Below are 144179 nucleotides of genomic sequence, written 5' to 3'. Positions count from 1 at the left end.
ATGTATGTGTTAGCAGAGGCACTTTTGCTTCAAACAGAAAATATACTAATAATAATAATAGAGTAAGGGCACATGTATATGATAATGATGTACGAAAAAGGGAAACGATTTGTGTACAGATGACAGACAACACTGTTCCGCTGATAGGAATCTGTGAAAACGACTAAAAAAGCTGTATCATGCATGCCAGGCCAGTGGTTGGCGACATCACATGATGACTGACCATGTAATATGCATTCATAAATCTACCCAGTCTCACAAAATTATGTACCTATAGTTACATAATTTTTTTATTCTTTTTCGTGATATTGTCACAAATTTCCGCGTTTTTCGTGATCGTATCACGAATTTCTGTTTATGTGTCATTGTCACGTACTGGTTACTTAACTGCTTTTTCCTATTTTCAAACCATTTATGCTTCGGTGTAGGGTTAGATTTGGTTTTTGCGTTAGGATGTCACTTTAAGTATTGTTTTTTCCTTTTTTTTTTGTTATATTTTCTAAATTTAAAAAAATTGTCGCCTGGCGTTAGGGTTAAAGTTGGGTTTGGATAAGGATGTAATTTTATGAAAATCGAACCCTAAACCGAAGCGACAATGGTAAGAAAATAGGACAAAACTATTGAGTAACCAATACGTGACAATGACACATAAACAGAAATTTGTGAGACGATCACAAAAAAAAAAAGTGGAAATTCGAATAAAAAAATTACGTGACTATAGATACATAATTTCGTGTGACATTTGACCGGATTGACGCCTACCCTCCACCTCCTGATCTAATATACTGAGCACAATGTTTTTCCACTAGACATGACTTCTAGTGCAAACCTGCTGTGTTCAGGGCAATTTTTAGGCTTTTATTGTTAAAACTGAAGCGGCTGCTCTACGTCCCTTTCATTTTTGTTTCATTTTGCAAGCGTGTAAAAGTTGTGCAGGCTTATTTCATCGATTGCTCTAAAATATCAGAGAAAGCTCTTATAGTTCTCATACATGCACAAAACGTTGTGTAACATGTTTACTAACAACACAAGCAGCGAACTTTGACCGAATATTTGTGCGCTTTAATTTAAACCCGTCTTTTCTCCTGCTTTTGTTTAAACGAATGCAAAGGGACTTGCCCACAGACCACTCCCTTAAACAGACTGATCTCACGGAAACCCATGCTATGGTCACGAAAAAATTTATTAATTTATTTGTGTCCATGGCACAAAAATTCAGCTTTTTTACTTGCCTTGAGCACAAATGTCTTTTTCGTGTCACTTGCACAAATTTCTATAGATAGTTTTTCGTGTCCGTGGCACGACTGTCTTTTTCAACCTGATCTCACGAATTTCCATGTCATAGTCACAGAATTTTGTGCTCATTTTTCCGTGGCATTCTCACGTATTTCCGCATTTTTCCGTGGCCCTGCTACGGACTGTCTTTTTCCGTGGCATTGTCACATACATGAAATGACATCCCTACCCAAACCCAACTCTAACCCCAACGCCAGGCAACAATTGTTTAAAGTTTAGAAAATATAAAATAATAAATCAGAAAAAATAGTATAAACCAATATTTAAAGTGACATACTAACGCAAACACCAAATCTAACCCTAAACCGAAGCGAAAATGGTTCGAAAATAGGAAAAAGCAGTTGAGTAACCAATCCGTGAGAATGCCACGGAAAAAGACAGTCCAAAGCAGGGCCACGAAAAAATGCGGAGATCCGTGAGAATGCCACGGAAAAATGAGCACAAAATTCCGTGACTATCCCACGGAACTTTGTGAGATCATGTTGTCTTTTTCGTGTCATTTTATTGTTTTCTCACTGGTGTTTACTGTAATGTGTCAAAAATGAAAGCCGAAATCTTGTGTGACACCTCTGTTTTGGATACGTCCATGATAAACACTCTTAGTCTCAGAATAAGGTAAAGTGTGAACTCTCTTATTTTTGCTTTTTTTGTTCAAACATTGTCCATTTCAACAGTTAAAATGTTTTGCAGTGGCGGCCGGTGACTTCTTTTTTTGAAGGCGCTCAATGCGAAGTTCGTTACAACATGTATGTAGCCCGTGATGTGCCTGATTCGTAATTTCAAAATATGTGTTCTGCGCGTCGAGTGATCCTATGTGATCACGTGTTTGTCAATATAAGTGCCTGCTGAAGATGCGTCTAGTGTTTATGATAAAAGAGATGCTCGCGTTGGCCAGATACTCACATAATCTTATTCGTAATCAGAGTTTAGTGTTAAGGGAGTGTCTTGCGTGTATTTTGTGAACGTGAGCATCTCTTTTATCATAAACTGGTTTGACGCGTGTGCAGCAGGCACTTATTTTGACAAAACACGTGATGTACATGGTTCACATGACACAACATGACACAACAAACACATATTTTGAAAACACAAGCAACACACATACACTCCGAACACTTATTTTGAATTTGTGCCCCTCGGATGAGCACAAACCTAATGAACCTGATGATCCAATACTATATAATAATTTATAAGTTCTCACAGTATTGGCAAAAGAAAAGCATTCTTGGTAAAAAAACAGATTTTCACAGAGCATCTTTGTTTTGTCTGTAAAACATTTGGATAAAACTGTAATGATTTGTCTCTCTTTTGGCTCTCTCCAGGTGAACGTCTATGAAACGTCTGCTATGTTGATGGTGGAATGAATAGAGGATATTGGCAGACGCTATAACTCCTTCCCAAAAGCTGTACAAATAAATGAAGATCTCCAGCTAAAGTCAGCAGATACGAGAGGAAGTTATCCTGGCAGGATATTTTGACACTTGTGAGGCATAAACGGAGAAAGAGAAAGTTTGCATGCTAACCACAAACCTATGGTATGTTATTGTTGCTGTGGGACATAAGTGTATTAAAAAAGGTACGCGGAGATGTTTTACTCTCCCGACCAAAATAAACAAGCATGGTTAGTCGGGATATTCACAGCTCATGAACGTTAAGGTATTGTTATACTGTATACTACAAGTGGGTAAATAATTAGTAAAAGTCTGGAAGTTTGTGTGAAGACATTTAAAAAAGTAAAAGTTGCCAAGACTTTGGGATTTTGATGGATACTCTGCAAGCTACATTTACACAAATGGGATATGAATATGTAGAATCATTTAATTCAGTATGGCAAGTGTTTCAACTGTATCATCTCAAATCTCTGGCAAGATCTTTTTCTGGCCAATCACGTCTGATTTTCACATACTGAAAGGCTCTGGATTCATTTTCCAAGGCTTTGGATTCATTCATTTTCGGTTTAAAAACAACCGGCTCTCTTACTGGAAAAGACCATTATTTAGGGCCCACTGACAAGTCACAATATCATCTGAGAAGGAGCGGGCATGGGCTTCCTTTAAACGCTCACCGCCTGCCCTTGATCTTGACAGATTTAATACAGGCAGGCAGAATGAAAGCGGATCTTATATCAGACATATCTTGATATTTTATTTGTCTCCATCGGAGCTATTTTCAGCTTGCCCATCACAGTCGCTTGGGTCACAAATATCTAAGTACAGAACAAGGTTAAAGCCAGTCGAATGGTTTGAAACCACACTGTTTTTGACCTGAATACGCAAGGCAGGTTCGAACTGATTAGCCATGGAGATTATTCCCAGTTGGTTTCCAGTTTCCCACCTTGTTTATAAAACATTACATTTCCCGGGAGTCCCAAAGCAGCAGCTGAGGTTTCGGTAAGATTATACACTACGCTCACTGTACACAGAGGGATTGAGGATTTGTTACAGTGGAAGAGGTTTTAGAGTAGTCAAACATTCAATTAGTTTTACTGAACCATGTGGGCAGATCTTTCTGTAATGTTTTAATTGCACAAGCTATTGGCAAGGAAAGGTCTGCTGTCTTTGTTTTTGCTGGCTGACAATGGGCATTCAAATCATATTATAAACGTCTTTATGAATATACTCATCTATTTCTATTGCTGTGAACTTTTATTATTTTCCATTGTGATTATGATGTATAAATTTCTAGTGATGTAAGCACAGCTGGAAAGGTTAGTTTTGGCCACTGGTGAGGTCACTGTGAACTCGGCCTCTGGTTCAGAAGATTTCTGACTCAAATACTAATGAGCAAAATCAAATTTAACCAGTTACATTTTATCATGGTGACACATTTCAGTTTTCTTATATGAATAGTTTCGTTGCAAAACGAGATAAATCCATTTTTAACATTTTTGTCAAAACATTATTATTATGTTATCATTTAATATTTTGTTTTATGGTGCTACTTAGCTGTATTTTTTAAGTTATGAAGGTTTAAATCAAAACAAACCAACTGCAGTTGCATTGAAATTAATTGGAATGCACAACCAAAAAACGAGATTTCTGAACAATTAAAAAAATTGTGGTTATCTCGTTTTGCAACGAAACTCTTCATTAAATGTAGCTTAAATAAATTGATTGCAACCACTTACCTTAAAAAAAATTATTAAATTCAATGAATCATTTTTTTTCAGTGTATATTAATATATTATTTTGTTATTTATTAATAAAGTTATTAATCAAACAAAAGTTTTAAGTGACTGGCGTCATCGTTTACTTTGGGGTTTGTGCCTTTTACATATCGTTAACATGTACTTATACACACTTACACACCAAAGGAAATGTAAAATACTGAATCAGATAATTGATGCTCTTTAATAAAAATGATTACTTAAAATGAATTAAATAAAATGTTTACAAATTAATAAAATGCCAAATAACTAAATCACTTTGAATTAAACATTACATTATTGTGGCAAAAAAAAATTATATAAAAAATGTAAAAATATTTATTATTCTATAAAAACATAATACATCTAATATATACACTGTCAAATTTTTTTTTATTATTTTGTAATTATTTGCTGTAAAATTTAGCTGGTTGCCAGTAACTTACTGTAGAAGATAAAGACTGAAAATGTTTTATGTTAATTTAACTTTGAACAAACTGTCGCCAGTTAATAACATAAATGTAAAATCTACAGTAAGTTACTGGCAGCTAGTTGCCAGTAAAACCCAGTAATACTGTACTTTCTACCACCACCACCAGACTTGTTGTTTTAGAAGTTTTAATGTCCATCCATATTTATTTTTCAATCTTTTTATTAATATACAAACAGAAAATACAGGAAATATGTTAAAATAATAATAATAATAATTTCCAGGACTAAATGTCTTCTTTAGTCATGGTCTGTGTTTAGTGTGACATTTCTTGGCACTGAACACATCTTAAACATTTTTGAGCAGAATAAAAGACTAATTTCTTTAAAATTAGAAATTAGGATTACATTTTTTTATGTTTAAGAGATTCTGCAGTTTCCTGCTATTGCTGCAGTGCAAGGGAGTTTACCCTAAAAACTGTTTATTTTTAAACAGTTTTTAATATACACTATTCCTGTATTTATTGAAGAGACTGAGAAACAATTATGATCCCTAAAACATTGCAAAAACAAGATATCTAATTCTGGCATGGTGCACAGTACTGTATTTTTTATTTAAATAAATTTGAGTTGTTGTTAAATTTGCATCTTGACCCTAGCTGTTGAAATGATCCAGTACATGAACTTGTCAGCATAAAAAGCTATGAAAGAAATACGAGGCGGCTATCTAACAGTATTGAGTTACAGACCATTGGCACAGGATCTTAGACACATCAACAGTTTTATATGATGCATCTACAAATCTACTAACTTAACCCATTTGAGGTTTGGGTTACACTATTAAAAATAAATGTCCAGAAAATTTCTTCACAGCGATGCCATAGAAGAACCATTTTCGGTTCCTTTACACTACGGAGAACCTTTATTGAAACAGAAAGGTTCTTCAGATGTTAAAGGAATAGTCTACTCATTTTCAATATTAAAATATGTTATTACCTTAACTAAGAATTGTTGATACATCCCTCTATCATCTGTGTGCGTGCACGTAAGCGCTGGAGCGCACTGCGACGCTTCGATAGCATTTAGCTTAGCCCCATTCATTCAATGGTACCATTTAGAGATAAAGTTAGAAGTGACCAAACACATCAACGTTTTTCCTATTTAAGACGAGTAATTATACAAGCGAGTTTGGTGGTACAAAATAAAACGTAGCGCTTTTCTAAGCGGATTTAAAAGAGGAACTATATTGTATGGCATAATAGCACTTTTGTGAGTACTTCGACTCGGCGCAGTAACACCCTCCCTCTCCCATTATGAGAGGGAGAAGGGGAGCAGACTTTTCAGGCGAGTCGAAGTTCTCCCAAAAGTGCTATTACGCCATAAAATATAGTTCCTCTTTTAAATCCGCTTAGAAAAGCGCTACGTTTTATTTTGTACCACCAAACTTGCTCGTATAACTACTCGTCTTAAATAGGAAAAACGTTGATGTGTTTGGTCACTTCTAACTTTATCTCTAAATGGTACCATTGAATGAATGGGGCTAAGCTAAATGCTATCGTCACCCCATAATATGCACAAATCCTGAGACATTCCTCTCTCTGTGAGCACATTTCCACTTACTTGGATGATCTCAACTGATGTGGTGATACACTGAAAATGGATTTGTAGCAGACATGGACTTGAAAAGATCATTTCTGACTTCACCACATCAAACCCAAACCCTGCGGAAATCAGCTCCTGGACCCCAACACTTGTGGAAGTCTGACAGATCTGACTTATCAAATCAGATCAGGTTACTGCTTTCCAGCACATTTTCTCGGGCTTCAAACACATGCGGCCCTTAGTGGAATTGTCAAGATCGGGGACGGGAGCCCCCATTACCAAGCATGGAAAGTAGACTGCAACTGATATTTTTCAGCCTGTCACTTTGCTTTGCATCACCACCACATTTGGCACAGGTTAAGTGATTTCCAACTGGGGGTACGTGTGTAGACAAGGGGGTACTAGTAAGGCACTTGGGGTGACTTAGAACTCAAAACCTGTATAACATGAAAAATATGACTTGAAATATTAGTATTGTCGATAGTTTAAAATAACAAATGAATAATTGCAGTTGTTCAAAACAACAGACAGATTTTGTGTTTTATAAAATAGCAAATACACACATTAAAGGATTAGTCCATTTTCTTAAAAAAAATCAAGATAATTTACTCACCACCATGTCATCCAAAGTGTTGATGTAGTTCTTTGTTCAGTCGGGAAGAAATTATGTTTTTTGGAGGAAAACATTCCAGGATTTTTCTCATTTTAATGGACTTTAATGGACACCAACACTTAACCCTTAACTCAACACGTAACAGTTTTTTAAATGAGAAAAATCCTGGAATGTTTTCCTCAAAAAAAACAACAACAACATAGTTTCTTCTCGACTGAAAAAAGAAAGACATCAACATTTTGGATGACATGGTGGTGAGTAAATTTTCTGGATTTTTCTTTTAAGAAAATTGACTATTCCTTTAAATAGCTTTACGGTGGCATTTGAGGTACATAATACAAAAAAAGAATATCATCAAAATCTGTCTGTAAGAGCTCAATGCTCTTTAGCCCTTAAAACTGCTTACATTTTTTCCTGCCAGCAACCAAGATGCTGAGGGATCAATTATTTTCCAATTTTGTACAATTGTGGCAACATTAAACACTCCAAAGGATGCTGTTTATATGAGGAAAAGGTGACTGGTAATATAGTTTTATGATATTTAGTGTTAAACTCTCTCTTAATTAATTTCTGTGCAGCTGTTAACAGATGTTGAAACTCTAAAATGTGCTTCATTCGAATTATTACAGGCGGCAAGGGAGAGACCAATAAAAGCAGCACCTCAGAACAAACCGACAGCCAAACGGACACAGCCGTGAAAACATTCGCAAAGAGGGAAGAAAACTGAGAAAAGGTCACCAGTGATTTGTGGGTCTTGGGAAGGATTTGTCCACTTTTCTCTTTAAACCAAGATAAACATTATTTAAACAGACATGGATCTGTGAACAAGCTTTTAAAAGCATCAATGAAAAGAAACACCATATGTGTCCAGCTGATCATTTTCAAATTAAGGTGAGGAAAGTTGAAGGCTATATGAAGTGCTCAGATGCAAAAGCTGCTATACGCTACCTCCATCAAAAATAAGATAAGGAAAAAACTGAATGCTCTCGGCACATTTACGCTCATCAAATACTTTCACTTTAAATCTGCTTAATCCTGGCCTCAGGCCATTCAGAAATTGTTGCCAGAATTTAAGTGCAATGAAGAAATATTGGATGAATTACTGTGCGCGTACAGTACGTCAAGGTACAATAGTGTTTACCCGGTTAAAGGATGTTTAAAATATATGAAATATTTATCTACATTTTTTACAATATTTTTTCAGAAAGGACAATAACTGAAGACTTTTTTTTAGATTTTTGAATGTACTTGGAGGGTTTCGCAGCGAAAGACAACTGTCACAATTGTTAACTCTTACTCTTTATTCTCTTTTTATCACCTCTCAAATATGAGTAGGTTTCTTCAAAAATACCAAATTTTGAAAAAAGCAAAAAGCTGAGATAATTCCATTTTTGTGAACGACTTTTGATAGAGATCAGATGCAGACCGGTCCTCAAAACATACACAGACATACAGCTGTTTGACCTAGGGCGATACTTCCGTGTTTTATAAGGACCACCTGGTGGATAATTGCGGTATTGCGGATTGCTGGAAATACTCGTCATTGGCAGGAAAGCATCTTCTCTTAATTGACGAGTTAACTCGTCAATGGCGGGAAAAGAGTTAAATACTAAATAAATGACTGAAGTGGTATTTATAGGTTTCTTCAAAAATATCAAATCTTAAGCAAAAAAGCTGAGATAATTGCAATTTGTAAAGGACTTTTGCAAGAAATCAGATTAAAAACAATGATCAAAAAAGTTTTTACTGTTTTTGGATTAGTGGATGCTTTAGTGTTTTGTAAGAGCGCCACCTAGTAGATAATAGTGGATGTATAGTTCGCCATAAAACTCGTCATTGGCAGGGAAGCAACTTCTTTTAATTGACGAGATAACTCATCAATGGCCAAGAAAAAGTTAAAGTGAAATGAATGAACTTAAACATAAGAACCTGATAAAAATGCTTAATTTACAAAAAACATGTCAGACGCACTTATGCTGCATTCACACCAGTCGCGGTAGAGGCAACAAGCTCAAGTGATTTCAATGATAAGTCAATGTGAAGACGCGTTGACGCACGTCTGGAGGTCTCCTGGCGCGAATGAGGTGTTTACTGTAGATGTCACACCCAGGGGCTGGCTGTGCTTTAACTAAAGCCACGCCCCTTCTCAACTTCCACCTCGAGGAGGTCCCCAAAGCCAACCCAATGACCAAACAACAACGAGAGCAGGTAAAAGTTAAAACAATCTTTATTTATTAAATATTTAAAAAGAATGGGGAATTGGGGAAAGGGCAATTTAAAACTAAAATGTTCTTCGGGCTCTTCCCTCCAGGGGGTCTGTTTTACTGGGTCAGGCAGGGGCAAGGGGCAGCGGGGATGTAAAACCCCCTTAAGTCGGGGGAAGGGAAACGTCAGGCTCCAACCTGGTCCCTGCTAGCCGTGGCGCCCTCCTTCTTCCTGGAGGCAAAAATAAATATTCGTAAGACTGGTAAATGGACTCTTCACTGCCTGCGTACCTTTCTCCGTTTGTTTCCTCTAGTGTTCACTTCCTCTCTTTCTCTCTCCACAGGCAGCAGCTGGGGCACAAAACACAGTTAATTCAGCTTGGCTCTCTCACCTCTTCGCTGCACACAGCCTACGGTAAGTATGAGGTTCGTTCGGTTCGTTTTCTCTGGTGTTCACTTTCTCTCTTCCTCTCTCCACAGACAGCAGCTGGGACACAAGACACAGTTAATTCAGCTTGGCTCTCACCTCTTCGCTGCACACAGCCTACGGTAAGTATGAGGTTCGTTCGGTTCGTTTTCTCTGGTGTTCACTTTCTCTCTTCCTCTCTCCACAGACAGCCGCTGGGACACAAGACACAGTTAATTCAGCTTGGCTCTCACCTCTTCGCTGCACACAGCCTACGGTAAGTATGAGGTTCGTTCGGTTCGTTTTCTCTGGTGTTCACTTTCTCTCTTCCTCTCTCCACAGACAGCAGCTGGATGCGGTGCCTTCCTGTTCAAATTCGAATCACAGGCCTGGGGTTATTTAGTTGCAAAAAGTGAGCACGGCGGACTTACGATACTCGCAATTGGATCAAGTGGGACATGCAGTATCCATATAACGTCGGGGGCGGACCCTCTCGACGAGCGTGTTGTCACAGAGGGGTGTACTCGTCGCACCGTCGCACCAAGGCCAAGCGCTGCCCTCTCACGTCACCGTTAGGCGATCTTCCACCGGACAGGGGCGCCCTTTTGTAGGGACCTCGGGATGGGCGGAATTTCCTACACCACGTTCTCTGCAACAGTAAGTATTTCGTAGCATCAAAATATCCACAATAGCATGCCTTTGTTGTACTCACGTATCCACTGGTTTTCCCAGCTCTTCGCCGCCGCTCTCTCAAACCCCCAATTGTCTCGACAGGACTCGTTTCCGGCCACCACTCCGTTACTCGTAACTAGAAGCACACTCACACGTACAGTATAATAGGGTTCCACCTCTGCCGACAGCCTCTTCGTTCTCCCAGACAAAGTGTATGAAGGCGGGGGTTTGTCTAGCAAGAGACACACAGCAATACACAGCACACTACACAGCACCACGCTAGAGTGAAAATTCCACAGCACAAAGACTCACCCACCACAATCGTGTACACATAAAGGACGCCCGTCTTCGCCCACTTTGCCCGAGTTCGATTTGCAATGGATCTCGCGGCCTTAGTGGTGGTCTCGTCACTGTGGCTGGCTTCGATCAAAAGAACCTCCTCGGCTCACCCACCACGCTTCCCTAGGGGTAGGGCCGCTCTCCCTTGTTTTCCCGGAGGTATTTGCTAGAAGACAGGTTAGTAAATACACAGTGGTTGCACAGCAATACGGTTACTCACTCAACAACTCAAAATGTTTCTCTCCCTCCTTTTCCTCCGTTCCCTTCGATCAGCAATCATCAATACTGCAACAGTACATCTCTTCAAAACACTTCTACAATTTCTCCACGGTGAGTACTCACACAACTCCGTTGTTTCTCCTCTTAATGTGTCTTCAACTTCGCTGTTTACATTCGTCTTTCAACCTATAAGGTTTACACTTACTTCAAAGCGTCTGTTTTAACTAGAGAGAGAGAGAGAGTCCGACCGCCACCAGTAGCGCGTTGAGTGAACCTGCACAATGCAAACAGTCACACGTCCAACAGTCACAAAAAGCACCCCAGCTGTGATTAAAGTTGGTCTTAAATACCGTTTGGTTCGGCGTATCCTCCAATCGCCGACCGCTGTTCTTAACTAGCCACAGCTGTACTCAATTTGCCGATTTTCTTCCTCGCAGCGCTACCGGAAGTTCCGGTGTTTTCTCTTTCCAGTCCGGGTGGAACACTTCCGGGCGGAACCAAAATTCCCAACTTTTGGTTCCGCCCCTAAAGATCGTCACCTTGTGACATAGACACAATTCTGCCTCATTCGCACGTCTCAAGTTGCGAATGGCATGAATTGAGCGTTGCTGCGGGAAACGTGCAAGTTGAAAAATGTGAACTTTGGCGGAAAAACGTGCCACGTTAACCAATCAGTGGCTTGTCTAGTAGTAACGTGATATCAGGAAGCGAGTGGAGTCGCAGGAACCCCTCCCATGACGTGAATTTCCACGTGAATGTCTCAATGACTAATATTTAATGCGTGAATGAAGCGAGTAAACTCAAAATGTTAAAGCGGCAAACTAGATGCGGTAGACGCGAATTTGACACCTCAATCACGGCTGGTGTGAACTCTTCACATCTGCTTAGTTAAAGCAACACTTAAGAGGTTTTTTTACCTTAAAATAACGTTTTCAAAAAAGTTTCAGTCGTTCATCCACTCGAAACAGGGTGAACGTCACTTTCACATTCGCTTTGCAGCCCTCTATCAGCCAAAACCGCACTGTAGTTCGAGTGAAAACAACAAAAACTTGCTTTACGGCAGACCTACAATCCAATCAGAGCCAGCTTTGCTGCAGTAGGCTAAATTATTTACGACAGTGGTAATGGACAATTCTGCTTCCAACCTGTAGGGGGAGCAAAGAGCAAAAACTCTTTAGTGTTGCTTTAAATTTCTCCTGAACTAATGTGTTATGCTTTTACATTTATAAAGCTTTTCATTTATTAAATTTTAATGCATCTAGTATCAAATAATAAATATCAGAAGTAGAACATTCATCAAATGTATTGTCATAAATTAAAAGATTATATCACAGTCACTAAGCAATATGAATACATTCACAGGTGTCCCTTTATCACTGTTTAAACGCACAACAGTTACAAATGCAATTCATCCAATCTGATTTTACAGTTTAATAAAACACATGAAGCCAGGTGTGAAAGCCAGATGTCCTGAACTCTGTGTCTATAATCTTCACAGCTGCAAAGATCTCAGTTGCAGCCACCACAGAGGTCTGACCAGTTACATATGAATACAGAAAACAGACACATAACACAGATTAGACTATGAGTTTGCCTGTGCGCACACATAAAGGAACGATAAAGAAGATCATATGAGGATTTCTGTAGAGATCCTGCAACCCCCTCCCGAAAAGACCCCTCACACATTAGCATTGTGAGATCTGCTGGGCTTTCAGATCCAGACACAAACTCACTGTGATGTTTAAAAACTCATCATTAATCAGTGCTTTGAGTGTCATGTTGATCTGTTGCAGATTCAACCTCCTGGTACAAACTGGAGATGTAAAAATGTGGTAGAAGGAGAAAACTGCAAGAAGATATTTGTATGTAGGTCCAACTCAATTTTTGGATCTGTCGACCCAGTCCTATTCTGTGTATCAAGACAGCATTCTTCATCGAAACGAAGCGTATACTCTGTCATCTGCAAATCCCTGCATAGTTAACTTTTACAATACAGACTGTTTACATGTTTCACACAGCTGCCACAAAATGTTTCAATGTGTTTCATGTAGTCACTATTTAAGAATGTTCCAACATTTCAGTAGACGCACCTCACGGCTCCATAGCCTAGAGGAGCTCGGAGAGGAGCCCGTTTTCACCTTTCCCAGTGGAGGTGTCCATTTCACATCATTGGGAATGAATTGGAACCACCTGATGAATGCAGAGGATTATTACGGAGTGAAGGTTGGGAATACCGCAGCGGAGAGGAATTTCAGTAGTCCGAGAAACTCATGCCATTTACCGCAGGCCTCTAACAGACCTGACTCACCCGCTTGGCACCGTAAGACCACCGGCAACACACGGAAACAATTACGGGCATATTTTCGAATGTTTTAACAGCTGACTGGTGAGTGCATCTGTATGTGAGTTGATGTGTGTTGGGGGGGAGTTGTGTATGTAACGATGACAAGCACAATACCCATCATGCCGTGCGTCGCTGCATAGTTCTCTAGCTGTCAATTCAGGGTCAATGTTCAAAAAGTACTGGGTTTCATATTCTCACACTTTAGTCCTAAAAGTGCCTTCAGCTTAACTATGTGTCCAACATTTAGTCCTGGGAAAATAAAATGTTTTTTGATCCCTTGTACACATTACAGCTGTGTAGTGTTTCACCTTCAAATTGACTCATTACATGTGTTTGGTATCCATTTAGTAGCGTTAATGCCAACAAATTGAAAAAAAAAACGTAAGCATTAGATGCACATACAAGGTTTATTTTGTAACTATTGTGAAATTATTGGGCTGTTCAGGGCTAATTAAAAAACACAAAACCAGACAGACTAGTGATGCAAGAAACCTGTAAAATCATCACAGCATATTGAAAGCAATAAGAGTTTTTACAAATGTCATACAAACACTATTATAGCGCTTTGCATGTCTTTGCAATAACAAATAATAATAATCATAATAATAATAATAATAATAATAATAATAATCATATTTCTAATAATAATAATGTTAACAACAACAAAAAAACAATAATAATAGTACTAATAATAATAGCAATAATAAATGTTATGGATTATAATAATATTTCTAATAATGATAATGTTATGAATCATAATAATAATGTTAATAATATTAATAAATAATGTAATATTTTTATATAACTACAATACAAAATAAAATATAGTAATAATAGCAATAATAATTAATCTTATAATTGTGTATAATGTATAAATAATAATAATAATAATAATTATTATTATTATTATTTATTATACTGATATAATAATAGCATTATTATTATTATCTTAGGGGTAGAGTATTTATCTCTGGTTATTGTACTTTATTTATTGAACATTCTACTAATACTTTATGGGGTGGTTTCCCGGACAGGGATTAGTTTAAACCAGGACTAGGCCTTGGTTTAATAAGGAAATATAACTAGTTTTAACAAACATGCCTTACTAAAAACATTACTTGTGTGCATGTTGAGGGGAAAAAAGGGTACTGATGTATTTTAAGATATGTCTGTGCAAGTTGGTGTCAGTTTGGACAGCTCTTACATTTATTTTAATCTAGGACTAGTCTAATCCTTGTCCGGGAAACCGCCCCTATAAATTTAGTCTTAAAATCCAAGTTTTTTATGTGAATGACAATTATTTACAGTCAATTTAAGGTTTCCTATATCCTTGGGACACAAATAATCCACACCAAGTTGGATACACCGAGAAGAACAGCGTCATGTTTGAACTAACACAGTAAATGCTTTGCTTAGATTGGTGAAGGTGATCAGAAAACAGACAGACATCTGGTCCTCGTGTATAGGTTGTTTCCTTCTTTGCAACAGTCGACAATAGAGCTCTTTTATTAGCTAATTTAAAACACAAATCTAGTCATTCTCATACACTTGAGTTTGGGGTGCAAACAGTGAAGTCAGTCAATGAGAACAATGGGCCCCTGTGTTGAGGGACGTTGAAGTTGTGACTTAACGTTAAACAGTGTTACTCTGTCACCTCAGAGAAGATGTCATGGATAGGGTACCAGTTTCTGAACAATGAACAACACGTGAACTGACATTTAAATATAATGTAGGAATGATTCATCAATGACCTCCTACACCCAGCAAATTAATAACCTAACGTAATTGATCTTCTGAATCATGGAAAGACAGGTAATTCAGACAGGTCATTAGCGAATCTAAAATAAAAACTACATGTAAACCGGAGTGAAGAGGTTAGTTTCAGTCATGTAAACATCTTACTGCGATTAAGTCCTTACTTTGGGATTATTGGATATATAATTGCATTATTGGTGTACATGTATTACAAACATAGTCAATGTAATATTCGTTTATGGTTGAATTTGACTTTTTTTAATGGACATAGGTTGAAGGAAATGAAGAGTTTGGTTACAAAACGCAATAAATCCGTTTTGACTAATTTGAGTAAAAATGTGTTTTCTATAAGAAAGTGACAAGATTAAAAACACTATTATCTGTTACAAACGTTCACATAGCATCTTTAGGTTATAATAACATTAAAAATTCAAATCCATAATTTGATTTTCAAAGATTTATTATAAAAACGTATTATTTTTTCCGCAAAATGCATTGTTTTTTTTTCAAAATGCTAATTCTATTGAATCAAAAAATGTGCATTCATCTTTGCCATGTTATATTCATTTAGTTGACTAGTGGTATAAACTGATTAAAAAATAAACATTAATGGCATTCATCAAAACACTTACTTTGTCATATTAAAAACACTGTCATTGCTGTTTTTCATAAGATCCGCTGGGGTCAGTGTGTTAGCATGACAGAAGCTTGATGCTATCGTGTGAGAACAAGCAACAGCCGGCATTTTTCCATCGCCCGAGTGGCTTACGTTTCTTTAACCGCCACAGAAAACCACCACATGTTTATCAATGCCATTAAAGTATTATTTTGTTTTTGTTTGTTTGTTGATCATGAAGTACAAATTAGATGAGGAAAACTAGGATTCTGTGTATATTCAACGCACCGCCATTGTTGTTTACAATGCGTGGAATGGTGCGCTGTGATTTGTTGAGCGGATTTATTGCATTCTGCAGAGAAGGAGGACTGCCGTTTATTGCAATTTGGGAAAAAATGGAAAAAATGACAGAATAACACGACGGATATCCGATTTTGAATTTACTTTATAATACGGACCTGATACAATACTGATTTTTGTGGTAACTATTTTTTTAATGGCATTTATCGCGTTTTGGAACCAAACTTTTCAGATATATTACAGTACAGCTCTGTTTAAGCTAATTTAAATCATACAACGTCAGTTCGACCAGGTAGTTTGAAATGCGTCATGGTATACCTGGCGAAACTACCTGGATTTCAATGTGGTCAGTAATATCCAGTTGTGGTCCAATCAATGTTGTTATTATTATGAAAATTAGGCATGAAGGAGCCTGTATGCTTTTATAAAGAACCTTTAACATCCACATCACTTTTCTGTTGCATAAAAGTTTTTTTACAAAGTGGTTCTTTAAGGAAAAACAAAAATGGGGAACAAAAAATGGTTCTCCTATGTATACCCTTTATATTTAAGAGCACAAGGAGCAAGCAGAAGTAACATCTCTGACAAGCATGTATTAAAGGCTAATTGCTTGTTAAAACAGGATAAAGTTCTGAAACCCTTAGGACGTCTCTGATAGCACTCATCATTAACTGTTCAGTGACTGCTTTGTCTCTGTTAGTAGTCTAATCCCACCAATTACAACTGCTTACAATACCACTCGTAGTCAAAGGATCCTCCTGCATTCTTTTTAATGGCAAGAACACAGTAGAGAATTTGAATACATACAGTAACCACCTTCGAGAAATATAAGGGAATCGCTGTCAAACCTTTTTGAATGTGAATACGGGAATAAGATTTCAAAGAACTCAAAGCTTTATGGTATAGAAAAATGATCAGTGAATAACAACGCAGTGTCATGGCAATTCGTATGTATTTTACAAAGTGGCTAATTCATATTAATTTGTACGACCACATTTGTACGATTTTCTTTCGCACATTGCGTTATTTGGGGTGGGGTTTCACTATAGTTTTTAATATAATAATTTTATTTTTTGAACAATATGCGAATCACCCAACTTTTAAAATATGTATTTTTTTAATTCCTGCACTGTTAAAAATACTTTGCTGCCTTAAAATTTTTTGTTAAATCAGCTCAGATTTACAAGTCATGTCAACAGAAATGAGTTGACACAACTTATAAAATATAGTTGAAAAAAGTCAACTTAATTTTATAAGTTATAACAACTCACCTGTAGTTATAACAACTAATCTCTAGTCAAGATAAATAATAGTTAGTTGAAATGACTTGTAAATCCGAGTTGATTCAACAAAAATGTTTAAGGCAGCAAAGTATTTTTTACAGTGTGTAAGATCAAGCTTGTGATAATAACTCAAATTTCAATTATGTATGATTTCAACAGACTTGGAAAATAGCACTGAACTATTTTTTTTGTCCTTTTTTGAGGTTGAACTATTATATAAATATTTGTCCAAAATTATTATGATTAATAAGTAAATAAAATAATCACATTTTGAAAGGTTTTTTTGTGTGTTGTTTTTTCATTTTTGCGTGACATGTTTGTTTAAGTACAAGTTGGACATGATGAAATTATGCTGACATTCATTTTAGTTTAGTAGTGTTAAATTTGGGGAAAAGAAATCTGTAAGTATTCCTCATGGAAATCTGTATGAATTGACTTTTTGTTTAGCGTTACCCTTACTGCTCCCTCCAATCAGGTTGTTTTATGCAGTTCACCTTTCATGTCTCCCTATTTATGCCTTTGGAAACAGGCAAACTGTGACAATCATCACTGTCGGCTGTACATGTCTAGGTTACGGGCTGACCAGGACAGAGAGCCTTTTAAAAGTCCCAATCCACTCCTTTGGGAATAAGACCAATAATACTGATTTCTTTTTTGAATAGAGTCCTTGTTTTAAACCCACGAGTTGCTATTGCAACAAACATCTTGTCTTTATTTGCATTTGCCCTTAAAGGTCATCTAAATATGTTTGCTGATTCGCATATTATACATTATTTATATATCTGCACATATACAGACACTGTGACTGCATTGTATAGCATATTTAAGAGTATTAATTTATTAACTGACTACCTAGAACAGCCAAATAATGAACACAAAATCAACAGCAGATGACAATCTAATGAAATACAAACATTTTTGCCATGTTTCTGTTTGTGAGGAAGCCAGAATTCAGAGAGCAGAATAAATGTCATCAGGCTGTATAAGAGGGGTATGACACAGTAAAATACTGTATTTATGTGGAAATAATGACATGCTTTTGCATAAGGAGGATAAATCATTCGTAAGCAGCATTGGCAAGGAGACGTTTTCATCAAAACCAAAAGCAGATTATGTGTGGATCAAGGGTGCCACCTATAGGCCTGACCTGGGTTACAAACTCATATGGCACAACCTCCAGCAAGACTTCAGATTAACCAGAAACACACAAAATGAAAAAGAAATTTCAATTATAGTTTTTGGAATAATTTTCATAGAAAATTCAAGAAAAAAAAGAAAAGGGTTTGGGTGAAGTTATGAAGACAGCGGGAACATGGTCTGTAGCATCAACTTCACTTTGTGCTGCGCAATGACTGCTTCCATCTTCCATCATTTCACTTTCTGATTGAATATTGTTTTGATTCACGTGTTAAAGGTGCAGTGTGTAATTTTTAGAAGGATCTCTTGACAGAAATGCAAAATAATATACAAAACTATATTATTAGGGGTGTATGAATTCCTTTTTATAATGAACCGTTATGTTTTCATTACTTTAGAATGAGACATTTTTATCTACATACACAGAGGGTCCCCTTACATGGTAGTCACCATTTTGTGACGTCACGTTTCTACAGAAGCCCTTAACGGACAAACTTTTTAACTAAGTTGTCTGCGACGATAACATGTTTTTCCGGTGGCGGCTACCATAGCTCCTCTATGAGTTTCAAATGCAAGGGGATAACAGTGGACTGAGCCGTTGGTTGCAATTCGCAACCTCACCACTGGATGCTGCTAAAATTTACACACTGCACCTTTAATCACAAGAGCGTGCGTGCGTTTGTCCTCGGGGTTCCCCCACACATCAGAATTCCGACGTTCTTCCAATCAGGTTCAGACACTCTTAACACACCTCACATCAAGGGAAAGTCAGATAAGATAATCTGTTTGACCATCAAGATAATCGGGACATAGCTAGGATTGTCGGCAGGGGGGAAATCGGCCCAAAATCAGCCCGATTATCTTTTGGTGAATAGTTTAGCCTTAGCACAATTAAATTGAGTTGATCTGATAAAAATTAGTTAAAATTCACAAATTCTACTATGTTCTAAATATATTAGTTCTACTTACATTTAGAAATCTAAGCGCAGTTTTCCGGACAGAGATTAGACTAGTCCTAGACTAAAATAAAATTAAGAGCTGTCCAAACTGAAAACAACTTGCACTAATATATCTTAAAATACATCAGTGCCCTTTGTTTTGCCTCAAAATCCACACAAGGCATGTTTGTTAAAACTAGTTATATTTCCTAATTAAAGTATGGCCTAGTCCTGGCTTAAGCTAACCTTTGTCCATGAAACCACCCCATAAAGTTATTATACTATAGCAACAACACATATTAGGTTAATCATAACTAACACTCAATTGAATCAGAAGATGATTATAGCAAATTTCACATTTCTAATGTAAATGCTTTCTAATCAAGGCATTACACTTACAGTGCAATGCTATCTGATCAAAACAACAAAAAATAAATGTCAATAAATGTCAGTGAGACTGTGCAGAAAAGTAGAGCATTTGCTTAGGATGAGAACACTGCGGTAACCAATGCTTAAAATAACCCCTTATTTTGATATTAGGCTTAATTGAGATGAGCAAATTCTGTGCAGAATCGATCACTGCTGATCGGCGCAAGATGCATGCCAGTCAGAAAAGTTTCCGAGTTACGTCCGACTTGCTCTGATGTCACACTGACGTGTGCCAAAAAACTCTCGCAATGGCAAGGCGGGCTCGTTGGATTCTGCAGTCGGGCGCAGTTACTCTCCACCGACTGCGTTGAAACACGATGGGAAAAGACTTGGTGACGACACTGCTTAATGCTAATTGGCACGGAGATGTCAGCAGATGACTTTAAACTTTTGTATTGGTGCTGGATTATGTGTACTGTGAACTGTTTATATATCACAATATTGACTAAGTAGCCTTTTCCAGGATTAAACAGTTCACTTTCGTTGATTCTCCTTATAAAAATCTTCATGTAAATACATTTATTGGTATTTCAGTTGCATCTATTTCATCCGCGATAAAATACACAAATGCAACCACTGCCTCTCCTGACGTTTGTGGTCCACTGGACTGCGAGATTGGTGAAATGTCCAACTTTAAAGCTATTTTTCACCCCTCCCCTCACTGCAGCCACCTGTTCTTGTCTATATTTCAGGTGATATATTTTGCAAAAACCAGTTACTGAAAGCGACAATCTGTCAGTAAAGAAAACCTTTGGGTGAGTAATGTCTACTTAGCTACATTAGAACCAATATCCTTCGACGCAGACTTCAAAGGCAAGATTTTGAGGGCAAGGACATCAAAAGAAAGTTCCACAAAGAAAGGTCGACCCAAAATGAGACAGTTTAGCATACAATGGATTTCCTAGTTGGGTCACCAGCTGTTGCTGCCCAACGATGCTCAGTGAAAGCAGCCATCTAGACACCGCACAAACTTTTCTGACTTTTTTTAAACAAAGATGATTCGAGAATGTTTTTAATACATATCCAAAATTGCTTTAGATTAAACTACCCGGAAGTATATTAAATTACCAATATGCCCGGATTCACAAACAATGCTTAAGGCTAGTCCCAGACTAAAATGAATGTTTGAGCTGTCTTAACTAAAAATAATTGTTTTGTTTTTCGAGATGCACACCAGTAATGTTTTTTTCTAAGGCATTTTTATAAAAGTGACTTAAATATCCTAATTTAATTAATGTATAGTCCTGGCTTAAGCTGAGCTTTGTCTGTGAAACCAGGCCACAAAAGTAAAAAAGCTTAATACAACATGCACAGTAATAGCAGTAAAATTAATGCTAAAACATTTATATACTTTTACTTTAGCTACTTTAAGTATATTACAGCATGCAAGAAACATACTGTAGCTTAACTAAAGTTATACTATTTTTGTCTGTAAGTGATGTCATTAACAGATTGAGTTACAGTCATGACTTGATTTTTAGCTGATGACTGACATGTTTACTTCAGCAACTGGATTTTTAGATTCAGTTTCTCTATAGAAAATATTATTTCGAAATAAAGACAAACATGACAAAGAAAACCAAACCATCTGTTTTCACTGTGTTCGCTTTCACATCACATCCTGGTCAAGAATTACGCACACTCCTGCTATAATACTGATTGTTTTGTTATGACAAAGCGGCTTGACGTTATGACACAACCACTTCTGGATGGAGAACGGATGCTGGACGGCAGTCTCGATTTCAGACATTTCAAATAAATCACATGCCAATATGTCTGGTGGACGCTTTCTTACCGTAACTCAAACAAAAGAATATATTGTGTTCATGGTGACAAAATCAGCCCCTAGCATATTACTTCATTTAATCATTTACATTTATGGATTTAGCAGACACTTATCCAAAGCGACTTACAGAGAATTCAAGCTATACGTTTTATCACTGTGTGTGTTCCCTGAATCACACTCATGACCTTTGCACTGCTAGTGCAATCCTTACCAATCCAACGGTGGATGGATAGCTAGATAACTACTGTGCTGCAATACATACGGTACAGTGTGATAGATACAGTAAGGTATGAATGATACGGCACTATAGATACGTTACGGTAGATGAATACGGTGTGGTAGATAGATAGATAATGTACGATAGATACGGCACGATAGATACGTTACGGTAGATGAATACGGTGCGGTAGATAGATAGATAATGTACGATAGATACGGTACGAAAGATACCTTATGGTAGGTGGATACTGTATGATAGATATGGTGCGATAAATGGATACTGTACGATAGATACGGTACATGCGATAGATGCGGTACGGTAGATACGGTACGATTGATAAATGAATGGATACGGTGCGATAGATGGATACTGTACGATGGGTGCGGTACATGCAATAGATACAGTAGATACAGTACTATGGATAGATGATGATATGGTGCGGTAGATGGATACAATGCGGTAGATGGATACTGTACGATAGATACGGTACGATAGATAGATCGGTGGATACGGTGCGGTAGTATGAAACAATGCGGTAGATGGATACTGTACGATAGATACGGTACATGCGATAGATACAGTACGGTAGATACGGTACGACAGATATGCTACAATTGATAGATGAATGGATACGGTGCAATAGATGGATACTGTACGATAGGTGCGGTACATGCAATAGATACAGTAGATACGGTAGATACGGTACTATGGATAGATGATGATACGGTGCGGTAGATGGATACTGTACGATAGATACTGTACATGCGATAGATACAGTACGGTAGATACGGTACAATGGATAGATGGATGAATACGGTGCGATAGATGAATACTGTACAATAGGTACGGTACATGCAATAGATACGATATGGTAGATACGGTACAATGGATAGATAGATGGATACGGTGCAGAAGAATGAAACAATGTGGTAGATGGATACTGTACGATAGATACGGTACATGCGATAGATACAGTACGGTAGATACGGTACGGTAGATATGCTACAATTGATAGATGAATGGATACGGTGCAATAGATGGATACTGTACGATAGGTGCGGTACATGCAATAGATACAGTAGATACGGTAGATACGGTACTATGGATAGATGATGATACGGTGCGGTAGATGGATACTGTACATGCGATAGATACAGTACGGTAGATACGGTACAATGGATAGATGGATGAATACGGTGCGATAGATGGATACTGTACGATAGGTACGGTACATGCGATAGATACATTACGGTAGATATGGTAGATATGGTACAATGGATAGATAGATGGATACGGTGCGGTAGAATGAAACAATGCGGTAGATGGATACTGTACGATAGATACGGTACATGCGATAGATACAGTACGGTAGATACAGTACAATGGATAGATGGATGGATACTAGGGCTGTACAATTAATTGAAAAAAGAATCACGATAAAACCAAACCCTATTCATTCACCAATCAGACCCGATCGTTTCTCTCCTCTCTTCTCCTCATTTGCGGCGTTTGGCTGTCACTCGCATGACGTGGAACAAAGCGGCAAATCTAAACACATCGATTTACTTGGTGGATTTGCAGCGGCAATTTTCAAACAAATGAGAGGAAAAACGTGCGCCATTCCGGAAAATCCTGGTGGCGACAGAGAGCGTGACGATGCAACAATATTGGTTCCGAAAAAAGGCAAGGAAATAAGTTACCTCGGGCCATTTTTCAATCGGAAGGCTACAGCCTCCGTAGGTCGCAAATGCAGGCTGCATACGTCATTGGGCCTGGTTTAACTTAACTGAGCATTTCATTCGCAAGTCATAAACATATTACAACAATTTACCATTAACTAAGAATAATAATCAACTTTATAATTGTTAATATTCTGAAATAAGACTGTCTTGATGACGTATGCAGCTTAGAAATGCGACCTCCGGAAGGCTGCAGCCTTCAGATTGAGATTGTTACTTGAGTGCAATAAGTGTTTTTTTTTTTTGCAGGATACGGTGCGATGGATGGATGGATGGATGAATACAGTACAATGGGTGGATGGATACGGAATAATGGATGGATACGGTGCGATAGATAGATACTGTACGGTATATAGATATGGTTCAGTAGATAAATATGCTACAATAGATGGATGGATAGCATGAAATTATGGTAATTAAATAGTTGATTGTATCTATTGACTTCCATAGTAGGATAAACAATAATACTATGAAAGTCAGTGGGTACTGTCAACTGTGTGCTTACCATAATTTATCAAAATATCTTCTTTTTAAAAAGACTAAACTTATAAAATGTGTAAACTAATCAAAGCATTTTTTTTGTAAATGAGTTTAAAGTTAATGTAGCTTCTCTGTATACAGTACTGCCATAACTAAGTTATGTCCAGGACAGTCCTGTTAAATGTCAAGCATACCATACAAAAACTGTGGTTTATAATTTAAAAAAAATGAGCCACTGGGACCTATGAGCAATATCCTACCATGTGTTTTCTACTGCCATCTCCATCTCTGCATCACACTGGCCAAAATGGGATTTGACAGAGCGTTGATTCCAATCAAATGGAGATCACAAGGACTTCTGGTCATTCATATGCCTCGATTCGGCCTTATTGTTCAGCTTTACAACTCACATCTGAGACGTTTGATGGAAAGCAGAGGCTTCTTTTAGGAAACTCTGCGTCTGCCTCCATTCACCCATTCGACCATACGAACAGCTTCAATATCCCCCACCCTCCCATCGCAGGTCTCAGAGAGAAACAGGAGGTTTGTGGGCACTCCTGCATGAAGGCTGTCCCTTGTTCACCTTTGTTTTCATGTCATACTCGTTATCTCACCATGGATTCGGTGACCCTGTACAAGAAGGCTTTACCTGGGCAAACAATGCTGGGTTTTTGGAGAGATTTAGGAGTTCCTGATGAGCACAGGAGGGGGTGAGCATTCTCCTCCCCCTACTTCAGACACAGTCAGTGGACAGAGAGAAAAGATGGATACCGTAAAGCCCAATTTACTGCAGATTAAATCAAATTAGCACAAGAGTGCTCCTGAGAAAGTGGACCTCGGGGGTGAGGGGTGATTGCTCTTACCGCAGCCCACCCCTGCTTCACACGTATTGTTTCCATCACTGCACCGCCGCACAGCTGTTGACCGGACACTCGGACAGATACGCACCCTTCACTAATGCCTCGAGGGCAATGGAAAGCAGGTGGCAGGTAGAGGAATCCAGGATGGGCCACCAACAGCTGTCGGTCAGGAAGTCAGTGACATCAATGGTTCACTTGGCACAATCCAAAAAGCGCTTTAAAGTATCTAGTTGCTGGACTAAAACGCACCATGGTTTTCATAGTTAACAATTAGAAGATCCTAGGGACATTTTGTGCCACAGATTTTTATTTTTAAACCATCTTGACTGTGATGATTGAATATTGCCCAAAATTGCCAGAGGATAATTATTTTTGATACATGATTTTAAAATCTACGCAAAAACCGACACATGTGATCCTAGGGCCAAAAAATGCCCCATTGAAAACCATTATAACCACCAGTGTTTGGGGTAACACATTACAAGTAACGTACATTACGTAATAATATTAATTTTCTAAAGTAATGGGTAAAGTATCTGTGCATTCAGACCGCCACCGGCAAGAGCGTCAAAGTGGCCGGAAGTCATTCATTTTCAATGAGAGCCGGCAGCGAGCTCCGGCTAGCAGCGGCACAGCGCGTCATGTACAGCGTGAGCGTCGAGGAGAGTTGAAATCAGCTCAACTTCATGGTAATGAGATATGACGCGGTTCGGCGGCAACCAATCGGAAGGCGGAAATGTTCGGCGGCAACCAATCGGAAGGCGGAAACATCCGCCTGAGAGGAGTTCAGAGAATGCATTTGAGCGTCAGAGCGTCCACTACACCTTTTCTTTAGCGTCGTTGGCAGGGCAGCCAGAGCTTTTATTGACGCTCTCGCCGGTGGCGGTCTGAATGCACAGTAACGCATTACTTTTTAAATGTACACATTAATATTTGAGTTACTTTTCAAATTAATTAATTATATTTAAAAAAAATAATGTACTAAATTAAACTGAATGTAGTCACGTAGAATTATGGGCTCTATGCGTGCGAACCTGAGCGGGAAAAGTTTAAGTCAGAAACGGAGATGGGAGGCCAGGGCTTGACATTTTTGTGATGGAAATATAAAATTTCTGAAAGCAGAACTTCTTAGTCATAAAAACATTTGCAAGGTCTGAAAGAGATCAAGCCTCAGCGAAGTAACAAAAAGTAACTTAAAAGTAACGTAAGTATTACTTTCCATGAAAAGTAACTAAGTAACACAATTAGTTACTTTTTTGAGGAGTAACTTAATATTGTAATGCATTACTTTTAAAAGTAACTTTCCTCAACACTGATAACCACCATTTTGACCCCCATTCCACATTTATCTTAACATAAACTAATGCATACCTTTATGTCAAGATATCATTTTGGACTTTTAAAATTTTATGTTAAAAAACATGGATTGATGTAAAGAAACTGGCATATAAAGGGTTAAAATTTCCACAAATTTTATTAATATTTGATGTTACCAAGCCCCTGATGTGATATTGGAGTAAAACAAATCTAAAGTTTAGTTTCATGTGCTCAGATGAAACTTTCATGTGCTCACGCGAAACCTTCATGTGTATAATCTTTTTCTTATCTTTAATCTTTAATCTTAAAGTTTAGTTTCGCATCCCCACGTAAAACTTTTGCGAGGCTGTAGGATCACAAGTGTGAGTTTTTTTATAAAATCTGACCCTGTTCAAAAACAGTTTTTTGTTTTTGATCTGTTAAAAAAAGCATGGGTTAATGTAAACAAACTGGCATATAAAAGGTTAAAATTTTCACAAATTGTATTAATATTTGATATGTATTTTCCCAGCAAAAGTAGTTTTAAAAGATTGAATCTTTAAAGTGGAAAAAATATTGATGTATAATATTTTTAGAGCAGTTTTGGGAAGGTATAATTTTTTGGCCTTAGGAACCCATACGTATGGTTTTTTTTTAGGATCTCTTAAGGGTTAACCCATGGTTACTTTAGTAAAACCATTGTTTTGCTAATTTTCATTTCATTTAATTTATTTATTTTTCTTTTCATGGTAATGCAACACAAGAAGCCACAACCAACAATCCAATAAACACAACAAAATACATTCCATGACAAGAAGAACAGGAGTAGGATGAAGAAATAAATTCTTATAGACTCCTACCCCATTCTTATTTTAAAGCATTTATAAATCTGAAATTTGATGGCCTCACCGACATGACATAGACAGAAACAGAAAACAAAAACAAATACCAACACACAAAAAATAGCCCTAACCAGTTTTAATCTACTTCCAGTTTTGACAATTTTCCCATTTTTTTATTTATTTATCTTTCTTTTATTTATTATTATTAATTCTGCTTACACAGCAGTGACAGCACTAAACAAACAAAATCAATCTGACAACGAAAACAACTTAAAAAAAAGCATCATTATTATAATTTAACAATTTTCACATTCATCTTTATACAAATTAAGTATCTTCTGTTTATACTTATATTTCAATTGAGACATATTTGAACAACATTTTAAATCATTATCCAGGGAGTTCCATCTTTTCACACCTGAAACTGAAATACACATTTGTTTCAAGGTATTTCCAGCAAATGGTGGTCTAATGGTAATCAATACACCAAAAAACGTCTCGGGTTACGAATGTAACCATTGTTCCCCGAGAAGGGAACGAGACGCTGCGTCGCCGAAGCTACGCTATGGGAACGCCCTCTGCGTGATTGCGTCTGAAGCACGTATGTCAAATCAGTCCAATGGTCAAGTGACACGTCATAGGCGGGTGACGTGGGAACCAGGAAGCTATAAAAAGAGCACCCAGCAAGCCAACTTCAGCTAAATTGTGCCGAAGCAAGACGAGACAGGGATGCAGGGAGTATGGCAGGGAGACGCAGCGTCTCGTTCCCTTCTCGGGGAACAATGGTTACATTCGTAACCCGAGACGTTCCCCTTCGAGGGAACTCGAGCTGCGTCGCCGAAGCTACGCTATGGGAACGATGTACCAAAACACCATACTACCAAATGCCTGTCTGTGTGTAAAAACGCGCACAGCTTAAGACATGAGCACCTGGGCTCCAGGCGTAGCACCAACATCTAACTCGTAAAACCGAACGAATGTGAGCGGAGAGGACCAGCCTGCCGCATCACAGACATCCTGCATTGAAGCCCCTAGCCACAAGGCCTTAGAGGCTGCCATACCCCGGGTAGAATGAGCCCTGACGGCGATAGGTGAAGGCCATCCAGTGGTCTCATAAGCCAGAGAGATAGTCTCAACTATCCACTTACTGAGTGTCTGCTTGGTCGCTGGCAGGCCTTTCTTGGGCGAGCCAAAACACACAAACAGTTGCTCAGACCTCCTCCACAAAGAAGATCTGTGAACATAGGCATCCAGTGCTCGCACTGGACACACCAAGTTAAGCTTTTCCTGATTCCTATCCCTAAATGGGGGAGGACAGAGGGCCTGAAGTACGACAGGTCGTGGCACATTAGTCGGTACCTTAGGCACATAGCTGGGCCTTGGGTACAAGAAAGCCTTAACCATCCCCGGTGCGAATTCAAGGCACGTAGGGGAAACCGACAGGGCCTGAAGGTCACCCACTCTCCTCAGAGAAGTGACTGCCAACAGAAGTACTGTCTTAAGTGCCACAAACTTGACTGGAACGGTCTCAATGGGCTCAAACGGAGCCATGGACAGACCTTCCAGCACAACGGCCAGGTCCCAAGCTGGGACCCTGGGTCGGACTACAGGCCTCAGCCTCCGAGTGCCACGAAGGAAGCGAACCACCAGCGGGTCTCTCCCAAGGGATTGCCCAACCAAAGGAACATGGTAAGCCGAGATGGCCGCCACATACACCTTCAGTGTAGAAGGAGATAACCCTGCGGTGAACTTTTCCTGCAGAAACTCCAAGACTGTACCAATTGGGCAGTTCACAGGGTCATACAGGTGTTTGCTGCACCAGGAAGTAAAAACTCTCCATTTAAAGGCATAAAGCTTCCTCGTGGAGGGAGCTCTGGAGTGAAGAATGGTCTCAGCAGCCTCAGCTGAAAGACCAGATTCTATGAGTCTGGCCCCCTCAGAGGCCAGACCCACAGTTTCCATAACTCTGGGCGGGGGTGAAGAATCGAGCCACCCGCCAGAGAGAGGAGATCCCTCCTGACGGGTATTTCCCAAGGTGAGCCGTCGAGGAGGGACACCAGGTCCGAGAACCATATTCGGTTCGGCCAGAATGGGGCTACCAACAACAAGCGGACGTTGTTGCGACGAACCCTCTCCAGAACTCCCGGGAGCAGAGCGATCGGGGGAAAAGCGTACAGCCGTAGCCTCGGCCATGGCTGAACCATGGCATCCAGTCCCAGCGGTGCTGGATGTGTGAGAGAAAACCATAGCGGACAGTGTGTCGTCTCTCTGGACGCAAACAGATCCACTTCGCCTGGTAAAATCTCGTCCAGATGGACTCCACCCCCTGAGGGTGGAGCCTCCACTCCCCGGGCCTCAGCCCCTGTCTCGACAGGACGTCTGCTCCCCGATTCAGACACCCGGGAATGTATACTGCTCTGAGGGACAGCAACTTCCCCTGTGTCCACAGAAGGATATGCCGCGCCAATTTGTACAAAGGGCGTGAACGCAAACCCCCCTGGTGGTTGATGTACGCGACTACCGACGTGTTGTCTGTCCGGACTAACACGTGATGGCCCCGCAGGTGAGGGATGAAACATCTCAGGGCATAAAACACTGCCATCATCTCTAGGCAATTTATATGCCAGCTGAGCTGTCTGGCCCCCCATAATCCATGAGCCAGATGGCTCCCCATAGTTGCTCCCCAGCCTGTGAGGGAAGCATCCGTTGTCAGTGTAACTCGACGGTACTGAGCCCCCAACATCAGACCTTGGGAGAGAAACCATGGTCTCTTCCAAAGATCTAAGGCACGAAGACATCTGCGCGTGACCTTGATCAGACGGAACGGGTTGCCCCTCGGGGAAAACCCTTTGGTTTTGAGCCACCACTGTAGCGGTCTCATGTGAAGCAGCCCAAGGGGTATCACATTGGACGCTGCTGCCATGAGCCCCAACAACCTCTGAAATTGTTTTACAGTGTGTGACTGGCCTAACTTCACTCTGCCTACAGCCAAAAGAATGGATTCCACACGAGCAGGGGACAGATGTGCCTGCATTGTCGTTGAATCCCATATAACGCCAAGAAAAGCTGTCCTCTGTACTGGAGAGAGCATGCTTTTCTTTGCATTTAGCCTTAACCCCAGTTCTCTCATGTGGGTCAGCACAGCATCTCGATGCTGCGCTGCCATACTCTCTGATTGGGCTAAAATTAGCCAATCGTCTATGTAGTTTAAGACACGGATGCCCCGGAGTCGTAATGGAGCCAGCGCTGCATCCATGCACTTTGTAAATGTACGGGGTGACAGAGATAGACCGAAAGGGAGAACCCGATATTGGTAAGCCACGCCCCCGAAGGCGAACCTCAGGAATCTCCTGTGTTGCGGGAGGATAGATATGTGAAAATACGCGTCTTTTAGATCTATCGTCACAAACCAGTCCTCGGATCTGATTTGTGTGACGATCTGCTTTATAGTTAACATCTTGAACTTTAGTTTTGCAACAGACCGGTTTAGATGACGTAGATCTAAAATCGGACGTAACCCCCCGTCTTTCTTTGGAACTATGAAATAGCGGCTGTAAAACCCTGACTCCCTGTTGTGAGGAGGAACACATTCTATGGCTTCCTTGCACAAGAGAGTTTCTACTTCTTGTTCCATTGTTAGAGTCTGCCCAGCACCCACTATGGTAGATAACACGTTGTGAATTGGGGTGGCTGGTTGCAAAACTGAATTTTGTAGCCCTTTTCTATTATTTGCAGAACCCACTGAGACACGTTTGGCAGGAGTTTCCACGCTGCCAAATTTTCTATAAGGGGGACCAGCCTCTCGAGACTGGCTTTTTGTGTACTGCTTAAACTTTTCCCGGTGCCCTGAACCAGACTGGCAGGGTTCAACCTGGGTGATATTAATGCCTCCCTCCTCGGAGAGAGGTGTTGCGTGCCCCGCGCACGAGGCACACAAGAATATGAAGCCGCTGTGCCCCGAAACACACACTGCGGCGGGGTTAACACACTGGCATCCCGAGGGCATCGAGAAGAGACGGGCACCGTGTTGTGAGGTGACTGCCGGCTCTCCCCGATTGGGGGCTGCCCTCGGAAATATGACACTACGTCCCTCAGGACTTCTTTTTAGCCGACGCCTTCCTCGCCATAATAACAGCCCTCAGGTCTGTTTTCTGCTTGGATGATGTCTGAGTACGACCGCCCGAACCCCAGTTCTTTTGAGGGGGACCACGAGTGGCAACACTATGCTTTTGCGATGCTCTATATGATGTCGATGGCTGCTCCCGCCCAGCAGCCCTAGAATCAAGAGCACGGCGGGGGAGATAGCGTTCGAACGCCGCCGACTGCTTACGAGCCTCCGCAAATCTCTCGACGACAGTATTAACGGCATCGCCGAAAAGACCGGAGGGCGCAACTGGCGCGTCTAAGAGAAATGCCCTATCTGAGGTTTTAAGCTCGGACAGATTAAGCCATAAATGGCGTTCCGTGGCTACGAGAGCTCCCATAGATCTACCCACGGCTTTCGCAGTCTCTTTAATCGCCCTGAGTGACACATCAGTGACTCGACGAAGCTCATTAAATATATCAGACGTACCCCCCGCCTCGGCATCTAAATCTTTAAGCAGTTCTGCTTGGTACGCCTGTAAGACAGCTAAGGTATGCAGTGAAGCCCCAGCCTGCCCTGCAGACTTATAAGCTTTACCCACTAACGATGAAGTTAACCGAACCGGTTTCGTGGGAAGCGAAGGTGATTTCAATGATGACGCCGCAGCGGGGGAGAGATAGCTCGCAAGCGTCTGCTCCACCCGGGGCATCGTTAAATATCCGTGTTCACCCATCCCCACAATGTTGGAATACATGGTGGCGTGAGGGGTATGAACACGGGCTGAATACGGAGCTTTCCATGATCTCGACAGCTCGCTGTGGAGATCAGGAAAGAAAGGCATGTTGCGCCACGAAGGTTGAGGTTTCTGTTTTAAAAAGCGCTCGTCTAACATGCTCTGAGGACGCGCGCTCTGTGTCTCCGCCGGCCAGTCTAATTTTAAGCGAGCCACGGCATTAGTGACAACCTCCAATAAATCATCGAACGCGGGGGACGAATGAGAGGGCTCCTCAGCGTCCACCACGTCTACAGACATAATATCGACTTCCTCGGACGACGATAAATGCAAATCTGGGCTCCCGCCCTGGGCGGAAGAAACCGCAGCGCGGGCTTCCGAATCCAGAGACGGGGCACTAGATCCCGCGGGTGAAGGCTGAGAAAGGGGAAGACCCGTCTCAAGCTCGTCCGCGAGATCTAGTTGTGATCCCCACGATCGCAGCTTCCGCTCTGCCTCGGCAGCAGCGGGGCCAGAACCGTGGGGAACACGCGGCTCACCACCCTCCTCGAAGAGTGCGAGCCGCGAGCGCAACGTACGGAGCGGCATCCTATCACAATGTGCACAACCACCCCTCTCAAGAGACGATCGTGCGTGTTGTGCCCCGAGGCACATAACACAGAGATGATGCGAGTCCTCGCTCGTAATGAAACGAGGACACGGGGAAGCACACTCCTTAAAACTTTGTTTGGACTTAGACATGACACACACTCGCTTGCTGAGGCACAAAGAGCTGAAGTTGGCTTGCTGGGTGCTCTTTTTATAGCTTCCTGGTTCCCACGTCACCCGCCTATGACGTGTCACTTGACCATTGGACTGATTTGACATACGTGCTTCAGACGCAATCACGCAGAGGGCGTTCCCATAGCGTAGCTTCGGCGACGCAGCTCGAGTTCCCTCGAAGGGGAACATGATTACTACACTTTATCACAAAAAAAACATGGTTTATTTTTGTTAAAGGTTGAGTATACTGTTTTCTCACATCAAAATCTTCCCAAGTTTAGCACAATGGGTTGTTAATAATGAAACAAAAAACAAGATCTGATCACCCAGAGAAGATCATGATGATAGCTTGTACACTGCTGCCCCCTAGCATAAAAATGAACTTATGTTCATTAAATCCCCTTTAACTTGGATAAATACTCTCCAGCAGAGATTGAGGTGATGGGGTGGAGGAGGGATGCTGCAAAAAAAAAAAACTGTCACGGGACAGAGGTGCGGGACGGCTACTGTAGCCTATATTAAGAGACCTCTTTGTGCTGATTAGTTGGATTAAATCAGTTAAATAAGCTATATTAAACAAATATATTAAGTACTCCCTTTCAAGATTATCAAACGTAAGATTTTAATTATTACAGTATATCAAATATGATCAAATCCTCTTTTAGGACACTTGTAAGTGTTACAATAGAAATTAGCCGATTAGCTTTGACAAAAGTGTCATGTAGCACAAGACCTACTGTGATCCACTTTACTGAAGATTATCACTGTGCTTCCAGGCATGGACACGCCTGGCATGTGCTGTTGTCTGATCTTCTTTTGAATAAAAGCCTCCAACTGTGCATCCGTTCTCAGCCGGAAGACTCTGTGCTCTCTGAACGGATCTAGTGAGTTGATACGTACAGTACTGGCCATCACAGCACACATGGCAACATCTACGTGGCACTGAGGCTTGAGCAGGCAAACGCTCTGGAGGATTGCCATCTTCCCGGGATGTTGTGCTCGGTGGGGCAATTTTGTTTATCCCTGCACAAGCCACTTTCAATGGTCTTTGAGAGTGTTTGGGTGGGGATCCTTTGGTGCTCTCCGTCTCCAGCTGAGGAAGAACGTGGCAGCCGGAGGTTTGTCTGGACTTTAGCAGGCGCTGAGGGTTGAGGTCCACATGGTTGCGGGTGGTGGATGGGGCGCCAAGTTTAGCTGATTTTTTGAAGGTGGTTTCAGTGGGTAGCTTGCGAGATGATGGATGAGATGTTGTGCTTTTGGAGATTAGGGAGGCAGAGTCTTTATGCTGAGTCTCTCTGGATGAAACCGGACCCCAGGCATCTCGTACTCTGGCATTCAGCTCCATATTAGACCTGGCAAGGTCACTGCATTGGCCCTGCTGGGAGCTGTTGACTCTTAGTAGAATTGAGTCAATGGTCACAGAATGGTGAGGGCCACGTTTTTTCACTCTTTCTATTAACGATTTCTCACTTTGGCTGAGCAGCAAGCTGTTGGTGTCATAAGTTTCCTTATCTGTAAATAAGAAAGCCATCCTCAATTTGTATGAATGAACTTTAAAAAAGTAATAATTATTATTATATTGTTTCATTATTATTATTTCATGATTATTATCATCTGGCAATTAATATAATAAAAAATAAAATAAAAATGAAATTATTTTATTATTATAATAATCTGGCAATTAATATAATTTCAAGAAATTTTAAACGAATCAAAAAATTATATTATTTTATTATTATTATCATCTGACAAATGATATAATTTTAAGAAATTTAAAACAAATAAAAATGTATATTATTTTTATTATTATAATAATCTGGCAATTAATATAATTTCAAGAAATTTTAAACGAATCAAAAATTATATTATTTTATTATTATTATCATTTGACAAATAATATAATTTTAAGAAATTTAAAACAAATAAAAATGTATATTATTTTTATTATTATAATCATCTGGCAATTAACATAATTTCAAGAAATTTAAAACAAATAAAAAATATTAGTTTTATTATTATTATCATCTGGCAATTAGTACATTTTAAGAAATTTGATACAAATAAAAATGTATATTATTTTTTTATTATAATCATCTGTTAATCAGCAATTAATATAATTTCAAGAAAAAAATATATTATTTTTATTATTATTATCATCTGGCAATTAATAATAAAAAAATAAACAAATAAATATTTATATTATTTGTATTATTATAATAATTTGGCAATTAAAACAATTTCAAAAATATTTTAAACAATTTTTTTTTATTATTATTATCATATGGCAATTAATATAATTTAAAAAAATAAAACAAATAGAAATGTCTATATTATTTGTATTATTATAATCATCTGGCAATTAATATAATTTCAAGAAGTTAAAAAAAATATATATTATTTTATTATTATTATCATCTGGCAATTAGTACAATTTTAAGAATTTTAATACAAATAAAAATGTATATTATTTTTATTATTATATTATTATAATCATCTGTTAATCAGCAATTAATATAATTTCAAGAAATTTAAAACAAATGAAAAAATGTATTATTTTTATTATTATTATCATCTGGCAATTAATATAACTTTAAGAAATTTAAAATAAATAAAAATGTATATTATTTTTATTACTATAATCATCTGGCAATTAATATAATTTCAAGAAAAAAATATTATTTTTATTATTATTATCATCTTGCAATTAATATAATAAAAAAGTAAACAAATAAACATTTCTATAATTTTTATTATTATAATAATTTGGCATTTAAAATAATTTCTAAAATATTTTAGATAAATATATATTTTTTATTATTATTATTATCACATGGCAATTAATATAATTTTAAGAAATTTAAAACAAATAAAAATGTACATTATTATTATCTGGCAATTAATATAATTTTAAGAAATTCTAAACAAATAAAATGTATATTATTATTATTAAATTATGAAATTAAGAATTTGTTAAGATCACAAAACAATTGCAATTTTTAGGAATGTTACATCACAAATGTAAACAACTGCAACACACATGATGCTCTTGGAAACTTTCTCAAAACATGACAGGATAGCATGGATCTTCCGGCTTTGCACAAATATGAAGCCAGCTTGAATACATTGCTATCATAACATGCAAATAAGGGACATAACAAATACTAATACGATAACAAATTATGAAACATTCTCCCTTTCTACCCAAATTATGATAATATAAAAGAAAAACATCTTACTAGTGTACCCCAGCATATTCACCAAGAATTATAACTAAAACACTTGCACATCTAACAATTTGGATTAAATACACATGGGACCATATTCAAATGTAATTATTTTTAATGCCAATTATCTCCAAGCTGTTCTCTTACCCAAACTGGTGATGGTACTCCAAGGTGGTGATGTGCAGGTGACTTTACTTTTTAAGTCTATTCTGCATCCACTAACAGGCCTGAGTGTTGAGAGATCAGATCGGCTCTCAAACTGTGAATCGATGAAGGCCCTGTTTTGTCGATAAACCTGGAGCTTACGCCATGTCGCCGCCCTTGTGGACTTTTGATCATCTGAAGGCACAAAATACAGAGCGATGGATGTCAGCCACATCACCCATAACCATAAATCATTATTATTTATGCTTATTGTTGCAAATCAGATAAGTAGGTTTTGAAGGTTTTTTATGCACATGCTGAATAACTTTATTTTTAAGCAAAAGTCATGAATTTAAATATAAATGTAATAAATAAATAATACTAATAAAGAAATATTGCTTAAAGATTGCTCCAACATGCATGAAGCAAGATACCTCGTGCATGCTGCCTAATCCTATGATGGCTTTTGGGGCAAGATCCCGAGCCCACCCGAGCCATCTGGTCTACGCTCTGAAGCCCACTGTCGGAGCTGAGGGACTGATTGGACCAATCCTTTACAGCAGAAGCAGAATAGTCCCACTGAACTTCTGCAAACTCTAGCATCAGTACATTGTCTCTGGTGTTCACCATTACACTGAGGGAATTACAGTAGACAAAGACGCATACATCAAATCTTATTACAGTGCAGGAGTGACTGCCTTTTCCAATTACAGACAATTATGTTTGCGTGACATTTTGCTAGACACGGTGCATAGATGTGAGTATTATGACAGAGCTCAGAGTAAACTCACATGTTGTGGTGTGTGTGCAGAGAGAGGATTGGGCTCTGCTGCACATTTGTCTTGATGACTCTCAGACAGTCCCCATTTAGAAAGTTGAAGATCCGGATCTTTCCATCCATGCAGCCGGTAATTACGCGCAGAAACAGGAAAGACACTGTCAACACTTCTCTATGGATTATAATGAAAAACAGGCAGATAACTTATGGAATCACTCAACCGTGCAATTTGAAGTGTGTACCACAGCCAAAAGTGATGGTATGCACATCACAAGTGCTCACTTTGGATGCAGAAAGGTCCTCAAACTGTTCTTGAAGCTACAGTTGGTACTCCATGCTTTGACCGACCCATCTGAACCCCCAGAGAGGATGTGCCACTGGTCGAGGCACAGACACAACACCGCCCCCCGGTGGCCATTTATTTGCTTGAATGAAAAGACGAGAGTGAAGGCCTAGCACTGAAGTATTATTTGCTCAAGGCTAAAAAGTCATTTGGAGGGCATAGATGGCAATCTGTTATTAACTAATATGCAAAATTATAAACAAATAAGCTTATCTAAAAATAAGAACAGATGACTGTATTGCAGAAAACTCCCAGCTTTTTTTGTGGAGCATTGCATTAGCAGGACAAAGGTCATGGGTTTGACTCACAGGGAACACACACACACTGATAAAATGTTTTCATTGAATGCAAATTGCTTTTGATAAAAGTATCTACCAAATGCAAAAATGTAAATGTAAAGAAAAAAACTGCATCTTACCCTCATGAGTGATGCGTTTTCAATGTTCCACATCCTGACCAAACCACCAGCACAACTGCTAATCACCACAATCTCATCAATCTTCACACATGTGATTGGTTTAGGATGTTTAAATTTCAGATTGTTAATGCACTTCCTGGTCAGCAGGTTCCACACTATGATCAACATAAACATACATGTGAAGTCAAATGCAATTGGCACCCCATTGCAGACTACACAGTATTATCAGTAAAATTTTACAATAACATATGCTATTTGTTCAAATTAGTAAATGCATGAAATAACAATGAGTAACAGTTAAAGGCGGGGTGCATGATTTTTTTGTTTGTTGAAAAAGCGAGTCGTGTCAACTACCAAAACACACTTGTAGCCAATCAACAGTAAGGAGCGTGTCTACTTACCGACATGGTTGCCTGAGTTGCGTATGTGTGGGGCGGGTCTATCAAAAGAAGGTCCAAATTTTATTGGGGTAGGGGCGTGTTTGTTTAGGTGATTTCAAAAATCAACATTGGCGTTCAGAGATCACCCCGCCTTTAATGTTAGTTAATGCCAACACAATTGTTTGTGTTAGTTCACGTGCAACTGTATAACCGTGTTAATAAGTCAGAATGCTTGAAATACCACTGAACCCCCCCCCCCCCTTAACAAATGTTAAAATGTACAAAAAATGATTTTAAAAATCTATTATTAAATTCTGAAATTAACATGAACTAAGATTAATAAAAGCTTTTTTAGGCCAATGACCCCTTTATGGAAAGTTAGAAGGAGCAGGGACCCCCAATACATGTATCAAATTAAAACTAGATTTAAATACTTTGCTATAATGGTAATGTTACATAGATACTATAATAATCATTTTTGGTATACACAGTCACACATACTCTTAAAGTCGCCACGATTGCCTAATTTTCCCTGTGGTGACGTATATCCGAGTGAAACCTGTTTCTGAAATCAAATAAGGCAGGGCTGGATTTGAATTTGTCCATCGAGATCTGATTGGATTGTTTGAAGTTGGGTCGTGTTGTTTATTGCAAACGCAGCGAGCTTCTGCCGAACCCCGCCCACCTGCCATACCATATGACCGGATGTAAACAGAGATCGTTTTGAGGAGAGGAGGAGATTTACATTTTTGATTAAAGATTATGGGGGCACCTAAATTTTTTTAAAATAATGAAACTTACAGAAAGGTTATTTGTATAAAATACCACAATATTCCAAAGCAGATGACAGTTTTTCATTTTATTTTCATGGCGACTTTAAAGGGACACTCCACTTTTTTTGAAAATGCTCATTTTCCAGCTCCCATAGAGTTAAACATTTGATTTTACAGTTTTGTAATCCATTCAGCCGATCTCTGGGTCTGGCGGTACCACTTTTAGCATAGCTTAGCATAATCCATTGAATCTAATTAGACCATTAGCATCGAGCTAAATAACCAAAGAGTTTCGTAATAATCAAGGACTGCTTTAACATGGCAGCAGCAGGCGTAGTGATATTACGCACTGCCCGTAAATAGTCCCCTTGTTTAATGTCAATAGCAGGGGACTATAATCAGGTGCTGCATAACATCACTACGCCAGCTGCTGCCATGCTACAGCAGCAAAGTCCTTGATTATTATACCAGAATGAGAGTATAGTTCCTAGCCATATTGGCCTAGAAAATTGCAACTTTTAATTGTCCGTCGGTCTTAGTACACGATGTAACTACAAAAGAGAAAAATATCGAAACTCTTTGGTTATTTTTTAGCTCGATGCTAATGGTCTAATCAGATTCAATGGATTATGCTAAGCTATGCTAAAAGTGGTACTGCCAGACCCGGAGATCAGCTGAATGGATTCCAAAACAGTAAAAAACACATGTTTAACTCTAAGGGAGCTGGAAAATGAGCATAATTTTTAATAAAGTGGAGTGTCCCTTTAACATACTACATAACATTTTAATTTTACTAGATTTTAAACTGGGAACGTTGTGCTTTTTAATTTAAATAAAGTTTTAATTTTCATTTTAGCCTTCCAATGCATTTTTTTTGATGCCTAATTTTATTTATAAAAAAACAAATAATATTCATGAATTCAAACCGTAGTACCACCACAAACCCCCAGGTGGCCTTTAGACCCCCTGTTGAAGACCCATGCTATAGAACAGGGGTGGGCATTCCTGGTCCTGTAGGGCCACTGTCATGCTAAATTTGCCTCCAACCCTAATCAAACACACCTGAAAAATGTAATCAAAGGCTGTAGGATGACTTGAAAATGGCATTTGGGTGTGTTTGATTAGGGTTGGAGCTAAACTTTGCAGGACAGTGGCCCTCCAGGACCAGGAACACCCACCCCTGCTATAAAAGTACTGTATTGTTTATTCTTATTTCAATGTTTCCCAATCCTGGTCCTTAAGGACCCGCTCCCAGTATGTTATAGATGTCTCCTTATTAACACATCTGATTTAACTCATTAGCTTGTTAAAGGGGTCATATTATGAGATATTTTTAAGATGTAAAATAAATCTTTGTTGTCCCCAGTGTGTGTATGTGAAGTTTTAGCTCAAAATACCTTATAGATACCTTATTATAGCATGTTCAAATCGCAAATTCGTAGGCCTGAGCAAAAGTGTGCCGTTTTTGGGTTTGTCCTTTAAAATGCAAATGAGCTGATGAAATGCAAACACTGATCACAATGATGGTGGTTTGTTGTAATTGAAACTCAATTGTGCTATCAAGTCCTTCTTTTCTCCCTCTTTCTCTCTGAACTAAATGGCAGTGCTGTGGTTGGATAGTGCAGATAAAGGGGCGGTATTATTGTAATTCGCCTTGCTACCTACCTCACAAAACAGGCGAAATCTGAATGACCAAATTTTTCACATGCTTGCAGAAAATGGCTTACTCAAATTAAGTTACTGGGTTAATCTTTATCACATTTTCTAGGTTTATAGAAGCACTGGGGACCCAATTATAGCACTTAAACATGAAAAAAGTCTAATTTTCACGCTATGACCCCTTTAAGGAGACATGTTTACCATTTTGGAAGGAGGCTAATAAGACGTTTTAGGAGACATCTCAAACTTTCTGGGAGGGGGTCCTCGAGGACCAGGATTGGGAAGCACTCTCTTAGTTCATGTTAACTAATGCATTAACTAATGTTAACAAATACAATCTTAATGTAAAGCGTTTCCCTAATGTCCTTAAACTGTAAAAATTGCATACATGCATTTGCAAACAAAATCCATGTGTGTGCCTCCAGTACCTGTTTAAGATGAAATATGATATTTTAACAAACACAGTTGTTTGTTTTGAGAATGCTACTTGCCGTAGTCACCTACCTTTCACTCTACAGTCTTTGGCTCCAGACACCAGCCTATCTCCACACAAATCCAGGCAGTTAATAGTGCCAAAATGTCCATAAAAGAACATTGTGCAGACACCTGTCTTCAGGTTCCAGCATCTTTAGGACCAGAAATAAAAGTCAGCATTCTTTATTGCCCTACAGTTTATGATCTTAACCTGTTAGCCACATCTGACCTGATACTGAGGTCATAACTTGAGCTGATAACCAGATCTCTCTCTTCACAAACCAGAACTGCTCTAACACTGCCCGCGTGACCCTTGATCTCTGGAGAAACCTCTTTTGATGAAGCAACATCCAGCAACCTGACGGTACGGTCCCTGGAGCCAACCACCACCAACTGACCTCCAGCATAATGCATGACTCTGCTGGGATCTTCTCTGTGTGAAATAAATGATAGGAAGCATTCTGCATTAATAATCAAATCTTTTAAAGTTTACAAAAATAATATCTAATCCATGGCAAGGGCTTAAAGGAATAGTATGTAGGATTGTGGCCAAAACTGGAACTGCAATCACAAAACTGGTGGCCAATACACAAAATGACAACATAAACATCAGTTGAGGGCTGCAACTCCACTTTTTAAATGACAATATCCTGGCCAGACCACTGTTGTCAGTGATATAAGTATTGAAATGACCATGACTTCTTAATGTCTAGTGACATATTAGGGCCATTTTATGATTAATTGATATACATTTCTTACATACTGTTCCTTTAAATACCATATTACATTTACACATTTGTATTTTCTTATTTTATCTTTTTTTTTAAAACAGCTACCTTTCCAGCAAGACATTGACGTTATACACTCCACAGTACACATTTCGTTCCTCCATTTGGATCGTCTTAGTTTTAATCCCTTTGTAAATATAATCAAAGTCTTGATGCTGTGACTAAAAACAAAACAACTATGAATAGGAGATTATTATTAGGATAAAAAAATAGTCATTGCAATGCAGTTTTTATTGTGTATGCAGAATGCTGAGATTTTTGTTTCACCTTATGTTTGGGGAAAGATTCTCCATGCTGGTATTGCTTATCCTCCTCACTAATTGGCACTGGGACTTCACACATTTTGGCATAAAAAGGGTTGACCTTGAATTGGGAGTTACCCTAAGAATGTATACAAATCATAAGATTTGATGCAAAGGGAAAACACTATTTACCAGAAAGCACATATATACATGTACAATAAAATGTACATAGCAAGATTCAGTTCAACAATCGTAATTATTAACACACAATGTCGTTACGAGGTGAGATATTTAATAGTATTGTTTGTTAATCTGTATTACCTCCAGAATCATGGCCTGTTTTCCAAACCTTCTCACATCCATCTCTGTTAAAATCTCCTCTGATAGAAAATGCCAATGTCTGGACACACGTCTGCAGCTGTATAGAGAGGCTTTGTCCAAAAGCCCTAAAAGTGATATTTAAAGATTGAAATGTAAAGTTTATTTACCACATGCAAAATTGTAAAATTAAGCATCACCCATTCAATATATCAACATTTACCACCTCGGCATCTAATATATGCCCCTAAATAGATATGTTCTCTTAAAGATGCATTGTGTAACTTTTAGAAAGACCTCTTGAAAGAAATGCAATATAATATACATAACTTAACTACGGTATATTATCAGTGGTGTATAAAGACCTTACTGAACTGTATTGTTTTAATTACCTTAAAATGAGCCGTTCTTATTTTTTATAAACCGTGGGTCCCCTTACATGAAAGTCGCTATTTCACAGCATCCTGTTTCTACAGCAGCCCTAAATGGGCAAACTGCTCTATAGATTGCGTTTTGTGCTCTATAGATTGCGTTTTGTCACTACGTTGTCTCAGGTGATGACGTGTTTCTCTATCTCTAAAAGGAGGGGTGAGCTGTGGACAGAGCCATTGCAATTCACAATCTCACCACTAGATGCTGCTAAAAACCGACACACCTTTAAAGGAATAGTTCACCCAAAAATGAAAATTCTGTCATCATTCTCATGTTGTTACAAACCTGTATGGATTTCTTTGTTCTAAAGAACACAAAAGAAGATATTTTGAGAAATGTTTGTGTTTAACCCGTTCGTGGACCCTATTTACTTCCATAGTATTCTTTTTTTCTACTATGGAAGTGAATGGGGTTTGTAACAACATGAGAGTGAGTAAATGATGACAGAATTTTTATTTTTGGGTGAACTATCCCTTTAACAAACTGGTTGCCATAGATTTCGTGTGAGATCAATTACTAATGGCGCTTTCCATTGCATTGTACCCCACGGTTAGGTTTGGGTCAGCTTACTTTTGGGGGCTTTTCCACTGAGTGCAGTAGTACCCGATACTTTTTAAGTACCACCTTGATCTGGGTTCCAAGCGACCCGAGCTGATACCAAAACGTGATGCAAAAACACTGTACAGTAGATCACTGATTGGTCTGAGAAAATCATCACTACCAACGTCATCGCTAAAATTTAAAAGATTAGCTTTACCTTCATGCCAGCTTGCGCTGTCTCGAGTAAACCTGTTGTCATCTTTGCTTTGTTGTAAGTTGCCAAACTCCCTTTTAGCGATGATTAACATCCACAGGTTGAGAATCAGGAACACCATAACAGTTTTTTTCAGACATCCGCATATATGCTTAAAGGATAATTCTGGTATTTAACACTTTGGGGTGGTTTCCCGGACAGGGATTAGCTTAAACCAGGACTAGGCCTTAGTTTAATTAGGAAATATAACTTGATTTAACAAACATGCCTTACGAAAAACATTACTTGTGTGCTTTTTGAGGCAAAACAAAGGGCACTGATGTATTTTAAGATATGTCAGTGCAAGTTGTTTTCAGTTCAGACAGCTCTTACATTTATTTTATTTGTGTCTTGACTTTTTGACTCGTTTAGAAGCGTCTCTTGACTGCTTCAGAATGGAAGTCAAGGGCCATGCACAAACATGTCATTAAAACAACACTTAACGTTCATTTTCAAAACATTGATGATTAAAAACAAATATATCGGCGCAATGTATGAATTCAATCCATGTTATTTGCTATAGTGGAACAATTTTTTTCAGATACCTCACAACCGCGTATATACTTCCGCACTATATTTGAGTCTGAAGTGTTAGCACACTCCCGACCACTTGAGGGCGACAAGGACGCTGAACGGAACTCGGTGTCTAGCGTGTAGACAGTCACAATTGAGCTCAACTTCAAACGTAAGGCTGGTCAATGAGCCATCAAATATGGGGAAAAAAATTCTGAGAGAAACCGAGTGAAAAAACTACAACCACATGTAAACAGACCCTTTTTTGTTTAGAGCGGCGGAGTGATATATCAGCGAGCAATGAGTCTTCCAAGAGAAGTCAATGGAATTTTACAAAATGCCAAATAAAACACAACAAAAACTGTATTTCGCTACACTACTTGTTTTTAATCATCAACGAACACCACGAACCACTCAGAGTAGCACAGTTTTGAAAATGAACGTTAAGTGTTGTTTTAATGACATGTTTGTGCATGACCCTTGACTTCCATTCTGAAGTGGTCAAGAGACGCTTCTAAATAGGTCAAAAAGTCAAGACATGACCCATTGTCAAAATTTCAGTGTCCATCACTGTTGTTCATCCAAAACAAACCAGAAATGAGACTCAAATTGTTAAATACCGAAATTATCCGTTAAATGCAACTTAAATGAGGCTCGGCAGAGCGCGTCGACTGACGCCAAGGGTGTTTGTGCAGAAACTGTCAATGTGAGACAGAGGTAGTGATAAACACGATGTGCAAACAATTATTTGTGGCGGTCAATTTTAATTTTGTGGCGGACTGAGAAATAAATGAATGTTTGGAAATATACAATGACGCTCACTTGTATGATGTCACAGCAGTAGGCAGCGCAAATATAACGACACGCCTATAATTCCTCCCAACTCGATGGAAAAGCTAACCGAGCCGAAGTGAGGTGAGCTGACCTGACCCAAACTGTGGGGTACTATGCAATGGAAACGCGCCATAAGTTATTTGCAAGTACAGTATGAGGTACCTTTAGAATGAGATTACTTCCACATAGGTTAGTGTAGCAGTACAGGTCTTGACTATTTCATGGGGAAGTAAGCAATAGTGTTCAAGCCCACTGACATCCACCAAAAACATGAACTTAGCTTTTTTCTTGGCTAAAGTTTGTATTTGTCTTTCACATGTATTTGCTTTTTGCCTCTTACTTACTCAAAATCTTCTTTGCAATATACACTGGGAGTCTTCTAATGAAATCTCTATGGCGGCAGACCCCTGACCGGGACTTTGATGACCTGGGGACAACAGTAAAGGCAGGGTCATCCGAGCCGTCTAACCCTGAATCTCTGTCTTTTCTTCTTGGATTCCAGATGCCCATGCGCCGAATATCCAGCTCTTCCGGCTCATTACAGTTAATCATGAGAGATGTGCTGTCCTTTGCTGGATGGGAGACATCTATGAAATAAATGTGAGGCTTATTATCATGAATGCATATTATCATAAATGTCTTAAAGTTGGCTATATGCAACTATTTGGCTGTTTATCATAATAATGCTTGCTCAGAAAAAGGTACAAAAGCTGTCACTGGGGCAGCATCACTCTTTCGAAAAATACACCTTTGTACCTATGGGTACCTTAACGGTTTACATATTAGGACCTTTTTAAAGGGTGGGGTACCATCCCAATGACAGCTTTTCTACCATTTTGCATACATTATCTATGATATATAAAATCCACTTTAATTCCTGCAGTAGTAAGATGTAAGATGTTAAAAAAGATGTTGTTAAACTCCATGAAGTAATTGATAGTCGAGATGAAGAAGGATGAATAGTAGACAAGGAAAATAAATGTAGTTTTTTGTGAGCTCTCCTGTTTAAGACAACAGTGGAGCAGCTGTGTTAAAATATTATCAAATTGCATATTTCATGAAATTCATATTGCATTCATTTGTATTCTCACCAGTACTGCTGAACCGACGAAATCTGTGTTTTTCCCAGGCAATCAAGATGTGCACCAGATTTCCTAAAATGTGCAAAAGGTGGGCATCACACAACGACAAAACCTGCAGTAAATATTTGGACTTGGTCCATTCTGGGCTCTTCTTAAACCATTCCCAAGTCTCCATCATATCCGTGTCATGTTCGGCTCTCCATGCACTTATAATCCCATCTTCAGATTTTTTTGGCTGGGCTCTGAACCTGGCATAGGTGAAATCTTTCCCTGATGTAAACTGCAAGGTCCTCTGAAGATTCTCCAGGATGGGAAGATTTTGGCACCGCACTAGGATACCAGTAAGAAACCTCTTCTGGGTTGCCCTGTCAGTATTTTGCATCCACTGGGTGAACTGGTGCAGTTTGTCATAGAGGACACACGACTGACAGCGACAACAAACGCTGAACTTTATATTCTCTCCTCGATGTGACCATTCTGTCATTAAATTACCTGTTTCTCCCTTTAAACATCTTACGTCTGCCATCCTAGTAGTCCTGAGATGAGCAAGTCCAAACATGTGTAAGATTTAAACTTTAAATCGACGTTTAAGTCCACCGAGTTGTTTCAAACTTTAATTAGACCTTCCCAGCAAACTTCACGAGCTTGACGCTTGTGTTGCCAGGCAACAACAGGCGCGCGCTTCTATTCAGTCTGTGCACTCGTCTACTTACAAAAGCTGCTGATTTGTAGTTGTCTCAGAAGTTGTCTAAAAGAGTGCTACAGAGTGACACGAGCTGAGCAGTGTGGTTAAAAGAAAAATAATGAAATAAAATACATCGTAATTGAATAGCATCTTTTATAAGATGTACGTACAAAAAAAGTGTCCATGATTTAATCATACTTATCAAAGAGGAGTTTTGCTTCTCTATCGCAATCTCTGTTTGAAACATAAACTTGCTGGTTACTTTGCGTAAGTTACTTATTTATTTTTATACAAGTTAGACATTTCCCGCGAAAGTAGACTCAAGTCAACAGCTCAAAATATGTCGTCATTATTAAGCGTAACGTTACTGAATGGGGGTAAGATAAGCAGACATTTTTGAATACTGACTTATTATACTTGTTTATTTTAAAACTAAAAAGTTGGCCACATAGTGAATGCTGAAATACATGCTAAAATCATTAGGCCTACTTGTTTAGATAAAATACAATACATACCGCATCTGTAGAGTGTACTGAACGTTAGTGGTAACGTGGTTGTGTGACGGCGCATTAAGAAATACATCTCCATGGTAAGAGTTTCCCGCCACTGTATAATAGTTCAAATGTCTTAGGGTCGTGAGATTAAGATGGGTAAGTGAGTGAGTAAATTGGCAACAGTTGATTTCTTAATGGACATTGTGTGGGTGTGGGATAATAAGGGATGCGCCGCCCGGGAATCGAATCCGGGTCGCAAGAATGGGAATCTTGCATGATACCACTACACCAGCGGCGCGTGAGCCCCTCAGAGTTTAATTAGGTTTAATCAGTCGCAACTCGCGAAGAATGTGATGTTAAGTTGATATATTGCTTGCCCAGAGACACTGCAATTACATGTAAGTAATAAAATACATGCAAAATGTCTTTTTATAAGATATTTAATAGATTTATCTAGTTTTTAAGAACAAAGTATATTATACATACAACAACATGTCAGTGGTGAAATTTAACAGAAACATTTTACATAAAAAATTACTGCTTAGTGCGTTTATCAGATTTTTACTTTGATATATAATTTCCAAATAAAAAATACATTTTTAAATGTTCGAAAATCGACACTTTTTATTTGATTTGGCTTTATGAATAAATATAAAAATAGAAGAATGGCATTATATAATAATACAGAACGACACAACATACATATGAAGTATGAAATAATAAAAATTACCAATCCGACAAATATGTGGTTTTACTTAGCTTTTTTAATTTCTTCCTTTGTGTGTTTGTTTTGTGTTGTTTGTCGAGGCAAAAGGCCATTTTGACTCTTTTCAAGAGACTGAAGTTATTTGTAATCACCACAAGAGGTCACTATTTCTTTACTTCTCATTGGAGTAATTATAGCCTCAGTATATTACAGCAGTGGTTCTCAAACTGGGGTCCGGGGCCCCCAGGGGGGCCGCGAGATGGTGCCAGGAGCCCCAGTTTTATGACATTTTTATAAAATACATTAATTTATCATGAATTCTGTGAAATTAAACCTAAAAAAATAAGGCACCACTACTTTGTATAATTTAATGTTTTGTTTAATCAAAATGTGAAGTTTTAGAACAGTTTTTTTGTCATACATTTTCTTTGGGGGGCCGCGAAGGAATGCACCGTACACAAAGGGGGAAAAAGTTTGAGAACCACTGTATTACAGTATACTAAATTTTTACTAACTTCAGGTCTGGTGATGTAACTAAATGAGCAGATTGAGGTGTATGCCAATAAAAGAAAAAGGCTTCAGTGGAGATTTCCAAATGTGATTTGCCATAAAATCTTCATAGGATGATAAACTTGTGACTAATGCAGTGACTAAGATTTTCCAAACACCAACATTTAAAATATGCTGAAGGGTTTATGGCCTCTTAAGCAACCCAGCTAAAAATGGTACAGTCATCACGTGCAAAATTATGCAATTATTACTCTGGATATAGTGGATATGTTTTTATTCAACGCTGTAAATACAGATGGTTTGAAACACTGATTGTTGTTGTACTTAAATCTCTAGCGAATTCAAATTATTCAGATACAGTACATCATTCCTCATAATCTCCCATTGATTCTTCCCAACAGATGCTGTAGTTTGGGACCTGTCAGAATTCCACATCATGCTTCCTCTGTGAGTTTGAAGGTTCTTTCTGTCCTATGCAAATCATTGGTGCTCCATTTATTATTATTGCCTGTTATCTGTTGATATGCACCAGTCTAGCATTACAAAGACCAGCTATGTTACAAAATGCAAAGTAAGTGCAATATATCAGAGGTTTACAGAGTAAACCATCCGGAGAACCATGCAGCCAGGACTGCCCGGTGGTGATTGAAACGAAGACCATATACAGGAAGATAGAGTTGGAGGATAGCAGAGATGTGTGTTGTAAGAAAAGGAAGGAAGATAGAGTGACAGAAGAGCGTCAGAAGACAGCAGGGTAACATTTTGGTAACAGCTTCTGCTGTATTTAAAAAAAGCAGTTAGCTTGCAGGCCTGACCTTTAACAGGAAGTGACAACTTCCGCCCTCTACATCAACAACTGCTTTTAAGACAAGTGCGAAGACTCGTTTGATCCTCTTAATGAGCGTATTGATATTGTTTGTATTGTTTTGGAGTGTTGATGCTTTAAATCTGGAGTCTTTCTCATGTAGTCTAATGGTGTATATCTGACACAGCCGTACAGAGAGTGACTAAACATGTTACCAGCCCAAGATGGGGCATCTACACAGGGGGAAAATCTACTGCTCCCCCCTAAAGAGGTTAGTAAATATATCACTATTTAACAACTTTTAAAACGTTACAAATTTTAACTCTTATTTAATCAGAAAGCTTTTAAATGTATGCAATAATTGCAAAGTATGAAAATGTATGAAGCATTGAAAAGTGATACCCTAGTTAATTTTTAAACATTTGAGCTAAAATCTTAAAAAAAAAATGCTGAACATTATATTATTTTTATAATATGATAAAAGTCGTTTAAAATGTATTAAATGCACATTCGTGTGTGTCTCAAAATTGAATTGACTGTATTTTTTGTCACCGTGGATCATACGATCAACATATCAGTTTCTTTTTCACCAATCTTTTGTGGTTGATTTTTGTTTCTGTTTGATACAATATTTATGCTTATCAAACCATAACCATACAATTAATTTTATTTTTGTTTACATACTCAATCATAAACGCAATTTTTCATAAAAGTTTTGTCTTACACACTAACAATGTTGTAAGAAAATGAGGGCGGATCACTGCTGAAATGTCTTTATAGCTGAAAAGGAAATGCAGCAGACAAGACAGATAAAGCATCATGTATTTGCATTTGGTGTGAATAACTTTTAATAACTGATCACAGTTATTTTTTGGTTCGCAAGCCGAATGTTTTATACAATATCTGTCATGCATGAAGACCAGACTGTGTGTTCAACAGCGCAAAAGGAACAGATTGATAAAATGCATAGCTTGTAACTCAAGTTGCTATCTGTCAAATATGTAAATAAGATGATGTGATAATGTAGGTGCCACTCTTACATTTATGAGTAAATACTTAAGTTTTAACCCATGCTGAATAAATATGTTTTTCATGTTGCTTTTTACAATATTAATAATTTGTTGAAGATAATTATTTTCGTACAGTTACTATTAATGTATTCTGTCTGTAGCCTTACACAGAAAGTGCAGGATCCAGTCAGAGACGATCGAGGCAGGTAATGAGTGAGATTTTTCTTTCTTTCTTTCTATCTTTCTTTCTTTCTTTCTTTAAATTAAATTGAATTTTCCTCTCCTCTCAGTTGTCCCCTGCCCGGAAAATGGGAATGACCAGAAAACAAAAGAGCAAAAAGGTATAAAATGCTACTTTCAAAAATATTTTTTTGTCATTTATTATATAATTTTATCTACATTATACTTTAATTGTAAAAAGGTTTTCGAAGACACCGAGAACCCAGAGGAAAGCAAGAGGAAACATAAAGAGAAAGAGGTAACAATAAGTATTTTATGAACATTATTAACATTAATACATTAAAATGATAACTGGGACGATAATGACATCATTGTCCCTGCAGCTGAAGCCACTGTACAAAGAGCTTCTGTACACAATCACACATCGGTTAGGAAAAACCCACACAAAAGAGCAATACAGCGACAAGGATTTAAAGGATTACATTAAAGAGGTAAGCCGGCGTAAAGGTTTCTTAACAGTTTCGGTTGATGTAATGCTAAAACCTGACATTTTGAGTCTCTCACAGGCGTTCTCAATGACAGATGAAGAGCATGATACCTTGAGTGAGAAAGTCCAAAGTTCATTGGTAAGATAATGCAACTGAGAGTTGTTCAATAATTAAAATTATATGTTTATGATGACATACGGTCGAGGAAAAAATGATCCCAAGCTGTCACTGGAGCACTAGCACTTTAACAGGTCCTATATGTACTATATACAGCGTGGAAAATAAGTATTTGACACATCAGCATTTAAGTATACAAGTTGAGTCATAATAAATAAAGCAAAATGACACAGGGAATAAGTATTGAACACACTTTATTAAATACTTTGTAGAAAAGCCTTTGTTGGTGATTACAGCCGCTAGACGCCTCTTCTATGGAGAGACCAGTCGTCTCCATTGCTCAGGAGTAATTCTGGCCCATTCTTTCACACAAAGGTCTTTAAATCTTGAAGGTTCCTTGGGCCTCTTTTATGAACTTTGATCTTCAGTTCTCTTTATAGGTTTTCTATGGGATTTAGGTCAGGTGATTGACTGGGCCATTCAAGTAACTTGATTTTCTTTCTTTGAAACCACTTCATTGATATGAAGTCTGCCAGTCCCCCTTGCTGAAAAGCAGCCCCAATCCATGATGCTTTCACGCCCAAACTTAACTGTTGGTATGGTGTTCTTGGGGTGGTGGGCAGTGCCATTTCTTCTCCAAACATGCGGTGTAGAATGACTGCAAAAAGTTCAATTTTGCTTTCATCTGACCATACTAGAGTCTCCTAATAACCCACAAGCTTCTCCAAATGATCTTTCGCAAACTTTAACTGAGCCTCAACATGCTTTTTGTTCAGCAATGGAGTCTTGCATGGTGAGCGTGCATGGATGTCATGGCGGTTCAGTGCATTGCTTATAGTTTTCTTTGGAACAACAGTATCTGCTGATGCAAGGTCTTCCTGAAGTTCTGCCTACTCCTCGGACAGGGATCTTACGTGGATCATCGTGGCCGGTTTATGGTGAAGTGATGCTCTTTCCATTTCCGGATAATGGCACAGTGCTCACAGGAACATTCAGCATTCTGGAAATGCGCCTATAACCATTCCCATCAAAATGCTTTTCAACAATAAGATTACGAAGATCTTGAGAGAGTTCTTGGCTTTTTTCCATCGTGAAGTTTTTTCTGTGTGCCTCCTGGGTAATGAGAAACCTTTATAGGCCATCAATTAGGACTAAAGCAGCTGATATCAATAAGTACTAATAGGGGGCAGGGTTTCTCTCTCAATATTGACAGATTTCAGGTGATCTCTTGGCTTTCTATGCCATTTTGCACCTTGTTCTCTTCATGTGTTCAATACTTATTCCCTGCGTCATTTCACTTTATTTATTATGACTCAAGTTGTATACTTAAATGCTATGATTTCTTTGTATGAATTTAATATTTGGCTTGATGGCTAAATCTGGTGGAAATTTTGTGTCAATAGCCCACTTAGATATCCCCTTACTGATAAAAATGCTGATGTGTCAAATACTTATTTTCCCTGCTGTATGTATACATTTGGTACCAACGTGTACCTTTGAGGTACTAATAAATGCACTCTTTAGATTCAAAGGTGTACTTTTTGAAACTGTACCGCCCCAGTGACAGCTAGGGACCATTTTAACATATTTTTACTAATGTTGGTGTTTTTAATTTTGTACATGTGAATCTCTCCGTGGTTAGGCCCCAGCCTACTGTCTAATGGTTAACGTGAAGCAAGCCACAGGGATTCTGGGAAAAGATATAAGTGGTATGACTTAATTTCTAATTCCTAGAACAGGACACCGTGCATGCATATTTACTGCTGCATGACTTTGTTTTTAATATACAGACAAGCCCTTGTTATTTAACCTTCTCTTCATTTCTGCTAACAGGATTTAGTGATCCGTACTGTCGGCTGCAGATTGTAAATGAAACTAAGGAGTCTCATGGGGGTGCTTCTTCTCAAAAACCCCAGAAGTCCGTCGTGCGGGACTCGGCTAAGGAGAAGGTGTACCAGACGGCGGTAAAGATTCAGACTCTTAAACCCATCTGGGAGGAAACCTTCCAACTGTAAGCATATGAAACTGACCACTACATTGTTAAAAAATGGACGAAATATGTATCCCAGCTGTCACTGGGGCGGTACCCCTTGAAAAGGTCCTAATATGTATCCATTAGGTACAGATATGTGGTACCAATATATATATTTATAACTCTTCAGGTGCAAAGCTGTACTTTTTCTGAAGGGCACCTTCGCAGTGACAGCTGGTGTACGTTTGGGCATTTTTTCTTACTGTGTATAACATTTCCCCCCCTTTCATCTGACCATCGGTAGACTATGAGTTTGATTGTATTTGTTGTGATTTCTTTATATTTCCTCTTGTACAGGGTGTTTGGCAACTTGTCAACTGGCATCTTTCAGATGGATATGTTGTGAGTGCATAATAATAATATTAATAATATTATTCTGTGAGAAATATACAATTTAAGAAATGTATTTTTTTACTACATAATTCTAATAATCTCCAAAATTTTTGTTTTACAGCGACAAAGACGAGGAGGTTTCACTAGTGCAAAAACTGGATGAGATTCGCGCAAATATTCATGGATTTAAAAGGTTTTTAAGCAACATGTTTACAATTTATTATATAATTTATATTACATGGAAAATCCATTTAACCTTAAATCATCTCTACACAGGATGATAAAAGAAGCAAAGAAAGAAAAGGGCCAGGACGATTTTTTGGGAAATATTGTTCTAAATTTGAAGGTATTTAACATTTCTTTTTTTTTCGAAGGCGCTCGATGCAAAGTTCGTCACAACATGTATGTAGCCCGTCATGTGTGTTGTTCTTTTTTCAAAATATGTGTTCTGCACATCAAGAGATCCTGTGTGCATCACGTGTCTTGTCAAAATAAGTGCCTGCTGCAGACGCGTCCAAAGGGTTTATGATAAAAGAGACAATCACGTTTGCCAGATAGTCGCATAACCTCAATGATGCGTAATCAGAGTTTACTGTTAAAGGTGCAGTGTGTAAATTTTATCAGCATCTAGTGGTGAGGTTGCGAATTGCAAACAACAGCTCAATCCACTGCTCACCCCTCGCTTTTGAAACGCATAGAGAAGCTACAGTAGCCACCACCGGTAAAACAAGTCATCGTCAGAGACAACTTAGTAAAAAAAGGTAAGGGCTTCTGTAGAAACATGGCGGCACAAAATGGTGACCTCCATGTAAGGGGACCCTCTCTGTGTATGTAGATAAAAACGTCTCATTCTAAGGTAATAAAAACATACCGGTTCATTATAAAAAGGTTTTATACACCCCTGATAATCTAGTTTTGTATATTATTTTGCATTTCTGTGAAGAGATTCTTCTAAAAATTACACACCGCACCTTTAAGGGAGTGTCTGGCGTGTATTTTGTGAACGTGAGCATCTCTTTTTATCATAAACGGTTTTGACGCGTGTGCAGCAGGCACTTATTTTGACAAAACATGGGATGCACATGGTTCACATGACGCAGCAAACACATATTTTCAAAACATTCCGAACACTTATTTTGAATTTGCGCCCCTCGGATGACGAGCCGCCACTGCTCACCGGACAAAACATGACTGCATCATTTTGACTTCACACATATTTGAACACACCATAGACTGCTTTTTAATAGATGATTATTTTGTATTTCTGTTACCTTTGTATGTGTTTCAGGACCTGTATTGCACAGAAGACACATGGTATAACCTAGAGCCGCGAACAGTCACATACCCTAACAGAGGACAATGTCATCTTCAACTTAAGTTTATTCATAAGGAGGTAAAACTTTGTCTTGTATGTTAAACTCACTACTTATTTATTTAAAGTGGCTAAAATTGCAGGTGAAGTTTAAACACAAAAATGAAAAATTCCCTTAACCTTATTACACAGGTTAATTCTTCAACCTTCCCTATATTTAAACAATGAAGTGCATTGAATGAATTGTGGGAATGTCCAAAGCATGTCATATTGTTTTCAGTTCATCTTAATTTTTTAAGAAGTGAGCATAAACATCTTATGCAGTTATGCAGTATTGGGGAAAGTTACTTTTAAAAGTAATGCATTACAATATTAAGTTAGTCCCCAAAAAAGTAACTAATTGCTTTAATGGAAAGTAATACTTACCTTACTTTTAAGTTACTTTTGCATTACTTTTTTTACTTGGCTGAGGCTTGATCTCTTTCAGGCCTTGTAGGTGTTTTTTATGACTGAGAAGTTCTGCATTCAGAAAATGCATATTTTTATCGCAAAAATGTCATCTTCGTTTTGTCTTTCCCACAAAGAGTGCGTAATTCTACGTGACTATGCTCAGTTTAATTCCGTACATGTTTTTTTTAATCCAATTAATTAAACTGAAAAGTAACTTGCATTACTTTTTTAAAAAAGTAACTCAAATATCAATGTGTACATTAACAAAGTAATGCGTTACTTTACTCGTCACTTCAAAAAAGTAATATTATTACGTAATGCACGTTACTTGTAATGCATTACCCCCAACACTGTTTGTATGTGTGGTTATTTGTATGTTCAATGTAAAAAACGCACAACATGAATATGATACTGCATTCGATCACTATTGCACGCTTGAGCAAAAATTAGCAATGAATATCATACTGTAGTTGTTTATGCCACACAGAGAGATGAGACCCTGAGTGCTGGGCGAAGTCCTTATGTTAACTATTGCGGCATCCTACAGCAGTTTGTTCAAGCTTATATCTCCAAGCAACAGGTAAATGACAATCTTACATTAAATACCTTATTGTATTATCAATGTATGTTAAAAAGAACACAACTTTCTATTGATTGTGTTGTGTAATTGTGTAAACAGTTTCTTGATAAAAGTGTCTGTTAAAATTACGACATTTCTAGATGTTGCTTAATGAGGCTTAGAAAGTAGCACTAGTTGTGTAACCTATACTTCAGTTCACCACATGAATGTTTGTTTTTGCCTGGGAGTTTGCAGTACACGTATGATTTTGTACATGTTGGTGGAGTATGTACACATATGATGTTTTATAGATCCGTTATTTGAGAATGTCCTTCTTGTACGGCCAGAGGAAATGATGCCATATCCTAGGTTTTCGTGAAGTGCCGCCACTGGTTTGCACTGCATTGATCTGCCTAAAACATTTCATTTTGCTTTATGCCTTTACACATTTGTGCATTTAAATGAATTGGTGGAACTATGTAATGTACAAAATCAAACTTTTTGTGCTATCTATCATTTTAATGCCTTTTTAGGAAAGGTAAAAATTTAAGTTTGTCATAATGGCTGTCACTTAAAATCAGCAAAAATAGATTTTGTAATTATTAATTTAGTATGCTACAGGTTTTGTTTGAAGGAAAACGTTTTCAATATTTTACTATGTTCTTACCTCAAGACGAATGAATACATACCTATTTTTTTTCAATGCGTGCACTTAATCTTTGTAAAGCGTGTCGTGAATGTGTTAGCATTTAGCCTAGCAAACAGGGATGAATTTAGAAGCCACCCATCCCTGTTTGGATCCTAAAGAATGAATGGGGCTAGGCTAAATGCTAACACATTCACGACACGCTGTACAAAGATTAAGTGCACGCATTGATAAAAGATAGATATATATTAATTTGTCTTAGTTAAGGTAAGAACATAGTAAAATATTGAAAAACTGTGGTGTTTTCCTTTAAGGTTAAACTTTTGATATTCCATATTTCCACTTTTTGGAAACTTTGGATTAAATAAAGTGTGTGACATACCAAAAAAAGGTCAAAATATGTACCCAAAGGGTCTGTACCCTTTCAAAAAATACAGGTTTGCACCTAAAAAGTTCATATTATTATCTCAGAGGTACATACTGGTGTCTCAAAGCTACACTAGGGTGGCCATTCGTGCCAGTTCCGCCGGACACGTCCCGAACATGTTTTCGGATGCGTTCTCCAGAAGTCGCGTTGCTCAACCGCATACTTCATTGAGGTTCTCACATTTCAGTTAAAATACATTAGAAGATTAAGATTTATTTCTTTTAAGACATACAACCATTGTAGTTTCATTCTTACTTTGAAATGTAACGGTTGCTTTTCTGAAATTGAACCCGAAATATTAAGCCTTGATGACGTATGCGGTCGACCAACGCGACTTCCGGAGAATGCACCCGAAAACATGTTCGGGACGTGTCCGGCGGAACTGGCACGAATGGCCACCCTAAGCTACACGTTGGTACCAAATCTTTACATATCTGTACCTAATAGTACATATGTCCTTTTTAAAGAGTACTGCCCCAGACTGCTAATTGTGCCCTTTCAGATCACCTTAAAATAACATGGGCAAATGATACTGGAACTGATATATCAAATGAGATTGAAGCAAATTCATACATGCTCCATTAAAGGCGGTACCTTGAAAAGCATGTATTTTGAAAAACATTTTGGAAAAGGGAGTCGGGCTGAGTACCAAAACACACTTGTAGCCAATCAGCAGTAAGGGGCATGTGTACTAACCGATAGTCTCACCCTCAGACGTCACGCCCACAGAATGTTGGCTAAACGTCTGATGTGTATTGTACACTTAACTGGAAATTTCAAAGTCATCTTCTGATTTGTTGAATTTGAACGGATTTCCGGGAGACGCGAGTGTCACGATTTTTTTGTCCCTCGGGAAACAAAGCTCTGAGTAATTATCGTGATCAGCTGAATGCTGCATACGTTTCCTAACGCTTTACTTGGGATTTTGTTAGGAGATAGAGAGTGATGAGACATTGTTAGGCACTTTTGCAACGTTCGCTAAAAATTACTCACTACTTGTTTCGTCTCCCAACTTGTTGCACGCCGGTCTATAATTTTGGGAAGTCTTCCAAGACCCGAAACGTGGCGCTAAACGAAACAAACTGTGATTGGTTGTTTGACATGTCGGTCAAGCTTTGTGGGCAGGCACTGGCCGAAGAAAGCAGCTAAAACACCAGACCTTCAGTATTTTGATACACCCGCTCCACACATAGTATTGAAGGTCTGGCTACGCAAGACTAACTAACCGACATCGTTGCCTGGGTTGCGTATAGGCTATGTGTGGAGCGGCCTATCAAAAAAAGTCCAGATTCTATTGGAGTAGGGGCGTGTTTGTTTCGGTGATTTTAAATGTCAACATTGGCTTTTAGAGATCATGCACCCCGCCTTTAATGCTATATTACAGTTTATATGGTTTAAAGTGTTGCAAAGGCTCTATTCAATTTGATTGTATTTATAAACAGTTTCATTGGACACACGTGATACACGTCTGGATCTGAACCTTACTTCCGGTTTCGTTTTTTTAATGGTCTGACTAGTTGCTAAACTGATCTCTTGAACAAATGCCTTGTCGAAAATAACAAATGTTTTGGTTTCCTAGGTAATCTATGTGTTATGTGTCATTTTTTTGCTTTTATATAAATAAACTACGTTTAAAGTACTTTGTGGTTATTTATTATTAGCGGAGTTTACCGGAAGTTACGTGCGGACTGCGACAGCCGCATGTTTATGTTGTTACTGCTGAAACCGTCTATGTAGCGCTTTTCACAATTGTTTAATTGTTCCAGAGCAGCTTCATATTAATAAAAGCTAGCAAAAACACAGAAAAATCAGTGGACAACAAAAGTAGCATACTAGTGAGAGGAGTATTAATGTAACATATAGAAAAGAGTTCTAAGTTAAAGGATTAGTCCATTTTCTTAAAAGAAAAATCCAGATAATTTACTCACCACCATGTCATCCAAAATGTTGATGTCTTTCTTTGTTCAGTCGAAAGGAAGTTGTGTTTTTTGGGGAAAACATTGCAGAGTTTTTCTGATTTTGATGGACTTTAGTGGAGCCCAGCATTTGGTACTTGACTCAACACTTAACAGTTTTTTTCAACAGAGTTTCAAAGGACTATAAACAATCCCAAACGAGGCACAAGGGTCCCATCCAGCAAAACGACTGTCATTTTTGACCATAAAAATAACAAACATACACTTCTAAAGCACAACTTCTCGTCATGTAGATCCGGTCGTGATGCGCCAGCTGACCCCACGCAATACGTCATGACGTCAAGAGGTCACAGAGGACGAACGCGAAACTCCGCCCCAGTGTTTACAAGCGTCTTGAAAGAGGACCGTTCCTACGTTGTTGTATGTCAACTGTACTAATACTAATTAATGTCTTTGTGTCAGTTTATTGTTTAAAATGGTCCGCAAATGTGCGTTTTATTTATACACGTGACCTCCCTAAGTCACTACGCATTTACGTTAGGTCGCGCTGGACCAGACCTTGACGAAAAGTTGTCGTTTAAAAGTATATATTTTTTATTTTTTTCTTGTCAAAAATGACAATTGTTTCGCTAGATAAGACCCTTATGCCTCGTTTGGGATTGTTTATAGTCCTTTGAAACTAAATGTTGGGCTCTATTAAAGTCCATTAAAATTAGAAAAATCCTGGAATGTTTTCCTCAAAAAACATAATTTCTTCTGGACTGAACAAAGAAAGACATCAACATTTTGGATGACATGGTGGTGAGTAAATTATCTGGATTTTTCTTTTAAGAAAATGGAATATTCCTTTAAGCCAATGTCAGCTGACTCCCTAGGGGTTGAAAAAACTCCTAGGAGAAAAAAACCCTATTTTATGGAAAAAGTCCTTTGGTGAAAAAAAAAACCCTTGAGAGAGAGAACGCTCTTAAAACGTTTGTGTTAAAACAACACATTTTGTGTCTAGTTAAGGACATTTAACACATTTAATGCGTTGCCCCTTACTAGACACATACTGTATCTGTGCTATCTGTGCAACACATTTTGTTGACACATAAACAAAATTGACACATAATGTGTTAAAATAACACATGGGACAAATGCTCTTTAGATTTCTGAGTTTTTGAAGAATATTTAGGTGGTACTCAAAGACTTTTGGAGAATATTAAGCATCCGAAGCACTTTTCTCTTATGTTTGCTATGGCAGTGATCCTAACGGTCTGGAAGTCCACTTTACCACCCAGTTTTCATAAATGGGTGAAACATGAAAATTCTGTCCTCATTTACTTACCATAATTGACGGTAAGTTGATGGTAGTCACTTTCTTCCATAGTGAGAAACAAATATTACCATCATTTATCAAAATGTAGTCTCTGTTTAACAGAATAAAAAATCTCATACAGGTTTAGAACAACATGAGGATGAGTATAGACGGTTTCATTGGAAGCACGTGATACACGTCTGGATCCGAACTTTACTTCGTTTTTTTTAATGCTCTGACTAGTTGCTAAACTGATCTCTTGAACAAATGCCTCGTCGAAAATAACAAATGTTTTGGTTTCCTAGGTAATCTATGTGTTGTTTATTTTGCTTGTTATATAAATAAACTACGTTTAAAGAACTTTGTTGTTATTTATTCTTAGCGGAGTTTACCGGAAGCTACGTGCAGCCGCTTGTTTATGTTGTTACTGCTGAAACGGTCAATATGATGACAACATTTTCATTTTTAGGTAAACTATTTCATAAAGCTTGAAAGTATTTGTTTCTCTAAGATAATTTTTTTCCCAATCTATAGGACAGTAACCCGTGGAAAGGAGAGCTGTGTGGTCAGGGAACCGCGTTACTTGAGTACTACGCCACCCAAAATGACATTTCACCCTTTCTTCAAGATCTGGCGTAAGCGTGTCGCCAACGTTGCGTATTTCACACTTCACATAACAAATCAACACAAATACAATAAACATAAGAAACAGATACAGTTTATGTGCTTGTATCATACCAAAAGTTATAAAACCACAACCTAATCTTTCAGAGTACTATTTAAATGTAACAAGTTGAATAAATGCTGATTGATTTAAATTTGTTTTGGTTATGCGTGGGGTCACACAGGAAATGGGTGGCTTACAGTAAACTTTACCAGAGCCTGGAGGTGGACTCGACTGTACTTTTCAAGCAACTAACCAGTATAGAATATCACTGGGACCAGCAGGAGCTCCCCTACCTGCAGGTTAGTTGTTTATGTGACATTCAGACACTTTTTAAAGTGTGTCTAGGTTGGTTGTAGATGCTCTCAAGCTTTAATGTTGCAACAGTATCACATGATGTGTTAGCACATATATCAGCAGTGTGAGTTGCTATCATTTTATCTACCTCACCGTCATTCTGCGGTAGATTTTGTACAGACTTTACTGGCACATGCACTTTATATATCAGCTTCTAATGAAGTTACAGAGAAACATTTCCGTGCTTTGGTAGGCCTAAATGAGTTAGCATAAAAATTCAAATCTAATATAAAAATTAACAATGTCAAGAGGTTTGTGTGAAGATTCAATTTTAGGGTGGGGTACGGTAAAATTGTAATTTTGCTAAGTAAATGCATGCATGTGTGTTTATCTTTTAACAGAAACAGGAGTTAGGTGATTCCCTGCATGGGTTTCTCCAATATGGGCTCTGCTTAGTGTCCAAATACAGAGACATCTTTGCTCCGACCCCCAAAACAACACCACGGCTACAAACATTGCTTAGGTAACACACCTTTGAATGACAAAAATATCCGGGATTCATTTAAAGTTGTTATCCATGTTGTTAATCTTTTTTGTAGACTTCTTGTGCAGATTTGTAAGACTCGAGCTTTTCAGAACCTCAATCCCGCTCACTTTGACTTACAAGTTGAGGTCACGGATGCTGTTGCTGTAAGTAGCAAAACAATATTATACATTTTTCCAATGATTTGATGTCTAGCTCACATGCCTAAATAAATGTTTTTGCAAATAATGGACGTTTTTGGATATGTAACACTGTTATCCTAATTTCACATGATGCGACAAAGTGACACGTGATTAAAGGGTTGCAGCTTGTTTGATTTCATGCGGCACCACAAGAACCGACAGGCGAATGACATCAAAGTTCCCAAGAGCGATTTGAAAGTAAACTCATCCTTATCATTTCTTGAATATCTCGTGGTACTTTGATGGCATGATGAATATTAATCAAACATGAACGAGAAGAGACTGATAAGACGTTTAAAGTAGAAATATATAACAAATCCCTCGAGTTGCACAAGGAAAGCCATAAAAAGCCATGGGGTATAGTAACCCAAAAGTTGGGTTAAAAAAACAGCATTGGGTCAATTATAACCCAGCGGTGTATTCTGTCCAATATTTACCCAGCATGGCTTAAAAATAATCCAGCCATTTATAGAGTGCCGTAAACGGTCGAGGGAATTTTTATGCTTAAAATAATTATTAATTTTTTTTAAGTGCTGTCTATTTATCCTGAAGGTATTTATTTTCTTTTTCTATCAGACTGGTACTGTAGAGTGGTTCAACATCAAAAAAGGTTTACACCAACCCATGACCAAGGTGAGACCATGTGGATCACATTCTACATTGTTATCTATCTATTACATAAGTTTCGCCCATTTCCACATTTATCTATGAGTTAATTGTTAGTGTTTTTGATAGGATCTGTTAGAGACCATCAGTGCTCTCTCTCGGTTGATTGGAGAAGTGCAAGAAGACATTCGGCTCAGTAAAGATGTCTGGAACAAGGTCTTTGTAAGGTACAAATAAAAATATAAGTTTGCTGGTCCAGTTTCTATTGTAATTCATTGTCTTTTTCAAAGCCCCAATGATTCATTTTGCTATAAATTATAGTTGTAAAGGGGATATATTGTGAAAATTAGACTTTTTTCATGTTTTAGTGCTATAATTGTGTTTGTATCAACCTAGAAAATGTGAAAAGGGTCAACCCAGTAACAGTTTTGGTGAAGCGTTCTCTGCAGAAAAAAATAGGTCATTGAAATCTGGCTCCCCTTGTGATGTCAGAAGGGGATAATACCACCCCTTAATCTGCACTATTTGCATTTAAATGGACACACATTTTTGCTCAAACCTACAAAGAGACAATTTTAAAATGCTGTAATAAATTATCTACCGGTATATGGTATTTTGAGCTAGAACTCTGGAGACACCAAAGTTTTATTGGACATCTTAAAAATGAAATGCCCCCTTTAAAATAAGTTTTAGTTGCTGAGAAACTCATGGTTACAATATCATTGATGAAGCATCAATTCTTGAGCATGTGTTACACTTGGTGACAGCCATATCTGTGCCACTAAATAAACATTTGAAATGAATGAATTGTTGCACATTTGGGATATTTCCAACCCAGCGTTGGGTTAAATCAACCCAGAAGATGTTTATATTTAACTAACAACCCAGCATTTGGAATTTTTACAATTCAGCATGGGTTAAATTACAACCCAACAGGTTGGTTTCATCCCTTTTGACCCAACTGCTGATTTGGTGTAATTTTTGATTGAACGCCAATTCTATTGTTACTGATAAAGTCTTGACTTTATGACTTTCTTTATCATTTGTTCTGTTCCTTTTCGTGTTTCAGTGCTGTGAACTTGGATGTTTTCACTGTGGTTTACCAAAAGCTGGACTCGCTGGTAAGAATCAGGCAAATACTGTACATAATCTGATGCATTATGTCTTTCTCTATGAGAGTTATATTTATTCGGTGAGCTTGTGTTTGTATGTACAGTTGGCAGATGAGTTACGAACGACTCTCTCTCAGCTTGAGAATCAAATGGACCAGTCGCTGGCAAACAGCTTGTATTCGGTTTATCTGACTTTAAAATCTATCCTCGAAGAGAAAGCCTACCTACAAAAAAGGTCAGATGCTCACGATAATCTTGCATTGAGTCCAAATGCATTTTAAGCAAAGAAAAAAGCAGCGTTGACCAGTTACTGTATATAAAACCATACTATATTGTTTTTTTTATAAATGCAGTATCATGACCTCATATTATTGACTGTTGTACATGAAATATTTGTAGTGTGGCTTATAAATATATTGAAAGTAATAGTGATTAAATGTCTTTTTTTAGAGGGAAGTCACTGCATCTCACAGGTTTCCATGAGGATTTTAGAGATGCTCTTCCATACTGGTTAAACAAAGCCTTTAGCACCACAATGGAGAGAGTTGAAAAGGCTGTACAGGTGGATTCGGTAAGTCTATTAAATTTTCAGTCCCCCAACAGCACCTATACCCCCTCTACAGCTTTTTGGCTGCATTCTAGGATTTTAAATGAATTTCTTTCATAAGCCTGTAATTCCTTAATGCACAAAATTAACTTTCGCTCTGTTTTTGCTTATGAGCATCCTGGTTTCTTTGGAATTTCGCAAGTCGTTTCTTGTTGATTTTAAGATGACGAAATACTACCCAGCAAGCACTAGACGCCATTTCACCATCTGGGTTAACTAAAGAACCGATGCAGTCTGGCTATGAGTAATCCACTTCTAGCCAAAATAAACTAGAACTGTAAGAGAGTTCAGTGGAGGTTACAGTGTTGCTTGCAGCTGGTTCCCAGTAACTTACTGTACATTTTAATTTGTTAAAATTTTGTTCAAAGTTAATTAAATATTAAATATTAACAAGTCTTTATCTTTGCAGAATAAAACTATAAAATAACATCTTCATGCAAACCATTCTGGGAACTAGAAATCATCATCAACCTTTTTCTGTTTTTTGCTTCAGATTTTGTTTCCCAGAATGCTTTGCTTGATGCTGTTGATGTCTGACAAAGACTTGGAAATGTTTAAAGTTTATTTAACCTTGAACAAAATGTTGCCAGTAAATAACATAAATTTAAATCTACGGTAAGTTACTGGCAACCAGCTGCAAGTAACACTGTAATTTCTACAGAATTTTTTACAGGGACATGTTAAGATATTTCATCATGCAAGCAAAGTCAACAGCAATTACAAGGTGTTTGGTTTCACTTTCTTTTTAGCTATGGTTCGACATCTTTTGAATTTTCACTGACAGCCCAAATTTTGCCTTGTTTTAGCCTGCACTGTTAAAAAAATACATTGTTGCACTTACATTTTTAAGTTTAGTCAACTTGAATGTACAATTAATTTCAACTCTCTTGACTACACTGTAAAAATTCCTTGATGCACTTACATTTTTTAGGTTTAAACAACTTGAATTAACAAGTCATTTCAACTTTCTTGACTAGTGCGAAGTTTGTATAAAAAAATAAATAAAGTAGAATCGGCTTTAGTTAGAAGTTGCTATAGACAGTTTCAGCAGTAACAACATAAACAAGGGGGTTTTGTTGTCAACAACACGTAACTTCCGGTAAACTCCGCTAATAATAAATAACAACAAAGTCCTTTTAAAGTAGTTTATTTATCCACCTGTATTTTGACGTAAATGTGGGCGCCGCCATCTTTGAGCTTTCTTGTTTATGACTTCCGGTGAGCCACTAAAGCTAATGGTAGTCTATTGCGAAGGACACAAGTGTGCCGTTTTGACTGGCTGTTTAATGTTTATTATGAAATCAAAGAAGACCGACAGAATTTGTGCTGTTAGAGGTTGCCATACTATTTCTAAAAAAACATTTGTTTTAACCATAATTTATGCACAAGAACTGAATGTGTATTTGGCGCACATGCACTCATGATCTGTATTTACAAATTCATCCAGTAAAACCTTTCAACGAAAAACTGCCAGTAAACAATAAATATAATTGTTTAAAAACAACTAATATTAAGCGGATAAAAATATGCTGATTTGTTTATTCTGCTATTATATATTATTACAAAAATGCAATTTCAGTCCAGAATATATACAACATAATCTGCTTAGCTAATGTTTATAATAGTTTGTTATGTGTTTGCGCGTACTTTTGTTATGTTTTAAATACTTTAAAAAGTAAGCAAATTATTTCATAAGCTCATGTCTCCACTTAGTGCGTAAGAAGCGATGTAATAATATTTTCATGAAACGAAAACAATACTCAATACATGTAGTAGTTTAATATATTTATTATGTTTGTTCAAATAACTTACAATGTGTTGAATGAGAAAGATACTGCTGACTGTGTCAGACTGCGTGAAGCTTGACGTGTCGCAATTAAAAATTGCCTTTAAAAAAACTCACACCAGAAGGACAGTTGTGACATTTTAAACCAGCCCCTGAAAAGGTTTAAAAAACGAAGTATTGGTAAATTCCATGTACAAACACTCGACTGACTTTTTCATTGTAAAGATACTGGTATTTCTCTGTGCTTTTATATTTGCGCATTGAAGACCCGTCACCTACGATCATCAACAACACAAAATGATTGAATATATTTTCATATATCAAGCCACTTTTTAATTTCATCCTCACACTGGTTCATACATGGTAGGTGTAGTAAATATTAACGGTTTAAATCATGTTTTATGTGTGCTCCCACTACACTGTTTTCTACCGGCTGGCTATTGAACCAGAAGTCTCACACGAAGGGAAATACATCACATCACTTAATCCGCGTTCCAGAAAAATATGGATATAACAAGCAAAATAAACAACACATAGATTACCTAGGAAACTGAAACATTTGTTATTTTCGATGAGGTATTTGTTCAAGAGTTCAGTTTAGCAACTAGTCAGACCATTAAAAAACTGAAACTGGAAGTAAAGTTCCGACCAGACACGTAATCGCGTCACCACTCGTGCGTCTGATGAAACGTCTAAAAATGATAAAAATTACGTTGCAATAACTTGAAATGACTTATTAATTGAAATTGTATAAACTCAAACATTTAAGTGCAACAAGAAATTCTTACAGTGTAGTAAGAAGTTGCTATAAATGTAAAAAATTAAGTTGAATTAGCTTAAATAATTTTAATGTTATTTTATAATTTATAGCAACTCCTTACTAGTCAATAAAGTTGAAACTTATTGTAATTTCTGTAAAAACTTAAAAATTTAAGTGCAACAAGAGAATTTTTGAATTGTAGACATCTAGGCTGTGTTAGGCAGTTTTTAGATGTTTTTTAAACGCAAAATTGCTTGCTGGATAATGAAGAAATGCTAATACAAGAATTACTTTTAATATTTATTGTCAATGTTCCTAAGCCTGCATATTTGAAGTGTTGCAGTCATTTTTAAGGACACGTTTTGCGCCCATGCAAAGTACTATAAGCAGCTGTTTGCTATCCACCGTTTTTGCAGTTGCTTCCACTTCAGACCGGATCGGTACCCATCAAGCACAGCTCTTCTGCGGTGGACATCGCAGCATGCCTGCATCCCATTGTACACCTGTGGGAACAGTTAAGCTGGCCTGACCCAGAAGAGGCCTTCATGCTCATGGTCAAACTCACTGAGGTGGGTATGCATTTACATATATGTCTATTCAATCCACTGTATACATTTTATTATGAGTATGTGTGTCCCTGGTATCAAACAACCCATGATGTTTGCATTGCTAACACGAATCTCTACCAGTTACGCTACAGGAACGCTTATGGCTAATCTGTTTATGGAATATATTAGTGCACATTATGAGGTTTAAAAAGTGCAAACTCACAATTTTATATCTCTGTCTGTGGCAGGATGTGTGTAAGATCGCTTCCACATACTGTCAGATGCTGAAAGCACGTGTGAAGGAGCTCTCTGTGGATTCAGATCATGGCAGTGCTATAAACATGGTGAGCTGGTGATGAGATATTCAATGCAATTTCTTATGTGTCTCGTTTAATGTCCAGTCTTTGTTTTTATGACCATCTGTGTGTTGTTTTATTAATACTGCATCCAGCTCTGTGTTGTGGTGAACGATCTGGAGCATCTGCACACCATTTTGACCCGTCTGCCGCAGCAGCTGAACTGGGAGGGACTTCGTAAAACTACGCAACACGTGATTGGAGAAACTCAGTTCAACAACACGCTTCGATCCCAGCTGCAACACACGCAGTCCGCCCTCAATCGAGAGATCCGCTCTGCGGTCGACACGCTCGGGAAGAAGGTATCATAATCGTGATGACATCACCAGGCTTCTACGAAACATTACAGCCGTCTATGAAGGTTATCTTACGTTAGATTTTGTATTTTCATCACTTAGCTAAAGAGAGACATAGAGACACATGTTCGCAACATGGCTTCACGTCAGAGACTGCCATCCAGAACTACAGAGGAAGTAAGATATATACTCAGCTTAAAGGGATAGTTCACCTAAAAATTGTGTCATCATTTACTCACTCTCGTGTCCTTCATGTTCATCAGAACAAAGAAATTCATGCAGGTTTGTAACAACAAATGATTACAGAATTGTGATTTTTGGGTGAACTATGCCTTTAATAGCATCGCATGGTTTTTTTCCTAAAATACTGCTTATAAATCTCTAAAAGTGTATACAATCCTCTTTTTTATGCAGGCTGTGGTTCCTTTAATGAAATATCTGGAGACAGAACTCAAGTACATGCATGAGAATTTGGTTCAAGAAAATTTCAACAGGTATCCTAATAATTTTTGCACACAGTTTTTGTTAGCATGACTCTATCTTTATTGCTGTATTTTTGTACACGTGTCTGGCTATATTCGAAGCATTATATGAAGACACAGAGTGGAAGTATTTATGTATAGATGCCATCCCACACAGAGGAAAATGTTATTGCTCCGATTTTGCTAATTTATAGTTTAGGAGATTTGAGAGTTTAAAGTTGGGGTTCATTTAGGAATTAGCTTAGGGTGGCCATACGTGCCATTTTCACCAGACACATCCTTGCCAGGATTTCAGGTGCATCCTCCGCAAGTCGCATTGGTTGACCGCATATGTCATCAAGGTTTAATAGTTACATTTCAAGGTAATAATGAAACTACAATGATTGTATGTCTTAAGAGAAATAAATCTTTATTTTATAATGTATTTAACTTAAATGTGATAATCTCAATGACGTATGCGGTCGACCAATGCAAAAATGGCATGTATGACCAATCTAGCTTAGTCTTATATGTTTCTCCTAAAATAGTGTAGAAAAATTGTTGAAATGCATTAAAAGTATGGAGCTGTAAAATGTATGTTGATTCTTGATAGATACAGTAAAATAATCAGGATTTGGATTAATTCGATGAGATTAGTTTGCGCTTATATTGACATCTTCAATAGTATTGAATTTTGATTGCAGAACTCGCAATTTTGAGCTCAGTTTGTGATATTATAAAACTCTAATGGAGACATTTGTTAGATCTCATATGTAAAAAATATATATTTTTAAATATATTTCAAAATATATAAAATATATTGGTGAAAAATATATCACCAATATATTTTTTGGCCATTTTTTGTATATTTTAAAATATATTTAAAAAAAATAATTAAATTTTAAACATTAAAAATATATTTAGCCCTCCATATATTTTAATCCAAGGACATATATTCACTTAGCACGGTCGCAATGGAAAGAAACTTTGTTACGAACCTGTAAACATAAGTTTTTTCATAAGGTTAACATTTAATTTAATTTTCAATGTCAAAAATATAATAAAATTAACTTGTATTTAGCATATATTTAAAATATTAAATACATTTTGGAAAATAATACATTTTTGCCATATGGGATGTACAATTAAAAATTTATTGAAATACATACATTTTTAAATATATGTTGATATTTAAAAGTTAAAACTAAATATATTTCCAAATTCAAAAATATATTCAGTTGAGCATTACTTCTACAAAATGTATTCAGCATATATTTAAAATATATTTTTGGCCAGAGAAATGTATTTTTTTGCCATGTGGGATTTCTGGGTTTTTTTCTCAGGAGAAATATCTGAGACGCAGGAGACGTTTCCATTTGCTCTTCATTTAGTCTCATTGATGTCTATTGCGATATTAAAGAAGAGATCTCATTGTGATTTTTCTGTCTTATGGTACATTCTCTCTTTCTTTTTTAGTCTTCTTATGCCACTGTGGGTGAACTCTGTTAAGATTCTGCTTCAGATATCACAGCAAGAAGACAGCAATCTGGTTTACTTCCAGAGGTTAATGTACACACTGCAGGTCATTCATCTGTTCGTCAAACTTAATGCGAAAATTAAAATTACCCCATTATTTACTCACCCTCAAGCCATTCGAGATACATACAAGCCAGGTTTCCATCAACCTGATTTTATGTGCATTTTTAAGTATCGAATAATGGAAACCACAAATTTCAAATAAAAATCCCTTAATTAGCAAAAAAAGTTTTCATGCTCGCTTGGGGTGGTTTTTGACCTTAAAGGGACACTCCACTTTTTTTTTAAATATGCTAATTTTCCTGCTCCACTAGAGTTAAACATTTGATTTTTACTGTTTTGTAATCCATTCAGCTGATCTTCGGGATTGGCAGTACCACTTTTAGCATAGCTTAGCACAATCCATTGAATCTGATTAGACCATTAGCATCACGCCTAAAATAAAAAAAATCCCTTCATTAGTTACATCATCTACCAAGACCGATGGGAAATTAAAAGTTGCGATTTTCTAGGCCGATAGGGCTAAGAATTATACTCTCATTTCGGCGTAATAATCAAGGCATTGCTGCCGTAACATGGCTGCAGCAGGCGCAATGATATTACGCAGTGCCTGAAATAGTCCCCTGCTATTAAAAGTTACTAGGGGGACTATTTTCAGCTGGGGTAATGTAATCATGGGGTAATGTTCATTATACGCCAGAGTATTCCTTTCCAAAAATTATAATTTTGTCATTATATTCACCTGCAAGATGCTCCAAATCTGTATAAAATTATTTTTGCTGAGCACAAAGAGCTGGAAATATACTATGGAAGTCAATGGTGCTCAACAACTATTTGGTTACAAAATATCTTCATTTGTGTTCATCAGAACGAAATACATACAGGTTTGTAACAACTTGAGGGTGAGTTAATGATGACATAATGTTTATTTTTAGGTGAACTCTACCTTTAAGTAAACATTGATTTACAGTTTTGGGGTAATTGTACTAACCCCGAGCTTTGTTTTCTTGCAGTGTTTGGAGCAGTGTTTTCATGCTGAAGGGAATGGACTTCCTCTAGAGACACTACATACCGATGAATATAAGGTCAGTTTTTCTACTTTTTGCAGATTTTTGTCATTCTCCGTCACCCACTTAAAATTTTCCTCATTTATTGTTTTTCTCAGACACTGCGGACACATCTAACGCAAAACTCTATGACCTGCAATCAGCTGATAGAGAAATTCTTTGAAAGACAAGTCTGGGAGCAGGTAAGATACAGGAAACGACCTGCAAGCGCTCGCATACACGTACGTGTCACTAAAATGTTTTCATGTGCGTTTTCAACAGAAAGTTTTTACCGGAGAAAAATACGGAGCCGTCACTCTCATCACAGCTTACAGACGCTCCGAGCAGAAACTGCAAGTTGAGGTTCTCAATGCTGTTAACCTTATTCCTCTCGACTCCAATGGTGAGTTTGTCATTGTTGCAAACTGAAAGACAACTTAACAATATTATTAAAGGAAAACCTGATGAATTTTGCATGATCATACAGAAAATATCCCTACATTTCACGTGTGATCTCATGGGTTTTCAGAGGGGATTATACATGGGATTCAAATTAAATCCCAGCAAGCGATAGTTGCCATTTCCCCGTCTAAGTTAACTATAGACCCGATATAGTCTGACTATGAGTAACCCATGACTAGCCAAAATAAACTTGAATTTGGTTACATGTCATTTTTGCCAAAATAACTTGCGAGATGTATGATAAACAATCATGGAAGTAAAATCAACAGTATTAATTTAATGTCTGTGTTTGGTTTTATTTATTTTATTTTATTTATTTTTGGACTATGGTTAGACATTTATTATGCTCAAATTTCCCCTTGTTTCAGCTTAGACATGTGAGCTGTGTTTCATACGACTGTTAGACTCAATATAATCTCATGTAAAGTCGTGTTATAGTCACACAAAATTTGATACATTTATTCCATGGCACAAAATTTCGCTTTTTTTTACGTGCCTTGAGCACGAATCTCTTTTTCGTGACACACACACACATTTCCATAATTAGTTTCTCGTGTCCGTGGCACGACTTTCTTTTTCATGTCATTTTATGTATTGTTTTCTCCTTTTTTCCCCTTATTTTAAATCATTGTCGCTTGGGGTTAGATTTGGGGTTTGGGTTAGGATGTGCTTTTATGTATTAGTTTCTGCATGTTTTTCTTCTGCTTTTAAAACTATTCTTGCCTGGAGTTGGGGTATGGGTCAGGATAAAAATGTAACAGAAAGTGATTCTAACCCCAACCCCAAGTGACAATGGTAAGAAAATAGGAAAAACAATGAGAAAACAATACATAAAATGAAATGAAATATTTGCCTGTAAAATAATGTAAAAAGTGCTACATTTAGACTGCATTGATACCTTGTGCATTCAGATAGCATTTTTTACAATGTCAATCTTGTGGCTTTATGATCACCTTACTGATCGTGCATTGCAAATAGTCATGTAATTCTTTATATTTGTGTGTCACAAAATTAAAAAAATGCATAAATTCCATATTTAAATATATATGATTTATATTTGACTATGATCCTTACTCATTGTAACAAACTGGCCTGTCTTGTACTTTACAGGTTCCAGTGATCCTTTCGTTCAGCTGTCTCTAGAACCAAAGCACGTGTTCCCCGAGGTAGAGACGCGTTCAACCAAGATCAAGGATTGTGATCTCAACCCATTGTTTGAAGAGTCCTTCGAATTGTGCGTACACATACAGAACTTACTCTGCAATTTTATACACCTAATGTCATACAAAGCTTTTTTAAACAATGCAATACTATGCAGCATGCAATATAGAGCCTATATATGACCCTGGACCACATAACCAGCTATAAGGGTAAATTTAAATTGAGATTTAGGGCAAAAAATCTAAATATTGAGAGAATCGCCTTTAAAGTTGTCCAAATATAGTCCTTAGCAACTGCATCCACTAAAAAATGTTTTATTATTATTTACGGTATATATCTTCATGGAAATTCATGAATCTTTACTTAATATCCTAACGATTTTTGGCAAAAAAGAAAAATAATAATTTGGACCCATACAATATACGTTTGGCTTTTGCTACAACTATACCTCTGTGACTTAAGACTTTGTGGTCCAGGGTCACATATAATTATAATGTGCTTTAATATCTGTTTTTTTCTGTGGTTGTAATGCTATTTCTCACCTCTGGGGGGCACAGTCTCATTTCATTAGAACAGTGTCAGTCTCCAGGAGCTTGTCTGATGGTGACCGTGCTGGACCATGACACTTTGAGAAGTGATGATTTTGAAGGAGAAGCGTTCCTCTCTCTTAAGGCGGTGCCAGGAGTTGGGGGAGGAGACAATAATCCTAAACCTGCGCAGATACGCCTGCCTCTGATGCATCCTAAACCCAACAGTATGTCACTTTCTGTTATTCATTAAATAGAATGATGACAAACAGTCCATGTCAGTGGTTCCCAAACTTCTTCGGTGTGTTTTCGGCCCCCTTTGTGTACAGCACATCGTTTTGTGCACCCCCCCCAAAAAAGAAAATGTATGACACAAAACGTTCTACAACAGAGGTCTTCAACCTTTTTTAGGCCAGGGGCCTCTTAATGGATAGAGAGGTGGAGCAGGGACCCCCAGTACATGTATCAAATTAGTTTATGGATTAACATACTTTTTATGACGGTTACATTACAAAGATATTATAACCAAGACATTAAAACATATAAAATTTTAAATGTACTATATTAAAATGAATGCTCCCCATTTTTATCAAGTTTTATATAACTTTATATGGAAACCATCATTTCAGTCAAGTTTTTTTTTTCATTTCTATTATTAGACTTCTAATGAATTTTTGTTGGATGACTAATTTCATTCAAAATAATAATTCATTTAAACAATATTTGAAGGCCCCCCAGTAATACCACCACAGACCCCCAAGGGGCCCCGGACCCCCTGTTGAAGACCCATGTTCTACAACTTAACATTTGAATTAAACAAAACATATTAAATTATACAATGTTGGTTAGTAGCCTTATTATTCCGAAGAAATTATGAAAAATAAATTTATTTCATAAAATGTCATAAAACTGGGGGTCCCCTGGCACCATCTCACTGCCCCCAGTTTGAGAACCACTGCTTAATGTGACACCTACAGTGCTTAAAGATGCAGTATGATCTTATGCCAGGTTTTTCTTTAAGGTGAAAACATCTTGAAGTTACTTCAGGCCAGGAAAGGCGAGCGAGAGGCTCAGGCCTTTGTCAAACTGCGCAGACAGAGAGAAAAGAAGTCTCAAGAAACCTAAGAAGACCATTATTTTAAGAAGATGAAATTCAAATCTGTCTAAAAGGGAGCAACATGCTGATGTATTTTATCTAAAAATTAAATGTTTTAAAAATCATAATGAACTTGACTTTGTGTCAAAGAGAAAACAAATATATAATATATATGTATGTATAATATATAATGACAAAAGAGTGACAGTAAGGGTTGGTAAAGAATGAAATTAAATGTGTTGACTATTTTAAATTATACAAGCACGGAAATTTTAGCTTTTTATATTTTACTTTGTTATATTGTTATTGTAGAGTGACAGTATTTTAAATGCTTCTTATTAAAACCACAACCATTCATCCAAAAATATACATTTATTGTCCTTTATAAAATCCAAAACACTGTGTATGAACAAATCCGAGCAGGTCACATCTGAAATCACAGAACGTCATCAGCTGACACTCCCATATAACTTGACCTTCAAACTGAATTCAATCCAAATGAATCTGAACGCATTGGAGTCGCCCGTCTTCAGAAAGCTTTAGCTTATCGTCGCTCTTGTGTGTTTGGTGATCAGTGCACGTGAATTCACCTCTCTGCTATTAACACCTGGGCACACGAATGTCTCGAAATGATGGAAAAGCTGCAGTTGGGAAATGTGCTGTTGGTTTAGTTAACAGGTAAAATGACTTGTTGCTTTAAATAAAATGTGCACATTAAAAGAATTACTTTTTTAAAAAAGTATCTAATTTGAAAACAAAAACCTGAGAATAAAAAGCTGAGAAACCAGATTTTGTTTTCATTTCTGCACTGTTTCCGTCTATTTCCGGAGAGACCACTGGAGTTTCTCCTTAAAAAAAAATCCTATAAAACTTATGGTAAATTTACTATAAAGCTAGTTTCTATGCTAATCTGTATCAATTACAAAAAGTCAATCCAGCTGCACTGAAGATATAAGCACTGCATTTCTCCTGTAAACATTTCGGAACGTTCTGGAAAACATTCCAAAAAGGATTGTCACTATATATTTGTGTTTGTTTCAATATAAAGCATATAGGGGATGTTATAGTTTTTCTTCTTTAAATGTGCCATAACCGAAACACTAACTAAACTGTTAGTGCTTTACGAAACCTATGCCAGGTTTAAATACTAATACAGGTTATGCCTGATTTGTTCCCACTTAAAAACATGGACAATTATGACTACAGTAAAAATATTAATATATCTGTGAGGTGCCATCCCCCATAAAAAACACCAGACTGGTCAATTCTCTACAAACTTCACCAGTCTTTTCGAAAAAGAAAATGATCCCGTCGAGGTCTGGGTGTTAACCCTGTGTGCTGGTATAAAGGTTTAAAAAAGCTTTTAAGGAGATGATGGTCCTTAAGTTTAGTTGGAGAACCCACCAGCGAATGGACTACTATGACAACTTTTTGATTCATAAAACAAACTTTGAGGCAATGAAAGGCTATAGAAGTTAGATTCAGCCTGTTAAAGGGATAGTACACCCAAAAATAAAAATTCTGTCATCATTTACTCACCTTCAAAATGTTACAAACCTGTATAAATGTATTTGTTCTGCTGAACACAAAGGAAGATATTTTGAGCAATGTTTGCACCACTTCTGAGCAAAATTAAATTGGTATTTGTTTTTCCTACTATGGAAGTCAATGGTGCTCCTGTTTTCTCCTTCCTTATCTTCCTTTGTGTTATGCAAAAAAAAAAAAACATGAGGGTGAGTAAATGATGACAGACATTTTATTTTTGTGAACTTTTCCTTTAAGACCAAGATAAAGTCTTCATAAGTGACTTTCAGGGGTATAGATCAAAAGAAGAGTCTTTTGGGATAAATGTAGCCCTCGTTTTATGTTATCTTGAGATTAAATCAGGTTAATATCTGAATAAAAGTGGAAAATCTTCTGTATGTCTATATCATGTGGATTATAATAGATTAGGGGGTTAAGTTTTAGTTTATGACTGTGGGATGTTCAGGTTCTGCTGGTGGTCCGTGCACAGCGGGCATTCTGTCGAGGCTGCACATCGATCACAATGCAGGCCGTGTTGACATGGCAATGGCACTGAACCCATCTCATCGCAAGATATACAATTTAATCTCTGCTTCCTGAACACGACCTGCGAGAAGAAAAGATGCAGAGAAAAATCAGCATCCAACCTTATTACTCATCTCTACTTGAACATCAGATTATTAGGTGACTCTCAAGAAGAAATATCCAGGTCCTGTATTAACCCATAATCAAAAAAGAAAATTGATCTATACTGTACTTCACACAAGGAAATGAAGTCTATTTTTGAAACTTTTTCAAAGAAAATGTGACAATGAGGCACATTTCCTCCCATCAGTAATGATGAAATAATCAATGTATATATTATGATATTATTTTTTGTATAAACAATGTATGTGTTGCAAATACAATGTTTTATTACTGCAGTAATTTATATAAAAATTAAAAAAAAAGGTTTTAGAGGCATGTAAATCTCTTTAGATAAAAGAACTGCCAAAAGCAGACATATAAATCTCAGTGCTCTTTAAAATGTTTAGTTTTTAATGCTGAATAATAAATTAATAATAATTAACCCTTTGTAGGTCACACCTAGAAAACTGTACCAAATTATTTGTGCATGTTGCATGGGGCCATGCCAACAAAAAAATTGTTTTTCTTATGGAGACAAAAAAAATGTTTACAGACCTTATCCATCTAACTGTAATAAAGTAAAAAGTTTTTTTGTTGTTGTTTTTTAAGTATCTGATGTAAAAGTTTTACTATAACAAAGTGGTTCTTAAAGGCATAATTCACCCAAAATTTAAATTCTCATGTTATAATCCTGTATACCCTTCTTTGTTCTAATGAACAAAAAGGAAGATATTTTGAGGAATGTTTGTAACAAAACGGATCAGAGGCCCCATTGACTTCCATAGTATTCTTATCCTACAACGGAAGTCAATGGGGACTCTGATCGGTTCGGTTACAAACATTCCTCAAAATATCTCCTCAAAATACATTTATATAGGTTTGTAGGGGTGGGCGATAAACCGGTAGATATGATTAACCAGTAGAAATCTGTCAACTGGTAGAGATTTTAGACTATTGTCTCTATCAAGGTTACGCGCCCACGTCACATTGCTATTTTAAAGTTTTAAAACAAGTGATTTTAAGCCATTGAAATACAAGCTATATGCGCGCAAAATTTCTGTGTGAGAGGTGCGCGCAAGTTAAGCTTATGAGCAGTTTTTGGCCTTAAATACATATATGCGTCAAAATTCCAATCTTATAATTTATTATTATTCTTTCGTCACTGACAGTTTATCTTCAGTGAGCTTGAGTTTTGACTGTTTATCATCTCCTTTTTTATACTTAATAATAATTTTTTTGTGTGAATTATAAAAATTATATGGCATTAAATATTTTAATAACATAAAAACTTTATTAAAAGATTTTTAATTTTTTTTTTTTTTAAACTCAGCCGTGATGCATATCCTTATCATGATATAAAATGAATCCTATCGTGATGTAAGATTTTGGTCTTATCGCCCCTTGTAATGACATGGGAGTGAATAAATGACGATAACATTTTTGGGTGAACTTTCACTTTGGGTGCCATCTCATCCACTTGATTGAGAACGTTTTCAAAAATGTATTTCATGTTAACAAAAACTATAACACATTTTATAACATAGAAAACACTTTCTGTTAAATAAACCCACTAAAAGTGTAGAAAGTAGAAAAATCTAATTCAACTTAAAAATTGTGCTTTCCATGATCCCTTATCTCACCAGTGATTTTGCTGTTGTGTTCCTTAAAGGAATAGTCCATTTTCTTAAAAGAAAAATCCAGATAATTTACTCACCACCATGTCATCCAAAATGTTGATGTCTTTCTTTGTTCAGTCGAGAAGAAATTATGTTTTTTTTTGTTTAGGAAAACATTCCAGGATTTTTCTTATTGTAATGGACTTTAATAGAGCCCAACATTTAATACTTAACTCAACATGTAACAGTTTTTCAACGAAGTTTCAAAGGTCTATAAATGATCCCAAACGAGGCATAAGGGTCTTATCTAGCGAAACGATTGTCATTTTTGATAAGAAAAATAAAAAATATGCTCTTTTAAACCACAACTTTTCGTCTAGGTCCGGTCCAGCGCGACCTAACGTAAATGAGTAGTGACGTAGGAAGGTCATGTTTTACATATATAAAACGCACATTTGCAGACCATTGTAAACAATAAACTGACACAAAGACATTAATTAGTATCATTTGACATACAACAACGTCGGAACGGTCCTCTTTCAACACACTTGTATACACTGGGGTGGAGTTTCGCTTTCGTCCTCTGTGACCTCTTGACGTCATGACGTATTGCGTGGGTTCACGCTGACGTATCACGACCGGATCTTGACGAAGTTGTGGTTTAAAAGTGGATATTTTTTATTTTTCTTGTCAAAAATGACAATCGTTTCGCTAGATAAGACCCTTATGCCTCGTTTGGGATCGTTTGGGATGGTTTATAGTCCTTTGAAATTCCGTTGAAAAAAAACTGTCAAGTGTTGAGTTAAGTATTAAATGTTGGGCTCTATTAAGTCCATTAAATGAGAAAAATCAGGCAATGTTTTCCTCAAAAAACATAATTTCAACATTTTGGATGACATTGTGGTGAGTAAATAATCTGGATTTTTCTTTTAAGAAAATGGAATATTCCTTTAATGTCAATTGTATTTTGGTATGTCATGTACAGAATCTGCCGATTATCTAGTGGTCATTTGGCATATTTCCTGCTTCATATTAATCATTCAGACAGCCCAAAAATTATGTTAAATAGATGTTGTTTTTCATCACATGTGCTTACTCAAAACAAGCTTTACCAAAGGGTTACGCAGACCTTCAAAGGGTTAAAGGGATAGTTCACTTTAAAATGAAAATTCTGTAATCATTTACTCATCATCATATTGTTTTAAACCTGTATGAATTTCTTTTTTTCTGATTAACACAATAGAAGATATTTTGAGAAATGATGGTAAACACACAGCCTATAGCAGGGTTCCTCAAATCTTACCCTGGAGGGCCGGAGCACTGCAGAGTTTAACTCCAACCCTGATCAAACACACCTGAGCAAGCTATTCAAGGTCTTCATGATCACTCGAAAATCACAGGTGGGTAAGTTTGATTAGGTTTGGACCAAAACTCTGTAGTGCTTTGTCCCTCTAGGGTAAGATTTGGGGAACCCTGGCCTATAGTGTCCATTGACTTTCATAGTAGGACAAATATTTTGGAAGTATTGTGATAATGATGACGAAAATATTTTGATAAATGATGGAAAGCACACAGTTGACGATACCCTTTTTTTATTCCTACTATGGAAGTCAATGGTCACTATCTGCTGTGTGTTTACCATCATTTCTCAAAATATCTTCTTTTGTGTTCATCATTGTGTTTTGGGTGAACTACTCTTTTAAGAATTGGCCACACTTTATAAGAGTTTTCACCCTATCAGAATGTGTATGTTGCAGCTGTCTGCCTCACCTGCTCTACAGTCCGTAAGCAGGTGCAGATTTGTGCCTGCAGGCTGCAGATGGAGCTGAGTGGTAGTCTGTGCAGTAACTGTAGCTGATGTAACTGCAGGTGTGGGTTTTCTGCGTGCCGTAGGCTCTCTAGCGCCTCCTCCAGGACAGCAGCATGTTGCTGCGCCTCCTCTTCAGCTTGCCGCGCCCGCTCCGCCTCCCTACTCAGCTGTCCTGCATGGAGACGCGCCTCCTCCGCATCAGCTTTTAAGACTGCCCAGGACTGTAGGCAACAACACACACAGCATTTTAATATAAAATTATTTGTAAATTAAAATAGAAGTATCTGGGCAAACTATTCTTAAACAAGAATATAGGCCCTATTTAAAGAAAAACACCACAGTTTTTCAATATTTGTCCTTACCTCAACTTTAGACTTAGACAAATTAATACATATCTATCTTTATTAAATGTGTGCACTTAATCTTTGTACAGCGCGTTTAGCCTAGCCACATTCATTTCTTAGGATCCAAACAGGGATTAATTTAGAAGCCACCAAACACTTCCATGTTTTTCCTATTTAAAGACTGTTACATGAGTAGTTACACTAGTAAGAATAGTGGCACAAAATAAAATGTGATTTTTAAGGATATAAAAAATGAGAACTATATTGTATGGCGGAAGAGCACTTAGTTTGCAGAACTTCAACCTCAGTGCGCAGTAACATCATCACTCCTGACTACTCCCCCTCCCGTTCAAACTTACTGCGCCCGAGGTCGAAGTGCTGCAATTGAAGTGCTCTTCCGCCATATAATATAGTTCTCATTTTTATCTGCTAAAAAATGACCATATTTTATTTTGTGCCACCATACTTACTCGTGTAACTACTCATGTAACTGTTTAAAAAGGAAAAACATGGAAGTGTTTGGTGGATTCTAAATTCATCCCTGTTTGGATCCTAAGGAATGAATGGGGCTAGGCTAAATGCCAACACATTCAAAACGCGCTGCACAAAGATTAAGTGCACGCACCGAAAAAAGACAGGGATGCATTAATTAATCCAACTTGATGTAAGAGCATAATAAAATATTAAAAACGGTGGTGTTCTCCTTTAAACGGTGGTGTTTCCCCATTCCTCCCTTCATAAACACACACACAGCTGGAGTCTGACCTGGGCCATCTGTCTCCAGCTGTGGTCCCAGTGTTTCAGCATCCTGTGTGCGTCTTCCACTTCCTGTTTGAGACGCGACGCCTCTGCATACATGCCGCCCGATGAGAGCAGGGCAGGGGGAGTACCTGGAGAACTCTGGCCTGTGGGAAAATGTTCCCAAATACTGCTGTTCATACCATTTAAACCTACAACACACACACAAAAAAACAATTTAGCGGAATCCTAGCACAAAAAATAAAGACAAAATATATTAAAAATAATGCAAACCTAAAGAACCATGTGAGGTCCCCAAAAAGCTACTCTCTGAATGGCTGGGTTGTGGACGTTGTGCAGACAGGAATGAAGAGTGGTGAGCTCTGATTGGTGGAGAAGGTGAGGGTGACCTAAAAGGGGAGGAGCTACTTAGGGAGCCAGGGATATTGACAGGTGCAGAACTCTGTAATTGACTGCCTCCTGTGAAAAAAAAGCATCTCCAATAAACCACCCATTACAACTCTACATATCTCTAACAATAACCAAAAGGGGCGTTTCATGCCTACACAGAGCACATTTTGGTCATTTGAGCTCAATTTAAAATCTATAATTGCAGGGGAAGCTAGAAGTGCCAAGCATTTGTTCTTAAACAGAAATGTAATCTTGATGAAGCAGGATCCCAAAGCTGAATATCTTTTTACTTTTATGCATTTGGCAGACGCTTTTATCCAAAAGAAATTTACAGTGCATTCAAGCTATATATTTTATAAGCCTGTGTGTTTCCAATCTATAACGGTGAAATAAATTTCATTTCGGGCTACCAAAACCTAAAGAGTGCCTGTTTGAAAGGATTATCGTGAATGTAAAAGTTTTGCGAGCCCTGTGAAGGGTGTTGTTATGCACGATGCGAAATGAAGTGCCTGCAACCCCTTCAGCCGTGACTTATTCACGATTCAACCCTAGCCTTGAGTTATTGCTTTTATAAAACAATTACCACACCACACAGTACAAATATGAAAGTGAAAAATATGTAAAATCACTAAAAGCTTTCCTTCCGCTGGAAAAATAGTCCCTGACTGTCTGTGAACGGCAACAGAAAGTTTCACATATGTTTACATTGCTTTCGGTGCTGCGCAGTGACACACATAACCGTTGGTCACAGATGTGTTTTATCACAAAAATAAAACACAGCTATTGACCAATCAGAGTCAAGGAGTGAAACTAACCATTTTATATCACAGTTTATAGTTGCAATCATATAATCTTGTTTAATAAAACTGTAAACTTGTCACCTACCCAACATGAGACCCATGCTGGGCAAAGATGAGCTCTCCAGACTTTTCTCAAGAGCTGAGACTCCGAAATCATTCAGATCTAGATCATCTAATGCAGATTCTAACAAAGAGAAGAAACAGATACAACATTATGTAATACAAAGTATAGCGGTTATGTGTCGTCGTAGTTAGTATTGTAGTCAAGACCACCTAAACCGACACCAAGTCATGACCAAGACCAAGACAGGCCGAGACAAGACCAAGACTTTAAAGGGTCGAGACCAAGTCAAGACCAAGTCAAGACCAAGACTTATGATAAAATCTGGAATATGCATATGATTAGGCACTTCTTGTCTGTGTCTGTGTGTGGGTGCGTGTGTGAGTGCCATCAGAGAAGTTGATAAAATAATCAAAGGCATTGCAGATATGTGGGAATTTATCTTTGCCTATAAGCAAATAAAAGTAAATAAACACTAAAGAGCTGAAATCAACTTAACCATTTAATTCTGAACTGTCTTTCCATGGCTTGCCATCCACTTAACACAATGCAGGTGTTTTTAGTAATAAAATTAGAAAAATTGTCATTGGGAGAAACTTAAACAATGCTTAAACAATGCCAACATCATATGCCAAACCTGAATAAACTGCATAAAATTAATAATAAAAAATAAATTTGTGATGTGCCATCAGTTGTGGTCTTGAAATAAAATTTCAAGTCCTTTTTGTCTGAGACCGAGACGAGACCAAGACCTTAAAAAAGTGGTCTCGAGAACTACAACACTAGTCGTAGTGCTTAATAAAGCTTAATTCCTCAAAAATAAACTAAAACAATAATATCTAAACTGAAACTGAATGATGTATGGCAATGCAAAACAACTAAATCACAAAGCTGTCTACACAATAATGTATAGGAAATGGTCTTTATGTTAATTATGTTCCCAGTCCACCACTTACCCACTACAGACTCCACCGTGTCACTTGTTGGGTAGAAAGGCAGGGCGTTGGCGTTCATGCCCGGCGAGGGTCCAGGGGGTGCCGGGCTGGGTGGGGTGGCTGCCAGGCTGGAGGGTATACTGGAGGATATACTGAGAGGACTGCCAACGGGCAGAAACACTAACATATCCTGAAAACACATGGCAATGAATGAATTTAGAAATATTTTGACGCCCTAAATTAGTTTCAAGTCAGAATATAATCATTAGCTATACAAAAACTTGTATAAACGAATACAAAAAGTGCTATGAGAAAGATTACTGATCCCTAACATGCAACATAAAAATGTGATCGGTCAACATTTCTTTTTTGTTTTTTTTATTTTTGTAGTATATACAGCTTCAAAAGTTTTTTTATTGAAATACTTAGACTTAATCGAGAAATCATAACAGCCCTAAAATATTACAGAAGTGATACTTGCAAAAGACATACAAGGAGCTCAAATGCAAAAGCAAAACATCACCTTCCTCAGAAATGAGATAATGATATTAACTGAATGAATGCTCTCGGCACAAATTATACACTTATCAAATAATTTTTCTTCAAATCTGCTTAATCCCAGCCTCAGGCTATTTAGAAATACCAGTTTGTCAATTAACTCTTTCCCCGCCATTGATGAGTTAACTCGTCAACTAAGAGAAAATGCTTCCCTGCCAATGACGAGTTTTTCCAGCAATCCATGTTTACGCTATTATCCACCAGGTGGCGCTCTTACCCAACTTATAAATCCTGAAAGTATCCCCTTAAGGCAAACAGTTCAAACTCCGTGTATGTGTTGATTATCGCTCTGAATCTCATCTCTATCAAAAGTCCGTCACAAAAATGCAATCTCAGCTTTTTGCTCAAAATTTGGTATTTTTGAAGAAACCTACCCATATTTGAGAGGTGATAAAAAAGAACCAATGAAGGTAGGATGAAATTTTTTTTTTGTTTGAAAGCTTTTCTTTTATTTGATATATTGTATGTTTATATATTTAAAGAAGAACATTTTCTGGAAGGCATTAAACTTTTGTGAATATCATACAAAAAAAAAATGCTGGCGCTGGCTGGCACCTTTTTCAAACGCTTGCGGGGAAAGAGTTAAAAGTCTGACGCTCATTTACAATAAAAAATGTCAGACGTACTTAGAGGGTTTTGCATCCAAGCTCTTCATATGTAACATTCAGTAACTTTTTTTTTTTTTTAATAAAATACCTGTTTACTATGCATGGAGATTTCTCTACTGCGCTGCTCCATTCCAAAACTTCTATATTTGGCCTAGGTGTTAAAATGACAACATAAGCAATGGCACATTCAACGTACCATACAGATTATATTCTTCACAGGCTTTTTTTACAACATTTTGTTGTACACATATTTAATCAATTACATTTATTATAATTATACTATTATACCCAGCTCTTAAAGGTCCACTGTGTAGATTTTAAGCAGCATCTAGTGGTGAGATTGTGAATTGCAACCAACGATTCAGTCCAAAGCTCACCCCTCGCTATCGAAACACTATGGTAGCTCCCAAAGGACAAACACGTCTCTATAGTTTCGGACAGAGCAGTTTGTCCGTTTAGGGCAACTGTAGAAACATGGCTGCGCAAAATGGCGAGTTCCTCTTGTAAGGTGACCCGCTTTGTATGTAGATAAAACAGCTCATTCTAAGGTAATAAAAACAATTCAGCTCATTTTGTAAGGACTTTATACACCACTGATAATACAGTTATGTATATTGCATTTCTGTCAAAAATATATATTTTAAAAGTTACACAGTGGACCTTTAAAATATATTTTCATGTTTATGACAAAGAAACCCTGTGTTTATGGCAAAAAAATCATCGAACTGATGATTAGAAATGTGAATTAAGCAAATTGCATTGCATTACCTGGTCTTCCCTTTCAAACCCAGGAGCTTTTCCATAAGCTCCCTCTCCTCCAGGGTTCACATCAATACTGGAGGACTCCCCCAGCAGACCTCTTCCCAGCAGTCCCTCCTCTGTGGTGGCACTGAGTCCACATTGACTATAGTCTTCTAATGCTGTAAGAGGAGGTGAACTGGACTGTAGAGCCAAATGTTCCTCACTAACACACACTTCTGTGAAGAGAATCGAAATCTCATTTTAAGGACAATAAGACCAACAACACAACACATAGTAATAGCTCACCATAAAATGAAAATTCATAATTTACATAAAATCTCTTGTGTGGTTCTTGCGTGTCATGCATATGACAACTGGTCAAGCGAGAACCAATGAGATTCAATGTTGTCACCATATCTGAACATACCGTGCTAATTTTCATGCTGCTATGAATACATATGACATATCAATCGCCAATAAGCTCAAAATAGGAATAGTTTTGTGTCACAAACATATCGTTTCGATTCAGATTTGTATTACTTCTCTGGAGTCCTTTGAAGTACTTTAATGATGGATGTATGGGCTTTTTAAAGCTTCACCATGTTGATCCCCATTTAAGAAGATAACATGACGGCATTCAAAAAAAACAAAAAAAACATTTATTTTCAACTGAAAAAAGAAAGTCATATATGTAAGCTTGCACCACAAAACCATAATTTATATAATTCAATAATAATGGTCAAATTTCAATATTTTTTATTTATTCATCATCTGCAAGCTGAATACATACGTTTTTTGTTGATGTATGGTTTGTTGGCAGGGCTTGAGAGTGCGACCACTAATTTCTCAATGGTGTGACTTAGAAAAAATCTCAGGTCGCACTGGTGCGAGCAGGCGTTTGAGGGAAAAAGCCGTGGTCCAGATGTACGTGTGTGTATGTTTAAAAATGCGTATGCGCTCCAGTCAGACAGAGAAACATGCTCAGTTTGGTTACAAACATTCCTCAAAATATATTGCTTTGTGTTCATCAGAACAAAGACATTTATACAGGTTTGTAACAACATGAGAGTAAATAAATTATGACAGAATTTTAATTTTTGAGTGAACTATAAATGTGATGGTCAAAAATTTGGGTGCACCTAACTTTTGTGCTGGTGCACCTAAGAAAAAAGTTAGGCGCACCAGTGCAACCAGTGCAAAACGTTAAGGATAATATTTGGTCGAGATACAACTATTTTAAATTGTGGAATATGAGAGTGCAAAAAAATCCAAGTTGTCCAAATATAGTCCTTATTTCTAATGATAAATACATTTTTTTATATATTTACGGTATGAAAATTTTATAAAATATTTTAATAGAACAAGATCTTTACTTAATATCCTAATGATCTTTGGTATAAAAATTATCAATAATTTGACCATTGACAATATGGGTCAATACATTTTATGGGTCAATATTTGACCCATACAATGTACTGTTGGCTACCGATACAAATATGCCTGTATTACTTATGACTGGTTTTGTGGTCCAGGGTCACATTTTTGGATGGCATAAAAGTATGTAACTTAAGAGACAATTTGAATATTTTGCTGAACAACTAGAATCTTGCATGATACACAAAGATGGACAACTGGACATAATCAATTAAAGGAAAAGTTAACCCCAAAATAAAAATTGTGTCATCATTTACTCACCATCAAGTTGTTCTAAATACATTTCTTTGTTGTGCTGAAAACAAATATATTTTGTTTGTAACCAAACATTTTTGGAGCACCACTTTCATAGCATTTTGTCCCTACTATGGAAATCAATAGTGGTTCTGCTTGATTACAAATATCTTCCTTAGGCTTCAGCAGAACAAAGAAACGTAAACAGATTTGTAACAACTTGAGGGTGACTAAATGATAACACAATTTTCATTTTTCAGTGAACCATCTCTTTAAATTGTGTTGACATCGTGTAACCTTACTTTCTAAATGTGCAAAAGCGCAGAACGGCCCTCTGGGACAGTTACCACTCTGCTGAATGTCATTGCATTTAGTAGACTTGTAGATCTGTGGAGGAAAGCAGCATTTAATTGATTTTGTTTCCAATGAAAAGTTCAAAGGTTGTCAAGACATTGCTATGAGTTTACTAGGATCAAAAAACAACAGGTCACTTTTAAGTGTCTACAATATTTTGGTCCCTAAATATGGTCCTTAAAACCGGGTCTCTGATATACCTCAGGGTGAAACTGCTGTTCTGTTCGCGTGTGGCAATACTGGCATCCTTCTCCAGTGTCACATTTACTGGGATCACCCCACTCATCACTGTGTTTTACTGCAGGACACGGAAGGGCTCTGCAAGTGTAAACACAAGCACATACACAACACTTTAACACAAAATGATGATGAAGATGTTTACTCCTTCCTACAGAGCAGGAAATTGTGAACTAAATGAATTAAGTTGTCACAATAGCAGCCTGTACCTCCCATACTTATTCATCATTACTTTAAACCTTTCTGTAGCCTTGGAAAACAAAAAAAGTTAGCATCCAACATTAAAAGAAAGTTAAATAAAAAAGATAGTCTGATCCATTTTTTTTTTTGTTATAAAATAAAGCACACATATAAGTCTTGTTATTTCAAAATAGACACTTTTTGATGGCATGTGACCTTCTATAATAACCAAACCTTTTCACCTTATTAAAAACTAAAAATGTAATATCATTCACATTAAAGGATTAGTCCATTTTCTAAAAAAAAATCCAGATAATTTACTCACCACCATGTCATCCAAAATGTTGATGTCTTTCTTTGTTCAGTCGAGAAATTATGTTTTTTGAGGAAAACCTTTCAGGATTTTTTTCATTTTAATGGACTTTAATGGACCCCAACACTTATAATGCAGTATAAAATTACAGCTTCAAATGACTCTAAATGGTAAAAAAATATGCACTTTAAACCACAACTTCTCATCTTCCTCCGGTCCTGTGACACGCCAGCGCGACCTCACGTAATACGGCATCACGTCAAGAGGTCACGGATGACGTATCAAAACTATGCCGCAGTGTTTACAAGTGTGGAGAAAGAGGACCGTTCCGACGTTGTTGTATGTCAAATGATAATAAATAATGTCTTTGTGTCAGTTTATCATTTAAAATGGTCTGCAAATGTGCATTTCATATATGTAACATGTGACCTTTCAACATCATTACGCAATTACGTGAGGTCGCGGTGGTTCGTCGTGGCCTGAGGAAGATGAGAAGTTGTGGTTTAAAAGTGCATCTTTTTTATTTTTATCTTATCGTTTCACTAGATAAGACCCTTATGCTTTGTTTGAGATCGTTTAGAGTCCATTAAAACTGTTAAGTGTTGGGGTCCATTAAAGTCCATTAAAATGAGAAAAATCCTGGAATGTTTTCCTCAAAAAACATAATTTCTTCTCGATTGAACAAAGACAGACATCAACATTTTGGATCACATAGTGGTGAGTAAACTATCTGGATTTTTTTAAAGAAAATGGACTAATCCTTTAATATAAAGCTATGACTCAGATGTCATGTCATGTGTGCAGACCTGTATTTGTGTTTATGTGGACTGCGTCTGCGGTCTTTGCTGTTGTGATAGTAAGGACACGCATAGCCCTGACGGCACAGCCGGGGAGGTTTTTTGCAAAGCTCAGTCTTGTAGTGGGAGAGGACGAAACCGTTATCTGCAAAAGAAAACAAAAAAAAGACAATCATGAAAGGTGATACACAATAGTAAATACACAATATGTAAGATTTTTGCATTAAAATATCCAAAAATCACTTGCACAGTAGGGTTGTGCTAATACTATTGTATATCGGCGATAGTCAGACATTTGGCCGATAGCAGGCCTTCATTATGATAGGTTGCACGTGTGCCCATTAAAGTTTTAAATTATTATTATCAATAATTATTATTGTAGTTCTTACATTATCCCACGTTTTGATTAGAGATGCGCCAATATATTGGCCATTAATCGATATTGGGCCGTAATATCTATTTTTCATAACCATTTTTGTTGTTTAGCAACCTCAAGCGATGAAAATTACATAATGTGCCTTTAAAGGAATAGTCTACTTATTTTCAATATTAAAATATGTTATTACCTTAACTAAGAATTGTTGATGCATCCCTCTATCATCTGTGTGCGTGCACGTAAGCGCTGGAGCGCGCTGCGATGCTTCGATAGCATTTAGCTTAGCCCCATTCATTCAATGGTACCATTTAGAGATAAAGTTAGAAGTGACCAAACACATCAACGTTTTTCCTATTTAAGACAAGTAATTATACGAGCAAGTTTGGTGGTACAAAATAAAACGTAGCGCTTTTCTAAGCGGATTTAAAAGAGGAGTTACATTTTATGGCGTAATAGCACTTTTGGGAGTACTTCGACTCGGCGCAGTAACACCCTCCCTCTCCCATTATGAGAGTGAGAAGGGGAGCGGACTTTTCAGGCGAGTCGAAGTACTCCCAAAAGTGCTATTACGCCATAAAATATAGTTCCTCTTTTAAATCCGCTTAGCGCTACGTTTTATTTTGTACCACCAAACTTGCTCGTATAATTACTCGTCTTAAATAGGAAAAACGTTGATGTGTTTGGTCACTTCTAACTTTATCTCTAAATGGTACCATTGAATGAATGGGGCTAAGCTAAATGCTATCGAAGCGTCGCAGCGCGCTCCAGCGCTTACGTGCACGCACACAGATGATAGAGGGATGTATCAACAATTCTTAGTTAAGGTAATAACATATTTTAATATTGAAAATGAGTAGACTATTCCTTAAAGTTAAATACTCAAAGCCAACTTGTGTGTGTATGTGTGTGTTTGTATGCAGTGTAGGAAAGATCCTTTCACCTTGCCATCGTGGGTCTTCACTCAAAATCTTTTCTATGAGCGCTGTGCTCGCCACAACCCCTGACTGCCCATCTCCAGATGGCCCCTCCACCAATCCTGTGGCAGCTTGAGCTTCTAAGACCTGAACTTCTCTGAGCAACAGGAAATTGTGTTGACAATTGTTAAGCCGAGATAAAAAAAATCAATCAAAAGAGTAAACATTATAATCAGTGTGGTAGCAATATACTTAATGACTTTATAATACTGGAATGGCAAGTCACGAATCAATAAACGTATTAATAAAGGTCACTATTGTCTCATTTTAACATCATTTCAAACTTGCATGCTTTAATACACGTCACACATATACATTTATAAAACACATTTCCTTGTTTCTACAAACCTGATGTCATAAACGGGGCTACGGAGGTCGTGCGAGCCGTGAGCAAAGGCACAGTGAGGTCCGTTTTTACTGCAGTGACCTTTTCCATCAGTCTCATGGATACAGGAGCCAGTCTTGTAGTATCGCAGGTGATAGCGACGCTCTGTGTCTCCTGCTGTCCGGTGAAGAAACGGACACCTGTCATCAAACAAATTAAAGACGAATGTCAACACAGATTCAGTCAGTGTGGCTCAAGCCAGAAATGGAGTTTCTGTATGTACTTACTCATCTCCATCCGGGCACGTCCCTGTACCCTCATCGTATTTAACGCAATACACGTCAGGGTTGTAATTAAAGGTCCCGTCTCGTCGGCGAATCGGCCTCCGTCGTCTCTGGTTCAGGAAGTGCCAGTGGAAACAGGTGAAGGGACGGTGCTGGGTGCACTTGTGTTGCACAAACAGTGGACATTGTTCTGTTCTAAACTCTTTGAGATAACTGATGAACAGCAAAAGAGATCAGAAAAACAATAGATGATAAAGCAAGCATGAGATTAAAATGGGAGTGGACTACTGTGCATGGTGCAAAACAAATGTGCAATTACTTTAGTACTGCGCAACTGCACTTTTACTTTGCACAATGCATATTCTTTTTTTGAACCTAGCTGGATGGAGCTATCTCTTTTGAAATGCAATTGTATTTAAACAATGTTTATCTGTAATACCTATTATTATTTTGGATATGTAGTGCTACAAAAATGTGCATTAAGTATCCCTTTGGAACACTGATCGTTGTTTTTATTATAGTAAAAGTAACCAAGCTTAATTAAGCAGATTAACTTGTGACTATTTGCATTACCATAGTTTTACTAAACAAATACAACGTTACTATAATGAGATAAATGTGTGGTTATTATGGTTATACTACAAATACCATAATTAAACGGTGGTTACTACGGTAAAACCATGGTTTGTTATGAACCTATCATCAACCATGATGACATATTTTACACAATGCATGTCATAATTCATTGTATTCAAAAGCATGCACGCATGCATTATAAGCACACTACTGGGCCTTAATAAAAACAGCTCTAGATCTCAATTACATGATCTCGATAACCACATGAAACCCCTTTTTTAAGGGCTTATGCATGAAGGATGTGTGATTTGCATGACTGATCAGGTGGGTGTAAAGGTGTTACGTACGTGTAGTGCTGGGGTTTCTCGGGCTGCGCTTGCAGCACGTTAGCGGGGGACGTCGTGCCGCCTGCCGAGGGAGATGAGCACGAGGAGGAGGATGAAGGTCCGAGGCTGGCCGCGGCACCCGAAGAACCGGGCTGAGACGGCGCTTTCGACATGATTTATTAAAGTATGGCCATCAAACAATTTAAAATTGAGAGAGCTGCGATATCCGCATTCTTTTTCGATGTGCGCATGCGCCAGATTCAACGAGGAGGAAATTCCGGGCCATTGCGATGACGTCACAGGCGCGTGAAGCCGGAGACAAACCGTCGGGTGATTTCGATTTGTCGTTATATGAGGGATCCAAGATGGCGTCCTGCTAAGTTTGCCTTCATCGAGCTCCGCTGACTAATTCACTTTTAACAGCTAAACTGCTATATTAATAATCTCGTTCCGTGTCTTTGCTTACATAAGTACTTAATACATCCCTCGATAGCGTACAGATGAAATCTGCCGCAGACAAAAGGAAAGAAAAAGAAATGTCGCGAGCTTCACGTGTGTCCGAAAATGTGAACCTCCACAGTTATTCGTCTCCCGGGGATATCCTCTTATCTACTCCGTTTCCTGAGAGCCCAGGTAAGCCCCCTTCTAAGAAAGGGAAAGCAGAAGACGACGCCGTGATTTCCACTCTCTCACAGCTAATAAATAATCGCTCGGATGCCCTGGAGAAAATGGTGGGGGATAATGCGCTTAAAATTGAAGGGCTAAAAAAGACGGTGGATTTTGTTTGTGCTGAGTTGAATGATATTAAGGGGAAAGTCGGCCACGTCGAAACCAGACTAAATGCTGAAGAAAAGAAGATGGAGATCTGCGAAACAAGAATTGCTGACTTGGAGAGATACTCTCGCCGATGGAATCTGCGTTTACATGGAGTACCTGAAAAGGAAAATGAAAACACCAGATCCGAGTCTATTCGCATTTGTCTGGCCACCTTTCCAGAGGAGAGCAAATCTCTTCCAGATAAAATTGACACTGTCCACCGCATTGGGAAAAGACTTCCGAATATGTCAAAACCGCGCGCGATCATTATTCAGTTTTCCTCACGTGTGATGAGAGATGGTGTGTGGAGGGCGGCAAAATCGTCAGAGTTCCTGCGGGCGAACGGTTTTCGTTTTACTGAGGATCTCACTACCTATGACCGAGAAAGGAGGCGATTGCTGTGGCCGGCCGTCGAAAAAGCCCGCGAGGAGGGGAAAAGGGCGCACTTTGTCGGACATCGTGCATTCATCGAGGGCTCTGAAATTAATCCTATGTAAGCCTACTCATACTGTTCTCATTCCAAGTGAGCTTTTTTGGAGCTCCTTTTCGTTATGGAACTTGACTATTGATGGCTGTAACCGCGCTTGACCCGATCCTGTAGTCAGCTGCTTATGCGTAGTCAACCTTAGTTAGCTCGTTTTGTTTGCAGTTCTTTGTTAAAAGAGTTATTTTTGTATGTCTATTTCAGTTTTTTCTCTTAATGTCAGGGGTCTAAGAGACATTACGAAACGGAAGGCTTTGTTTCTATATGCCAAATCGTTCAAAACTGATTTTTGTTTTTTTCAAGAATCCCACTCTGTTGCCAGTGATACTGCATTTTGGAAAAATCAGTGGAACAATGATGTTTGGATGGCTCACGGTTCGGAGCGTTCAGCTGGAGTTCTGACTTTAAAAAACCTTTTTGCTGGGGAAGTTTTGCACGTCTTTAGTGACCCGAATGGACATTTTCTGCTTATGGTAATTTGTTTAAAGAACACTGTTGTAATAATAATTAATATCTACGGGTATAATAGTTCTCATCAGAACGATCTACTGATTGATGCAATATAAGGGACGATTCTGCTGTGGCTTAATGCATACCCAAGTGCCTTAGTTTTCATTGGTGGGGACTTTAATATTGTACCTGATAATAATCTCGATAGACTGCCACCTAAACAGACTACTTCTGCTAATTCTAAATTAAAGCTTTTAATGGATAAATTTGATATTATTGATATTTGGAGGGAGACATTTCCGAATACTAAATCCTATACCTGGAGTAACAAAAACTGCTCTAGACAATCCCGAATAGATTTCTGGCTTGTTTCACAATCTGTTAGGGAATTTAATGTTTCTGTTAGTATTCTCCCTTCTCCCATGACTGACCATAAAGCAATTCTCATTCAATGTCCTCTATCTTCAGATATCTCTTCTTCAAAATCTAGAGCCTCTTATTGGAAGCTTAATTCTTCTTTGCTTAAACATGATCAATTAAGGGAAAACATTTTATATTTGATTGATAATTACTGGATCAAAGCACAAAAAGAAAATAAATACGGCCTCAATTGGGAACAACTAAAACACGAAATTAGTAAATGTGCTAGGAATTTTGGCAGCCTTCTAGCTAAACGTAAAAGACTTAAAGAGGAGACTGTCATTTCCAAAATAATGACACTCTCTGATAAAATGCAGTTTGGTTTATCAGAAACTGAATTGGCAGAATTTATTGATCTGCAAACTCAGTTAGACTCAATATATAAGAATAAGGCAGAGGGCGCTTTCATTCGCTCTAGAAGAAGGTGGCTAGAGCAAGGAGAACATAGCACAGCCTACTTCTTCAGAATGGAAAAGAATAACTGTAGAAATTTAACTATTAACTCTCTAAATTTAAACGGTAAGATTAGTTCTGATCCTAAGGAAATCGGCACATTTTGTGCAAATTTCTACTCAAATCTTTACAACACTACATATTGCAAAGACTCCGCTTTGTCATTTTTCCAGTCTCTGAAAGATGTTAGGACATTATCTAATGCAGATAAGAGCACCTGCGATAGAGATATCCATTGATGAAATAATTGAATCTATTGAATCTCTTAAGAACAATAAGTCTCCGGGCACAGATGGGCTGACAGCCGAATTGTACAAAAGACACTTTAAGAGCCTGAGGGGCTTCAAAATAAAGCACACGTATAATAATTAACTAATAAAATTAAGATTTAAATATAATTGTATGTATGTATACATTTATTTAGTTTAGTTATTCGTTGTGATAAATAATCCATAAAATAAAAATATCCCACATTAAAATAATAGTATGTACTATAGTAAATTGTAATTAGTACATTACAACAAGTACTAAAAATTGATTATGTATACTATTCTATAGTATTAACTATAGTGAACTGACAAACTGTAGTAAATACTTTAGTATATTTTAATATGTACTATGGTAAGGTTCAAAAACACTAAGTATTTGAATTTTACTACAGATTACTATAGTGTATATTTTAGTATACTACAGTATTTTTGTGTGTTTTTTTTATATTTTTTGATGTAGTGTAGGTATTGTTTAGGCCCCCCACTGTATTCTTAAATTTAGTAGTGATTCTGTTTTTATATACTGTAAAATGTTTGTGACTCTGACAGCCTCTTTGAATGTCTACTTTGCTTAAAGGGGCCATGGCACAATACTTTTTAAAAGGTGTCAAATAAATCTTTGGTGTCCCCAGAGAGCATATGTGAAGTTTTAGCTCAAAATACCATATAAATAATTTATTATAGCATGTTAAAGTTGCCACTTTGTAGTGTGTGCAAAAATGTGCTGTTGTGGGTGTGTCCTTTAAAATGCAAATGAGTGGGATGAAGTGCAAACACTGATCACAGTGATGGTAGTTTGTTGAAATTAAAACTCATTTTTTTCTTTTTCTCTCTCTCTCTCTTTCTCTTTTTCTCTGAACTAAATGGCAGTGCTGTGGTTGGATAGTGCAGATTAAGGGATGGTATTATTATAATAAGAGCTCCTTATGACATCATAAGGCGAGCCAAATTTCATCAACCTATTTTTCATGTGCTTGTAAAGAATGGTTTACCAAAACTAAGTTACTGGGTTGATCTTTTTCACATTTTCTAGGTTGATAGAAGCGCTGGGGACCCAATCATAGCACTTAAACGTGGAAAAAGTCAGATATTCATGCAATGGCCTCTTTAAATGTCAAATCATAACAAAAAGAGACAACACAGATTCATTTTTATGTATTTCTACCAAAATAGCATTGCACAGATACAGATATTACAGAGTTTTAAAATATTCAAATCTCATATTAGTTAATTCAAACAATAAACACATTGTCTTTATAAACACATGTAAGCTCCACAAAAACATTCATCTAATAAAGTGTTGAGGTTTCTTATACAAACCATTCTGTATGTTTAAACCCAGCAGCTGTAGAGATATAAAAAAATATAATAATAATAACAAAAAAAATTATTCTAATAAAACTGTAAATTGTGTTGGTATCAGACTCACCAATACGGCTAACAATCTCCTGACACTCAACACTTGTAGCAGCCTGAAGGACCACACAACAGAAACCTTTTGGCTTTTCTGTTTGTGATGTATCTCTGAAATAGCCAATACAATCAACTTACGAAAAGAAGACAAAGATCACAAAGTCTGTGGCATGGAAGAAAACATCACTGATAAGAAAACAGAATGTAAAGACCTTGCGCCAGTCATTATTCAAATTCCCAGAATAAAATACAGAAATTTTTGAGAAATACTTTAGATTTAATGACAGAAAACATGGCATGTAACAACAAACAAACAAACCATTACTTGGGTGATTCTCACAAAACCATTGAAACACCACGGCACTAATGATTTTAGCTTTAAAATGTGAAATATAGTAACATTAAAAAGCATCAGAATTAACACAATACTGTGTTCTACCTTGCACAATGTGTGATTTCAACATAAGAATTTATAATTGTAAATTTTATCTCATTTTCTGCTGAAATTCTCATTACCGCAATGTGTCCGGCTGTGATTGAACATGCGTTATGTTGTAATTTAATCAAATTAACACAAAAATATTAAGAAAAAAATAAATGGATGTTTTGCTAGACTACTTTAGATGACCGAAAAAATATTGACTGAATATTCATGTATAATAATAATGAAGAAAAATTAGGAAAATGATGTGTCCATGCCTGATGTTCTCATCCTCCGCAACACTTTTTGAGAACAGTTTAAGCACACATACAGAATTTTAATAAAGTTTGATTTTGAGTGACCAAGCACATGGACCAGTTACTTCAAGATGGCTACCAGGTAAGATCATTTTTTTACAGTTAATTTGAAATATTGTCTTGTCAGAATGCTTACACGACATTTTGATTATCATTACCGCAACAGATGCTTATTAAAAGTTAATTTATTTAATAGAAGCATAATACTTTGATTTTAAATGCATGTGCAGAATCTCCAAATTATGTTCTTTCAGGTTTGTCATGTCATTTTGAAAATATGTCAGTGTTGATGTTTTCTGACTGTTGCGGTAATGAGATTTTTTAGGACAAATTTTTTAAATTACGTTACAAAAAGTGTTAAATGATAAGTAAAAGTTTTTAAATTAATGTCCCCATTTACTCCAGACTTTGTTTTTCAATGTCTGGTGGGAAAAAAAGTAAATTTAAGCAATTTTTACATTTTCATGCTTGACAATTTTTAAACCAAGTTTTCGTGAGAATCACCCACTTATACTATATAGATAAGCATATAACAATTTCTAAACATACTCACAATGCACAGAAAGCAAAAATGGTTAAATCAGGTTGCCTTCCAAACCTCCCAACACATGATATTTTTGGGAAATGGTGCTGAAACAGCTTCTGTTTGAAAGGAGAGAAATTGGCTCAGTATCCATCACCTTTTTTACCACTTAGTCCCCTGTAGCTCAGCCGGTAAAGCATGGTGCTAACAAGGCCATGAATTTCTCCAAGAAGCACCATTTTACGCTAGTATTGAATAAAATCTGCCAAATGCACAAATGTAACATTGCATAACACAAACCTGCTGACTGGTCTTATCTGTGCAGGTAATTTGAGTCTCTTTTATATCCAGCAGTACTTCCTATAAAACACCAAAATAGCATGCATGAAATATCATGGCAGATCTAAAGACCATCTCCCTTTCTCAGTTGCATACGCACCTTTTTAGCCTGTTTGGACCCCAGGACTATGGCAATGGCCTGCTGCAAAACCTCCTTACCTCCGGACTTAAAAGCAAACATGTGTAACATTAAAAAGATTATATGAACACATAATCACATTATTTTTGGATTACTGGCTAGTTTTACATGCACCATTAAAGTTTTAAGTAACAATCAAAAATAGCTTTAGCTTGATTTTCACAAGCAGGGTCACAATTGTAACAAATAGTTACATAAAAATCTTAATCTATTTGCTGGTAACAATGAAACTATTGGTGTACTTGTCACTCTAATACAAAAAAAAACCACACACATGCATAAAGCCATGCAAGAGTGCCATAAAGATGTTGTTTGCACTACTGTACCATTCCTATGTTTGCTTTTCCTAAGAACTGCACAGCATACAGGATCCTGTTAATGAAACCAGATTAAACAGTTACAACCTGGGGCTGTTTATGGTATTAAAGACTAATACATCTGCAAACACATAAGCTATCAAAAATTTTTCGGTGGGATTTACCTGCCATCTTTTACACACTGGGTCTGCCCTCTCTTCTGACCCACGGTTCTCTGAGATGTTGATTTTGGGCCAAATTGAATCAATGGGTTTTCCTCTTTAAGTTGTCTTAAGTGTTTCATCAGAGGCTGATAGATGGACCCATCGTCCCCTCTGCATCGTATCAACCGGATTGAAAGAGGCTGACCCTTCACCCTAGAAAAAACCACACCTGCCTTTCCAAGAAAAGTGGGTTGCAAATAAGTCAGATATTGATCTTTATGGTACATTTTGTATTTCATGTGACACGACGAAAGCAACACCTTACAGAAAATTAAAGTATATGTGACTCAGTCTGTGAAAGCCCAGCTGAAGTAATTTTTTTTGTAATTTACTTTTGTCTTCATAAAAATTATGCTACATAATGTAAAGAACATTTTGTTAAAATATAACATTGACATATTTAAAGGTGCTATAGAATGTAAAACGGTTATTAATGTGAGCCTCAAACACGATTGTTTCCAAAATACTGCTGAAAAACAGGCCAATTTCAACATACTGTAACCCCAACTGTGATCTAACAGTCGAGTTGTACACCTTAAATTAAGTACAATGTTACAATGCTAAAAACAAAGTTGTGACTGCTGAATTAGCGCTATATGCTAGTTATTGCAGGGTTCCCACACCTTAGTTAACTTAAAATTTAAGGATCTTTTAAGGACTTTCCAGGTCCAATACCTTCAAATTCAAGGACTAAATGTGGGGACACATTTCAAGTAAAAGCAAGGTTACATCGTGTTACTTTTTAAGATACATTGTTTCGAGGGAACTTGCGTTGCGTCACTACGGTGACACTTTGGGGACGCCTCCAAAAGTGCGTCTGAATGTGTATATCAAATTCAACCAATGGTGAGGCTTAACGACAAAGACAGGGTGACGCGGGAGCCAGGAAGTTTATCGCTATCTGAAATATTGCCAAAGACGTATTTTTTTTTTTTTTTGAAAGCAGAGGGTCTGTTCTTTCATTTGGTATATTGTATGTTTATATATTTTAAGAAGAACATTTTCTGCAAGGCATTAAACTTTTGTGAAAATCATGAAAAATGCTGGCACTGGCTGGCAACTTTTTTTTTTAAAACGCTGGCGGCTGGAGAAAGAGAGACAGAAAAAATTGACAGCTCAATTAAGTTTCAATTGCAACAAACCACCATCATTGTGATCAGTGTTTGCATTTCATCAGCTCATTTGCATTTTAAAGGACACACCCAAAAACAGCACACTTTTGCTCAAACCTACAAAGTGGCAATTTTAACATGCTATAATTAAAGGGACACAAGGCAGCATTTTTATGTTAATAAATCATCTTCGTAAGTCGGTATATGGTTAAATGACTCATTACATGACGAATGAAGACTCTCTCGCCCGCCCCTACCGTCTGTAGGAAGAATACCCCACTTGCAAGTTCGCTGTATCCGACCCGGTGTCCTTCAGTCTCGATAAGTCTCAGATATAGAAAGCATTTACTCCCAGACACTAGGGGGAGCTAGTAGAGAAATAATACTCAGACTTGCCTTGTGTGCCTTTAATTATCTATGGAGTATTTTGAGCTAAAACTTCACATACACACTCTGGGGACACCAAAATCTTATTTTACATCTATAAAAAAAATCTCATATATGACTCCATTAACATATTATTTCAATGCATTTTTTGGCACCTTTAACATTGACTGAGTAAGGTCATGTTATAGATTGAAATCAATGTAAAATCAATGGTTGGAATTATACTTTGTTGCTCCTAATCTCATAATTAAATTATGAGACTCTAAGAGATGGTTTTCACAGGCAGGGTCACATATGAGTAAGCAAACAAAATATAAAGAAGGATCAACAATGAAGATAACACACATATTGGTCTATTGAAGAAGCAATTTAATATTGATTTACGCTAGTATGTACGGTTATGAAGGGTCTATAGTTAATAATCCTGCTGACCTGTCCATTGCTGGCATTCCTCAGAGATATTCCATTGACTTCATCGATGATGTCACCAGGCTCTGCAAACATGTCCGCCTGCGCCTGACTGCCCTTCAGTAGGTCGAGCACAAAAACACGTCCATCGAGGTACCTTCAAGAGAGAAAGATTGTAACTATAATATGCCATATAATAACTTGCTATGATATTCTGAAATATTAATATTATTGTACGTGCCAAAAAAATAAAAAGGGGCATAAATTATGATAATCACTACCTAGCATGCAATAGCTGTCATTTCACCATCTATAGACCTGATATAATTTGGCTATGAGACAAAATAAATAAACTTGAATTTTGTTTTTTGCCAAAATAACTTGTGAGATGTATGATATACCATCATGTAAGCAAACTCAACAGTGATTTTGGGTGACTGGGCATTTTCCAAGTATTTTTTAATCCTCACTTAAAACTGATTTTTTTAGGCTAGCATATAAGTGATTTCTTTCACTTTGTTTCACATCTTTTCTACATGTTCTTAAATTTGATCCAATGTATGTGTATTTTATAATGTATTTTTTATGTTTCTGTAAAGCACTTTGAGATGCAACTTTAAAGACATACTATGCTGTTATTTTACCTTAATATAACAGCTTCAAAGTTATTTCGGTGGTAAACAAAGTCATTGTAGGGCGAATCCTCCTCCTGTCGAAGCTCGGGGAGGACGGCGCTAGCAAAACCAGCAATGCAAGCTTGAGAGAACCGCCCCTGACAAATCTCGCGAGAATCACGGCTTGCTTTACGGCAACGACGTCACACACGTTAGGCTTGTTCGACTTAGTGCTGCGCTGCAAGAACCGACCGCCGGATGACATCAAAGTACCGCGAGAATGATCCGAGACGGCACTTTGACGTCATCCGGCTGTCGGTTCTTGCAGCGCCGCATGAAGTCGATCTAGCGTATAACAACAACTGCACGCGCGAATTTGAGACGTGAGGCTAAACGATTTAAAAGTTAAGAAAGCACGTTCGGAAGAGAGTAGGAAAAGGAAAAGAGAATCTGACCACGTTAGGAACCGGACAAGAGTCCCACTCGGTCAGGTTTTTACTCGTTGGCGTGATCTAAAAGACAGCACTGGATGCAACGGGAATGCTGATCTGGGAATCTTGTTGATGGACTAGTAAGTAAATCTCTTATTTGTAAACTTGTTTGTGGTCTATGTTGTATGCTGTTGCGCTTGCTTGTAGTATGTCATGCGATTATCATGACAACAGTTGTAAATATCTCACATAATTATCAGGACATAAATAAGCCTAGAGGTTGTAAATAGTGAAACATGCACAATTTGCAAACTATTATGATAAATAGCAATAATCATGTATAGTGACATTATAACGAACAATGTTATGAAATAATGCAACGTACACAATTAACTTTGTCATGGCATTTTGTAATGTTTACTTTTGATTTAGCTGCAATTATGTAAAAACGTTTTAAGCCAGCAAACGCGGTAGGCTACTTTATTATTATATGCACTCTACACTTGGAATAAACTTCTATCCTATTAACATCATCTCTAGTTTAGTAGACTATGCAGTAGCCTAATATTTGTATGAAATTGTGAAACATTACCTTGTCAATATCCTCGGAGGTGTACTAGAGTGGGAAATTATGACAGTTGCAAGTATTCTCCAGAGACTCTAGGGGTCGCTGTTTGACAAAAACGCCGAAAATGCATAGAGCGGCTTTAAAGGCGCTATATAAAATAAAGTTTATAATATAATTATAATTACAAGGTGTGGTTTTTTTGGGTGGGGGGCTACAGTTAGATGTCTATTAACAAAATTAAATTTCGCTGTTTTTGCTCATCAGCATCCTGGTTTCCTTAAAATTTTGAATGTCATTTTATGTTGATTTTAAGATGTAAAAACAATACCCAGCAAGCACTAGCTGTCATTTCACCATCTAGGGGTCTCCAACTTGCACCAGGTAGCCCGCACAGAGTATGTGAGGTGCCAGCCAAAGCACATTTTATTAATAATCTTGTAATAGAGTATACGCGGCATCAATACATGATATCTGTAACTCAAAACTACTGATCCATAAGTTCAATTTTGTTGATATAATTGGTTACATGTTTGTGACGTTGAAAACCAACATAGTTTTAAACAGGGACTGTCTCCAATTTCATGGAGAAAAAACTCAGCAATGGTGTTGAATGATGAATTTGCACATGGCTTGTCTTATATATTAAAAACACCTTATAGACACATAAAAAAACAATAAAAAACAGATTTTCCCCTCATTGGGGAATAAAAACATGACAATATGATAACCTGAGCACCATTCCCAACTCCTGACATGGAACAGCTTCGTAGATTTGACACACCTAAAACACAAGCAAGATTTGTGGAACAAGCAGTTTAACATTTTCCCTTTGTACACACACAGGTCAAATTAGGTGTGCCAAAACATTTCGGTCATACCGGAAGCTGCCAGCATTCATCCAGGAAGCTGCAGTTCTGAAATTTAGGTTAGAAAGAGGAAGTGTCCTTTAATAACTAAGAAAAATCACTTGAGTACAGATGCATGCCAATGTAGACATACTCATCTCAAACTATAAAAGCAAATACATAGCATATGAAAAGTTTAAACAGTATTGGTTCATACCTCAATATTGAGCTTAAGCTCTATTTCTGACAACACCATTGACAGTGAGACAAAGGGTTCTGTCCAGAGAGATTTGAGAAACTAATAAAGTTAATGTATCACAGCAAGTTCATTTAGATGATTTGGAATGTAGAAACTCACCAAGAAACTCCTCATTTCTCAGGATAGCAATGTTAGGACTGTACCACTGTAAAGAAAAAAACTTTCATTAACTTTTAGTAATATTAAAAACATTTTATTTTTATCACTTTCTAAATGTTTGCCAAAAATGTCCCTGTTTACAAATGCGCAAAGCTATGTTTACTGTCAAACTATTTAAAGTTGTGGGTTTTTAGCAGCATCTAGTGTTAAAGCAACACTAAAGAGTTTTTGCTCTTTGCTCCCTCTACAGGTTGGAGGTGGAATTGTTCATTACCACTGTCGTAAATAATTTAGCCTACTGCAGCAAAGCTGGCTCTGATTGGATTGTAGGTCTGCTGTAAAGCAAGTTTTTGTAGTTTTCACTCGAAGTACAGGACCGCGACCCGACGGTTGGAAACTTAGTGCGGTTTTGGCCGATAGAGGGCTGCAAAGCGAATGTGAAAGTGCCGTTCACCCTGTTTTGAGTGGATGAATGACTGAAACTTTTTTGGAAATGTTATTTTAAGGTAAAAGAAACCCTCTTTAGTGCTGCTTTAAGATTGCAAATTGCAACCAGGCTCAATTTTGAAACGCATAGAGAAGCTACGGTAGCTGCAACAGCACTAACATGTTGTCGTCTGAGACAACATAGACCCCACACTCCGGACTTGTGGACCTCCTCAGAGTCCACACTTTGATGACATCATGTAGTGCAGACCTTAGGGATCCTTGAAATGAGTCCAAGAGGGCGCACCGGAGTCGTATTTTGAGACAGACTTGAGCATCAATGCCGGAAATAGGAAGAGAAGTTGCCCGTCAGTGTGAGCTCCTCCCTTTCATCGTCTGATTGCTCTTTCGCAAGAACTTCTGGGTTGGTAATTTGCACAAAGCCTGCTGCAGTGCGGGCTTCGCCGAAGATCGGGTGCAAAGGGGGCGCTGATGAGCACACTTCGGAGCGTAAAAATGACAGATGGGACACCCTACGGACTCGTAGAGTAAACGAGCACGCGCAATTTAAGGCCACGAGACCGAAAGTCCACATGAAGTGCTCTGTAGAACAGTTTGTCTGTTTAAGGCAGGGGTGCCCAAGCTCGGTCCTGGAGGGCTGGTGTCCTGCAGAGTTTAGCTTCAACCCTAATCAAATACACCTGAAGCAGCTAATTAAGGTCTTATTAAGGCCCTAGGTGTTTCTCAATGTCAAGAAAGGATCCTCGGAAGCCAGAATTTCGAGGATGCTACGTCATCGACATCCGTCAGAGGACTGTTCCAATGTCCAGGTTCCTCAGAATTTCAACCAAGGACTAAGTCCTTCATTCGAAAAATATCCCATGTACAGGAAAGGATGCATATGTATATCCTTCGCGCTCTCACATCACCCACAATCCTATGCGTGCAGCGCCAAAAGCACATCTTTTTATTGACGTAATGATGCAATGACGTGCACTTGCTAGCCTGTTCCATTTACGTGTTCTCCAAATTCTAAAGAGGACCCTCGCCTAGCCTCTGAAGGAAGTGACTTGGAAGGACCAGTCCTGCCAAGGAAGTATCCTTGACATTGAGAAACACCTCTTGTCCCAAATGGCAAACTTTGATGACATCATGTAGTGTAGCGCACCGGAGTCGTATTTTGACTCGAGCGTCACGCCAATAGGAAGAGAAGTTGCCCATCAGTGTAAAATCCTCCCATCCGTCGTCTAATTGCTCTTTCGGAAGGACTTCTGGGTTGGTAAAGTATGTGAAGCCTGCAGCAGTGCAGGCTTTTCCGAAGACTGCATCAAGGGTGCAAGGGCGGCGCTGATAAGCACACTTCGGAGCGTACACTCTAAAAAATCCGGGGTTATTTTTTCTACCCAAATGCTGGGTTGAGCCATTTGGGTAATTTTTTTGGGTTATTTTTGCAGTCTTGGGTAGTTTTTTGGGTAGTTTTATGTAACCCCACCACTGGGTTATTTTCTGGGTAATTTTCACTGAGAGTGGAATCAATACACCCCCTCCCCCTCCCGGACTCAACAACCCAGCTCATTGGGTCAAATCATCTCGGCGCAGATTCAGGTGCAGCACACGGGCTGACTGAATTTGAGGTGGATGCAACGCAGACTGATATTTGGAGAAATAAGGTTCGTATCAACATATTTATTCATATAACATATATTTTTAAACCTATTTATACACGTATCATAATACCGAGGGCTATATAAAGACGTAAGTGCCATTACATTCAGTTTTACATGGCATTAAATACGCCGCCAGCTTCGTTCGTTTAGGTTGGCTTGTTTGATATGCCCGTTGGATAGTAAATACGTTTTCTACTGTTTTTGTTTAATGTTTTAAACGTCCCCTTTGGACAAGGCCTTAAGTTTTTTTCTTAACTAACGTTATATGACGACATTTACGTTACTTCAAAGCCCAGTTAACTGTTAACTTAAAACGAGATTAATGTAAGTTAAAGTAAATGCATTCTTTGCTTTTTCAGATTATTAAAATGAGGTTTTTGACAATTACAGCCCGTAACAAATCTCTGGTAATTAATTTCTGAAAACCATTTTTTGTACACGAACAGTTAAAGCAGCCTATCCCCCGCTGTACAGCAGTGCTGCTGGGTCAAAATAACCCCAATCATGGATCATCCGTCGCGGGGATTTTGGATCGTCAGAAGGAGAAATACAGCAGGACTTTACAAGCAGACATTCTTCAGCGGTTCTTTTCTGGTGAAATAAAGGTCTGTATTTGTCTTCGTATCATTTAATCGATACCTAATGGCAAAAGTGTTGTCCTACAACGAGGGCATTTCATTACGTTTAGTCAACAACATCAGTCGAGTGCTTGAAGTAACTTTTTGTGAGCAGATGCGCGTTTTTTACCACAGAACGGGGTAACGTTGGACAATATATTTAATATGGTAATAATGGCGATTAACATTGGACTATAATTATACTTTATTAGACCGTTTCATCGGACGCACGCGTGTCGCGTCTGGTCTTTACTTTCCGGTTTAATGGTCTGACTAGTGCCTCAAATGAATTCTGGAACAAATTACCTCGTCAAAAATAACAAATGTTTTGGTTTGCTAAAGGCAGGGGGGAGACGGCGATAGCCGATTTGTAAGTTAGTTAACATTGTATACATTATAATACACATTTTACTTAGCAACGTTAGCTCAGTGTAGTTTTTATACGCTTTAGCTATGAAATAAGAACTGAGGTAATTTACTTGTTGTTTATTTTGCTTGGTATCAGAAATTAACTACTCTAAAAAGACTTTGTTGTTATTTATTCATAGCCGAGTTTACCGGAAGTTGTTTATAAATGACAAGATTCAACTAACTTTAATATGTCCATTAAAAGCCTAAGTTAATCACACTCTGTGACATTCAAATCTGCATCCGTGCTTATCCAGGGAAAGCAGTTTACGTGTATGAAACAAACATTCAGATATATGTTATTCCAGAAGTACTGGAAAAAATCTTTATAGTTCAGATATAAACACTGCTGTCTACGAAAACGATCAAAAGAGATTAAATCGTCTTTTCGACAGTGACAATGCTTCAAATATAGTTTCTCTTTAGTATAACATTAATGCCAGCAGGTGGTGACAATTGAATTAAAGGTGGGGTGCATGATCTCTGAAAGCCAATGTTGAAATCACCTGAACAAATGAATGAGTATGAATGGTTTATTACAGGGGTGGCGAACGTCGGTCCTGGATAGCCGCAGTCCTGCAGAGTTTAACTCCAGCTCTAATCAAACACACCTGAACAGGTAATCAAGGTCTAAAGAGTTACTAGAAAACCTTCAGACAGGTGAGGTTTAATCAGGGTTGGAGCTAAAAACTGCAGGGCTGTGGCTCTCCAGGACCGACGTTCGCCACCCCTGGTCTATTATCTATATTGATAGAAAAAAATGCGTCACTTACAGCTAAAAGTTTTTGCTTTTTCTGTTTTAGGTGGTCTGAGTTTCCTCGGCTAACTACCCCAGGCATGGTATGTTAATATACTGTCTTCATCATATTGTTTTATATTGTTACATCATATAGTAAGAGTTTTATTTAGTCTTTTTTTAGAAGTTGTTTTTTTGTTATTTTTGCATTTAGATTGCACAAGACTTTTACACATTACACCAGGATGCAGCTCCAAAACTCTTCGAGAAATGGCTCCCTTGATATACCGATAGGATCTTGCAAAGCTTTCATGTTCAGTTGAGGAGATGACACAAGGTAAAGTTTCTCCACTATTTTGATATTATGGGCCAGATTTACTAATAGCAATTTAATAAAGACACCCACTGATAAATTAATGAAGAACATTTTTGGCAATAATTGCTGTTGGGAGATTTAGCACTTTCTCCACTCATCTTCATTTATTTGAAATGCCAGACAGTTAACCGACATTATCTGAAGATATTGCTTTTCAATTTCTGCTGCTACAGATGCAAACGGATATCTTGCATTAAAGCTGCTCCCTATTTTGCTTCCACCTCCACCCTTCAAAACTGCCAGAAAAACTCCGGCCCAGCATTGATGATGGCAAAAAAGCTTTCATCGACATTCAGCCTGTAAGTACAAATCAAGAAATTTACTTTAATACGTTATTTACCAGTTATTTAAATAAACTACCATTCAAAAGTTTGGGACATTATGTTAGTGGCTGTCTTATGGCGCTTTTCCATTGCATAGTACCCCACGGTTTAGTTTAGTTTGGGTCGGGTCAGCTCACCTCACTTTGGCGTTGTTAGCTTTTCCATCGAGTTTAGTATCACTTTGTAGTGGGAGGGATTTTAGGCGTGTCGTTATATTTACGCTGCCCAGTGTGCCCACAGCTGTGACATCATACAAGTGAGAGGAGAGCGTTGTTGTACATTCCCATACATTTATTTATTTCTCAGTCCGCCACAAAATTAAAATTGGCCACCACAAATAGATGTTTGCACATCGCGTTTATCACTAACTCTGTATCACATGTTTCAAACACCCGCGGCGTGAGCCGACGGCGCTCCGCTGAGCCTCACTGAAGTTGCATTTAAGCATATAATGCTGACGTGCTCGTCGCGAATGTTCCGCCACAAACTGCAAGTCTGGAAAAAACTGTTATGGTGTCCCTGATTCTCAACATGTGGATGTTTTTCGTCGCTACAAGGGTGTTTGGGAACTTATAGCAGAGCCCAGATGACAATGTTTGCTCGAGACAGCGCAAGCTAGCCTAGCACAGGTAAAGCTAGCGATGACGCTGTTGGTGACGTTTCTTTCAGACCAATCAGTGATCTACAGTGTTTTCGCGTCACGTTTGGTATCAGCTCGGGTCGCTTGGAACCCCAACCGAGGTGGTACGAAAAAAAGTATCGGGTACCACGTACTGCACCTAATGGAAAAGCTCCCAAAAGTAAGCTGACCCGACCCAAACTAAACCAAACCGTGGGGTACTATGCAATGGAAAAGCGCCATTAAAGTGGGCAAGATCAAGGTGTAATAACCCCCAAACCCATCACCCATACCCACACCCTGACAACCCCCAAGTTTCACCTTAACTCATTTGCATTGTGTGTCCTTTAGGTTGGAACAAATATGATGGAGTAACTCCAGCAGGCTGAAGCATCAGGACTTTACCCTTATTTCCTGTCACTTGAAAATGGACACATGAGTCCCAGGCATTCGTCATCCTTGGAGGAGAAACTTTGGACAAGGCACTTTGATTGGGGTAGTAGAAGCACTACATTCTTGCAAGTAAATGATTAGAGGTTTTTTGAATAGACTGGGTTTCAGGTACAGGAGTTATCTTTTTTTTTTTTACAGACTTAAAGGTGCTCTAAGCGAATCTGTGTGATGTTACTTTTTGTTGATGTTTGAACTGTTTTCAAACAAACGGAGCGTAGCTAACTCCTTCCCTCCCTTCCATGCTTTCATGAACGCGTCCAACCCTCAACCCCAAATCCTTCTTGTCGTTAATTGGCTGAAACACTTTGTTATCCTTTCTGGTAGTAGGTTTGGCCACTTTGTTTTTATTGCAGTTTGTGGAGCCTAGGCTGTCTACAGAGATCACGTTTTTTACAGTTTGATCAGCGGACAGGCAGCAAGCAGATAGTGAGGAGATGTTTGCTGTATGTAACAAAAAATGTTTTATGGTCTAAAATGCGTAAATTCGCTTAGAGCACCTTTAAGGAAGAGAATTACTTGATGAATATTAATGACATGTTTATGAAATGTAACACTGGCAAAATGCTGTATTTCATAGTTTTTTTTGTGTGTGTTCATAATGTAGACTAAAACAATACTGCTTTGTTACAAACAGTTGTTCTTAAAGGTATTTTATGAATTTCATGAATTTTTTAAAAATGTTAAAACATATAGGGGCGGTTTCACGGACAAGGATAAGACTAGTCCTAGAATAAAGTAAATGTAAGAGCTGTCCAAACTGAAAACTACTTACACAGACATATCTTAAAATTCACCAGTGCCCTTTGTTTTCCCTCAAAATGCCCACAAGTAATGTTTTTATTAAGACATGTTTGTTCAAACTTGTTATATTTCCTAATTAATAACTAAGGACTAGCCAATCCCTGTCCGGGAAACCACTCCTTACACTTTTGCAATTAGAGGCAAGTGAAGAAATTGTTTAAAATTGTTTAAAAATGGAATTTTATTATTTATTGTATTTATAGTTTTGTATGATCTCCTGAATTTTTGATTGAGCTATTGTGTACAAAGTGTACGTTACACACATTGTATTTGTTACATTACACAAAGTGTAATATGCTAAAAAATATTAATGAAAAATAAAGTTAATACAATGTTGACCTGTTTGTTTATCTTGTGGTTTTTAATTTTAAATGATAATCTTAAAAGGAATAAAAATAACCCTATATACATTTTAACCCATTTATGAAGTCAAATTAACCCATCATTTTATTAAAAAATAACCCAAGTTTTGGGTAGAAAAAACAACCCATTGGCTGGGTTAAAATTATTAACCCAACTTCTTGGGTTAATTTAACCCCATATGGGTTCTGTCCTATATTTACCCAGCAGTTAGGTTAAAAACAACCCAATTTGGGTTGTTTTTAACCCATTGTTTTTTAGAGTGTAAAAATGACAGATGGGACACCCTACGGACTCGTAGACTAAGTGAGCATGCGCAATTTAAGGCCACAAGATTGAAAGTCCACATGAAGTGCGCCATTTGGGAAAGGGCCTAAGCATACTAGAAATTTCCAGGCAGATGTGCTGAGGCAAGTTGGAGCTAAACTCTGCAGGACACCGGCCCTCCAGGGGCGAGATTGGGCACCCATGGTTTAGGGCTACTGTAGAAACATGGCAGCGACTTCCATGTAAGGAGACCCGCGGTGTATGTAGATAAAAACTGCTTATATAAGATAATAAAAACAATACAGTTCATTATGTAAGGTCTTTATACACCACTGATAATATAGTTATGAATATAATATTGCATTTCTGTCAATAAATCCTTGTAAAAGTCACACAATGAACCTAGAATGAACATAGAAAACAACAAAAGTATTAAAAAGGCCTTCCTAGAAAATTATTTTTAGAAAACCTTTGTAATACATGTGTAACATGCATAAGTTGCGATTAAGTACAATTGAATCTGCTCAAGCCTCAAACAAGGTCTAAGTTGAGTCGCGAGTCATTTGTGAGTCTGAATCTCTACCTCGAGTTGCCATCTGTGGTGTTGTTCACTAACCTCAATTACTTTATTTGTGTGAAGTAGATGTTTTACTACACTTCCCAGTGTTCTCCTCATGAGCATCAACCGTATGAAGAAGCGTCCTCTGCCTTGAGATGTAATAATCTTGGTGCAGGCTGCGGTCTGTTGCACTGACAAAGAGACTGAACTCAACCTTCATGGGCAGACAGATAAGTTATGATCAGGTCAAACTTTGTTTAAAAACATAGTGGACATGTACTCATTAAAGGGGACATATCATGAAAATCTGACTCTTTAATGTTTAAGTGCTATAATTGGCTTCTCAGTGCTTCTTTCAACTTAAAAATGTGAAAAAGATCAACCCAGTAACTAAGTTTTGGTAAACCATTCTCTGCAAGCATGTGAAAAATAGGTAATTGAAATTTGCCTCCCCTTGTGATGTCAGAAGGGGATAATACCGCCCCTTAATCTGCACTATCCAACCACAGCACTGACATTTAGTGCAGAGATCAACTCATTTGCATTATAAAGGACACACCCAAAAACGGCACATTTTTGCTCACACCTATGAAGAGGCCATTTTAACATGTTATAATAAATATGTTATTTTGAGCTAAACCTTCACATACGTACTCTGGGGACACCAACGATTTATTTATCTTAAAAAAGTCTTGTGAAATGTCTCCTTTAAACCAAAAAAGTCTAAGTCTATATAAAATTACATAAAGATTAAACTCACCGGCCACATGTGTCGTGCTGTACAATCTGCTCAAAACACTGCCAGTAATCTCTATGTGCCAAGCTCAGAACAGGCTCTGAAACATAAACAGGCAGCAATGTTTACATACACTTTTATTTGCAGGAATAGAAAACCTACCTATTATTTATGTTGACTATTTGTGACCCTGCTGTGAAATCTCAAAGTAATTTTTTTATTTCTGTTTTGATAAAATCGTGCTAATGTAAATAACATACTGTACTGTGATAATATAACCTTGATATTTCTAATATCGACTGAGGAAGGTCATGTCAAAGATTGAAATCAATTAGTAAAATCAGATAATTAGATTATCAGACTTTAGCACGGATTTCACAGACAGGGTAAATTTTTATTTTGAATAATGCCTTTACTATTAGAAAAACGCCTGTAAAGGAAGTCACAGATTTTTACACGAAATGTATATGTAGGCACAAATTAAATAGCTTTAAATTTCAAACATTTGTGACCCTGTCTATTTTCCACATAATATGCTGACTGTAATAAACATCATCTTATATTGTTTTCTCACACTGTAATTGTGTATTTGTGTATTTGAAGGTGTGTGTGTGTCCGGTGTTGATGATTTGAAGGCTTTTGTACATGATGTGTGTGGAGCTCACGCTGTAGTCCTTTTCGCAGTATAAGCTCCAAAAGTTCACAGCAGGACACCAGGTGTGGGCTGGAGTCAGTCACGGTACCCTCAGACTTCAAATTCAAAATGCACACTAGGGACAAACACACTTTTCTGTCACTGTCCATGAAGGCACCATAGACATGCCTGCTGAAATACAAATTCTAATGCACTTAAACAATATTAAACCATCAGCTGTTTAATTACAATTACAAAATTCACGTATGCTTTGTATAATATTCCAGTAGGATTTAATGCCCTCTGGTTCCCATTCGCCAGATAGGCTACCATCCCACCATTACAACCCAGCAAAATTGTACAGCATCATTTCCATTAAAGGCAATACAATTCCCAATATAACCATTAAACCTGTAAGAATTTCTGTGATGGTTTCTATTGCTTTAATTCGGCAGAGATAAAATGCGTTTTTGCGTTTTGTTGTTTATGCATTTTAAATTAGATAACATCAGTCATCTTCTAGCTGTTGCGCGTTCAGCGTTTTCAGGATGTCACGTGAAGAAAAGCGCGTCATGTAAATAAGAGTGACACACGTGAAATTCATCTTATTTTAAAAAAATGACCCATTTTAACGCGACCTGCTGTCTTTAAACGCAAAACTGACGGGGAAAACGAGACGCGACGCAAACGCCACAAGCGTCCGCCTGATGATTTATTGAATAGTTTTACAACGGGAATTATATTGGTTTTACAGCCCAAAAACACAACACCATGAACACTTTCAGTAGTTTTTATTGGTAAACAGCTTGTATGTTCGTACTGGTATTTGAAACCATTAGAAATTATATTGTTTTGATCAGCAGAGAGAAAGCGTGCTGTGCCAATGCCCCGCGTTTCTGCGCATCCTCAGTTTCCAACAGCTTATCGGTAGACTAACCACACAAAAGCCAGGCTAAAACAGCATTTTCCTGTGCGTGTTTTCATCGATATAAAGCTTACCTTTAAGTGTTTCGATGAGAGGATCTTTAGCTGGCATTGTGATGCAACACGTTTCGACCACCTGCGCGCACAAGCGCATCTACCGCGTTCTTCTAGCAAATATGCATTGCTTTAGCGAAATGACAACCCGTCATTAGTGGTTTGTTTTCTTAAGGTTGGTTAAGTGAAACACATTTTTTAAAATAGCTGCATCTCTACCGCCCCTTTCATAATATTGACGGTGATGGCGCAGCATGATTACTCACAAAGTGTAATAATGTAAAACAATACAATACTAATACTGTAGAAAAACCCAGCTAAGAAGACCAGCTGGTGGAAGTAGCTAAAAGTGGTCCTCCTAGCCTAGCAAAGCAAGCTGATGCGTCAGCTGGTCTTCCTAAGTCCAGTTAAACCAGCTTAAAAAGTGAAGAAAACACAGCTACACCTGCAAAACCAGCTAAGCTGGATTTTTCAGTAGGGAATGGATGCATATTAATTGCATAAATAAAGTATTATGCTCAGTACCCTGGTGAAAAAAGTAAGTCGTTGCCAAATATTACCATCAACTGTTTACCATTCAAACCATTACAAAATTCCGTTTTGATGTGTGTTTTGGGTCTTATTCCAGTAGGATTTAAAGGTGTTGTGTTGGTTTCCAGTCTGCTAGATACATCTCACCAACACAATGTCAGTAAAGAAGACCAATAGAGGCCATTATAGTTTCTATTAAAACCAATACCAACTCCCATTATAACCATTAAATCCATTAGAATTTCTCTAATGTGTTTGATAATTTTTTAGCAGGGCAGTCTTATATGGTCTTATTGGTTCTAACATGATCCATCTTAAACATATTAGTCTTCATCAGACTGAACTTGAACATAATAAAGAGACCATTTAAAATACTGCAGATACACTTAAAGGGATAGTTCACCCAAAAATGAAAATTCTGTCATCATTTACTCACCCTCGTGTTGTTTCAAACCTGTATAAATTTCTTTGTTTGGATGAACACAAATGAAGATATTTTGAGAAATGTTTGTAACTGTTCGTGGACCACATTTACTTCCATAGATTTTTTCCTACTATGGAAGTGAATGGGGTCCACGTATGGTTTGGTTAAACAATTTTCAAAATATCATCTTTGTGTTTGTCAGAAAAAATAAATGTATGCGAGAGCGAGTAAATGGTGACAGAATTTTCATTTTTGGGTGAACTTTCCCTTTAATGGTTTGGGGTCTTTGAGTTTTTTTGACAAGTTTATGAAATGGAGATTCTGTAAATGCATCAGTATGTATGTATACACAAAAAGACTGCATATCCACCTGAAGAGGGATTTAAAATTCATCAGCCTATATTGCCAGTCACTGAAAGTATTAAGTGCTTTTTGAATTACTATTTCAAAATAGAATTAACATTTACTTAGTAAGTTTAAAGCCTATCTTACGTCTGGTTGCCATGGTAACACTTATATATTGCTGGCAGTGGCACAGAAGCATCATACAGTATGTACTGTAGTACGAGCACTGTTATTTTGTTACCATTTAATGTGTCAATTTTTAATAGTAAGTAGTTAATATTCATATGCAACTAATTTTCAATCACTTGTAATACAACACTAAACAAATCTTTCTTTTCTAGTCTTTAATTCTGTCCAGTAAAACATTGTCAATTACTTAAGTGGGATGTTTACCCTTTGTTTAACTAGGCTACTTAAAAATTACTTTGTCTTGTTGTTGAGAAAATCGAAGATCTTAATTCTACCTACTTCACAGAGAGCACAAGTTTGCTGTGAGGTAACATCTCTGTTTGATACTCAGAGCATGCTTTAACATTGAAGTTCCTCCATTAGCACTGATTGGAATCATGAGGTAAAGGTTCATCCCTACCTGTTTTGCCCCAGTGTGATGTCAAAATGATGAAGCTCATAAAGCATGCTGCAGGATCTGCTTAACAGATTTTTACGAACATTTGCCCCTAGGGAGATGGTAAGATGGAGGCGGCAATGTGCCAAAGTACATCTGCACCAGAAGGTGTGAGGTGGGCAGCAGTGACATTGTTAGAGAAGGAGAGAGACAGAGAGAGATAGCAGTCAGTTATATCAACATCAGTAGACAGATCTGTATTGCTTAATTGGGGAACTTTGCCTTGACCGTACACAAGGCTATCATGCGGTATGTTCAGAAGAAAGCTATTAAAATGTGTGAGGGAAAAGAACAAAGGCAACACAGTTCCTGATATCGTAATAAGCTGCATTGCATACTCACAGTTTCTTTGTAGACAACTGCAGCACAAGTACAGAGCAGGTTACAGACTTAAATAAATAGCTTCAATTAAAGAAACACGTCACATGCAAAACTTTTGTATAGTATTTATAGGGAAGAGGGGGTCTAACGCTTTTTATCTTTGACTTTATCATTCAAAAAATATTTATGTTAGATTAAGCATTTTTTTAAACAAAAAAAAAACACATCTCTAAATGAACACCTAGGGGTGGTTACCCAGACAGGGATTAGACTAGTCCTAGACTAAAATAAACGTAAGAGCTGTCCAAACTGAAAACAACTATATTAAAATACATCAGCGCCCTTTGTTTTGCCTCAAAATGCACACAAGTAGTATTTTTAGTAAGGCATGTTTGTTAAAACTATATATTTTCTATTAAAACTAAGGCCTAGTCCTGGTTTAAGCTAATCCCTGTCCGGGAAACCATAAAGTTTGTTTGTGGGACCTATATTGTACAATTACACCAAAAGTGACAGGAGTGCAAATTCTGTCTATACAGTATACTAAAGGTGGATATTGTTTATTTATCTGCCTGTTTTAGGTAACAAGACAGAGATTAAAATAATATAAGGTTGGATTTAGTGACTAAAAAAAACATAAGATAAAGAAATTTATATTTATGCCTCCAAATGCATCAAAACTTTTCACAAATTAATCTTCTGACAGTAAGAGAAAAAGACCAAAAGCACAGATTACTCAGCCCTGTATAAATACACTCACCTAAAGGATTATCAGGAACACCTGTTCAATTTCTCATTAATGCAATGGTGTAATGGTGTGGGGATGTTTTCTTGGCACACTTTAGGCCCTTTAGTGCCAATTGGGCATTGTTTAAATGCCACAGCCTACCGGAGCATTGTTTCTGACCCTTTATGACCACCATGCACCCATCCTCTGATGGCTACCTCCAGCAGGATAATGCACCGTGTCACAAAGCTCGAATCATTTCAAATTAGTCTGAACATGACAATGAGTTCACTGTACTAAAATGGCCCCCACAGTCACCAGATCTCGACCCAATAGCATCTTTGGGATGTGGTGGAACGGGAGCTTCGTGCCCTGGATGTGCCTCCCACAAATCTCCATCAACTGCAAGATGGTATCCTATCAATATGGGCCAACATTTCTATAGAATGCTTTCAGCACCTTGTTGAATCAATGCCACGTAGAATTAAAGCAGTTCTGAAGGCGAAAGGGGGTCAAACACAGTATTTGTATGGTGTTCCTATCAATCCTTTAGGTGAGTGTATGTAAAGTAGCCATGTTACAATTAACCCTGCGTTAGTTTGTGCCCCGCTCAACCCTAGTATACAGGCTACTGCACTGTAAAAAATTATATCAAATCGACATATATTTTTATAGAACTTAAATTAAATTAAACAATTTTAACTTGTTTTTATAAGTTATGTCAACTTATTATCATACCACACTTATCAAAACTCAAAATAGTAGGTTAAATTGACTTGCAAAACCAAGTTTTTAACATCATGCAGCATTTATTTTACAGTGATAAAACTGTATTCTATAGTATTTAAAAGTGAGCTGTAGTAAATACTGTAGTATATTCTTGTATTGACTATAAGGTTCAAAAACACTGATATTTGGGAAATGCAATGAAGTTTAATTTTGTATAAATGTCTGTGGGATTAAATGGTAGGCAATATACAGTGTTTATGTAAGGTGACGCATCAGCATTTAGATTTTTGATATATATTTGAGTTTTGCTTCTGACGTGTGCAAAACTAAATGTATTATAGTGAACAGATGAGATTTTACATTGTGCCATCCAATATATGTTTCTTCCAGCCTTATCCCAAATCGCAACTAGCTTTCAGAAAAAAATTGTATAGCACCTTTTATTTTTATCTCACTTCAATTAGGAATTCAACACCTTTCTACCCCCAACACCCTCCTGCTGCTTATTCTCCATAGCAACCTGTTTATTGGGCTGTGTGACAATCAGAAATGAAAGTGACTTTTTATTGACATTGATAGTAATGATCACCTTTAATATATATGTAAACACCTTCTATTGTAAAGGAAACTTTCTCTCTCTCTCTCTCTCTCTCTCTCTCTCTCTCTGACTCTTTATTAAATTGATAGTTTACCAAGAAATTATATTATTTAATCATTTACTCACCTTCATGTCATTCTGAACCTGTATGTCCTGCTTTCTTCTTCAAGACACAAACAATCATTTTTGAAGAATGCTGGTAACCAAACAACACTGACCCCCGTTATCTTCATTGTATGGACACAAAACCACTGAGACATTTCTTATCTTCTTTTGTGCGCCACAAAACAAAGAAATGCATGTATAGATGAACGACACAAATGTAACTGTGTTACATGATGGCAAAAAGGTGTATTTTTTCATAGTGAACTATCCCTTTAACATTCAAGTGTATATAAGGCTCAAGAGCTCAGATTAATGTCTTGATGAAAAGCTGAACCGGTGACCTCTGTCAATAGGACACATGGGAGGAATAATAGTGATGCATCATCAATCGAGGATCAGATTGCTTTTGCCGCTCTGCAGATGTCCTCTGTATACCAATCAGAGTGCCTCTTGAAAATCTGAGATCGGTGCCAAAGTCATCTTGGAGTTTTTTGACACACTTACTGTAAGTGATTTACATGACACTACTAAAATTAACATGTTTAAAGGTCAAATTTGACCTGTTATTGTAACAGAAGTAAATTGATCTTCACTTACGAAGTTGATCTTTCAGCAAATCGGGAGCTTCATGGGGAAGTGCAAAATAGCATGACACTCATTAAATAGTGATGTGCAATATATACTAACGTCAGATGTTAAATGAAGCTGCAACCCCAGGCTTTTTCCACTGATGTAGCAAATCAGTGGTGAGGACATATTACCCACAATCCATCTAAGCAACAGATGAGACTGAGGCTACTAAAACCAACCAGCTGGCAAATAGCCAGTAAAGAAAAAATAAGTGGTTGTACGTGAGGAAGATGCTTATGCGTCCCGTTGCATAGAAAACGTGATATAAAAATAACAATTAAGACACACATAACACCTTTTCTATTTCATTGCTATAGAATTTGTATAGAATTGTTTATTTATTCATGAGGTTTGTTAATAGGTTTAAAAACGTGTTTCTTATAATTGCAAGAGAGCCCCCTTACAACACATTTCCTGAATTTGTTAAACATATACTTAACAGAAATATAATTTCTGAAGATGCAAATGCGAGACAAGTCTTTAACAATGCAAGCAAAATTAACCTTTTTGTCACCTGTCTCTGGGGCCGTGCTCTTTAAAAAGATCCTTATACAGTATGTATACCATTAGGTACACACACACACATATATATATACATTTGGAATGTACCTCTGATGTACTAATATAAACTCTTTAGGTGCAAAGCTTTACTTTTCGAAAGGGTTTTTACAGTTTTTAAAGAGCACCAGTGGTCCGATTCATGATTTTACATTTCCTTTGGTGTGTATAGGTGTGTATTAGCCAACGCTATCTGAAGAGAATTCGTAAGTTTTGGTATGATTGATGACGTTGGGGTTAGGTGCGGTGTTAGGGGTTCGGTTTCGTTGTTATTTTTTCATGAGAATCGTACGATTTTGCACGATTAACTTCGTATGAACTGATCTGCATTAGCCAACTCGCAAAATATGTATGATTTCTCGTGAGATCAGTCTGGTATTAGTACATGTTAACAATATGCAAAGGTACAAACCCCAAAGTAAACAATGACACATGTTATTGTCTCCAACATTAATCTCTTTTCTTGGACTACAACAAACACACGGATTGTAGTCAACAGTTTACTTCATAATTTGTCTCAGAACCTGAAAGTGTGCGCGAATCTTTCAAACATGGTAAGCAGCTTCATTTCTGGCTTTTTTTGTGTCAGGGACACAGAGCTTTTCAAATCCGTGCATTTCAGAAACATAGTGAAATCTGGAGCTACAAACATGTACGGTATGTGGAAAATAATTTGTTTTTTAACCATAAACCACACAAACACATTGTATTATACTAAATACACAAAATAATTGTTTTTTTAGCAATGAAAAAACAATTTTTAAAAAACAACCTTTCGAGTTTTTTCTGCAAAGAGCCAGGAATTGCCTTATTTGAACTCCAATACACCTACGATGGGCAGATTTTTATTTTGGGGTGAACTATTTCTTTGATAAATTTAGTTCTTCATTAACTGAAAGATTTGCAAGATAAAATGTTTAACGTCAAAACAATTTGATGCCAGAAACATCAGCCGATAATAAACCCCAGAGCACCTTCAGTAAATGGACCATGTGGCACAGCGGCCTGCACAGTCACAAGCATGGTGAGGAAAGCTGTCAGAACTGACAAAACACAGACACGAGAGACCGTTTCAAACATCATTCACTGTCTTCATCACGAACGCAAATATCCCAGCTTCCTCTTTATATAACAACCTCGTCCTATGTCACAAAGTTTCTTACATAAGCACAGCACAATGCTTTTAAAAGCCTCAATTCCACACTTTATAAAATGGGTGAAAGAATGTAAATGATTATGTCACATTAAATGTCATGAAAGCGCTCGTCATCATTTTCCTCCCGCTTCTGCTCCACAGTCGACCCCGGGATGATCCTTCGCTCTGGTTGAAGCCTTCGCTGGAGGCCGCGTCCACTAGGCTCACCGTCTGCGCCGGCTGCACGGCGTGAACTCGGTTTGCGGCCCGATTATGGAAAGCGCAGCAAAACACTTTCCTGAAGCCCTTTCGGAAGTGTTTAGATACCAGGGCGTAGACAATGGGGTTGAGGCAGGAGTTGGTGTAAGCCACCAGGTGAGAGAGAATCCGGAGGACGTAGGTGGTGTGGTTGAGCGGGAAATAGCCGAACCACATGCACAAGATGACCAGGTGGTGTGGCAGCCAACATAAACAGAAGAGCACAGCTACGATAATAATCATCTTGGTCACCTTGCGTTTGGCCTTGCGGGATTCCGACAGGTTCTGCATGGGGTCCACAGATGTCCACAGATAACGGATGGTGCGGGCGTAGGTGATGCCGAGGATGAGAACTGGGATCAGGTAACCGAATACGAAGGTGCAGACGTCCATGGCTCTATGATGTTGGATGTTCCAGGCTGGGATGCAAAGGGTGGCTCCATCGAGATCCATCTGTTGGTAGTAGCTGAGGTAAGGGCTGGAAAAGAAGAGAGATAAAGCCCAAACCAGGCTGATGGAGGTCAGAGCGTTACGAGGGGTTCTCATCTCTCTTGAACGCAGCGGGTAGCGGATGGCCAGATATCTTTAGAGAAAAGGGCATAAGAATTAAAATGTAGTAATGTAATCAATCTGTAGTCTCAATATTGACCAGGTATACCAGTCTGCATGTAATGTATTGTATTGATTGTTGTAAATTGGTCTCTTATGAGTCTACCCCTTTATTTTTAAAAGAAAGACTAAGACTGGATTAAAAATATATTTGGGTAATGCACAAAGCATCTATTGTAGAAAGCTATATTTGTAGGCAAATTTGTAATAATGATTTCAAAAGAACTATTAAACTGTACACTTATTATTATTATGTACAGTATTATTATTTAAATACACTGAAAAAAATATTCATTCAATTTACTCAATTTTTTAAGGTAAGTGGTCGCAATCAATTTATTTAAGCTACATTTGAAAGAAAGTTTTTTATTTATTTTACTTATTGTTTTTGTTTAAATATAGCTTAAATAAATTGATTGCAAACCACTTACCTTAAAAAAATTAGTAAATTGAATGAATCATTTTTTTCAGTGAATAAGCCAAAAATATTGCACATTGCCAGAATAAAGTAAAAAATATATATTAATAATGTTTCCTAGCTGTCATTGGGGTGGTACCCTTTCAAAAAAGTATGCCTTTGCACCTAAAGATGTCATATTAGTACCTCAGGTAGGCTACCTAATGTATCTGTATGACCTGTATAAAATGTCCTGCTTTTCTATTCTTTACATTTGTATATGCTTTTCAAGTAAATTAGCCTTTAGCAGCCCTTAAATGACTTTTGCTTGAATCACTGATTTGTAAAGAAAAGCGCAAGCGGTGCGCAAAGGGATGGATACGCACCTGTCCAGAGACACAGCCGCCAGCGTGAATATACTCGCATACATGGTCAGGTAGATGATAAAGTGCATAGCTTTGCACACGAAGGGTCCAAAGACCCATTCATCCATGGTGTAGATAGTTGCTTGGAGAGGCACGCAGAAGACGATGAAGCAGAGGTCCGCCAAGCCGAGGTTCAAGATGAACAGATTGGTTGTCTTTGTGTTCATCTGCCCGTTACGAATGAGAACGGCGAGCACGAGGCAGTTTCCCACGGTGCCCACCAAGAAAATAAGCGAGAAAATCACAGATATTATCACCGACTCAACTTTCCAGTTGGTGGAGAAATGCATTTGATGAGATGAGGTCATCTTGGCCACTTTCGGACAGCCGAAATGTTCAGCACTGCGTAAAATCCATATGGGCACGCGTAAAGAAATCAAACTTCGTTTTTTTACGTCACGATTTATAAATCCTCAGTAAACTCGTGGAGAAAGAAAAGCATTGACTGTCTGGATGGTTTTTATGCTCGTATAGATGAGGAGGGATGTGCTGAACATCTTATAGTAACCGAACAGCATCCTCCTCCCCTAAATCTCAAGTGAATACGCATATATATTCATACTCGATCACTTTCTTATATTTATATAAAATAAGAGAAATATTTATTACATACAAGACATACATTTATTAAATGAAATATAATAATAAATGATATAATATAAAATAACTAAAATACAATAAAAAAGTTAAATATCATATAAAATATAATCAGTTAACAAACACTTTAGCGTACATTGCAGTAAGTATACAAACATATTTAAGTATAATCATACTGAAATGGTCTTTTAGTGCTTTTTTAGTAGTCTTAAGTTTATGTACAATTCCGTTAAATAAATACATCAAAGTTTGGCACAGAAGAAGCTACAGGAAAAGAAATTAGATGTGCAGTATAAAAACGTAAAGTAATTTTTATATATATTTTTCGCTGTTATGTTAACGTCCATAATTTATGATTATGAGCTGGAGTATGAACTGATCAATAACTTTCATATAGACTATCAGTAAAAGCCTCGTTTTAGCCACAATATATTTAAGCACTAATATTATTTTTATAGGCTAACTAATATTTATTTTCATCATTTTCAGACCTACAACAGGTATTGATCTGAACTTCATGTTTTTACCTTATTTTATTATTATATATAAAGTTCCTCGATCGCCCTCTAGAGGAAATAAACTAAACTTTTTTTCTAGCATGAACAAGTTCATAGTGAGCTAAAAACAGCTAGGTATACCATACTGTACCTTACCATACAATGTTTATAGCCTACTTGTGGTATCATTTTATGTTTACATGACATGACACTGTCTGAGAAATCCAGGGCTAATTTTACTATTAGGAGCATTAAAGGTGCCAAAGAATGCATTGAAATAATATGTTAAATTTTTCTTTGATATTTACAAAAAAGGAATGTAATTGTATTAAGCGGAAAAATGATCCAGAAACGTTTTTATATGTCCATTTACAATTTGTCCTTTAAATGAAATCGTCTGTTTTTGCCCTATTTGGAAGGGTCATGAATAATAATGTTGAGCTCTGCTCTGATTGGCTCTGCTCTGAGGCTCATGCAGCTCACATTAGTAAACAGACCTTATATGTTTGAGCCCGTATCAGGAAAAAAAAACAGATTTTGATGAAAAAGTTTTTTTTTTTCAGTATGGAGCTGCAAAACGTAACTGTAAAGTCAATAGTAGAACAACAATGCTAGCATATAGAATTTATTAGCATATAGCACTAACTCAGCAGTCACAACTTTGTTTTTAGCATTTTAACAACTTTATAATTAATTTAATGTGCAATTTAATGTTGGGGCGTACATCTCAACTGTGAATGCTCATTAATGTAATAAGACTTTAGATGGCTTTAATGTATTAGTGTACTGTACTGTATATATACAGTACTGTGCAAAAGTCTTAGGCCACCATGCCAGAATTAGATTTGTTGTTTTTGCAATGTTATAGTGATCATATATAATTGTTTCTCAGTCTCTTTACATCCAGAAAATATGTATATTAAAAACTGTATTAAAATGTAAACTGATGTGTCAAGTTTTTAGGGTAAAATCCCCCTTTACTTGAGCAATAGCAGAAAACTGCAGCTGTGTGTGTGTGTGCGTGTGACCCTGGACCACAGGTGAGTGGATGCAGTCGCTACGGACTTCATTTGGACTGGAACTTTAAATGCGATTTTTTCAATATTTAAATTTTTTTGCACCCTCAGATTCCAGATTTTCAAATAATGTCATATTCTAAAAAAACATACATCAATGAAAAACTTATTTATTCAGTTTCATGTGATGTATACATAAAATTGACCCTTATGACTGGTTTTGTCATCCAGGGTCACAAAAACATTCTTCTGTATTTGGATGTTGTGGATAGGAGCAGAAACAATAATGCAACTTAATTATTGCGCTGAATTCCTTCTGCAGCCTGAACCAAAACCCCACTGGTTATCCTGTTAAGCCAGACCCAATTCCCTCAGCAGGACCCCATTCAGCCAGACATCAGTCGGCACCCCACCATCAAGAGTCACGTTTTTCCACCTCTACACACACTCATTTCTAAGTTTAACCATTGCTTTTTATACTGCTGGATATCCAGGAGAAATAAAATGAGCTGTGCCATTTGTCCATTAGTTTTCCACAATGGGTTGCTTATATGGCAGGGTCATTTTTAGGTTAATTTAACCCAGCAGTTTTTCCATATATATTTTAATGCATTTATTCTTTTGCATATAGGAGAGTACCCTGATTACAAGCATCAACTAACTATGAAATGTGAATGACTTACAATGTGATATTAAAGAGCCAAGCCATAAAATGTGATTATTCCTTAGTAACATCAGATTTGGCAGTTTTGACCTTGACCCCAATTATAAATGCATAAGCAGGTAAACACATGAATGTACCACTAGAGGGCAGCACTCTCCCAAAAGATAATGAAATGTTCCACTAGACTAGAGCAGCAGTGTCCAAACTTGGTCCTGCAGAGTTTAGCTGAAACATCCCTCATCACACCTGCCTATAAGTTTTAAGTCTGCCGAGGAAGACCTTGATAAGCTGGATCAGGATGTTTGATTAGGGTCGGAGCAAAACCCTGCAGAAACACCGTCCCTCCCTAAGCAGGATTGGACACCCCTGTACTAGAGTCATACAACACACTTAATGCATTGTCAGCTTAATACTGCATTCCAGACAATCTGGATCAAGATATGTCCCACCTCAAAACCGGAAAATGTATAATATCTAAAATCAGTGACGGCCGGTGACTTCTTTTTTCGAGGGCGCTCTATGCGAAGTTCGTCACCACATGTATGTAGCCCGTCAAGTGTGTGGTTCGTAATTTCAAAATATGCGTTCTGAGCATCGAGTGATCCTATGTGCATCATGTGTCTTGTCAAAATAAGTGCCTGCTGCAGATGCGTCTAAAGGGTTTATAATAAAAGACACGCTCGCGTTTGCCAGATACTAGCATAATCTCATGCGTAATCAGAGTTTAGTGTTAAGGGAGTGTCTTGCGTGTATTTTGTGAACGTGAGCGTTTCTTTAATCACAAACGGGTTCGACGCGTGTGCAGCAGGCACTGATTTTGACAAAACACGTGATGCACATGGTTCACATGACCCAACAAACACATATTTTGAAAACACAAGCAACACACATGACACGCCGAACGCATATTTTGAAATGGCGCCCTTCGGATGAGCAGTCATGAGCTGCCACTGATCTGAATTACAAAGAGTGCCAGATGTCATTTCCGGGTAGGGTGGCCATTCATGCCAGTTCCGCCGGACACGTCCCGAACATGTTTTCGGGTTCGTTTCCGGAAGTCGCGTTGGTCGACCGCATACGTCATCAAGGTTTAATATTTCGGGTTTAATTTCAGAAAAGCAACCGTTACATTTCAATGTACGAATGAAACTACAATGATTGTATGTCTTAAAATAAATAAATCTTAATTTTCTAATGTATTTTTAACTGAAATGTGAGAACCTCGATGACGTATGCGGTCCAGCAACGCGACTTCCGGAGAACGCACCCGAAAACATGTTCGGTCTGGCGGAACTGGCACGAATGGCCACCCTATTTCCGGGTTGAGGTGAGAAATATCCTAAATCCGAAAGGTCTGGAACGCAACATTGGTCCTCTAAACATTCAGCCTGTTGTGTGTAGATATCTGACTTATAAGAGATGATAAAGATATTGAATCAGTTTAACATGCACTTAAACTCAAATTTTAATGCATTTCTGCTGCTTCACAACATTATAGTGTTTCAGCACAATTAACCAAATACAGTGATCCTGCATCTTAATTGGTAGAGCATTGCAATGGGTTATGGGTTCGAACACACATACTGAGAAAATCATACCTTATATGCACTGCAAGTTATTTTGGATAAAAGCATTTGATGTCTCTGTAATGACTACCAAAAACAGCACTCCATTCAGGAAATCCTTCCTCTCCAAATTTACATCTTTTATACTCTAACCATCAAACTGAATATTACATTCTGAATGCTTCACCGGTCCTCCAATAATGGGAACTGCTATATTTTCCGATGGTAATAAATTTGGATGGTCTTCTTAGCCAGCTGTTACTGCGGTGAGGTTATCGTTTCAGGTGAGCTTGGCCCGAGTGGCCTCTTTCTGTGCATACTTACCAGTGGAAATGATACAACAGACCGTGAACTTGTTGCTCTGGTAGGCTTGGCTCGTTCAAAGCTGCCGGGTGATATGGGGTAACAAGAGCTGACAGCTTCATGCTGGTCACACATGGGAATATTTTGAGGCTCAATCAGTAGAAATCATTTGAGCGTGTGTGTCGACCGGGTGGCAGAGAGACGAGACGCTATGGAAAATATACCGTAATGTACGTTTCATGCGAAATAAGAGACCTTAACCTATCCTTTTTTTATTATACTTTTTTGAAAGCATTAGTTGACATCAATGCATAAGCTAAATATAGACTTGACAGAATGAGCATTGCATGCACGAATCATCGTAATTATTATAGGCGCTTTCGTGTCGAGATGTTGTAACAATCAACCAAAGGAATTTTGCAAAAAATGTGTTATGATCTTGTTACCCGGAGCTGTTTCACAGCATTTTGTGACAAGTCATGCAACAGTGAAAAGACATTAACCGCAGAAGCCGCTGAGACACTTACATGCAAAATATTTTACTTGCATAATATTTTATTCATTCTTTGCTTCGCATGCATCACACTTTAGGGAAAGCAGAATACACTGGCATGCTGAATGGACAAAGTTAGGCTCACACCTTAACTTCAAATTCAAGGACCCCTTCAAGGACTTTCTAGGTCCAATACCCTCAAATTCAAGGACTAAATGTGGGGACACATTTTAAGTGAAAGCAAGGTTACATTGTATTACCTTTTAAGATACATTGTTACAGTGCCCTTTCCAGGGAACTCACGCTGCGTCACTGCGGTGACACTTTGGGGACCCCTCCAAGGGTAAGTCGTCTGAATGTGTATATCAAATTCAACCAATGGTAAGACTTAACGACAAAGACAGGGTGATGCGGAAGCCGGAAGTATATCGCTATCTGAAATATTGCCAAAGACGGCGTTACAGGGACGCAGGAAGTATGGCAGGGGAGACGCAGCGTCTCGTTCCCTTCTCAGGGAACAACAGTTACATACGTAACCAGAGACGTTTTCATGTCAAACACAACAATGCAAAAAAGCATTTTGGTATGAATCAACATTCGCATACAGAAGATATAAGCATTTAACTCATTCACCGCCAGCCTTTTTGAGAAAAGTTGCCCACCTGCATTTTTGTGATTTTAACAAAATTTTCACAAAATTCCTTGCAGGAAAAATTATTTTCTATAAATTAATAAACATACAAATTATATCAAATTAAAGAACACACCCTCTGCTTTCAAACAAACAATAAACAAACAAACAAACAAACAAAATGGGGAAAAAGCTTTCATTATATATTTACTTTTTCTACTTAATTTAACCACTGAAATATGGATATTTCTCTTCAAAAATACAACATTTTGAGCAAAAAGCTTAAAAAATTGCATTTTTGTAAAGGAATTTATGTTACTGATCAGACTCAGAATGACTATCAAACATAAAGGCAGTTAAAATAAATCATTAAATCTGTTTAACCTCCATTTTAAATTTGGTTTGGCGGTATTACACTTTCACTTTGAAATTCGTCCAGAAAGGCATATTTATTAGTTAAATATGAACTCATAAATGACGAGATAACTCGTCAATGGCGGTGAATGAGTTAAAGAGAAAAGTTTAGCACGTTTGCTTAAAAGTCTAAAATTTTTATGATATTATCCTACACTGCACAAGGAATAATATGGATTATGAGTTTTTCCAGAAAACTTCTTGCATAAAACAGATTCAAGCACTTTCAATGACCTGTATCTATGTATGTATATTTTCAAAAACTTCCCAGGGCCTTGAATTTTTTCAGGCAAACTTTCAAGGATTTCAAGGACCTGTGGGAACCCTGTAGGCTTCAAGTAATAGTTTGTGCGTGTGGTTGATGAGAATGTTTTAGTACATACAGTAACTGACTTTTAAATGCGGTCTGTGGAAGTCAGGACTCAACGTTAATGATTTTTTCTGCTGGCCCATTAAGTCCAGTAGTTAGGATTTGTCCTGCCAACATTTTTTTTACTAGTCTTGCTTCAAATATAAAAAATGTTCCTATCAATTCATACAAAAATTATATATTTAGATAAATATATGAAACTCTCACACTAGGCCATAAGGTCATAATTTTGAGCCTTGACTGTCCATCAAATCCCAAGAGCCCCATTGAAAGTCACTCAAAGCAGAACGGAGCATCGGCACCCGTCAGAAAGCAATAACCTTAATACTGCTTTAATTGGGCAAACGAGTCCACATCAGCTTGAGCAAATGTATAGCGATGTAAAAAAAAACATGGTAAATGAATCTTTTATTTCCACAGACCTGAATTTCGTGAGGCTTGAGTTTCTCATCCCCTGAAATGCCTCTTCCCCCTATTTTCCATTCGTGATAGCCCCACATGTTATGAATAGCGTGCGTTTTTAATATGTGTGTGTGTGTCTAGCGAATAGCGTCACTGCTTTGAGAAGGGGGCTAAAGGAGTGTTTCATTATAAACCTGTACCATTAAAAAGCTGCTGGCGAGATCTGGCTTTTGGCTCCATCTCAAACTTTCTTCATTTTAATACATATTTTGTATGTGTGTGTGACTGCTAAGGACCCATAATGGACAGAGTTCATTCAGCTTTCAGCCTTCTTGTTGTAGATGTGTATTGACTTCATGGATCAACACGCATTGCTTATTGACTTATAATGGAAAAGTGTGTAAATTTTAGCAGTGAAGCTGTAAGCATCCATAAGATAAAAGTGCACATAAAACAACTGGGATTCAGTGGAACGCAGAAGATCACGGGTCAGAGACTCGGTTTGTGTTTTTATTATTACAATCTGGAAATGGTCTGAAATGTGCCAAAGAGAGGATGAGGTAAGAACTAATCTTAGGCCGCTTACAGATTTCTTCAGTCTCTGATTCTGGCTTTTCATTCGCTCTCCATCCGCCTTCGTTCGGATCCCCGAAGTTCAAAGGTCACCGAGGTCAGGTGGCAGTGCGTGCAGGTGCTTCTGGGAGTTTGGGAACGAGTAAGGGGGAGCATGCACAGGCAGCGGAGCCACAATCACGCAAGCTGCGTGTGGTTTGGCAATGGCAGCCAAGACCTCTCACTCTGCGCGTCTCAGACTTTCTCCCAGGGCTATCCAATCTTTCCTCTTTCCTTCCATTCACTCCGCCGCCTGCTGCCCGCCCCAGACTCCCAACCGCACACAAATGGTTTGAATAAAAGGCCGGCATGACTGGGCCATGTCTTCTGAAGAAATCCCAAAGAGTAATAGTTTACTTAGCCTAAATACCCCCGATTAGACGAATTGAAACATTGTTGTTATGCGGTGGAAACTCGTGGACCCATAGGCCAGGTTCCGGAAAGGACCCACAGCAGTTTTCTGTCACAAGTGAACCGCAGTTTCTGGTGAACTTCAAAGAAAAAAGACGAAAACACCTTAACAAAACAATAACTTTTCCGTATCCACAAAGGCACGCACGTACGGTGGAAAGGCACACGCTAGGCAAGCTGCTAAAACGACTGCAAAACACATCCGACCGCAAGAGATCTGTCCTGCCTCACGAAGCTGAGCGCGTCTCGTAATATTTTCCTCCCGTATTAAAAGAAAGATTTCAAAATCCCTAATGCTGATGGAAGTGGAAGTTAGTGAATAACATCTCTGCCTGTCAGGAAAGCACAAACCACTTAAATAGGATTATATAATAAACCAGACATCGATTTTGGTCACCAAGGATTGTAGCTGTTTGTGAAAAACAATTGTGAAAAACAATGGTTTAATTGGTTTGCATCTCTGAGGGATAATTTTGTGTGTTAACAAATGTGATTAACGGGATAGTTCACCTCAAATAAAAGTCATAATTTACTTACCCTCACACTGTAAAAAAAAAACTTTGATGCCTTCAATTTTAAAGTTTAATCAACTCAAGTCATTTCAACTTACAGTACTATTACAGTTTTATCTTGACAAGAGATGAGTTGCTACAAATTATAAAATGAAGTTTGAACAACTCATCTCTAGTCAAGATAAAGTGTAGAGCTGTTTGCTTGTTGCAAGAGTGTCTGTATCACAAGACAAGGACTAAATTTAAACAAGTCTGCTTTCATGGGAATTCGTCAGTGTTTAAAGGACAAGTTCGGTATTTTACACCCAAAGCCCTGCTTACAGATTGTTTATGGTGAAATAGAACGGTTTTGACTGAAATTTCGACATATGCGGCTGCCCTGAGAATTTTCGGGTGTTTGTGTTTCACCTCACACCTCTACAATAGGTTTAATGGTGCACTGGAACAATCCTTCCTAAAATGCATTAAACTTTCGTTTACAAAGACGCGAAACCCACCGAGTGGTCAGGGGCGCTCACCGATATGCTCACACAAAAATCGCTGCAAAAGACGCCTTCCAACAGCTGTTTTAGCATTCGTTGTTAACTTGTGGACCTATTTTTCCAAACGCTTCACACCCGTACATTCTTCCGCTTAGAGCTTGAATAATAGACACTCCAGCCCAGGTGGTGGCGCTAATCCGCCATTGCCAATTGCAAGAATACAAAAAAACGTTCCCGGCGTGGAGTAATACCGTACCTCACAGCACATCTAATACAAGTCAATGGAGTTGGCAAAAACTACGATAAAACCTGTTGGAATGCGTATTTTGCAGCTATTTTTGTGTGAGCACATCAGTGAACACCCCTGAACACCCGGTGAGCTTCACGTCCCTGCAAACGAAAGCCCAATGCATCCCAGGAAGGACTGTTCCAGTGCACCATTAAACCCATTGTAAAGGTGGGAGGCGAAACACAAACACCCGAAAACTCTCGTGGCAGCCACATATGTCGAAACCCCAGTCAAAACCGCTATATTTCACCACAAACAATCAATGAAACAAACAAACAATGAAAACAGGGCTTTAAGTGTAAAACACCGAACCTGTCCCCTAAGGAGGTGGATAAAATGTACAGTACTGTGCAAAAGTCTTACTGTGCGTTTACACCAGATGCGGTAGAGGCGGCAAAAACGCAGTACGTTGAAAATTTTGAGTTTTGCTTGCTTCATTCGCATGTGAAATTCTAGTCATTCAAGACATTCACACTGAAAATCACGTGATGTGAGGGGCTTCTGCGACTCCGCTCACTTCCTGTAATCATGTCACTACTAAAGCAAACTCATGATTGGTTAACGTAGCGCGCGATTTTTCAACTCGCTTGTTTCCTGCGGCAATGTCAAGACATGCAAATGAGGTGGATTCATGTCTACCACGCGTGCTAAATGCCTCTTTTGCACCACGAGACCTCCAGGCGCGCGCAAACGCGTCTTTACATTGACTTAACATTGAAGTAATTTGCGCCAGACACCCTATTTGCGTTTGGTGTGAACGCATCATTAGGCCACCATGCCAGAATAAGATTTGTTGTTTTTGCAATGTTATAGTGATGATATATAATTGTTTCTCAGTCTCTTTAATAGAATATATCCAGAAAATACAGGAAATGTCTATATAGTAGGGATGCATGATATATCGGGCGACATATCGTTATTGGCCGATAACTGCTTATTTTTTATATTATCGGTTATCGGTTTGATAGCAAAATTAGGCCGAAAATGAAAGCCGATAAATGATGGATTATTTTGGTTTGTTGAACCACTTCACTTGCTCATTGCTGGACATGTGGAGGTTTGATTGGTGCTTTCTGTGACATAGCACAAAGATGACACGGGTTGCGGCCTTAAGAAGAGTATGCTAGTCTAGCGCAAAGACAAGATGTCCGCGGTCTGGGAGTTTTTCATTGTGAAAATAATATGAATATTTATCGGCCTATATATATCGGTTATCGGCCACCAAATATAAAGAGTTATCGGTTATCGGTATCGCCCAAAATTTCCATATCGGTGCATCCCTACTATATAGTATGAAAAACTGTATAAAAATGTAAACTGATTTGTCAAGTTTTAGGGTAAATTCCCCTTCCACTTGAGCAATAGCAGGAAACTGCAGGATCTCTTAAACCCAAATAAATACTTTTTACTTCATTCTGCTCAAAAACGCTCAAGATGTGTTTAGTGCCAAGAGAGGTCACATTAAACACCAACGATGCCTAAAAAAAATTTAGTCCTGAAAATGTATTTTTTGTACATATTTCCTGTTTTTTGTTTGTATCTAAAAAAGTGATTGAAAAAACAACAAACAACAAAACAACTTCTAAAACAACAAGTCTGGTAGTGGTGGCCTAAGACTTTTGCACAGTACTGTACTGTATGTACTATGTGAATTTTACAAAAACGTACGATTAGTAGAATAAGAGAAATAATGAAGCACCACTCCTAAACTCAAAGTCACTGGGTCAAACTCAAAGAAAGCAGATCATGCTAAACGTACAAATGAAATTAGCCACTATTTAAAACAGTTACGAATTGCCATGAGATTTTGTCGTCGATACGGTTCGACCACGTTTGTACTCTAATTCTCTGTGAAAATCCCGGAATGCACTTTTTTGAGAATACCCATCTTCCATCTCCACAGCTGCAGATGCCTCAGACGAGAGGTCATTTTCTCTCCAATCAAGGTGATTGAGGCTGTATTTCCAGACAACGGTGCTTTGAACTTCGGACGCGCTCAGCCAGCTAGACGCTCTTGTTTGGCTCCGTTCGCCTGCCAAGGCCCATATTGGGAAAAGCGAAACAACGCATGTCAGGTATTTAAAGGGCGAGTGATTTTAAAGCGCACCTGCGTACAGCGCACGTCGTCAAGACCTGGCAAAGCTCAAATGCACATTGGCCTCTGCATGTCATTAAGCCCCCTATGCATCTCCAGAGAAATGAGGGCACTAAAATTTCTTCTTTGCATGAAGGTCAACAGGCTGTGAATTAGCTTTATTCCCAAGCCCGCTGAGAGGAGTTACCTACCCCTCTGTTCCTTACAAATATATATATGCCTGTATACAATACTACGCAAAAGTCTTAGGCCACCATCCCACCATTACACTCAAAAAAATGAACTTGGTTGGAGTCAGTTTTACTAAATAATTTCTTGTTCACTTTACTTAACAAACAAAAGTAACGGCATATGATTAATTTAACTTAGTAATTTCAACAAAAGACTGTGTCTTGTCAGCTTTACTTCAAAATTATTTGTTCAGCCAATATAACATTGCTGCGTAAAAGTAACAGATTAATAAAACCAATACAGACTTGCATCTTATTGGCTGATGATGCTGCAGTGTATTATGGGTAAATTGTTGTTCTGGCAGAATTGTTGTACCCTCTTGCAGAAGTGTAGCACGATTAGATAGGTACCTGAGTAATAAGTGGCCAAGTATAAGTTAATTAACTTGTTCTGATATATTTTAGAACAAAACAACCCAACAAACGGTTTGAAATGTAACATTGCATTTCAAATTTGTTTGTGATATGTTTGATAAACTGTAATTAAATAAAGGTTGTATTGAGCAGCTGCACTCTGATTGATTGATTGATTCGTTGTTATGGAGTTATTAAATCATTATTTTTTATTTTGTTTTCATCAATTAAATGTTTCATAATAGTGACTTTACTGGGATTTCTTTAGTCCATGCAACATTTAAATTGTCAATTTTACACAAACTTTTTTAGTAAATACAACTTACATTTTATTTGTTGACATTACTTAACAAAGCTATGTGGAACCCACTTGACGAAGTTTTTTTAAGTAAATCCAACTTTTTATTTTTTTGAGTGTAGATTTGTTGTTTATGCAACTATATAATGACCATATATAAATATTTCTTTAATAGTTGCATTATTACAATACAGCTAGAACATTTCTATATTAAAGCAATATTAAAAAAATTGGGGGTGTGCACACCAAAGTTTTCAAATGCGGCTGAAAAAAGTTTAAAATGCGGCCTGGAGGAGTCTGAATGCTGAGCGCTAGCTTTCTTCAGCTAAGTGCTTTGTAGCTGTGATACTTCTGCTTTGTTTATCATTGTACGATGCGCCGGTTGGTTGTTGTGATATTTGTCCCTCCCTTCCTCCACTGTGATTGGATGGCTGTGTGAGAACTGACATTGTCAAGCAGAGCTTTTCACCCAAAGTTGAATCTTTTTCAACTCTCTGCATTCAGCGTTGAGCGGGGAAAACAGTCGAGCGCTGGCTTTCAGAACGGAAAAATGCGGGCGTACAAGCTTTGGTGTGCACGCCCCCTTAGACTTGCACAATAAGAAAGTAGATGTTTGTTAAGGGATAATCACAATAAAAGTTACATGCAGGTGCCAAGTTCCTTATAGACAACAAAATGTCAAAGGAGACTATCAAATGATGGGACCATCAAACAGGGTTCCCACACCTTAGTTAACTTCATATTCAAGGACCTTTCAAGGACTTTCCACATCCAATAACCTTAAATTCAAGGACTAAATGTGGGGACACATTTCAAGTAAGAGCAAGGTTACATCGTGTTACCTTTAAAGGTACATTGTTACAGTTCCCTTTCGAGGAAACTCACGCTTTGTCACTGCTGTGACACTTTGGGGACGCCTCCAGGGGTAAGTGCGTCTGAATGTGTATATCAAATTCAACCAATGGTGAGGCCTAACGACAAAGACAGGGTGACACGGGAGACTGCGTTACAGGGACGCAGGAAGTATGGCAAGGGAGACGCAGCGTCTCGTTCCCTTCTCAGGGAACAACAGTTACATACGCAACCCGAGACGTTTGTTTCAAACACAACTATGAAAAAAAGCATTTTGGTATGAATAAACATTCGCATAAAGAAATAATAAGCATTTAAAGCAAGCAGTTTAGCACGTGTGCTTAAAAAGTCTAGAAATTTTATGATATTACTATACAGGGAATAATATGGATTTTTTCCAGAAAACTTCTTGCATAAAATAGATTCAAGCACTTTCAATGACCTCTATCTATGTATGTATATTTCAAAAAAACTTCCCAGGGCCTTGAATTTTTTTCCCACAGATTCACAAACTTTCAAGGACCTGTGGGAACCCTGATCAAACTTATTTTCACGTTAAATTCCATCCTAATTCCAATTCATTCATATTTTACGGGTTGGCTAATTCGTGTAAATTTGTACAAAGTTTTAGTGAATCGTACAAAAACATCCAATTATAAAAAAAACTATAATGAAACCCCTCCTCCAACCTCGCCCCTGATCCCAACATCACAGGAGTGAAAGCAAATCATACAAAAATGTACAAATTAATACGAATTAGCCACCTTGTAAAATATTTCTGAATTGCCATGAGATTGTGTTGTATATTCTCATGTTGTTGTTTAAGAAAATCCAAAACACTTGATGCTCTCTTCTGCCCTTTCCAGTAAAGAACAGCTTGAAAGTGGATATGACTAATTATTAATAAAAAACACATTTAATGCGCAACACAGTTAAACAAATAATCTTGAAATATTCGTAGTAACAATCATTCTGACCTTGAATCTTTGTGATTAAACGTCTGAGATTGACACAACAGCTGTAGCAGCACCTTACAAAAGCTTATAGATGTTTTGGTCAATGATGTTAGTCATACTTGATGAAAAGATTTCATCCTTGATGCCTTTTCATTATGATTATAATAGTCAAAATAAACAGTGCTCGCACACTAGAAAACTGTTGGTTTAGGGAAATCCGTTTTAGCAGGATATCTAGTCAATCTGATTTAATTTTATCTTATACATAGATGAAGCGAAGGCTTTCCCCCCTACTCTTCATCTTCAACTCTATGACCCATCAAGATTGTCACTTTACCTGAGCCAGACTAAAATAACCAGGAATGCGGTCTAGTAACCGCCTCTAAAATAGATCGAGAGTCTTTTGCACGCCTTATTATCCTCGAGGGGAAACAGGGCTTGAAGTCCCAGCAGATGCAGACTGATTTTCCACTCTTTTAATGAGAATGACAGGGGCTGGGGAGACCACGCAATGAGTATTTATAGAAGCAGCTGGAATGCGAATGGCTAATTGTGCTTAGACTACTGCTCCCTGCATCGTCTGTTCGCCATTACAGTGTTTTTCAACAGTAAATGCCGAGAAGAGAGATACATTGCTTAATATCCTTTATAAAGGTAAACAAAGGAAAGTATCTGAAATTACTATGTTTGACTCGTTTCATTGTTGTTGCCAGATTATAGGGGCTCAGTTCCTCATTCATCTATGGCATGTGGTGGTCCGGAAGTACAGGTACTGTATATATCTAGTGGAATAAGTTGCACAGATAAGCAGTGCAAATTTTTCTTTCTTTCTTTTAAGCCTATTTAAATGATTTAGCACATTTATTTCAATTCTATTGTAATTTTAATTTTCTACAAAATTAAATTAAATTAATGCGTCTTATTCAATGACTTATAATGCCATGCTCCGAAATGTATCATAAATGTATCATAACAGTCTGTATAACCAGTGCACTACATTCTAAGTCGTAGGACGATGAAATGTAAGTAATTTTTCACAGAAGCTCTAAATAAAATTTCAACATGGCACATGAAAACTTTCGGTTGAAACTTTTGTGATGATGTAATAAACTTTTGATGACTTGTGATTGGAGGATACAGAGCAAAAAACCTGAAAACACTTTCGCAAAGGACATGGGTTCAAACATGAGGAAATACAAATACTGATCAAATGTATAGCTTGAATGCATTGTAAGTAAATATGGTGAGACCATAATACATTTGTGGTTATAACAAATAAAAAATATGCCTAATGTAGTTAAAGCATGATTCATTTTCTTAAGGGCAAATATGACCATGATGTTAACTCTTTCCCTGCCAGGGTTTTTTTTAAGTTGCCAGCCAGCTCCAACATTTTTTACGAATTTCACAAAAGTTTAAAGGTGCAGTGTGTAAATTTTAGCAGCATCTAGTGGTGAGGTTACGAATTGCAACCAACTGCTTAGTCCACTGCTCACCCCTTGCTTTTGAAACGCATAGAGAAGCTATGGTAGCCATAATCCTATAAAATATGTAATCTTCGTAGAAAACTTAGTAAAAAAATTTTGTCCGTCAAGGGCTTCTGTAGAAACATGGCGGCACAAAATGGCGACTTCCACGTAAAGGGACCCTCGGTGTATGTAGATAAAAACTTCATTCTAAGGTAATAAAAACATAACGGTTCATTATAAAAAGGTCTTTATACAACTCTGATAATATAGTTTTGTATATTATTTGCATTTCTGTCAAGAGATCCTTCTAAAAATTACACACTGCACCTTTAATGCCTTCCAGAAAATGTTCTTCTTTAAATATATAAACATACAATATAGCAAATGAAAGAACAGACCTTCTGCTTTCAAACAACAACAACACCAACAAAAAAGTTTCATCCTACCTTCATTTGTTTTCTTTTTATCACCTCATAGGTTTCTTCAAAAAGACTAAATGTTGAGCATGGGAAAGAGCGCCACCTGGTGGATAATAGCAAAAATACGAATTGCCATCATTGGCAGGAAAGCGTTTTTTCTTAATTGACGAAATAACTCATCAATGGCGGGGAAACAGTTAAAAGCAGTTTTGGTCTTTAAAATGGCAAATAACACATATCAGCTTCTGTCTGGTGTTGGTGAAGTATTCTGCTGTCCATTCTGTTTTAAACATGCAACATTCAGTGTTTATTTTTCTATTTTGTTGCCCCAAGTTTTTCAGCGCTAGCAACATTTTTCAGACATTGATGGTATTGCATCAAATGAGTAATTCTAAAGGAAAATCCTGCAGTGTTTAATATAATTATAAACTGCTTTGCGGTCCAGATTAAAGTACCCGGCGGGTCACATGATGTCGTCATTTTCATAAATGGGGCTCGATATTAATTCTCCTTTTTTCTGTGCAAATATTTAATTTATTTATTTAAGCATTCGGCAGACGCTTTTATCCAAAGCGACTTACAGTGCATTACAAGCTATACATTTTTTTTTATCAGTACTTGTGTTACCTGGGTTCAAACCCATGACATTTTGCGCTGCAAACGCAATGCTCTACCATTGAGCTACACAGGAACAAATCGTAACTAAATGCAGTCCTGTCTTCATTTTCTAAGCGTGCTTTGGTTTTATTTACTGTTGGTTACTAGGTTACCAATACCATTGTCATTCCCTCTAACAACTTAATGGAAACGCCCCTATAATTTGCATTTTGTTTGTTTTCTTTTTTTTGCAAATTTTAAAAAGGTAATTCCTTCAATAAAGCCAAACTTTCATTGTTTAAAGTGAAAGAAGCACCGCCATGAAATGCTAATTAAAAATGCAAAAATTAAAAAGAAAATCAAGACGAAGCAATGACCTCATTCATTAGGAAGGACTGTGTGTCATACTCCACATTACCATGTTTCGATTATTGCAGGGAAAAGTTGACATGAATTCACTACGTCATACAGTGAGGATTTATCATCGTTGCACTTTCCCCTAGAGATTCCCTTAAAAGATCAATAGGCCTGCAATTGGGAAAACCTAGGATGCAAAACGACCAAAGTGCACTAAAGTTTCCTAGAACCATTGAATCAGTTGGACAGCATGTTATTATTACTACCCATGTTGTCACTAAACATGGTTTTACCGTCTGTATGATTGGTTGTTGTGACTATTTGTGCAAGTTTGAGTCGTTTCTATCAGGGCAACCTGCTCCAGGTACAGCATTGATGATGACTGCCCTGCTCTCTAAAACGACATTCCACCAAAAACATTCCTGCTATGATTGCACTTTGAAATTCAGAGGAAATCCTCCGCAATATATAACCAGTCCTGACATACCGTACTCCCTGTAATTGAACATATTAAGCAGAACAATCAGTTGATCTCAGCCTAAAGTACACATCAGAGCGTAGACTGACATGGAAAAAGCGTGTCAGGCCGACGAAAAAATATGATAGCATGGAACATGCGCGCACGCAGCCGCGTGTCGCTTCGCATGCGACACAGAGTTCGCTCGCCGCTCACATCTGTGCAGCACTCGGCTCCGCACACGGCCAAAACCCAGAAGACTTTTGTTTGCATTTCTCTTTGATGACAGTGCGCTGACCCGATGTGAAGGAAGGGCAAACTTTAAATAGCTTGTTCATACTTCACCATGTGCAGACTGCCGCGGAAGGTGACGTTGCCCTTCCCCAACCCGGCGAAAAGGAGTTTACAGTCAACTGGTTATTTATTTCAAGGAGTCACGAGGCAGTGTTTCTCCCCAAACAGATTTGCGCTCGAAAAATATCTGGATGAACTGTTTACCAAACAATGCAGACAAGCACCTGTTAGCTTCCCTCTTTATCAACATTGTTATCTAGCCCACATTAAACCGCTCATCAGACCGTGATTAAAGAAAATCACACAAACCATATGTTAAATCCACGTCTTGGATAGGAAGCGACGAAAAGCTACGTAAAAAAGCCGACCCGCAGGTTTCGTAGCTGTCAGAGAAGAAGTGGCACTCGTTTCCCGTTTACCTCAACGCATGCTTTGTGCACTTCACTGTAAAAAGTGATTTTTTGACCTTGTAAATAATGGAAACATTATCTAAGTATGTTTTACAAGCAAATACTAGTTTGTCTTTTTACTTACAAATGGCATGTTTAATTCAGTACATTACTTGCAGTTTCTTTGTCATGTATTGTTCTAAAAGACATATGTAAATTTAAATACAATCGCCTAAGTAATATTCACTTATTGTTTGCCATCTAATCAAATCACACCAAAAAATGAACAACTCAAGTAAAATATACTCAGTACAGCAAGATAATTGATGCGCATGCGTCTTTGACTTCGAGTCTGAAGTGGCGCGCACAGAGGAAAGGAATGGAGACTTCACGACGGCTAATTTGAATTTTACCACGGTAAGTTAAGTTATTAATATGCATATTAATTAATTGAGGTATGTTTGCTAAAAGTGTAGAGTTATTAAGCTATCTGCAGTCCCAGTGGTTTGTGCCTACCGTTTCCTTTTATCGAGTCACAGATGCTAACAGTGTTCATGTTTATGTTTTTGAATAACAGATTTTTGGATAATGTTAAACCGTAATCTTAGTTTTGTTTTGTTAAACACATGGAGTTTGGGATTTGCACGACTATCCGTTATTAGCAAACGCGATCTCTGTAGAAAACAATTGTCTTAAGTTTTATATATAACGTTAATCCTGTCAGACGAATATTTGAAAAACATCCGCGCAAACCATGCTCGAGGCTTTGCGTGTCGTGTTCGAGCATTCTGTCCCAGAAAAGTTCGAGGTGCCGAAATGTAATAATCACCCTGTTTTTCGCGTATTAATCACACATGATTAACGATAGGGTACTTTTTAAAATGCACGTGTACAACGCAAATATTACTTTGAACTTCATTTATATTGTTTACCTATACTATTGGCTATGATAGGTAAGTTATAGAAATCGATAACAAGGAGTTGCACACTTTTGTAATTACACAATTCTAAATGCTTGTTTAAATAAATGTTAATTACTTAACAATCAACCTTATTTAATTTGTAAAGCCTGTTTTATTTCATGATGTTCTTTTACTGACTAACATCCACTTCACACGTGGTTGATATCTACAAGCATTTGAAGATTCTAATTTGTTAAAAGATATATGGGTGTTACTTTTGAGTAAAAACGTTAGTTTAGTTTAAAATATTATCATAAATATTCAAAGTGAATGCCATGAATTACACCGCCAAATTATTAATGTTTAATTTACATAACTGCATAACCACAGTCAATGAATTGTAAAGGTAAGTTTAGTTGTAAGCATACCTCATGTCAGTAAGATCAGTAAATATATTTACAATTGTTTAAAAAATTATATTCTGACATGAACATTTCTTACATTCTTTTACAGATATTGCACCCACTATTCAAGCAAATGCAAGGTAAGGTGGCAATACTTTATTACAGCACACCTCACAGATAGAATAAGTATGCATTCACATGTGCATCGTTTGTTTACTGTAGGTGCCAAAGCATAAGGTGGTTATGTAAAAAATGTAGCTTTCAGTCAAACCAAAGACTACTGTACAGCTATTAATACACTTAAGTGCATCCAACTCTAATCATCACTTGATTGTGTTACATTTTATTTTCTTTGTTTTAGATTAAAAATGAATTCAGAAGAATCACCACAATTTCCTTGGAGCGTACATTCTTGTAAAAACTGGACTTCTATACCCCAAAACTCCTGACTTTGTTTGAGATGAGGGGTGGGGTTGCTGGCATAAGAATTAAACATTCGCTGGATTCACTCAGCCAGGTAAAATGTAAATGTTTTTTTACAATTGTGAATTACTTGTGTGATGATATGCTGCTTCCCGACTCTGTAAATATGTTATATGTAGATGTATACACATTTAATGTTCACTGCATTTTCCTTCTGTTTTTAACAGCAAGAAGAAAGCCTTGAAGATAGGTGAGACGTTGTGATTCACTGCCTCCTATCTTTCCTTGGAGAATCAGCTGAGGAGCTCATTGAAGACCACCAGGTAGTACAGTTAAATTAAATTCTAATTTTTTGTCTAGTACTTTTCACAGTGTACAATGTTGTAAGGCAGCTTTACAAAAACACAATGTTGAATGATCAATAAATTGAAACAAATCAAAGAAAAAGAAATAATAAATAAATAAATAGTCTAGTGCTGACTTTGTTTGAAGTCTTTGCATGGCCTGGTGTCATCATTGCACAAGTCTTGGATCATCTAATGTCTTACTGGGAGGCGGGGTCCAGATATGGAAATACAATAATTGAAGCAGCTAGCAGTTAGCTGGCTACATCCACAGCTACATCCATTTCTATTTTTCCTTTATTTTGGATGTAGACAGTAGTGGTTTGAGTGATATACTCTATTTGTGTTACTTGTTCTTTTTATTCCTGAACCATTAAACCGTCTACAAGGAAATCTTCCATAATCTTTCTTTTTGCTGAATTTTTCTGCATATTTGAACCTTGTCAAGCACTGACGATGATGCTGAGATCCATTTTTTCATACTGAGGAAAATTTAAAAGCTAATACACCATTGTTACAAAACTTAAAGAACACTCAGTGATGGTCAAGAACGCAGCACCATACATTAAAATGTCAGGTGTTTACCAGTGTAAACCACACTTTTGGACAGGATTACCAGTGTAAATTGTTATTTTGTTTATATTTCTTATCTTTCATGTAAATATTGTCTTTAGAAACCATTGTTAAAGTTTCCCAAAAGACATAACAATTTACACTAATTATAATTTCCATAGGTTTACACCCTCCTGACTTTAAATGTATAGTGTTATCTTTATTAGCATCACTAAATGTTTCTTTCTACTGATATAATTGCATATGAGTCTCATTGTTGTGTTCAATGTAAAAGTATAAATTAACATCATACAGTTATTGCTGAATACTGTACAGTATTTTAACCACTTTGCAATTATTTGTATATTTTACAGGATATCAGCAGAGATATCCAGAGATATATTAAGGATACCTTCTCCAGTCATGTCATGAAAATCATCGTACTGAGCAGATCTGTGGAAGAAGATGCCAGTATGTCTGATGTCATCATTGTAATTGAGGGAACTGAGGTGCTGCTGGGATGTAAGAATCTCGCACATGCATGTCTTTCACTCACAGGCTGCATTAACTTTCTAAACTTAAGCTTTCCCCCAAAGCTGATAAACACATTTGAAATGTTTCAGAACATTTTTCTTGGGCTAGATGCTTTTCAATTGTCTCCAAAGGTTAAAGGCAGAGTCCACGATGTTTGAAAGCCAATGTTGATATTTGAAATCACCCAAACAAACACGCCCCTACCCCAATAGAATCTGGACCTTCTGTTGATAGACCCGCCCCACACATACGCAACCCGGCATTTGATTTGATTGGCTATAAGTGTGTTTTGGTAGTCGGCCCGTCTCCTTTTCCAACGCGTTTTTCAAACATCGTGGACTCCGCCTTTAACTGTGCATAGAAAGCTTCTAATGTAATCTGCTAGTTGGGCACTACTTGCACTTATTGTACTGTTTTTATTGTTGTTGTTTGTTTTGTTTTGTTTTTTTGCAAGAAAGGTTATTCACAAAACAACTTCAACTACAGTACTATTTAACATAGCCATTCTTATACATTTTAAGTAATGCTATTCTGCTGGAGAACACAACGTTTTATTATTTTATTTGATGTCTTTGTTCCCTTAATTTAATGTAATTGATATTAAAATAAGCTAATAAAAGGCAGCTACTAGTTTGACTATTTGCACTTTTGTTTTTGATATCTGCAACTGAGATTGTTGTAATGTTTATGTTTAAATGTTTATGCATTTTAATGAACTGTATTTCATGTTCCCATCTTTAAGGAATCTTATAGAAATAAAGTATTCAAGTAAAATGTATGTCAGAGTTATTTTATTGAACACCATTTAAATACATAAAGAACATCAAGTAATGTTAAAATATATTTAAAGTAAAGGTTACTCAAAATTTTAAATAAAATAACTAGGATCATTGTGTAAAAAAATTAATTTATAAGCATTACTTAAGTAAAATATATAAACAAACAGTCAATACAATTTACTGGAAAATTCCAAGTAAACTTTACTTGAGATTTTCTAATTAAAGCTACAGTTCCTTGTGTTTAGTTTTTACTTGGGAATTCTATTGAAATTACTCACATTTTCTAAGTGAAAAAACTTTCCTAACTTTTTTCAAGTAAATTGTACTCCAAATTTTTTTCAGTGTTGGTGAGTTCTCATAACATCCCTAAAACTAAATGGAAAAAGTGCGTTTCGTGTTGTACTTTTTTAAAGCCCCTCATATAATTTCTAATGAGAATAATCAAAAACAAATGCAGACCATATTTTTATAGTATAAAATGATTGCATAGTAATTTTTAATGACTTGTTTCTCAGCCTTTTCTTTATTTGAGATTTTAATTTCAAGACAGAGGGCCAAGAACAACAGGGACAGAACAGGTTAAGAGTCTTTCTGGTTGTCTGGCAGACAGCACCGTTGTTCTTACTGGGTTTTACTGGTAGGGGGTAAGACCCTGGTAAGGATATAAAAATAGCCTCTTTTTACTACTTCGGTCGCTGTGTTACTCAGTCGTGACATCAGTCGTGAGTAAAATGCAAAGCGAATTGATTTTTGCCTCCATTGAACTTTTAGAACCAAGTCAATTTTACGGGCCAATCATATCATAAACCAAAAATGCTCCTCTGGCCACTGAGCAGGAAACAGATATCGTCATGATTATTATATCATTTTTATGATATCATAATTTGTTTGACTTTACCGATTCAGGTCAAGCGTTGCGAAAAGATGCACTGCCCAAAAAATACCTCTAAAGGGTTCAGCAAGTTCTCCAAAGAAACATTGTGAACTTCACAGACTTATCAAACTTAATCAGAATAGCTGTAGAGCCTTATTCTGAGAAATCAAATCTGCAATCGAGTGCAAATCAAAAGCATTATATGAACGCTTGTTCTGCACTAGCAATAAGCTCCAGTATTGTTTTTATTTTTTATATTTGCATTGCATTGATGCTAAAGTGCATGCATTTTACAAAGACTACAGCGCTGCTGTAAGAGAAACAGACATCATTAGGCTTGCTCGCATAGCTGGCTGTCTGTTTCACACGCTCATACGCTGAACTGGTGATTATATTTTACTTTCCTTCCTTCCACCTGTATGGCTGTTGCTGCCAAGGAGAGAGAAGTGTGTGACATGAGGACCACCAGAACACACGGCTCACTCGTCGAAACGCTGACTGAGACGCCGGTGTCATGCCCCTGGGGCGCGCTGAAAAGCCAAAAGAAACAAAAAGGGAATGACGTCACCAGCAGAGGGGAATAACTGCGGTGAAGCAGAAAAAGGCTGCGGAGCTGGTTTGCGTTGTCTGTGTTATTTAATCCACTTCCTACTCTATTCAGCTGTGTAGACCATTAGCCGAGCTATGCACGGGAATTAGGGGCCTGCCAGAGGATTGCTCCTAGCATTGGGGTTCTGACAGACAGATAGAGCCACAG

The 144179-nt window shown here is 37.6% G+C and overlaps 5 protein-coding genes, 4 long non-coding RNA genes and 1 other non-coding gene across 15 annotated transcripts; 4 read left to right on the top strand and 6 right to left on the bottom strand.

Annotated features, from left to right (window-relative positions):
• Positions 1-9220: 9220 nt before the first annotated feature.
• On the top strand, positions 9221-11299 carry LOC141363722 (uncharacterized). The gene is made up of 3 exons (XR_012369302.1): positions 9221-9552; positions 9770-10883; positions 10980-11299. It is a non-coding gene; the product is annotated as an uncharacterized lncRNA (long non-coding RNA).
• On the bottom strand, positions 9295-12111 carry LOC141363723 (uncharacterized). Its single transcript, XR_012369303.1, has 2 exons — positions 11276-12111; positions 9295-11140 (listed from the first exon to the last, which is right to left on the bottom strand). It is a non-coding gene; the product is annotated as an uncharacterized lncRNA (long non-coding RNA).
• A 20618-nt stretch (positions 12112-32729) lies between these two features.
• Positions 32730-46411, bottom strand: fbxw10 (F-box and WD repeat domain containing 10). Its single transcript, XM_055175656.2, has 13 exons — positions 45734-46411; positions 44987-45229; positions 42074-42198; positions 41778-41891; positions 41559-41671; positions 40952-41155; positions 40753-40874; positions 37437-37591; positions 36958-37100; positions 36689-36847; positions 36332-36531; positions 35901-36092; positions 32730-34041 (listed from the first exon to the last, which is right to left on the bottom strand). The coding sequence occupies exons 1-13, from the start codon at positions 46281-46283 to the stop codon at positions 33278-33280; spliced, it is 3084 nt and encodes a 1027-aa protein (XP_055031631.2). The 5' UTR covers positions 46284-46411; the 3' UTR covers positions 32730-33277.
• A 719-nt stretch (positions 46412-47130) lies between these two features.
• On the bottom strand, positions 47131-47201 carry trnag-ccc (transfer RNA glycine (anticodon CCC)). The gene has a single exon. It is a non-coding gene; the product is annotated as a tRNA-Gly (tRNA).
• An 85-nt stretch (positions 47202-47286) lies between these two features.
• On the top strand, positions 47287-74527 carry unc13d (unc-13 homolog D (C. elegans)). Of its 2 annotated transcripts, XM_055177016.2 has the most exons (36): positions 47287-47301; positions 48521-48566; positions 49112-49195; positions 50096-50140; positions 50225-50275; positions 50356-50412; positions 50498-50605; positions 50681-50740; positions 52362-52428; positions 52553-52730; positions 53049-53093; positions 53206-53277; positions 53361-53430; positions 54373-54477; positions 55334-55426; positions 60226-60326; positions 60540-60657; positions 61054-61175; positions 61252-61342; positions 61955-62011; positions 62114-62211; positions 63054-63105; positions 63201-63331; positions 63547-63667; positions 66666-66818; positions 67046-67141; positions 67249-67455; positions 67552-67626; positions 67864-67943; positions 69387-69492; positions 70460-70531; positions 70612-70695; positions 70775-70895; positions 72065-72188; positions 72673-72869; positions 73664-74527. In XM_055177016.2, the coding sequence occupies exons 3-36, from the start codon at positions 49133-49135 to the stop codon at positions 73765-73767; spliced, it is 3324 nt and encodes a 1107-aa protein (XP_055032991.2). In that variant the 5' UTR covers positions 47287-47301; positions 48521-48566; positions 49112-49132; the 3' UTR covers positions 73768-74527. The 2 variants fall into 2 exon arrangements, with proteins under 2 accessions (XP_055032991.2, XP_055032990.2); XM_055177015.2 differs by lacking the exons at positions 47287-47301; positions 48521-48566 and adding an exon at positions 48834-48990.
• Positions 74528-75583: 1056 nt separating this feature from the next.
• unk (unk zinc finger) lies at positions 75584-91248 on the bottom strand. The gene is made up of 15 exons (XM_055177017.2): positions 90943-91248; positions 90023-90232; positions 89759-89935; positions 89377-89507; positions 88070-88205; positions 86734-86851; positions 86482-86566; positions 84539-84747; positions 83859-83921; positions 82626-82794; positions 81694-81792; positions 80692-80877; positions 80425-80609; positions 79276-79536; positions 75584-75869 (listed from the first exon to the last, which is right to left on the bottom strand). Exons 1-15 carry the CDS (start codon positions 91092-91094, stop codon positions 75708-75710), a joined length of 2343 nt encoding a protein of 780 aa, XP_055032992.2. The 5' UTR covers positions 91095-91248; the 3' UTR covers positions 75584-75707.
• A 3705-nt stretch (positions 91249-94953) lies between these two features.
• On the bottom strand, positions 94954-114202 carry LOC129421461 (uncharacterized). 4 transcript variants are annotated; one of them, XM_055177046.2, is made up of 16 exons: positions 114058-114202; positions 111222-111326; positions 110581-110656; positions 109878-110034; positions 102209-102254; positions 102068-102126; positions 101884-101919; positions 101734-101786; positions 99417-99549; positions 97447-97658; positions 97292-97337; positions 96927-96992; positions 96788-96847; positions 96518-96606; positions 95243-95337; positions 94954-95158 (listed from the first exon to the last, which is right to left on the bottom strand). In XM_055177046.2, the coding sequence occupies exons 1-16, from the start codon at positions 114095-114097 to the stop codon at positions 95124-95126; spliced, it is 1308 nt and encodes a 435-aa protein (XP_055033021.2). In that variant the 5' UTR covers positions 114098-114202; the 3' UTR covers positions 94954-95123. The 4 variants fall into 4 exon arrangements, with proteins under 4 accessions (XP_055033021.2, XP_055032995.2, XP_055033022.2 ...); XM_055177020.2 differs by lacking the exon at positions 114058-114202 and adding an exon at positions 112190-112515 and having other exon boundaries at positions 96518-96603; XM_055177047.2 differs by lacking the exon at positions 114058-114202 and adding an exon at positions 112190-112514 and having other exon boundaries at positions 111222-111382.
• LOC129429391 (uncharacterized) lies at positions 104033-108972 on the top strand. Of its 2 annotated transcripts, XR_012369300.1 has the most exons (6): positions 104033-104906; positions 105869-105945; positions 106130-106166; positions 106277-106399; positions 106612-106737; positions 107732-108972. It is a non-coding gene; the product is annotated as an uncharacterized lncRNA (long non-coding RNA). The 2 variants fall into 2 exon arrangements; XR_012369301.1 differs by lacking the exon at positions 105869-105945.
• A 4096-nt stretch (positions 114203-118298) lies between the features above and the next one.
• LOC129421465 (galanin receptor 2a) lies at positions 118299-121245 on the bottom strand. Its single transcript, XM_055177050.2, has 2 exons — positions 120547-121245; positions 118299-119737 (listed from the first exon to the last, which is right to left on the bottom strand). The coding sequence occupies exons 1-2, from the start codon at positions 120891-120893 to the stop codon at positions 118996-118998; spliced, it is 1089 nt and encodes a 362-aa protein (XP_055033025.2). The 5' UTR covers positions 120894-121245; the 3' UTR covers positions 118299-118995.
• A 17426-nt stretch (positions 121246-138671) lies between these two features.
• LOC129424028 (uncharacterized) lies at positions 138672-142555 on the top strand. The gene is made up of 5 exons (XR_008637949.2): positions 138672-139027; positions 140026-140056; positions 140278-140433; positions 140567-140662; positions 141610-142555. It is a non-coding gene; the product is annotated as an uncharacterized lncRNA (long non-coding RNA).
• The last annotated feature ends 1624 nt before the right edge of the window (positions 142556-144179 follow it).

This window comes from Misgurnus anguillicaudatus, chromosome 4, assembly GCF_027580225.2.
Source record: "Misgurnus anguillicaudatus chromosome 4, ASM2758022v2, whole genome shotgun sequence".
Classification (NCBI taxonomy): Eukaryota; Metazoa; Chordata; class Actinopteri; order Cypriniformes; family Cobitidae; genus Misgurnus; species Misgurnus anguillicaudatus.
Note: the sequence above shows the minus strand (reverse complement) of the source record. Positions and strands in the feature narration are given on the sequence as shown.

Excerpts from the sequence above, each read along its gene's own strand:
- fbxw10 (XM_055175656.2), bottom strand. The coding sequence starts at position 46,283 with ATGTTTGGACTTGCTCATCTCAGGACTACTAGGATGGCAGACGTAAGA. Across the intron at positions 41,672-41,777 it reads AATCTTTCCCCAAACATAAG|TCACAGCATCAAGACTTTGA; the intron begins GTGAAACAAAAA and ends TTTTGTTTTTAG. Across the intron at positions 36,093-36,331 it reads GATTAGGCAGCATGCACGAG|ATGATCAAAAGTCCACAAGG; the intron begins GTATCTTGCTTC and ends TTGTGCCTTCAG.
- unc13d (XM_055177016.2), top strand. The coding sequence starts at position 49,133 with ATGTTACCAGCCCAAGATGGGGCATCTACACAGGGGGAAAATCTACTG. Across the intron at positions 53,278-53,360 it reads AATATTCATGGATTTAAAAG|GATGATAAAAGAAGCAAAGA; the intron begins GTTTTTAAGCAA and ends ATCTCTACACAG. Across the intron at positions 72,870-73,663 it reads GATGCATCCTAAACCCAACA|GTGAAAACATCTTGAAGTTA; the intron begins GTATGTCACTTT and ends TTTTTCTTTAAG.
- unk (XM_055177017.2), bottom strand. The coding sequence starts at position 91,094 with ATGTCGAAAGCGCCGTCTCAGCCCGGTTCTTCGGGTGCCGCGGCCAGC. Across the intron at positions 86,852-88,069 it reads CCACATAAACACAAATACAG|AGCCCTTCCGTGTCCTGCAG; the intron begins GTCTGCACACAT and ends TTACACTTGCAG. Across the intron at positions 84,748-86,481 it reads CGCTTTTGCACATTTAGAAA|AAGTGTGTGTTAGTGAGGAA; the intron begins GTAAGGTTACAC and ends TTCTCTTCACAG.
- LOC129421461 (XM_055177019.2), bottom strand. The coding sequence starts at position 112,268 with ATGCGCTTGTGCGCGCAGGTGGTCGAAACGTGTTGCATCACAATGCCA. Across the intron at positions 110,657-111,221 it reads ACTGCGAAAAGGACTACAGC|AGCCTGTTCTGAGCTTGGCA; the intron begins GTGAGCTCCACA and ends TTTATGTTTCAG. Across the intron at positions 101,920-102,067 it reads AGCTTAAGCTCAATATTGAG|AACTGCAGCTTCCTGGATGA; the intron begins GTATGAACCAAT and ends CCTAAATTTCAG.
- LOC129421465 (XM_055177050.2), bottom strand. The coding sequence starts at position 120,893 with ATGACCTCATCTCATCAAATGCATTTCTCCACCAACTGGAAAGTTGAG. Across the intron at positions 119,738-120,546 it reads GCGGCTGTGTCTCTGGACAG|ATATCTGGCCATCCGCTACC; the intron begins GTGCGTATCCAT and ends TTTTCTCTAAAG.